Raw genomic sequence first — 144,179 nt, 5'->3', positions numbered from 1 at the left:
GCATAGAGGCGTGAGAAGCGGCCCTCACAACTGAAGTATCTAATAATGAGTCTCATCAATGGCGCATAGGATTCTTTCAAAAACCGGAATGGGAACACCCTGCTGAGCTGTTTCACATAGTTGGGCCTGATGTATGGTTCATAATGTACTTTTTCTACCTGTTGTCTTTTGTTCCACTCCTCACCTACATTCGGTATTCCTGTTGCTTGAGAAATAGTCTCTGGTGTCAAGGTGAAATTTACACCAGCAAGAGTTACCTGAACATTATGCAAATGTAAAACAAACAACTGAGCCAACTCGTGATGATGTTGAATCTGAGCAATCATTTCACAATACTAAAAACATGACTGTTGTTGGAAACAAGCCATGGCAAGTGGGCAGGCCTAAAATTCAGTCAATGAGGTGGGCTCTTCTCTAACATGTCTACCACCCTTACGAGGCCTCCTCGGTGCATGAAGTTCTGTGGTAGAATCACTATCTTGTTCATATGATGACTCAGTTTCTATCATGGTGTTACAAGTCTATGCCAAGTGAATGTTTGATTTGTTGAAAATGAGAATTTGGTGCTTTGTTTCCAATTGCAAAATGTGTGCCAAATAGGAAAGGACTATGGGAAATATGGGCAGGGAAATATGGACAGTGGGTGTAGTGGAGCTTTGCCAAGTGAGATTTAAAAAGTAATTACAGTCAAATGTAATAACAGTCACTTGACTGTATTTAGGAATCTGGGGTTTGGGGATTTAGGAATTTAGGAGCTTTTAATGACCTAGGAGAGTGATGATGATGGGGAATTGTAGGGTTTAGAGATAGGGATAATAGGAAAGAGTGATAAGTGTTTTGTGATGTAAAGGAACAGGGGATTAATAGGAATGATAAGTTTAAAGTGAGGGAAGAAATCAAAAAGGTGGAGGGGAAAAGGAGTCTTTAGCACCAAACTGATTTTAAAACACCAAAACCCAACCCTGAAGAGCAGTTTTCACCAAATGGTAGGGTTTATGTTTTCACCACTCAAATTCTTATAACCAATCTTAAAACAACTCCAAACACTGACCAAAGGTAATAGCAAGATGATATACACTTACACGAAGCAACAAAGATTGAGCCATTTTGATTTTTTCGGAAGCGGTGATGAAATTTTAGCTTGTCGGCCCTGTGCACCACGCGCACAACCCAGTGCACCGTGCCATGTGAGTGCACCGTGCACGTTCAAAACAACATTGTGAATGTCAGCTCTGTGCACCGCAACCTCCCGGTGCGTCGCAACTACCTCCCAACGCGCCGCGCAACACTCCAATACACAGTCCCAGCCTCAAACACAAATTTTCGCTCCTCCACGATTTTCCTTTGGGTCTTTGACAACTTCTTGTGTGCAAATGACATTTGAATGGTGAAAATATCTTGTATAGTCATGGATTTGATTTTCATTTTGCAACAACCCACTTTCTTATGTTTTGAATTTGGCACTTTTCACTTTTAAATCAAACTCTGTTTTTTGTTTCCATTTTGACTTTTTTGACTTGAATGATGAAACTTGTCAATTTTTGCAGGGATGTTTGGCATTGGATTTTGGCAAAGGATGACCAGGGCTGCGAATGAAATACTCCATGACTGAAAAACTTTAAAAATTACATATTTATTACAAACAATAAATTTGACGATTTCTTCTTCAAAACAGAGTTTTGAAGAAGAATCATTTTCAAGCATTATTAATAATGAAAATTTTGGAATGGAAACTTATTAGGAACATCCTCATGTGCATGCTGGCATTATTGGACACTTTGAAGACAAAATTTGCAAAACCCTAGACCTAATGACTGAAATGACTCTTAGCTGACCAAAGGACCATCCATAATGACTGTAAAATTGGTTTTGATGAAATTTGATGATCAGACACGAACCAGCAGGTACATGACATGAGGGAAGTATGGAGACAAGACTCTTCTGTCAGAATATTGATGGTCCTAATGTAATGTAGATGATCAAGCTGAATGTGACACCAAAAATGAAATGCAACAAAAGAGGTTTTGATCTCTGACGAAGGGCTAAACAGACCGACTCTAACAAGGTCATTGTGGGATATCTGGCATAACTATATATTGAAGAATCCAATATTGGTCTAAATTATGGCATTGGAAAGAAGACTCATAGGCTACCATGAGACTGAATTTCAGACCTTGGAAATTCAAAATTAAAGAGATACAACAATTGCAATATCGAGTTTTAAAAAGCAAGAAAAAGGTGTGTGTTTTTTTAATTTTGTTTGAAAAATAGTTTTAAGTGATTCAAAGGGAATATTGAAGCATAGATAACATTATTTAGTTATAAAATTCCTCCAAAAAAATTAATTATACACCCATTAAGCCCTCAAAAATCTATATTATGACACATGAAGAGGAAGAATTGCAGCATGATATATCAAAATTGTGAGACCAAGTGCAACAAATTTCACTTTCACAAAGAGCAACCAAAGATGACATGGATGGTTTAAAAGAAAACATAGAAGGCTTGAAGGATGGCATGGAAGCTAAGATGTATGATTTGAAAGCATACATGGAAGGTTTGAAGGAAGCTTTGACAAAGTTGTTGCAAGAAAGGCTTCCCAATGGTGACAAGGTAGTCCATGAAAATCATGACGAGGACAAAAGGAATATGAATTATGATTTTATAGACTCAAATGTGGGGTTTAAGAAATAACACATTCCAAAGACAAATAGAGGAATTTTAATGGCAAGGATTTGGTAACATGGATACTACGAATGGAGCAATATTTTGATCTACAAGATGTGTAACCCTCACAAATGGTACGTATTGCATCTATATATTTAGAAACCAATCAGTTTGTATGGTATAGATGGATTTATTCTTGTAAACTACTTGTCACCTAGTTAATTTTTATGGATGAAATGATATCACATTATGAAGATACAAAGAACAACACCTTCTTTATCCAATTGATAAATCTCAAACAAAAGGGTTCAATGGTGGAGCACATTGAAGACTTCCAAATATTAAATTTTAGGGTAACCAATATTCCAGAGGAGCATAGGTTTGATGTCTTCATAGGGACTTTAAAAGATAACATCCAACATGAGGTTCGCCTTTGGGAACCTGATTCATTGGAGAAGGCATTTAGGATGCCAAGAAAATTTGAAAGAAAAATTATGGCAACCAAGAATTCTACCACTTACAAATATAAATATGGAAGTGTTTTTTCTCCTAGTCTTCCAAAACCTACAAGGTTGACACCACAAAAATTGGAGGAAAAAGGAGAAAAAGGGATTTGTTACAGTTGTGATAGAAAATACACTAAAGTTCATAAGTGTGCTAAGAAGAAATTATTCTACATAGATTGTCAAGAGGGGGAAGAAAGGGAATAAGAAACATCAAAAGAGGAGGATATACACCAGGAACCAACCCTCGAGAAATAAGAAATGAATCTGACCATATCTTATAATGCATTGGCAGGAATTACCACTCCTCAAACTCTCAAGATAGAATGATATATCAAGAAGAAAAAGGTAATAGTGTTGATTAATTTAGGTAGTACCCATAATTTTATTCATTATAATATATCCAAGGAATTGAATTGCTTCCTATATCCAACACCGGAGTGTCAAGTGATGGTTGCAAATGGAGGAACTATAAATTTCTCTGGAAAGTGCCATAATATCAAGCTAACCATGGGGGAATATGTATTGAATAGTCAAATTCTTTCCATTCCAATGGGAAGTGTTGATGTTGTACTAAGAGTCCAATGGTTAAAATCTTTGGGGACAATAGCTTTAAATTTTCAAGAACTTTTCTTGAATTTTTTTTGGGAAGGAAAGGAAGTTGAATTAAGGGTATCACAGGGAAACCAGGAAACATAATCAGCTCTAATGGCATGACAAATATTATGAAGAAATAAAAACAGGGTGTAATTACACAATTATACTCACTAGAGGTTCAAACATCGAAATCATTTATTTCTCTAGGTCTCCAAAAAGCCTTGGACAATCATTCCAAGGTGATTGAGACTCCCAAAGGCCTCCCACCTATTCGTTATCATGATCATGCTATTCATTTGATTCCAGGAAGTGTTCCCCAAACATTAAGCCTTACAAATATCATTATGCCCAAAAGAGTGAAATTGAACGTATGGTTGCAAAAATGCTAGAGGTTGGTATAATTCAACCTAGTCAAAGTTATTTCTCTGCTTTAGTAGTATTGGTGCACAAAAAGGATGGATCATGGCATATGTGTTTGAATTATAGGGAGCTCAAGAAGCTCACTATTAAAGATAAATTTCCCATTCCTATCATTGATGAATTGTTGGGTGAATTACATGGAGTAATTTACTTCACCACGTTGGATCTTCGTTCAGGATATCATAAAATTAGAATGAAGATTGGAGACTATCTAAAAACAACATTCAGAACTCATGAGGGTCATTATGAATTTTTGGTCATGTCTTTTGGCCTTACTAATGCACCTTCCACATTTCAAGGTTTGATGAATTCCATTTTCAAACCCTTCCTTAGAAAATTTGTTTTATTATTTTTTTATGATATACTAATCTATAGCAAGTCATGGAAGGATCATGTTCAACATGTTGAGAAGGTGCTCAAACTATTCGAGGAGAAACAATTGTATGCAAAAAAATCCAAATGTTTCTTTGGAGTACAAGAGGTGGAATATTTTAGTCATATCGTATCTCATGAGGGTGTTAAGATAGACCCTAACAAAATTAAAGCCATTCAGGAATGGAAAATCCCCACTGTTAGCATTATGACATAGGTTTGGCGCTATGGCACAGGTGTTGTCCTTGATGGCAACTCACTCTGGTGACAGATCTCAGTTCAGGCTCTCAGAATGAAGGAAAATATATATATACGCAGGTTCATCGTGACCAAGCTACGTATACACGCGGGTTAGACATTCCAAAGACGCATATGCGTATACATGCACTTTCACGCAAGGAAAAGCGCGTACATGTGGGAGATCTTATGTTTGGTCCGTGGTATTTGAACCTATGGTTTTGGACCATGGTATCTCGTTCGAAGTGTTGATCCCAAGTATTGGGTCCATGGTATTGATTTGTTATGGTTTTGGACCGTGGTATTTTGAAAGGCCTAAGACTATAAAAGAGGAAGGAGATCATTAGGAAAGGTTACGATCTGAATTATTAAATATCTGAAAAAGTGCTAGATCTAGAATACTGGTGATTGGGGTTATGGTGCAAAGCTGGGTCTGAACGAAGGAGGAACCTAAGCGCAAAGAAAAGGATAAGTTCTATTGATGGGTCAAAATCTTAAGGCTTGAGTAATAGTATATTTGTATGATTTTGATCTGTTATATGTGGTGCACGCTTGATCTATAAATCTGATATTCTGGGTTAACTAATGTCTGAATGTTTGAAGGAGTGAATTATCTTTATAGATCTGTACACAGGTTCAGTGAAGCGAAGGCGCGTATACATGTTGTTTCTGCAAGTCAAAAGTGTGTATATGCAGGTTGGTCTTAACACAGAAGCGTATGCACGCAGATTTCTAAATATTGAAGTAGCGTACGTCTCTTAAATTATGTTTTAGCTGCTTTTGTTGATTACTACAGTGATATGGGTTCAGAATTGGTGTATGGTTACTGTTACTGTGTTCTGGGTACAGCTGTCAGAGAAGTGTCTATTTGATTCAGTTTTAATTGGTGAAAAGGAGATTGTTTGATGCAGAAATTCTTGATGTTTGATTGATGTTATTCATGGATCCAGTCTGAAAATTTATGAAACGTGGTCCCTAGAAGAAAGAGAAGGTTGTAGCCTTTTGTAGGTCAGCACCTACGTACTAGTACTTGAACTAGTACAAGAGCTAAGGGGGTTGTAGCTCCCTTCCAGGAGAGGCTGGAGAACGAGAGAAGGTTGTAGCCTTCTGCAAGTAGAAGCCTGCATACTGGTATAAGTCTGCGCCAGTACAGAAACATTGTAAAAAGAAATTTCTAATTGAAAGAAGATAGAGTCGCATTGCAGCAGGTGGTTTTCACCCACATTGGGTTTCCACCTGATATCTCGTGTTCTTATGTGTGATTGCCTATTTTGTTTTATTGTTCCTAGTTACTGTTCATATGTTTTGATGCACAGATTAATGATTAACATCTGAAGAATGATCTAACTTACAAGTCTGCTAATATACGCATGTTTCCTTAACTGAAGTTGCGTACATACACAGTATTTTCTAACCGAAGTAGCGTATACAAATTTAATTGTGAAATGAAAAATAATTGATCTGATAATACGGATTCACCCCCCCTCTCAGTATTATTTCCAACACCCACAACCATAAATCATCTTCGAGGATTTCTCACTTTGACAGGGTAGTGTCGCAAGTTTTTTAAGAATTATGGGAGAATAGCATAACCTCTAACATAATTACTAAAGAAAGATGCATTTTCTTGGACTCCAAAACGAACGAAATCCTTTGAACATCTTAAAGAGGAAATGTTCCAAGCATCGATCTTAGCTACGTCAAACTTCACAAAAAAAAATATTATGGAATGTGATTCCTTAGGAAATGGAATCGGTGTTGTTTTAATGCAAGAAGGAAGACCCATTTATTTTGAAAGGCATCCAATCAAAGGAAAGTATTTACACAAACCTATTTATGAGAAGGAAATGTTGGAAATACTACATGCACTAAATAAATGATGACCTTACCTAATGGGAAGACACTTCAAGGTAGAACCAAATCATGATAGTCTTAAATAATTTTTGGAACAAGTATTATCTTCAGAAGAGAAACAAAAATGGGTGACAAAGATGTTGGGTTATGACTTTAATCATATACAAAAAAGGGAAGAAAATTTTGTTGCAGTTTCACTCTCAAGAAAGGATGAGGATGTGGAAGAATTTCTTTGTGTCATTTCTATTATCCAATCTAAGTGGATAACCAAAGTGAGGGATCAATAGAAGAATGATGAAGAGGTGTGGTCACTCATTCAAAAGTTGCACCAAGATCCGAGTACATATGATACATTTAGCTAGATAAATGATTCATTATGGTACAAATATCACCTATATCTTTGTAATAATTCCCAATTCAAACAAAATACTCTTTTGGAATTGCACACCTCCCCCTTAGGAGGGAACTCTGTATTTTCAAAAACTTACCATAGGGTCAAGAAGGAATTTTTTTGGGATGACCTTAAATATAATATTCAGAAGTTTGTGGTGGAATATTTAGTTTGCCAAAAAAATAAAGTTGAGAAAATTAAGACCTTGGTTCTATTACAACCTTTAGCCATTCCAAGTCGATGTTGAGAGGAGGTCTCAATGGATTTTATCACTCATTTATCCAAGTCTAAAGGAAAGAGTGTCATCATGGTGGTAGTTGATAAACTTACCAAGCATGCACACTTTTGTGCATTATCTCATCCTTTTAAAGTTGATACAGTTGCTAGTGCATTTATGGAAACCATTCAAAAACTTCATGGAAACCCAAAGATTATAATAAGTGAAAGAGATCCCATTTTCACTAGAAATTCTTGGACGGAATTATTTTCTTGTCTTTGTAATCAATTAGCTCATAGATCATCTTATCATCCTCAATATGATGGGAAAACTGAGATAGTGAACAAATGTTTGGAAGGATATATTCGTTGCTTTATCTCTGATAAACAAACACAATGGGTCAAGCGGTTACCTCTAGTTGAATGGTATTATAACACTTCCTTCCATACTACAGTAAAAATGACCCCAATTATGCCACTTTATGGATATCATCCACCATCCATCACATCATGTTCAAGAGAAAATTTGAAGGTTCAAGAAGGGGAAGATCACATCGAGCATGAACAACAAGTTCTCCAACTCTTAAAGGATAATCTCTCTCTTGCCCAGAATCGAATGAAATAACAGGAAATCAAACTCGTAGTGAAATAAGTTTTGATGTAGGTGACTGGGTATTTTTACGGCTACAACCATACAAACAAATGTTTCTCAAGCAAGCTAAGAAGGATAATAAATTATCACCCAAGTACTACAGTCCTTACAAGGTGTTGCAAAAGATTTGTATTATGGCATACAAATTGGAGTTGCTTTCATATTCCCAATTAAACCTAGTTTTCCATGTTTCATGCTTAAAGAAGGTTATCGGTGACGAGATTCCAGTTAAAATAGTGTTTTCAAAACTTGTCGAAGAAGAAACAATCATATTTGGGCCTGAAGTAGCCACAAAAACAAGAACCTGACAGCTACAAAATCGATCAATTTTAGAGTATCTCATTAAGTGGAAGAAATTACCCACTGGAGATTCCATGGGTGAGGATGATAATTTTATATAGTGTAACACCCTCATCCCACATCTACCCAAGTAACCAGCCAATGGGGATAAATATGCAACGGGAGGCCACTATAATGGGATTCAACCTCTTAGGTGACCTTAAGGAAGTGGAATCGATAGAAACCTACAACACAGACCTCTTATACCTGCTACAGGACTCCCAGAAGCCTTCCTAGTCATACCCATGACCAGTCCCTAGGTCCCACTGAGTTTTTAGACCATTAAACCTTTGGATTCTCCCTTGATATGGGCAAGGGTGTGTCTAGGAGGATCTAGTCACTCCCACAAAAAGGCATGGGTGCATCTAGGTACTTTTCTCCTCAGTCTTGTGCATGTGACTCTAGGGTTGGTGTCACTTTTTCCAAGCCCAGATCCCAAGTCACTACCCAGAACTCAATGATAGGTTCATAAATGAAATTTTAGAGTGGAAAAAAGATACATTTGCAAAAACATCAACAAGGACTAAACTGCACCCCTACTAGCCATGACAAGCATTTCATCAAACATGTCACAAACATGAAAGCTACAATTCTTAACAGCAAAACTGAGCATAGGGGTCTCATACTTATCTGAGAATCGCTAAGAAGCATTGATGCCTCAGAACATAAGCTGCAATTTCATCTATTAGGTCATAGATACATTGTTCATTCATTTATAAATCAAGACATGAGGAAATCCATACATCATCATTGTCATAATACATTCTTATAACCAGCATAATAACAACCGAAATATCAAGGATACATCAGCCATAGAATCCACATATAAACCAATACATTTACATATAAGATACCAAGGAAAGAACCTCTTATTAATGAATGCAAAAGCCAACCAGGTATGGGACTACCACATTCCACCCAACCATAGATTGGTTGAACCAAATATCTATTTTAGGCAATCACCCCCGTGCGATATTCCAAGCAAGAATGTGGGACTTAAAACCAAACTCAACCAAGGCTTCCTGAGGCTAAACCACCTCACCCTCATCAATAGAAATAGGCTTTACCACAATCCATCCTATATCACTAGGTCATAAAATAATAAACATGTAACAATAGGCTTTACCATGATCTCCACTAGATCACTAGACCAAAACAATCATTAATGCCACTGGATTTCTCCACCTACACTGTGAGGGATTTTCTTGTCTTTTAGTCTCTAGGATTTACCACAATCCACACCAGATCACTAGGTCCTAACCGAGACTCCACTCTCTAGGTTGTACCATACATCCCATCTTAGGATTACTAAGCCTCATGGAGAGCACCCACCTCTAGGCTTTACTATAAATCTCGTCATTCACCGGTCGAGGATTCCTAGGCCCACCGAGGCAACAAAAAATCTGAATTTATGGTGACCCACAATCTAGATACGAGGTTACTAGGCCATGTGTTTTTTTATTCAGAGATCCACCTCACTCAAATTCGAATCCATCATGTAATCCAACTTAACCAAAACATGAAAACCCCATCACAACATGGCTATCTAGAAGCGGAAAGGATAGGCTGAAAAACATTGTCACAACTAGAAAACCCATCCAATGACATGAAACACCATGCATACCAGATATAGTAAGGAAACTACACATGCAAATTGATACCTGCAAATAATCCACATGTAGTTGCTTGATCCTGCTCTTCCTTGCTTGATCCTTCCTTCCTCTTGCCTTCTTTGCCTTTCTTGATCCAATGCCAAAGTGCCCCAAGAAAAATCTAAGTATCCAAGAGTGAGAGAGAGAAATAATAATGAGAGAGCTCCAAAATTGAACTAGCAAAAGGTTACATTGACTAAAGGTTACACTGACCAAGCCTACCCACTAATTCTCAGAAACCTTTTTATCAATGAGGCCTCTATTTTCTTCAATTACCATTATTTTCCTTCATTTTCCTCCTCACATGCAACATGTGACCTTTCACCTTCCTTTTCTCCTAGTTTCCATTATTTTCATAAATAAGTGTGCCAAAAATGCCATTTTTCCTTTCCAAATACTTTTCCAATTTCTTAGCCATAATAAACCAATGAACACCCACACTTGGATTTGTTTCCCACCATTCATCTTGGAATATGTGTCCCATGACCATGATCTTTATATTTTACATGGATTTTTAACTAGGGTTGTTACAAAACCCTCCCCCTTGGGGGAACACCATCCTCAATGTTCAATGACACCTATAACCAACAAGACTGCTGAAACAAAACATACTGCCCATGGAGATTTATAACATAGCTTGTTGCATTATTTATAATGACCACTGCTGAAACATGACAATCATGCCATTTGCTAGAGCTTTATAACACAGCTCATTACGGTATTTTCAATAATAGCCACATATACACAAATACACATTTGCTTCACCCATAAAATAATCATACTATCTATGGAGCTTTATAAATCCAGATCAATATATTATTTACAATAATACACACATGTGCACATTTTCTCAACAAACAAATAAAATAATATGATGCCTGCATCCGCAACAAGTGAATCCAAAGGCTCACACCTCCACCCTCAAATTAATACCAATATTCACCTCCTTCCCAGGAATTCCAAAATCCATTGTAAGGTCAAATCTGCATCCAATTTCCAGTGCTATAATCTTGTGCCACTTGTCCTCTCAGCGAACAGTTATAGGTTCATTGTTCCATGTTGCACTCCTAATGTGCATCTGATTCCATTTGGTAATGCTAATGACCAAAACAAATCCATCCATGGGCTTCCCTTCTCTACTACGCAGTCCCTCAAGAAATCTGATTACCCCTTTTGTGCAGTCACTCACCTTCTAAGTTCCCCGACATCCCCTATCCCAGGCGATCCATCCCTTGGAAAGGATTCCTCGCATCATAAGGTCAAACAACCAAGGCATATACCTACCTCAAAATAGTCATACCGTTCATAGCATGCTCATGGAAAAAATGGACAATATTGGGTACCAATGTCCCATAATGGCCATACCCCTAAAGTGCCTTACCAACATACTGCTACTAGTTCCAATTCCTTTTGTTGTTGCTAAATCTTGCAATCAATTTCCACCCAATTGGGCATGTTCATGCATTCTTGTACCAAGCACATAATTTCCATTAGATTTCAAATAAATTGAAATAAATTCACATCATACCTCATTGGTAGCTCATCAATAAGGTATACTTGCAATTTTGTTCACTTCTTGCTCATCAATAAGGTATACTTGCAATTTTGTTCACTTCTTGTCACAACAAGTCAAACTAGCATCTTTGACCAAATCATCATGTATAAACATATCACATCAGGTTAGCTCAAAACACAACCATCATAGATCAAAATCCTAAATCGCATGTAACTATCATAAACCAAAATCATAGATCACATGTAATCATCATAGACTATAATCATAAATCGCATGCATAATAAAACTGAAATAAAATATTGATACTTATCCTTTAATCAATCCTTAGCTTCTATCTTTGTCCTTATTTCGTATGCACACAGGATCAGTTGCCACACCTGAAAAAGACTCAATTCCTTCTCTTTAACCATATACATATACACATAGTGTAAGTCTCACACATATATCCACACGTGGCATACGACATCATGCAATACATGCACCTACACATGACATACAACACATACACCCACACCAAGTGTACAATACAACACAATACATACTCCTACATCCAGTGTACACCACAACACAATACATACACCTACATTTGGTGTACAACACAATACATATACGTACACAGAGTACAACACAACAAATACACATGTCACGATACCACGACTACACAAGGCACATACATAGTACCACATACCCGCAAAACAACATGTATGACATGCACAAAATACCACATGTACACCAGTACCATATGTATAACATGTACATAGTACCACCTATACACCACATCACCTTCACAATGTGTACAACATCACATGTACACGGCACCACCTGCACAATGTGTACACAATGCCACATGTACACCGCACCACATGTACAACATGTACACAATACCATATTTACACAACATGACATGTACACAACACCACTTGTACACGGTACCACATGCACGACATGTACATAGCACCACATGTACACAGCACCACATGCACACAGCGCGACATGTACAATCATGCACACAACACTATATGTACATAGCACCACATGCACATAACACCATATACAGATAGCATTACATATACAACATGTACATAGCACCGTATGAACCATATGCACACAACACCACATATCCATCATGTGCACAATACGATATGTACACAACACCATATATCCAATATGTACATAGCACCATCTATACCAAGCACTGCCTATGCAATATTCGCACAACACTATTTATACCACCCTATACATAACATTGCATAAACAACATGTACACACACTATATATACATGACGCCACATGTGCACAACATCACAGATTCAATATGTACAACATTTGCACAACAGTATTACCACACATCCAAAACCACATTGTCTCTACCAAGCAACCTTGTTTCACATGTATTATCCATTCTTGTCCCAATATTTTGCAAACCACATGGCTTCAATTTCATTGATGTATCCCTTGGTATAGAATGTCCATAACATGGACATAATATAATCACATAATATCAACTCATAACCACATGATATTGACCTCATAGATTTGTCAGGACTACTCTCCCACTTGATTCCTCATAAACATGAACCTCTTCATGTCATTCACCTACAATAGCAATTATTCCTCCATAAGAATGATTCCTAACAACCCTATCATACAACGGTGTATATCTATATATATATATATATATATATATATATATATATATATATATATATATATGCATGTATATATGTATGTATGTATGTCGTTGTATGACAGTCGTTGTACGTCGTTGTATACATACATATATATATATATATATAAACATTAGCATAAGCATGATCACAACATAATTACCAAATATCATAACGTCAAGGTTAAGAGAACTTCCTTTATTCATAAACAACATGCACAATATTGAGAACAATAGTTCCCAACATAGCCAAGGGATTTGAAACCTCAAATCCATTTACTTTATCCTTTTTGTTACCTTTTTCATGATTGACCTATCACCATCCATTTACCTCAATGGACCCAACCAATCCAACTAGCTATCATACGCTTGCCTTCAGTTGCCCTTATACATGCACTAAGCTTCATCCAGGCCTTACATCACCTATTGGGTACCACACAACTCTCCTCGAACTCCGTTAAATTTCCTCTTTTCTAAAACAATTCCCAAGACTCAAAACATAAAAGGCAAGACAAGAAATAAACAAGAAGAAAACCATTAAAATCAATAACAATACGACACTGCAAACAAAGGGGCAAGGCCTTCCACTAGATATAACAAAGATGCAATCAAGCACAACCAAATCACAAATACCAAAAGCACAAAACTAGAAATAGACACCATGACTCCATACCCATGGTTCTCAGGGAAAGCTCAACCTGAACCTTCTTCAAGATTTCATGGAAACCTCTCTTGACATGCAACTCCCTACATCACACTACCATAAACACATAATTTTCAGTATATAAATAAATATAGCAATATACCAGTTACCTTACCTTGTTATGCCAATCACATTTCCTTGTAGCTGAACACATCTATTCCATGTCTCAAGGGACTCCAATTCCCTTGACAGATCTAGCTATAACTAGACACCAGTTGTTATACCTGTCAAATACATGTCCATGAATATAGCACATATCCACATAATTTCAAACAAATTAGGGTTAAGAAGACTTCTTGTATGCAAAGCACTCATTCATTTGGAATTGTGGTTTCCAAACATAGCCAAAGGAATTCTCACCCAATTCCTTTATTTTACCTTTACCTTGTTGCAATTGAGTCTTACTATGTACTATCACATCACCCAATGGATAGTTATATAAACAAATCAACTATTACCTTGTCATGCTAATACCAAGCATGTTTCCTGCAATTGTTCACACATGTTGATCACATGTTCCAAATATAAGATAATATCTATGTCAATTTGGAATCAACCTTTACCAATACTAACAATCATGTAATAATCCATAGACAACCCATAGTCATTAGACATAATGCTACAACTGTTACCTATTACACTCAAGTACATGTCAACTATCTCAACACCCATGTGTAAGTAAAACCATCTTAAAACAAGATCATTTCTTGATGAAATCTTATAGACACATACTCATATCATGTGATTAATCAAACTTTCAACAACATATATATGACATAATAGACACCAACACTCAAACACCAAATAGACGACATAATCAAACTTTCAAGCACAAACTAGACAACATAAGCAAGCTCATACCTTAATGTCTCTCAAGGGAGGCTATCTTGTATGCACAATCAATCCAAATTAGCATGATATAAATTCATGACATATCAATTCAAACACAAATAAGGTCATGATATCCATAATAGTCACTAGCTAACATGTTCACATCATAAACTCATAAACAATTACCATTCATACATAACAATCACATATGCACTGTCATTCTAGATTAGTATGACATAATATCACAATATATTAACTCATGCATGAATGTCATAACCCTAACCAAATCCATAGACCAATCCAAATTAGTATGATACATATAACATCAAGATCTTAATGTAATAACCCTAATCATCAAGTTACTAGCATATAACCACAAGAAGTTGTATATCATGCTCATCAACAACATATAACCTAATCATCAAGCTTACTATCATATAACAACAACAAGCTAACATGTTCACATCATAAACTCATAAACAATTATCATTCATACATAACGATCACATATGCACTGTCATTCTAGATTACTATGACATAATATCACAATATATTAACTCATGCATGAATGTCATAACCCTAACCATTTCCATAGACCAATCCAAAATAGTATGATAGATAAAACATCAAGATCTTAATGTAATAACCCTAATCATCAAGTTACTATCATATAACCACAACAAGTTATATATCATGCTCATCAACAACATATAACCTAATCATCAAGCTTACTATCATATAACAACAACAAGTTAACCTATAGCATATTCATCAACAACATATAACATAATCATCAAGTTATCTAACATAAAACAACAATAGCAATGAATACAACCACATGTTACTATCATTCATGACTATCTGACACGTGCATATGACTACATTAATCAATTAGCATCTATCATATATGTAAACATAGCATCAATATAAAGAAAGGCATACACATAACCATAATGCATATAACAATCCTTAACCAACATATCTACATGCCCAACATACAAACATGTATGATGACATGCTCTTGCCTCGAGGTCCAATGTTGCAACTTCACTTTGATGGTCCACATCTCCTACTCTATCTCATTCAACTCATTAGCATCATAACATACCAATAACATCATGATGGCCTAATTTCATACAATTACATCATGCACAACAACCTTCACCTTGTCAATGCATGCATAACAAATGCATATACAACCATAAACTCATGATGACACATTCCACAACAACACCATCAACCTTCATATGGAGACATCACTACAACCATGATCAAGACCATGAAAATGAAACAAGCAAATGGACTACAAGCATAAGGAATAGATATGGAACTAATGTGAATGCATGACTAACACACCACCCATCCAGTTCGAGGGGTAAACCATGCTCTGATACCACTCTGTGGTATCAGCTATTGCACAAAGAGAACAAAACCAGACACCACCCAAGGAGAACGAAACCCGCTCTAATACCACTCTTATGTGGTGTTAGATATGACCCAAAGAGAGCGCAACCCAATCTGGTACCACTTTGTGACACCCTCGTCCCACATCTACCCAAGTGACCAGCCAGCTGGGGTAAATATGAAATTAGAGGCCACTATAATGGGATTAAACCTCCTAGGTGACCTTAAGGAAGTGGAATCGACGGAAACGCACAACATAGACCTGCTATACCTACTACAGGACTCCCATAAGTCTTCCCAGTCATCCCCATGACTAGTCCTTGGGTCCTACTAAGTTCTTAGAGCATTAAACCCCTAGATGCTCCCTTGATATGGGAAAAGGTCCATTTAGGAGGCTCGAGTTGCTCCCACAGTAAGGCATGGGTCTGTCTAGGGACTTTTCTCCTTAGTCTTTTGTTTGCAACTCCATGATTTATGCCACTTTTTCATGCCAAGAGCCCAAGTTACTACCCATAACTCAATGATATGTTCAGAAATGATATTTCATAGCAAAACAAATACACATTTGCAAAAACATCAACAAGGAATACACTGGACCCCTACTAGCCATGACAGGAATTTCTTCAAACATGTCACAAACATGAAAGCTACAGGTCTTAACAATAGAATTGAGCATAGGGGTCTCATACATATCTCAGAATCACTAAGAAGCATTGATGCCTCAACACATTAGTTGCAATTTCATCTATTAGATCATAGATACATTGTTCATTCATTTACAAATCAACACATGAGGAGAGTCATACATCATCACTGTCATAATACATGCGTATAACCAGCATAATAACAACATAAATATCAAGGATACATAAGCCATATAATCCACATATAAGACAGTACATTTACACATAAGATACCAAGGAAAGAACCTCTTATTAATGAATGCAAAAGCCAACCCGGTATGGGACTACCACATTCCACCTAACCATAGATTAGCTGAACCAAATCTTTCTTTCAGCCAATCACTCCTGTGCCATATTCGAAGCATGAATTTGGGACTTAAAACCAAAATCAACCAGGGATTCCTGAGGCTACACCACCTCACCCTCATCAATAGTACTAGGATTTACCACAATCCATCCTTGATCACTAGGCCATAAAATAATAAACATGTAATAATAGGCTTTACCATGATCTCCACAAAATCACTAGGCCAAAACAAGCATGGATGCCATCATATTTCTCCACCTACACTGTGATGAATTTTCATGTCTCCTAGTCTCTAAGCTTTATCGCAATCCACACCAGATCACTTGTCACTAACCAAGACTCCACTCTATAGGCTTTACCATATATCCCTTTACAGGATTACTAGGCCTGATGGAGAGCACCCACCTCAAGCCCTAACTAAGACTCCTCTTTACAGGCTTTACCGTATATCCCATCGTGGGATTACTAGGCTTGATGGAGAGCACCCACCTCTAGGCTTTATTGTATGTCCCACCATTCACTTGTTAAGGATTCCTAGACCCACCGAGGAAACACAAAATTTGTCTTTACCGCAACCCACAATTTGGTTCAGGGTTTACTAGGCCATGTTTTCTTTTATTCATATATCCACGTCACTCAGCTTTGAATCCATCTGACAATCCATCTCAACCAAAACATGAGAACCCCATCACACCATGGCTATCTGAAAATGGAAAGTCTAGGTTAAAAAACATTGTCATACCTGGTAAAACCCATGCCAATGACAGAAAGAGAACCAATACACACATGCAACATCATGCATGCCAAATATAGTAAGGAAACCACACATACAAATTGATACCCGCAAAGAATCTTTTTGTAGATGTTTGATCATGCTCTTCCTTTCTTGATACTTCCTTCCTCTTGCCTTCTTTTCCTGTCTTGACCTAATGCCAAAGTGCCCCAAGAAAACTCTTGTCCAAGAGTGAGAGAGAGAGAGAGAGAGTAATGAGAGAGATCCAAAACTGAACTAACAAAAGGTTGCACTAACCAAAGGTTAAACTGACCAAGTCAACCCTCTAATCCTCATTAGCCTTTTTATCAATGAGGCCTCTATTTTCTTCAATTTCCATTATTTTCCTTCATTTTCCTCCTCACATGCAACATGTGACCTTTCACCTTCCTTTTCTCCTAATTTCCACTATTTTCATAAATAAGAGTGCCAAAAATGTCATTCTGCCTTTCCAAATCCTTTGTCGTTGGCTTTGCCAATTCCTTAGCCATAATAAACCAATGTACACCTACACTAGGATGTGTTTCCCACCATTCAACTTGGAATATGTGTCCCATGATCGTGGTCTTCTATATTTTTACATGGATTTTTAACTAGGGTTGTTACATAAAGAAGCATCTAGAACTACTCAAGCATTGAGGAAAACACATTTTTTAAGGAGAGGGGCATGTTAGGTCCCTATAATACTAGTGTATCACCTTATTGTTATTGTTAGTGTAACCCCCTTATTTTTATTGTTGTGTCTGTTATCACTCCAGGAAACTCTCCTAGGTTGTAGCTCGGAGATGCCTGGTAACATATAATCTTCAATACTGTTCTCGGAACTATTGGAATGGATGAAGGTTTGGATCAAGCCAGATAACCATTTCAAATATGTTTTCACTCCAGACATGCATGAACACCCTTAGCTTAACAAGGCTTTAGACCACTAATGCTCAATAGTTTATAGATTCAATGGATAGATGGAGAATACTGACTATACTGGCAGATGCATACATAAACATATATGAATGGCTAGTTACAGGAAGTAAATGAAGCTTGCAAATCTAATTTCTCAACGCAGAGATAAGATGATAGTTATCTAGCATTAGACACAGAAGAAAAAATGAATAACATATTCAATTGCAAATCCAATTTATCAATGCAGAGATAAGATGACAGTTATCTGGCATTACACACAGAAGAAATCATGAATAGACTTATCCAAGTGTAAGCTTAGAACATAAGAGAAATGGATATTGAACATGTAACAGCAAAAGAAGCTTGTATTACTGGAATGAAGATGAGATGCTACAAGGAACAGAGTATCTACAGTGTCTAGAAGTTGAACCCTTGTTCCTTCTAACTTCCAACCATTTATAGGTTTTTACAATGCTCTTGGGTTCTCTAGGGACCGATATGTCTTAATCTATCCCCTCTGGCTTCTAACTACTTGATGTCATAATTAGACAAGCATGAGCACAGGGGCACTGTTTCTAACAAACACAGTAACCAATTCTGCTCACTTCACCGCTCTGTCAGGTGGCTCGAACGTGTTGTGATTTTCCACAATAATTTTTGTTAATTAGGCTGCATCGTGTTGCTGTTTTTCCCCCTTTTATCCATGCTTTCTGTTATTTTAGTTCAACTGTCTGATTGCCACAGATACTGACAGAACCAATTGCTTTCCTCCCTAGGTGATTGATGGGAAGTGGGGTACGGGACATATGGGCCATTGGATGAGATGAATCAATGGTCAGGACGGTGGTCAGGCGATGGAGGGCGAACTAAGGTGATCATGGACAAGGGTCATTGGATTGAGGGAAATGGATGGTGGAGATCGAATGCAGGAGGCCTGAAGTCATTGCAGGAGTGGAATAAGTCTGAGCTGTCAAATCTCAGATGAGAAAATCGAACGGCTATCGGGTAGAGGAGGTGCTCGAACGATAACACCCAGGGGCAGTTTCATTGGGGTAGAAATGGTTTCTATCGGGAGCTCATCGGGTGGTAAGTGGTAAAGGACGGAGTCCACCCGATGCCACTCATTGCATGCCATGTAGAAGCGGAGGAGAGAGAGGAAACCGCTCTCATTGGGTGGGTATCCCTCTCACTTGTTGCCCGCGCGATATGTGCGAGAGTCGTTAGATCTGGTTGGGGTGATCTAACAATGAAGATCGATCGAGCATGTCTCCTCGGTTGGGTGAAGTGTGGGCCGTCAGATCGGTGGAGACATCGACAGCGGGGGGACATGGAGGTACGGGATGTCCTCGAGAAATGTGCAAAGGGCGCGTATGGGCGAAAAGGTAAGGGGGGGGGGGGTTCGCACATTAGTGCATGGGTTAATTTACATAGGACCAAGGCGAAAGTGGGTTTGTTAGGATGTGAGGGTTGCGTTAGGGTATGAGCGGACGAGAATGGAAGTGGAAGAGTGAGGAAAGTGGGGTGATGGCCCATGTGGGAACCTCTCCATGACAGCAAAATGGGCCATTTCCTTCCTTTAGCCTTCAAAATAGCAGCGTTGCACCTCAGAGCTAACACTGGCTCCTTCTGGGGATGAAAGCCTCCCTGTGAGGTTTCAAGAACTGTAGACCACTGCCTTTCCAGTAATCAATCAAAACAAACCTATCTCCTAGTGTTCCATTGGGAATGGATTTTATTTGCATAAAAACAAAAACTGAAAAAACTTATTACAATATTAAGGCCTTAAAGCCTCATATGAAGTAAAATTTCAAAAACCACCCATTGACTGGGCCATCAAAAACACTTCCCCCTATAAATTTTGCAGAATGAAAGTATTGTTCATCTAAAATTGAGGAATGACAAATGGTCTTGTCCATAAGGCATCAAATTTACCATGGTTGCCCTTCTTTTCCTTCAATGCATCCCATTTGAGAACCCAGTCACCAACCTGAAAACTATCCACCTTTGCCTTTCTGTCAAAGGTTTCTTTGATCTTCTTCTGATGAATTCTTGATTTCTCAACCATTTGTTCTCTAATCTGATGTAATTCGACCAAGTTTCTCATTCTCCTTGCCATGTCATTCTCTCCATCCTGCTCTTCTTGCAAGAATTTGACCACAGGGAGAATTAGCTGGATAGGAAAAATAGCGTTAGTGTAATAGACTAGCTTGAATGGAGAATTTCCTATGGACTTCTTATTGGTAACCATATTAGCCCACAGTGAAAACTTCAACTTGGAATCCCAACTCTTTTTGTTGTCCTCCAACAATTTTTTGATCATCCTTACAAGACTTTTGTTAGATGATTCTGCCAGGCCATTGCCTTGAGGATAATATGAGGTAGAATGCACCAAATGAATGCCCATGGATTCACACATGTCTACCAATTCTTTTTCCCTGAAAGTTGTTGCATTATCAGTGACTAGTTTGGTTGGGCAACCAAATCTAGTGAAAATATTCTCATTCAAAAACTTTATGACAACCTAGTGATTAGCATTCTTAGTGGGTATAGCCTCAATCCATTTGGTGAAATAATTAGTGGCTACCAAGATCCATTTATGCTGGCCATTGGAATGTGGATTAATCTCACCTATGAAGTCCATGCCCCACCGCTTGAAGGGACCATTGACATGTATTGGCATCAAGGGAAGAGATTTTAGCTGTTGTCTTCCTGCAAACCTCTGACATTTATCACAAGATTTCACAAAAGAACACACATCAGAGAATAGAGTAGGCCAATAATACCCAGCTCTTAGGATTTTGTGGGTTGTGGTTTTCCAATAATCATGCCCTCCATAGATGCTAGAATGGAACTGGTGCATGAATTCCACAGATTTTCCTTTATCTAGACATCTCAAGAGGATTCTTGATGGGTATTTCCAATAAAGTAGATTTTTATTAATGCAAAATTTGGTTGATCTGAGTTTAATGGCTCGGGCTTGACTTGAGCTAAGCCCTGGAGGGGCTTCTAGCTTCTGTAAAAAATGAACTATGCTGGAATACCATTCACAAGAGGCTAGATTTTCAACCAAAGACTAATTCTACTTTTTCTCTTCTGCTGCTTCCTCTGTCTGCTCATCACCTAAATTTAGACTCATGCAGTTTATGTTTAACAAACTGCAATTTTCCTCAGCCATAAGTTTAGCCAAGCCCTAGCCTTTGACAAGCTTAGTTGGCTTCACCTCTATGTTGAACTCTATGAACTTTGCAATCCATTTAGCTCTCTTTCCATCAATATCTGGCTGTGTTAGAACATCTTTTACTGAGGCTAAAGGTACATATGCAACCACTTTGGAATGAAAAATATAAATTCCGAATGCCTTCAAAGATTTTATGAGAGCATAAGCTTGTTTTTTAATAAGGTCATACCTTAGTTCAGCATCCCTCGGAGTTTTTCTGAAAAAGGCCACAAGGTTCTCTACACCTTCATCAATTTTCTGCAATAGAACTGCTGCAAGTGTATCATAAGAGGCAAAAGAGAAGATATAAAACTCCTTGGTGTAATTTGGACTGATTAGAGTGGGAGCTTCCATGATAACTTGTTTAATGGCTTCAAAAGAGCTTCTTGCAGCATCTTTCCATTTTATTTCTAACCCATTCCTCAGCATGGAAGTGATGTGCTTCACTAGCTCTGCAAAGTTTGGAATGAACCTTTTGAAAAATTTAATCTTACCCAAGAAAGACTGAATGTCTTTTTGACCTTAGGATGGACAATGTCTGAATTGCTTGAACTCTGGCTGGATCAATCTTCACACCTTCAGCAGAAACAATATGTCCCAGAAGTTTGCCTTCTTCTAGAGCAAACTGTGATTTCTTTGGGTTCACAAAAATTCCAAGTTGTCTGCACTTTAGAAACACCTTCTTCAAATGCTGCAAATGGTCCTTATGATTACTGGAAAAAACTATTATGTCATCAAGGTAAATAAGGACAAATTTTTCCTTCTCTCCCACAAAGGTTATGTCCATGGCCCTCTGAAAAATAGCCCCAGCATTCATCAGTCCAAAAGGCATCTTGGAGTACATGAAAGTGCCCCAAGGAGTAGTGAAGGTGGTCTTTTCCTGATCTTCTGGATGTACAAAAATCTAATTGTAATCTGAAAATCCATCTAAGAAAGACATGACTCTAACCCTTGAAACTTTCTGCAGCAAGTGTTCCATCTTAGGCAGGGGGTAGTTTTCTTTTCTAGAGCATTTGTTCAGATTTCTGAAGTCAATGCAAAACCTGATTTCTCCATTCTTCTTTCTGACTATTGTTATACTCCTATACCAATAGGTGCCATATTTCATGATTGACTTGTCGAGCTTTGTAATATGTTCATTCCTTTCCTTGTTGCAAAGTTTTCCATATTATCAAAAGATCAAAAAATGTAAAAAATGTAAAGAGGGTATGCCCTAAAAGAAAAATCAAAGGGTAAAAAAAAAGAATAAAATGGTCAAAAAAGTGAAAGAAATGAACCCCAACGAAAAACAGACCAGGAAAGTGTGCAAGTCCAAAATGCCACTACTTTTTCATTTTTTGTAATAAATAATTGTGTGCAGCTTATTAAACTTTTGCCAAAATTGATGAATGGCCAAATAGCTTAATCTTGGCTGGTTAATGTTTGAATTTCATATTTTAGAGATAGAGAATAAAATCTGACCAAACTGTTTAATCTTGGCAGATAAGTAGATAGGTAGAATAAATAAAAAGGAGCTCAACAGTTTAATCTAAGCCCTTGGATGTAATAAGTGCAGACTTAGGTAGGCTTACAATGAAAAGAAATGGAAAGTTGATAAGGGTTTTCCAGTCTAAGTGCACCCAAAAGAAGAAAAAATGCAAGGCCAAAGTAGGCAGAGTAGGTAGATGGTGTTGCAGAATGATACTTGTGATTGATTATGTCTCTAAATGTGTTAATCTTTATCTCTATCACAAGTGCAAGGCAGACATTATACTTGATGCAGCTCAGGCGAGGCAAGGTTGAATAACTAACTCCCCTTCATATTTTTCCCTAATCATTCACTAATTCCACATAAAATATTAAGATCTATTCTTAATATCACTCATAAACCACTCATTCCATTTCATAACACTTGCCTGAGTAAAACCCTGTTGTACTTAGGAAAATGGCCACATTTCTCAAAAAACCCTTTTTCACCCTTTAGCCTAAGTTTTAATGTAAAATTTTTAAACATTTCACTTAGTGTTGTTTACATTACATAATTCATATTAATTTAACGTTTATTATTATATAAATCCCGATAATTTTTACCCGTCCCGTATTATGTAAATATATAAAAAAAACCCCCCGATTTCAAAATATTCCTTCCCCGGTCGAAATACGACCATAAACACTATTAAACAGGGATTAATAAATTTATTTGAAATTTATTAAGAACCCTCCCCGCGCGACAACTGTATTAATTAACCACTTGGGTTAATTAAAAACCATCCCCCTGACCAATCAAAATGCGCTCGAAATGATTAAAATACAGTTTAAATACATCGGGCCCACCGCAGTTAACTCCCCACCATCCCCGACACTCGTCAGCCGTCTGATCCCCACTTGCACATCCAACGGTTGACATCCATATCGCGACCACCTTTTGACCGAACGTTAACGCGCGATTGGCCAGCGTTTTTTCGCTATACCTCTGCCACGTGTCGCCCATCCAATGTGCTCGCTCTCCCTCCGCCCAGCCCCAAAAGCGGAGCGGGGTAAAGCGCTTACCACCCTTCACTGACATCATCCACCGATGTCATCCGACCCTCCGCCACATCATCCTGATTTCACTGACATCACTCTGGTACTACTTATGTCATCCACCCAATCAAATCAAAAAATCCCGCCAAACCTTCGTTTTGTGAAATAAAAGGATAAAATGTCATTTTTGCTATATTTTGTTACATATCGCGCTCTCATGCAAAAAATGATATGCTCCAGTTTCTTGACCGCCTCCTGACTAGAAAGACGATAGTGCAAGCTCCGCAGCCTGCCATTCAACCTGCATTGTGCGATCTTCCTCTTTAACACAGTTTGAACCAACACTAAGGGACTTCCAAGCTCGCATAAGAGATAAATAAAGAGAGATATAGGGATATTTTCTACCCTAACCAGTGGACCTTCAGAGACAAAAATTTCCAGAGGAAAGATGATCAGAAGACACGTTAACAGTTTTGTTTTACCAGACAGCGATGAGCAGGGGTCAAAACAGGTCAAAGTGTATCAGATCACAGTCAAAGAGTATCAGAGTAGTTGAAGAGTATCAATTAAGACAGGCAACTAGCGTAGAGTTCCTGAAGAAGACAACTGCAAGCCAAATCATAGGGCCTGCCTCCAACACACTCAACAAAAATAGGACCAGCACAACATCAGTTCATCTTTTCCCTATTTTGAAGGCTAGCTATTTCTATTTTTTGTAAACTATTTTTAGTCATCCTAAATATTATCTCACTGAGATATTTGTTGTATAATTTTCTGCATAAGTACCCCCTCAAATGGAGTATTGGGTGTGAATTCCTAGACTTTGCTGTAATATTGAATTTTTGGAATAAAGAGTTGTTGGAATCAACTGTTGCATGGCTTACTAGATAAAGAATTGAAGCAGAGGACTTGTCACAGACTTCTTGAATCAACCACTGGATCAATAAGCCCTCTATATCTTCTGTTTAAAGTTTTCTTAGTTTATTATATCATTTTTGTTTCGCAATCTAAATGATAAAGAAAGGATTAATTTCATAATATGCTTGATTGCACTTTGTTTTCAATCATTATTGTTCTCTGTGTTTTTCTTCAGAATTAGGGTAAACAGTGAAATCTTAATTGCTCTTGTCTCCTAATTCTTTCATGTTGATTATTTGTTAAAGAATACTTACTGCTCCTTATCAGTAATCATCCAATTTCCCTCTTTAAATAGGCTGAAGGATTCTCAACTGCCCTTCACCCCATTTGAGCCCATTCCATCTGTTTCCAGTCTTTATTTGCTCCCTATTTGACCACCTTGCTCTGTGAAACCATCCTCTATTAAGAAACCAAATCCAGAAAAGCCATCTTCTTTGACTCCATTAGCCCAATGGACTGAACTACTCTGTCTTACCTCTCTATTCTATTGAATCTCACCACCCAAAATCAAACAAAACCCTTGAATTTCATAACTAGCCTAATACCTTTAAAAACAAAGCTAAATCATAAAGAGAGAGCCCTCTCTGGATACAGATTGGCTAGATTATGTATCTAAAAGATTGGTCTATGGTTACCTCGGCCTCCTTTCCCTTTCCTACAACTTTTGGGAAAACCTGAGTGATAACATCAATGGCGACTCCACTAGGGACCTGAATAATTATTTGTTACTACTGTTTTCTGTATAAGCTACAGACAGAGCCTTAAGTTAGCCAGGTAGCCTTTGAAATGCTTTTGATTTTCAATTGCAGAAGTAAATGAATGCTACTTCAGTCTATCTCTGATCTAGCTTATAGATTGGATAGTTGGTTTCAAATACTTGATCAGTTCCTCTTTTCAAATAAGTCTTTAAGAAAGTTCAAAACTCCCATGTCTAAAACTTTTTAGAAGAGATTGTTAAAGTTGTATTGTCAAATATATTTCAAGAAAAAACCAAAAAACACACCTAGAAACCTAGCTTCAGAAAGGATTCATTACACCAGATCAAATCCTGATCCTAATCCCCCACCTATGTTTGAAAATCCTAATCCGATTCCTAAGATTCTTAGAAGACAAGAGAGCCAAAAAAATTCTGCTAGTTCTCGGCCTCTATACAGATCAAGATCATGTCCTATGAAGTGGATCTATGCTGAGGATGAGCCTTTTGATGAGTATTTGGAAAGCTCTTCATTTGTGACCTTTTCAGAATCTGGGTTAACCCACACAGTTCAAGATCCAATATTCATTGAAAATTTTCATATTGAAGTTGTTACTTCACACCTTGACAGACATTTGCAGAACTCCATTCAATCTGAACTTACCTTTGAAAGAACACCAAACCTTTCTGTGATTACTACAGCTTCCTCAAGTTCACCATCAGCCACCCCTTCCACTCCCCCATCTACAACACACATTCCCATTGTTATCCCTACTCCCCCAGTTGTCACATCTATTTCTGCAACCATGGCAAACCAATATACTCCCCTGCACTTACCTGCCAATCCAGGGGCTATGCCCCAAGACTATCAAAGTAAAATCACTTCTTTTGAAGGTACTGGCACTTACACAGCTCAACAACATACCAAGAAAATGACCGACTATTTTTAAATATATGAGGTTGATGCTGATGATGTTAGAATGAAAGTATTTGTTCAAAGTTTGACTGGAGATGTTAGAACATGGTTTAGAGCCCTCCCTGCAAACAATATCAATGACCCACAAGCTCTTTATCAGACCTTCTTGAACAGATGGGAAAAGAAGAAAGATTCTCCCCACATTTTATCAGAATATGAAAACCTAAGAAGAGGCACACAAGAAACTGTCCAAGATTACTGCACCAGATTCAATAATGTCTACAATGCTATTAATCAAAATCTCAGACCTCCTCCAGATTTGGCCTTGATCAAATTCCCTAATGCATTTGATTTTGATATGGCATACCAACTTAGGGAAAGAGCTCCTCAAAACTTAGAAGAGATGCGAAGTATAGCTGTCAGTGTTGAGGCCAACCTGATATCTAAATGATCTAGAACCAGAGCTGAGAGGAGGAAACCTTTCAAAGAAGAACCTTCTGCCTTTGAACAAAAATTAGATGCTATTATTAAAGGAATGGATAGACTTGGAGATAGAGTAGAAACAATCGAAAGAAAATCCCCTTGGGATGGTCAACCAAACAGTAATGGGAGAAATCCAAATTTCAGGAAGAACCAAAATCCTAACACTGGAAAGGTAGGGCTTGACCAAAATATTAGGCCCCCATTTCAAGAAAATTATGCTGAAGCCTCAACTTCTGATGAACCAACAGAAGACACTCAAATTAATTTTATGGGACTCAACAATGAACAACAAGTTTTCTTGACCCAAGAGGATCAAGAAGCTCACATCCTTAAACAATTCCAAACTTAGTTAGGTGAATCATTTGACTTTAGGGAGGGATATGATACAGCCATTTATGAAGTCCACAAACAATACAATCTGAGGAGTAGAAGAATAGATGTCCCTAAAACCAATAAACAGAAAGATACCAAGTAGCCTAACAAAGGTAAGATCAGTACCCCCCATGTACATATTCTTGCTAGAACAGGTCCTAACCCTAATAACCCAATTGTTGAAGATATATCAGATAATCAACCACCTAACAGACAACCTTCCACTTCTATTCCTTCTAAAGGAAACGTAGAAGAGCCTCTAGAACTTGATTTGGAAACAACTTCAGCCCATAATCCCACTCCTAAAGAGGAGAGAAACGAAGAAAATACAGCTATCCGAAATACAAGAACTCAGACCGAAAAACTTTTAATCTTGAGACAGAAGTAGGCAAACTAAAGATAGTTGTTCCATTATCATAATTAGCTAGACATGATGTCTACAGAAGTCAAATCAACAGATCACTCAAAACTTATGTGAACGAAGATTCAATAAATGTTTTTGATGACCAGCCTGAATTGATATTTGGTCCTAGAATAAATGGAAAAAAAAATAGATGGAGAAGTTCCTCCTTTCTATGTAAGTTTAAACATACATGATAAAATACTTCATAATGCCATGTTTGATTCTGGTGCTTCTCATAACTTGACGCCTAAATCTGTAATGGAGAGAATAGACCTTGACATCACCAGGCCATATAAAGACCTCTTCTCTTTTGATTCAAGTCAGGTCAAATTCTTGGGTTTAATCAAAGACTTATGTGTGTCACTAGTCCAATATCCTGCCAAAACCATCTTAATGGACATAGTAGTAGTTAATATTCCACTAAAGTATGGCATGTTATTGTCTAGATCTTGGGGTGCAAAGCTTCAAGGATCTCTATAGTTAGACATGTCTTACGCTACTATTTTAGTGTTTGGTCAACCCAAGAAACTATACAGAGAAACCTTAATGAAGTATGTAGTAAGTAGTCAAGAGAAACCTCAAAATTTCCCTATCTACTCAGTACATTCAGATATGGATTCTTTTATCCTTTACAATGCTGAAATTGATCCCCCACATGAAATAAAAGTTTTAGCAGATGAAACAGAAAAAATTGCAAATGAAAAGTCTAGTGTTCAAATACAAGAAATTTCTGAAAATCATGAAACATCAGATAAACCAGAAGAAACTGAAAAACCAGATCTCCCTATTAAACAGATCCCTGAAACTCCAGATACTAATTGTGAACATGAAATCCTTTGGTACTTAGAATTTGATGGTTTTGTGAACAAATTAGGAGCAGGAGCAAGAATCTGGGTTCACAATCTTGAAAACAATCATGTTGAAGGCCATCCCTACAGATTAAACTTTAGGTGTACTAATAATATGGCTGATTATGAAGCTCTATTGCTAGGTCTTAAACTGGTCAAGGAATTGGGAGCAACTAGAGTGTTAGTCCTAGGAGATTCTAATTTAATCATTCAAAAAATAAAAGGGAAGTTAGTAACAAATGATCCCAGATTAAGAGAGTACAGAGGAACAGCTATAGAGATCCTCAATACATTTCTAGAAACTCAGCTTGCCAAAATCCCGAGAAAACATAACTTGCAAGCTCATAGCCTGGCAATGTTTGCCAGCACCTGTAAATTACCATTTGAACCAAATCATCAATTCACAGCTAAGATTAGACACAGGCCAGCCATACCTGATAATGTAAAGAATTGGCAAGTGTTTGACAGTGATAATCAGATCAACAATTTTTTAACCCTAGAAGAAGAATTTTCTAGCACTAACATAGATGTAGATACAGTTAGTGAGTTTGATCCAACAAATCAGATAGAAACAGACATTTCAGTAGAAAATGCAACTCAAATGCTTCATCCAACGAAATTTACCAAAAAGGAAATATAGGATCTTAAAGGAATAGATGTTGATGACATTATTGAAGGAGAATCTGAAGTTATCAATTTGAAAGATAATCATTTGCCCTGTTATCACAAAATCACACACTGAAGGCTGCCAATCAGCAAGATTATGTGTAACTATTTCAAACCAAGCTTTGGACTAAGGCTTAGCCTCCTTAGTCTGAGAGGGCTCTCTCACAGATTATGAATATTGATTAATGACAAGGAAAGATGGCTAACTCTTATAAGACACATGAAGAAAATATGCTGGCTGGACAAATATCAAATTAGTTCCCATTGGGCTTATGGAGTCACTAAAATCTCAGTAAACAATGGCACTATCCTTTCATAGAAATCAGGGCACTTTACATCTAATGTTCAAACATAACCTATATGAAACACAGTTTGCCAAGCATACAGGAAGTCAGAGCATGAAACATGAGTTCTGAGTGATTATGCAATAACAAGACTGTAAAAGAACACTAAAGAGAATAACCATCACACATTTGAACAATAAGATCTATTGTGAATCCTGAGAAGAAATAACAGTTATTTGTATTACTGAGCTCTGCTATACATAAACCAAAATAGTCTTCTTCTTTATCAAAACATCCAACCCTTTTTACATTCATCTTTCAGCTCTATATAGAATGCTTACTCTACCTGATTCGAGCTCCCTCCTCCAGCGTGAGGGGAGCTCAATAATTACCTATGATGACACCTACTAACTTTTAACTAACTAATAATTACAGCTGACCACTAATTGACAGCGCTGGAATCCTAAAGCAAATAAGATCCTAATTCTACATCATGCTGGACATAGCATTTATTACAATTAAGATTCCTCCTCTGCCAAGTGGATTACTATAGCGGTAGCTTGGATGGCTTTAATTACAATGAACTTCATTCTTTGACATCTGCTCTCTTTCTGGAAGCGGCTGTAATAGCATGAGATGAGGATTCAATGTTCCAGGTTAGCATTGGATGCTGGATGCGTTGATGATTCAATAATATTAGGATAGAACCCCTGTTTTCCCGGTCCTTGTCTTCCACCACTCTTCGAAAATGTAGCAGCATGTTCCCAGCTCTTTAATAACCCTAGGTATGGAACGCTGCCATGTTTCTGATGTGCTGTAGGTTGTATTGATGGACAGGTGTCTCTCTTTCAGTTTCAAATTCTCCAAGAAGTTTTGCAGCTTATTGTGCATCATCTCAGAACACTTTACTTGTTAAGATTGAGAAAATCTCATGGATGTCAAACCTTCTTCTGCAGTGTCTGCCATATGAGACGACACAGATTCTAACGAAACTTGAGTGTTTGTTTTTCCAACAGAAATTCCCTTGCAACTAAAAGCAGAGGATGCTTCAACTTTTGTTGATTCTTTCCTTGAAAAATCCACATCCATTTTACAACTGCTGCATCTATCCGACTTACAAACCTTTTGAGTGCTCCTTAAATTGCCAGAAATAGAGGACATCTCAGGCTTTGATGCATCTCCAACATTTGATATAGGAAACTCCATCTTTTTCACAAGATACTCATTGGTTATTATTGTGCTTTCTGAAGGGGAACCATCATCAGTCGTAGAAAAACTCTGAGAACATTCAACTACTGCAGTTTCATTGAAATAGAGAGTTGGTAACTGACAAACCTCTAACTTCTGATATTCTGACGAATCTTTTAAAAACTCTGGCTCAGAAACTGTAAAATCCATTAAAGAGGGATGAAGCAGTGAGTCTAATCCTAAATTAGTAGGTTTTGTTGATCTTTTTACAAGCTGTGCATTTGAAACAATAAGCGTATTCTCCCTTGAAAACAAAGGAAATAATCTTTTAGGCATAGGCGGGTGGTTCTGGTTCTGAGACATCAACTGGAACCGGTGTTGTACGTTACACACCTCTCCCAACCACACTAAGATGCGTTACATTACCACTGGAAGGGACTGCTGGTAGACTAGGCTAATCAAAACCACTGTTTGTCGTAGCTTCTACTTCATGAGAGGAATTCACACTCAGACAAGCATTTTTATCCTGAGAAACGCTCTTATCATCATAAAGAGCCTGAAGAACCTCAGACAACGGTGGAGCTGACATCATCGCCTTGAGATCTTCAATAAGACCTTTAATCACCAAAGAATGTTTAGAGGTGGCCCCGATGTATATTTTAATGGGTCCCCGGTGTCACCAATAACGGCGGCCTTGTGGCAATCAAATCCTTACCATCATTTGGCCTCTTCACTCATTCCATGTGATCCTCAAGCATTCTTTGTGAAAGCTCATACTTTGTGACATATGCATGCCAGGTATAAACCTATTCGCTTAGCTACTGAAAAGTAGGTTTCGAAAGCACCACTAATTTCACCGGAGGCATTTGAATCACAGTCCTTGATACCTTTTATTATCAGAAAATCGAGCACAGGAATAATGTTTTTTTTTCTTTATTTACTTGCTATTGTACTCCAGAGTTTCTCTATAAGAGCCCTGTACTCGAGCTTCACATCCCTGTTGTTGGGGTCAATCTCGAGTGCTTTCTTTATGTCCAGCTCTGCGAGCTCCAAATCTGCTGTCTGAATATATGCTTGTGCTCTTCTATATAAAGCCTTAACGTTTTGCGATTCAATCTCCAAAACCTTTGTACATAATTTTTCTGCTTGTGTATAGTCTTTCAATTTGAGTTTACAAGCTGCATTGTTGAGATTACAAGTGACCTTCAAGGGCTTCGACTGCTTCTTCTCCAGCCATAAACTCGAATGGTTCCTCATCAGATCCCTTTTCCTCAAATATGGTGCCATCCTCTAACTTCCCCGTGTATTTCACTTTGACCACTACCCCATCATTAGGTCGTTCATAACCTTCTCCTTGCTTCAGGATTTTCTTCAGCACTTTCTTATCATCAGTAACTTCATCGACAACCTTCCAAGACACAAGCTCAAGATCCACAAACAATGTTGCATTTGGTGGCGCGGCTACATCATTTCCAATTGCTTCACGTCCTTGATGTCCAAAACCATACTGAGGCTTCACTGTCAACAATACTTTTTCTCCCTTCTTCATCGTTTTGACAGCTATGGCAAAAGCTGGACAGAAATATCCATCCTTCACATAAAACTCCACACCCTCCTCTGATTTTGATACAGCATTTCCGTCCTCCAGTCTAACCTCATATTTAACCAAAACTTCATCAGCTTCTTTTGGGTGCTCCCATTTCTTATACTTGAAGTATTCAAGGACCCTGAGTCAACATATGAAGCCTGAATACAAACATCTGTAGCAATATCATCTGCTAGTTCAGTGCCAACGGCAAAACTCAAGTTTACTTCAAGTTGTCCTGGAGAGAGAAAGCATGTGTGCTTGAAATCATAATCATTGTAATACAATGGTGGACCTTCCAAAATGCAGAGAAACTTGGGCATGTCTCAGCAATAGCATGAAGTGATGACGGCACCAAATGGTGGAAAGAAGACCACTCCTGCTCAAGCCTAGGAGCAATTGAAGCAAAATCATGCGTCTGAGTTGTGAAGATCTCATTGCCAGCCACTTGAATGAGTCGTTGCAATCGATGCTTATCCTTCAAAATCCGTTGCCAAAACAGAATTGCACAAAAATTTGCCATAAGTGTCTTTGTATGATATGAAGAACCAACAGATCCATTAGCATCATTGTAATAGCTGTCCACATATTTATTGAACAAAGATTGCTGCCCAAATGGCTGTATGATAGGCATTGATCATGCATCCATCAATGAACCAATTATTTCACCCTCTCTAAGAAACTCACACTGACCAAACTTAATGACAAGCATTGATGCCTCCAAAGAAAGGGGAAGACTCCCAAGCAAATTGCCATATAATGTTGGTTCATACTTTCCCCTATCATGAGATGGTGTCTTCAGAGCATCTAAAGAAACCAGCAAATCTAGTGCATCTTGAAAAACAGAACGCTGCACTAAGGAACTCGGCAGTGCAATCACTTCAATCCTTTCGTTCTTACCAAGGTCCTTCAAGTAGTCCTTGTATCTTGTTATATCTGCACCTTTGGGGATTAGGTTGTTTTGCGGCTGCAACACTTCAGACTTTTCCCTTGTCTCTGCTTGGCAACAGTGGTGGATGCAAAGCATAAAAGTCACCATCCCACTCAAAACACTCCTTCACCCGTAATATTTTCCTTCAGATTCAGAACTGATGACAAGCATACATGCAGGAGCTTGAGAACATGCCACCTGTAAAATGCATCCACCCCAGAACTATTTTGCATGACAGCTGCTATGGATTCGAACAAATCCCCAATTTCGTAGCACGCTACGAAATCACTAAAACAGGTTGCGCTGCGAAACTGCTAAAGGATTCATGCGCTGCGAAAACACTTTGTCTTTAAGCTAATCTGAGCAATTTTTGGAAACAGAATTTTGAGAGATAACATGCCCAAAGGATTAACTCCTTTGGAAAATCTCTTTGATTTCAACGATATTCCAAAGAAACCCAAGATAGAACCTCTAAAAGCAGACATTGAAGACTATAACATAGGAACTGAAGAAAGCAAAAAATGGTAAAATTATTCAAATTTTTTCCCCCTAATCAAAAACTTAAGTATGTTGAACTAATCAAAGAATTCTAGGATGTTTTTGCTTGGAGCTATGAAGACCTGAAATCTTATGACACCTATGTAATTCAACATACAATACCCCTCAAGGAAAATCAAAAACCATTCAAACAAAAGCTCAAAAGAATTAACCCTGTACTGCTTCCTTCAATTGAAAAAGAAATCAAACGAATGCATGATGCAGGGATAATTGCTCCAATCAAATTTTCAGAGTGGGTGTCTAATTTAGTGCCTACCAGGAAGAAAACATGAGAAATCAAATTATGTGTTGACTTAAGAAATGTAAACAAGGTTTCTTTGAAAGACAATTACCCTTTACCTAAGATGGATCATATTTTACAAAGGGTAGTAGGTGCTTCTAGGATTTCACTTTTGGATGGGTTTTCAAGTTATAATCAGATCCTGGTTCATCCTGATGACCAGGAAAAGACTGCATCTACAACACCATGGGGTACATTCAAATATGCTAAAATTCCATTCGGACTTAATAATGCAGGGGCAACCTTTCAACGAGCAATGGACATAGCTTTTGCAAAAGAAATTCATGATTTTCTGGTATATATCTAGATGACCTGACTATATTTTCCGAATCAGATCAGCAACATTTAGATCATCTCAAACAAGTGTTTTTAAAATGCAAAAAGTATGGTATTTCATTAAACCCTAAAAAGTATTTGTTTGGTCTAGAAGAAGGCACACTGCTAGGCCATATCATCTCCAAAGATGGCATCAGAATTGATCCTGCTATAATAGAAGCTATTCTGCAAATACCCCACCCCAGAAATGTCAAAGAACTTCAATCTTTCCTAGGAAAGATTAACTTATTAAGAAGATTCATATCTAGTTTGGCTAAATGAATTAGATTGCTAAACAATATGTTAAAAAAGGATTCAAAGGTTAAATGGATAGTAGAAGCCAAACAAGAATTTGAAGAAATTAAAATGGCTTTGACTAGAACACCAGTCCTTACAAGTCCAAAGTTCGATAGAGACTTCATAATTTTTTCATTTGCATTAGAACACACTATAGCAGCTGTTTTACTACAAAAAGATGATTAAGGATGTGAAAAACCCATAGCATTTTTCAGTAAAGCACTTAGAGATGCACCTCTAATTTACAAAATCATGGAAAAACAGACTTTTGCACTTGTGAAATCTATTAAAAACTTCAGAGTCTGTATATTGTACTCCCATGTAATAGCTTATGTACCAAATGTTGTTGTCAAAAACATCCTGACTCGGGATGGAATTGAAGGAAAACGAGGTAAATGGATAGCTAATATATTGGAGTACGATATTGAAATAAAACCTACAAAGCTTATAAAAGGACAAGGATTGGCTAAACTCATGACTAAAATAAACTTTCAAGCCCTGGATATTAATGAACTAGATAATGAACAGGAGATGGCGACTCCACAAATCAGCCAGGCCTTCTTAGAATCACCTTGGTATGCTGATATAACTCATGTATTATTAAATCTGCAGGCTCCTCCAGGGTTATCCAGAACAAAGAAAAAGTTTTTAAAGATGAAAGCTTCAAAATTCTGTATTTTAGATAATGCTCTCTTTTGGAAAAATCATGAAGGTATTCTATTGAATTATTTACTAAAAGAAGAAGCTGACAAGGTTCTCAAAGAATTTCATGCAGGGGACTGCGGTGGACACCTTTACTGGAAATCAACTGCAGACAAAATCCTAAGGGCTGGATTTTACTGGCCAACCTTGTTCGTTGATGTAAAGAAATTTGTCACTGCTTGCCACAAATGCCAAATTTTTGAAGGAAAAAGGAAACTATTACCCTTACCCTTGAGACCAATTTCCACTGAAAAGCCCTTTCAACAATGGGGTTTGGACTTCATTGGAGAAATCCATCCTTCCTCTTCTGGCCAACATAAATGGATCCTCACTGCCACAGACTATTTCACCAAATGGATAGAAGCCATTCCTTCTAGACAAGCCAATGATACAGTGATTATAGGATTCTTAGAAACCAACATATTGTCTAGATTTGGTTGTCCTGAAAAGATCATAACCGATAATGTTGCTGCCTTCAAGTCCAAGAAAATGATAAATTTCTGTAACAAATACCATATCACTTTAGGCCATTCCACAGCCTATTACCCTCAAGGTAATGGTCTAGCTGAGTCTTCCAATAAAATCTTAATTAATATTATTAAGAAATTGTTGGAAGAAAACAAGAAAAACTGGCACAAGAAACTTACAAATGCACTATGGGCAGACAGACTTACTACAAAGAGATCTATTGGAACTAGCCCTTATGAGTTAGTTTATGGCATGGAGGTTGTATTTCCTTCATCTTTAGGAATCCCTGTAATGAAATTACTACAAGAAACTCAGGTGGAACCTAATGACAATCAAAGGAGAATAAATCAGACCATCCATTTGCAGCAGACCAGAGAAGAAGTGCACCAAAGATCCCAAGTGTTACAAGAAAAACTCAAGAAAATATTTGATAAAAGGACCAAAGCAGAAGACTTCTACCTTGGAGACAAAGTTCTAAGATGGGATTCCAAGAGAGAGGACAAAGGAAAACATGGGAAGTTTGACTTTCTATGGAAAGGGCCATTTATCATCCAAGCATTGCAAGGGAACAATACTTACTTTCTGAAAAGCCTAGATGGCACAGAAACAGAAGAAGGACCAGTGAATGGTTGAATGCTAAAAAATTACTTTGATCTAGTTTTTAATGTATTATGACTCTAACATGTACATACTATATCCCTAATATTGTCACAGTTTGGATTGGATAGTAACTTGCTGCAGTTGAAGCCCGAAGAGAAGGCCCTAAGCTTCACAAGTGTGCTGTCATATATACAATAAATCAACCAGCAAAAGGAGATTTCAGAGCATATTCTAAGTTATTCAGAAGGCCATCTGACCTGTTGTTCTTGACTTTCCACCAAGGAAAGCCATCCCCAAGTGGAGTCACTGTTATACTTCTATACCAATAGGTGTCATATTTCATCATTGACTTGTTTAGATTTGTAATATGTTCATTCCTTTCCTTGTTGCAAAGTTTTCCATATTATCAAAAGATCAAAAAATGTAAAAAATGTAAAGAGGGTATGCCCTAAAAGAAAAATAAAAGGGTAAAAAAAAGAATAAAATGGTCAAAAAGTGAAAGAAATGAACCCCAAAGAAAAACAGATCAGGAAAGTGTGCAATTCCAAAATGCCACTACTTTTTCATTTTCTGTAATAAACAACTGTGTGCAACTTGTTAAACTTTTGCCACAATTGATGAATGGCCAAACAACTTAATCTTGGCTGGTTCATGTTTGAATTTCATGTTTTAGAGATAGAGAATAAAATCTGACCAAACTGTTTAATCTTGGCAGATAAGTAGATAGGTAGAATAAATAAAAAGGAGCTCAATAGTTTAATCTGAGCACTTGGATGTAATAAGTGCAGACTTAGGTAGGCTTACCATGAAAAGAAAAGGAAAGTTGATAAGGGTTTTCCAGTATAAGTGCACCCAAAAGAAGAAAAAACGTTAGGCCAAAGTAGGCAAGGTAGGTAGATGGTGTTGCAAAATGATACTTGTGATTGATTATGTCTCTAAGTGTGTTAATCTTTATCTCTATCACAAGTGCAAGGCAGACATTATACTTGATGCAGCTCAGGCAAGGCAAGGTTGAATAACTAACTCCCCTTCATATTTTTCCCTAATCATTCACTAATTCCCCCTAAAATATTAAGATATGTTCTTAATATCACTCATAAACCACTCATTCCATTTCATAACACTTGCCTGAGTAAAACCCTGTTGTACTTAGGAAAATGGCCACATTTCTCAAAAAAACCCTTTTTCACCCTTTAGCCTAAGTTTTAATGTAAAATTTTTAAACATTTCACTTAGTGTTGTTTACATTACATAATTCATATTAATTTAACGTTTATTATTATATAAATCCCGATAATTTTTACCCATCCCGTATTATGTGAATATATAAAAAAAAACCCCGATTTCAATATATTCCCGCCCCGGTCGAAATACGACCATAAACACTGTTAAACAGGGATTGATAAATTTATTTGAAATTTATTAAGAACCCTCCCTGTGCGACAACGGTATTAATTAACCATTTGGGTTAATTAAAAACCATCCCCCCGACCAATCAAAACACGCCCAAAATGATTAAAATACAGTTTAAATACATCGGGCCCGCCACAATTAACTCCCTGCCATCTCTGACACCCGTCAGCCATCCGATCCCCACTCGCACATCCAACGGTTGACATCCATATTGCGACCACCTTTTGACCGAACATTAACACGCGATCGGCTGACGGTTTTCCGCCGTACCTCTGCCACGCATCACCCATCCAACGTGCTCGCTCGCCCTCCGCCTAATACCGCCCAGCCCCAAAATCGGTCCGGGGTAAACCACTTACCACCCTCCACTGACGTTATTAGCCAACATCATCCGACCCTCCACCATGTCATCTGCCACGTCATCCCGATTCCGTTGATGTCACTCTTGTACTGCTTACATCATCCGCCCAATCAAATCAAAAAATCCTGCCAAACCTTCATTTTATCAAATAAAAGGATAAAATGTCATTTTTGCTATATTTTGTTGCATATTGCGCTCTCGTGCAAAAAACGATCTGCTCCAGTTTCTCAACTGCCTCCTGACCAGAAAGATGATAGCGTGAGCTCCGCAGCCTGCCATTTAACCTGCATTGTGCGGTCTTCCTCTTTAACACAGTTTGAACCAACACCGAGGGACTTCCAAGCTTGTAGAAGAGAGAAATAAAGAGAGATACAGGGATATTTGCTACCCTAACCAGTGGACCTTCAAAGACACAAATTGGCAGAGGAAAGATGATCAGAAGACACGTTAGCAGTTTTGTTTTACCAGACAGCGATGAGCAGGGGTCAAAACAGGTTAAAGTGTATCCGATGACAACCAAAGAGTATCAAATCAGTTAAAGAGTATCAATTAAGACAGGCAGCCAGCGCAGAGTTCCTGAAGAAGACAGCTGCAAGCCAAATCATAGGGCCTGCCTCTAGCACACTCAACAAAAACAGGACCAACACAACATCAGTTCATCTTTTCCCTATTTTCGAGGCTAGCTGTTTCTATTTTTTGTAAACTATTTTTAGTCATCCTAGATATTATCTCACTGAGATATTTGTTGTATAATTTTCTGCATAAATACCCCCTCAAATGGAGTATTGGGTGTGGATTCCTAGACTTTGCTGTAATATTGAATTTTTGGAATAAAGAGTTGTTGGAATCAACTGTTGCATGGCTTACTGGATAAATAATTGAAGCATAGGACTTGTCACAGACTTCTTGAATCAACCACCAGATCAATAAGTCATCTATATCTTGTGTTTAAAGTTTTATTAGTTTATTATATCTTCTGTGTTTCACAATCTGAATGATAAATAAAGGATTAATTTCAAAATATGCTTTATTGCACTCTGTTTTCAATCATTATTGTTATCTGTGTTTTTCTTCAAAATTAGGGTAAGCAGTGAAATCTTAGTTGCTCTTGTTTCCTAATTCTTTCATGTTGATTATTTGTTAAAGAATACTTAACTGCTCCTTATCAGTAATCATCCAATTTCCCTCTTTAAATAGGCTGAAGGATTCTCAACTGCCCTTCACCCCATTTGAGCCCATTGCATCTGTTTCCAGTCTTTATTTTCTCCCTGTTTGACCACCTTGCTCTATGAAACCATCCTCTGTTAAGAAACCAAATCCAGAAAAGCCATCTTCTTTGACTCCATTAGCCCAATGGACTGAACTACTCTGTCTTACCTCTCTGTTCTATTGAATCTCACCACCCAAACTCAAACAAAACCCTTGAATTTCATAACTAGCCTAATACCTTTAAAAACAAAGCTAAATCATAAAGAGAGAGCCCTCTCTGGATACAGATTGGCTAGATTTTGTATCTAAAAGATTGGTCTGTGGTTACCTCGGCCTCCTTTCCCTTTCTTACAACTTTTGGGAAAACCTGAGTGATAACAACTACCACAAGGTTAGTTATCCACTTTGAATACCTTAGGGGAACTATGATCTTGGCATCCAATAGTTTCTTAATTTCCTTTTCAATCAAAGGCAATAAGAGAGCATTGATAGGTCTTAACTTCTGCTTAAAAGGAATCGTGTCCTTCTCCAGTGGAATCTTATGCTGAATGATGTTTATGTCATAGGTCTTAAGATCATTGTACTCCCAGGCAAAGATATCAGCAAATTGCTTCATCAGGGTGCAATACTCAGAATTTTGGGCAGCAGACAAGTGGGTGGATAGATTTATGTACTTTGGATGATCTAGGCTCCCTATATTATGTCTATGAACTACAGACTCATTTTCTTTTTTGGCAGGCTTATAAGGTACATCATTATGATCAAACATCTTCTTTAGGGGCACCAATCCTTTGGGTATATGGTTACTAGGTAGCTGAACAATGTTACCTTGACCAATTTTGTCCTTTAGCTTGGAGTAGTTGCATTCTTCAATGGTTTCATTTTCTTGGTCAATGTGCATTTCAGAAAATTCATCAATGACTTGTAAAAACCTATTAATTTCATTATCATCTTCAAAAAATTTCTAGTATTTAACATTGTCAGGCAGAGATGGTCTATATTTCACCTAAACTTCATAAGTCAATTTAGGAGGCAAAGGAGGAATAAACATGCTAACAGACATAGCAAGGGAATCAGCAAGCTAGTTCTTCATTCTAGGAATGTAAGAAATGTTGAAACTATTAAAAGAACCCTTGAGATTCCATACCTCATCTTTGTATGCTTTCAGCCTTGGATGCTTTGCTTGGAAAATTTTGTTCACCTGTTGGATGATAAGATCTGCATCTCCAAACACCTTCAGACCTTTGTTGCCCATTTCTTTAACAGCATTTAAGCCTAATATTAAGGCTTCGTACTCTGATATGTTATTTGTGACCTAAAAAGTTAACTTGAAAGATAAATGAATGTATTCTTGTGTGAGGAACATAAGGATTACACCTGCCCATGTAGCTTCCTTAGAGCGAGCTCCATCAAAGAACATGTCCCAAATTTGTGGGCCTTCTTCCTCTGTGATCTGGAAAACTGGTTTCCTAAGCTGCATGGAGACCAACTGGGATTCTTCAATTTGAACAATACATGCTCCAAAATCAATGTCAACAGCATAGATGGGATGATTAGTTGGATTCTTCTCATCACTGATGATATAAGCTAACTGAGCTTCTCTCCATAATCTCCTACTCTCACCTCCAAAAATTGGGACAGTAGCATAGGAGAGATCATTTTGCAATGTTCCACCTAATCTCTTGATCCAACCTCTAGAAAGCAACATGCCAAACTTGGGGGGCACATCTGCTACCATAATATCCATCATCATACTTTTCATAGGCAGCTGAGACAAGGTGATGGCTAGGTCCTTGATTAATCCCAAACATTTCAATTTTCTAGAGTCAAAAGAAAATAGGTCATGATAAGGCTTGGTAATGTCAAGACCCAACTCATCCATGACAGCCTTGGGCATTAGATTATGGTTGGTTCCTGTGTCCAGGAGGCAGTTGTGAAGGATTTTGTGATGAATAGTCAAAGAGACATAGAATGATGGGGAGTTTTCATCATAATTTTCAATCATTGGGCTGAGAACAACAGCTGGTTTGTCATCTTGCAGATTTACTTAGTGAGTGGAGGCTTGGATGGCATTGGGCTCAAGGGCCTCGAGGATAGATCTATTGAAGGACTCATTCTTCACTAGTTCAATCAGAGGTATAGGTATCCTTAGCTTCTGAATTTCTGATTCAAAACTGAAAGGAGAAGGAGACTTATCAGGACCTCTTACCTCGTGAGCTAGAGTTTTAGGGATGATTGGATCAACTGTTGGTCACTTCTGCTTATTAGCTTGATGTTCTGCAGGGATAGCAACTCCTGGAATAGGAGTTTCCTTGGCATTATTCATCTTCGACATTAGGTTATATCTTTGTTGATCTTCAGTTTGTAGAATAGCTTAACCGTCCCACTCTTGGCTGATCTGGTCATTGAATAATGACTTTTCATAGGCATCTAAGGTCAAAAAAGGGGCATTGCCTTTGTCTTCCATGCAATGGATCTCATCATCTTCATCAAACTGCTCCTCTTCCATGACTATGTTCTAGAAAGGGGTCTTCACCCTTTGGTCTTCATGGGCATCTTTTCTTCTTTGCAAAATCTGAAATTGTTCATTAGCTCTTGCATATGGATTTGGATTTCTAGGAACAAAGGTATTAGGAACCCTTCCTTTCCCGGGGTGCTGATCAACCTTTAATTTGGAGATCTCAGAGGCTAATGACTCTATCATCTTGGTCATTTTATCGATATTGGGATCTGAGGATGATGAAGACTCGCCCCTCTATCTCCTTCTATCAACATTTCCCTTGAGCTTCTCTACAACCATGATGTTTGATTCTACTTCCAAGGTTGCATCCTACATATCAGCCAAAGTAGCACATCGCCTCTCCCTCAACAGTAGGCAGAAGTCAGAATCAAAAGCACTGGAATAGGTGAGTTTAGCAGAGGTAGTGATGGGTTTTACTTCAACTGGTATCTTGTTGTATATGCAGTTAAACCTCTTATTAAAATCAAACAGCAACTCACCATTTTCCCTCTTTAAGTTCCCAAATTCAATGTGATAGTAGAGTAGATCCTTCTTATCCCCCGAATGCTTTAGAAATGCATCATCTAAAGCCTCAATATCTGCTATAGACCTTGGGGTCAGTTCTCTGAACCATTTTCTAGCCTCTCCATCTAGGCTTTGGACAAAGACTCTCATCCACACATCATCTTCACTAATGTCTAGGTTATCAGCATAGCTATAGAATGATTCAATATGTTCCTCATCTGTAACACCTTAAGTCCCAGTGAACTTGGGCCTATATTTCTAATATTCTCCAGTAGGCATGGCATTCAAAGGAGTGGGCAGTACTTTAGGCCCATACCTAGAAGCTATGATTCTTTTCATTTTGGTGGGTGCTTTTGCTCCTGCCATAGCTGTGGTGGCTACAATGGTACTCGCAGTTTGAATGATAGAGGGTTGAGGGGTAACTGATGGGACTAGAGTAGTCTGATGGATAGTAGGTGAGGTTTCCTTTCGGCTTGCAACAAAAGGAGAACCTAAAGAATAAGGATCTTTATGAATCTCTGGGAACTTTTCTTCACTGCTAGTATTAGATGCTATACTCTCAACATGTATTTGTTCTATTATGGGATTTTCTTGAAGAGATATAGAATATTGTTTAGAGCTACCTGAACCTAATGCTCCTTTCTACAGTGCCTTTCTTTCTTTGATGATCTTTTCAGGGTCAGGTACTGGAACAGCTTGTGGCCTCTAAGAATTTCTCCAATTATGCCTCCCAAACTGAGCCAGAACTATGGAGTGGAGTCGCCAAGAGGTTCGCCCTCCAGCAGAATCACCAGATAGATGATTACAACCAAAATAGTGTCCAACCTTTGTCTATCATCAAAGTTGGATCTGTGTCGTCTTTGAGGGAAGCTAAGCTTCAGTCTCCTCTCCCTGGAAACAGCACCAATTATGTTATCACTCCAGGAAACTCTCCTAGGTTGTAGCTCAGAGATGCCTGGTAACATGTAATCTTCAATATTGTTCTCAGAACTATTAGAATGGATGAAGGTTTGGATCAAGCCAGATAACCATTTCAACTCTATTTTCACTCCAGACATGCATGAACACCCTCAGCTTGACAAGGCTTTAGACCACTAATGCTCAATAGTTTATAGATTCAATGGATAGATGGAGAATACTAACTGTACTGGAAGATGCATACATAAACATATATGAATGGCTAAATACAGGAAGTAAATGAATATTGCAAATCTAATTTATCAATACAGAGATAAGATGACAGTTATCTGGCATTAGACATAGAAGAAAAAATGAATAACCTATTCAATTGCAAATCCAATTTATCAATGCAGAGATAAGATGACAGTTATCTGGCATTAGACACAGAAGAAATCATGAATAGACTTATCCAAGTGCAAGCTTAGAATAGAAGAGAAATGGACATTGAACATGTAACAACAAAAGAAGCTTGTATTACTGGAATGAAGATGAGACGCTGCAAGGAACAGAGTATCTATAGTCTCCAGAAGTTGAACCCTTGTTCCTTCTAACTTTCAGCCATTTATAGGCTTTTACAATGCTCTCGGGTTCTCTAGGGCCCGAGATGTCTTAATCTATCCCCTCTGGCTTCTAACTGCTTGATGCCATAATTAGACAAGCATGAGCACAGGGGCACTATTTCTAACAAACACAGTAACCAATTCTAGTCACTTCGCCGCTCTGTCAGGTGGCTCGAACGTGTTGTGATGTTCCACGATCATTTTTGTTAATTCAGCTACATCATGTTGTTGTTTTTCCCCTTTTGGCCATGCTTTCCGTTATTTTAGTTCAACTGCCCGACTACCACAGATACTGATAGAACCAACTGCTTTCCTCCCTAGGTGACTGATGGGAAGCGGGGTACGAGGCATATGGGTTGTTGGATGAGTTGAATCGACGGTCAGGATGGTGGTCAGGTGACAGAGGGAAAACCAAAGTGATCATGGATGAGGGAAGTTGGATCGAGGGAAATGGATGGTGGAGATCGAACGCATGAGGCATGAAGTCATGGCGGGAGCAGAATAAGTCTGAGCCATCAAATCTCAGATGAGCAAGTCGAACGGCTATCGGGCAGAGGAGGTGCTCAGACGATAACGCCCGGGGGTAGTTTCATTTGGGCGGAAATGGTTTCTATCAGGCGCTCATCGAGCAGTAAGTGGTAAAGGCTAAAGTCCGCCCGATGCCACTCATCGCACACCACGTAGTAGCGAAGGAGAGAGAGGAAACTGCTCTCATCAGGCAGGTATCCCTCTCACTTGTTGCCCATGTGATATGTGCAACAGTCGTTAGATCTGGCGGGGGTGATCTAATGGTGAAGATCAATTGAGCATGTCTCGTCGGTCGGGTGAAGTGTGGGCCATCAGATCGGTGGGGAGATCGACAGCAGGGGGAAACGAAGGTATAGGATGTCCTCAAGAAATGTGCGAAGGGCATGTATGGGCGAAAAGGTAAGGTTTTTAGGGGTTTTTCACACATTAGTGCATGGGTTAATTTACATAGGACCAAGGCGAAAGTGGATTTGTTAGGATGTGAGGGTTGGGTTAGGGTATGAGCGGACAAGAATGGAAGCGGAAGAGTGAGGAAAGTGGGGTGATGGCCCGTGTGGAAACCTCTCCATGACAGCAAAATGGGCCATTTCCTTCCTTTAGCCTTCAAAATAGCAACACTGCACCTCAGGGCTAACAGTGCCCATGTGGCCCCCATATTGTTATTGTTGTTCCCCATAGAATCCCACTATTGTTATTGTTGTTCCCCTACATTATTATTGTTATGTAGGATTTGATTATATTGTGACCCCTTATACTCCTATATATAGAAAGGAGGTCTTATCATTTGTATCATCCAAGAATTATTCATTTATGTAATGTAAAGGAGTTTCCCCCATTGAAGAGGATAATTTTTAAGTCATTGATCTATGTGTTGGTTGCATAATAGAAATGTATCGACCTCTACAATCTTGAAGACTCAGTTGGCCTCTGAAATTCAAAGCATATTTTTTAATATATTGGGATTCAAGGGAATGGGATTTCTTCTAACTTCTTCAAGTCATATATGTCTTTTTTTGGTACCACACTTGTTAGCACACCAGAAATTATCTCTTAGAATTCAAATATCTCAAGAAAGCTCAAAATGTGCACAATGCCTAAATTCTAAGCTCTGTTGTTACTCTTTTCTTATAATTTGATTTATGAATACCACTAGTAAGCAACAGACCGTTGAGATTCACAGCCCTATCCCACGAGCATTTTAATAGTATCACCATAGAATTCTTCTCTTGTTATGTTCAACATATTTCTTTTGACACATTAGAAATATTCAATAGGTAAATGTATCAAAATCCATTTAATAGAAGACTTTAGTGGTATTAAGTATATCATTAACTTCCTTTATGTGAATATTTGTGGAGAAAGGTTGTTTAAAAATAATAAATCCCAGTTTAATTCGAATGGATAAACATATCTTGACAAAAAATGTGTCTTATTAAATATATGAGTGAATTTATAACATGTGAAGTTTGTGTTGGTTGTGATAATTTAATACACCTTGGAAAAACCACTAGGAGTTTAAAGAAGGCAGGATGTGAGATATATGATAGTGTTGAACAAGGTATCCCTCACTTGCATGAAAAAAGAGGTCAAATACAAAAAATCTAAAGTATGGGGCTTTGTAGTTTACTATGAGTGATTTAGGGGAAGGTCAAATAGGATTTAAAAAATGAAGAGATGGACAAGAAAAAGTTCTCTCGTAACCTGCATAGTGTTATATACCTAGGGGGGATAATATGGGGTACCAAGGGAGGTACCCAAGGTAATAATGTAATAATGGGATGGGCCATAGTAATAAATAAGGTGGTTAACCCATATCATGTAAGGGACCACAAGTAGTTAATAATAATGTAATGGGCCCATGGTATTAGTTTGATGGTATGAGGGAACCATGGTAATGATCCATGGTATTGTATGTCTGAGGCCTATATAGAGGCTAGAGACTCCACATGGAGAAAGAGTCAAAGATTATTGTATGAACAGGAATATGGTTTGTGGAGTGCTCTCCTTCCTTAAGGAGTGAATGTATGGTGTTGCCCTACCTTAAGGGTTTGATCAATAAAGAATCATTTCATATTATTTCTGGGTTTATTTGCATTATCTTATATTTTCATATCAGATCTATAATATTTCCGGGTTAGATCTATAGCAAGTGGTATCGGAGCTATAACAAGTGGTATCAGATCTACAACAAGTGGTATCAGAGCTACAACAAGTGGTATCAGAGCTATAACACATAGACATGATACTTTTTTAGTGCTATAGTGTTTACAGTGATGAATTCAGGATACAGGATGAGGAAGGCTTAGTGAAAAAGAAGACCCAAAACCCACACATGTGAAAAACAAACAAGTGTTTTTGAATTTTTTTTGTTTAGAAGCATGTATAAAACAATTTGGTAAAATTGAAGACTCGCATGATGATCGAAAAATACTAACTATTTGAAAAGAAAGCATACTAGTTGAAATAACATTGATCAACGAATGTTGATCAATGAAAGAGTAAAATAATGTTTATGTTCTTAACATTCCAACAAGGATATGAGCATTAAATGTAATCAAATCATTTTGAATTATGGATAAAGTACATAATAACATCAGGTACTGTTGGCTACTAGGGGCCTAACCCAGGTTCAGAAGTGATTTTAGCAGAACAAATCCCAACACTACAAGTCCTTTCGGCAACAGTCTTCGATGTGTGCACTGAGGTCTCACTCAAGGTAGTATGGGAGGGTGCTGGAACCAGGTTTCCACACCCTGGGGATGTCTTGATGAAGTTTATGCACGCTCGTGCTGCTCTGCGTAGCTCTCTATCCTTCGTGACCCATGCTACTGCCCTCACACAGCTCTGTAAGGTGAGAATAAAGGACTACCTTGATCTCTTTATGTGCCATGCTATTATATTAATGTTTAACTTAAATTGTGTGAGCTGAATGTTCTTATTACTTATTCAACATACAGATAAATGCGTGTAACCATAAACAGGATAAATGCATAAAGATAAATAGAAACACAGATGCTCCGTATTCAAATCCAACTTATCTTTATTATCTTTCAAGTTCCAATTACAGACCCAACTCTGCCCTACGCACCCAGCTGCAAGGGTCCGCGCACACAGCTGCAGACTCTACTAGGCCTTTGCGCACTCAGCTGCAGAGCCTCTTCCTACTACTATGACCCAATACACTTCAGATCCAACTCCTATGCTCTAATCATGCCTTAGCATCTATCTATTCCATTCTATCCCATCGAATGCCTTTTACACTTAGAGCCTCACTCTATTTATACAATCCCATGGTCCGTGGACCATGGGAAGGCCAACATAACCTTACATTACTTTACAATTCTTAGGGCGGACAACCCTATGACTCATCCTAGACTTTTGTGCTCCGTGCCTGTACTTTGTGGAGTCTTTACATTACATGGACCAAAACTCAGGCTTTAAGCCCCAAAACATGTTATGGGGGAGATGCGCTGCCCAACAGGCCCCCAACACAATCAACGTGACTCATCTTGAGTCACTCGGCTAGTGCAGCAATCTTCTCGCGAAGTCCATCTAGTAGGTCTTGTGTAGCTTGGGTGTCCGCAACACACTGGTCCACTGTCTACTGGATCTGCTCCATTTCTTCTCCTGAATCATCTGCATCTGACCCAATTCTCTTCTCTGGTACCGGCTACTAGTGCTTGCGTTTATAGTCCCGCACCCTTGTCCGGCTTCGTGGGTCGCGAAGACTATGCCTTGGTCGGTTAGTCAGATAGCTGGCCCACCCATGTAGGGATTCAGGCAACTGCCATTTACTTTTCCTGGGAAGGGTTCTCCATTCAGTTTGACTATCTAGACCGTGCCTTCGTCTATGACCTCTTTTACCACATATGGTCCCAACCAGTGCATTCAGAACTTTCCTGAGAACTTGTTTAATTCACTGTCGTACAGTAGTACTAAGTCGTTGACTTTGAAGGTGCGCAACTTGATATGACGATCATGCCAAGCCTTTTCACATTGTTTTTGTACCTACTGATGAAATCCTACCAGAAATCGTTCTTCCTCGAGTTCTTCTAATTGCACGAGCCTCTCTTCCAAGGGTTTGCAGTCTGACATGCCTGTAAGTGCAGCTATTCACAAACTAGGTACAATGTATTCCATCGGCATGACAGTTTTCGCACCATAAACTAACCTGAAAGGTATCTGACCCGTCAATTTTTTGCACGTGGTTCTGTGTGCCCATAATACGGCAGGTATGCGTAGGTCCCATTCATTTCATTGCACGTTACATACGTTGGTCAGCGTAGTCTCCTATATTTTGTTGAATGCTTCTATTGTCCCATTAGCTTGTGGATGGTGTGGTTTCCTTTGCTGATGATACACCTGGAACTCCTCGGTGAGCGCATTGATGGTTTCGTTCAGGAAGTGCATTTCGCGGTCACTCATAAAGATTTTCAGGCAACCAAATTGTGTCAACACATTGTTGAACAAAAATTTCGCAGTCATAGCGGTCGTGCAGTCCCTAACCGGTTGTGCTTCCGCCCATCAAGTTAGGTATTCTATCGCAGTGATGATGTAGCGCGCACCCATCTTTCCCCGAGGTTTGATCGGCCCCACAAAGTCAATTTTCCTATTTTTCAAATGGTTGCAGCGTCATCTGTGGATTGAGTGGCATCTCATCCCTTCATGATGGTTTTCCAATCCTTTAACATATGTCGCAGGCTCGACAGTGTGCTTTCGAATCCTGGTGCAGGGTTGGCCACCATAGCCCCGTGCGAAGAATCTTTGATGCAGTCATGTGTCCTGCATAGTGTCCTCCTACAGCACCCCCATGTGCTTCCACAAGGATTTATCCTTGTTCAAATTCAGGTACATATCTTCACAATATCTCATTGTTTCCCATTTTGTAGGGGTGTCCCACAATGACCGAAAAGCCTGTCGCATGCACCACCAATTCCTTCGTCTACTGGACTAGATATTCCTTCAGCGCAGTCCCTGTGGTTAAAAAATGGATTATATCTTCGAAATAGTCATCCGCGACGCACACTGCAAAGAGTTGTGCATCAGGTAGGCCCTCCTCCAAATTTGTTGGCTCCTCGCCTGTCTCAATTTGTGATAAGTTATCTGGTCTTGCATTTAGGCATCCTGGCTTGATGATGACCTCAAAGTCATATTCTTGAAATAGTAACAGCCATCTGCATATGTGTCCCTCCAACACAGGCTTGTTCACCAGGTATTTCAACGCAGAATGATCGGTATACATCTTGAAGTGCCCGCCAAGTAAATAGTGTTGGTATTTCTAGAGCGCATACACCATTGCCAACCCTTCGCGCTCAGTAGTATAGTAGTTATTTTCAGCTTTGGACAACCGCTAACTCGCGAATGCAATCGGGTGATCCATGCCTTCCGTGCCTTCCTGCGTGAGTACAGCTCCCAACACAATACACGACGCATCAACATGTACATGAAATTCCACGTCCCATTTTTGGAAGACCAAGATGGGAGCGGATGCCAGTTTCTCTTTGAGAACATCCAAAATTTTCATACAATCATCATTCCAACAATATGTAACATCATTTTTCAATAGTTTTTCCATTAGTGCTATTATTTGGGCATAGCTCTTGATAAACTTTCTATAGTAACCAGTGTGCCCCAAAGTAGCGCGTAGTTGTTTGACACTTTGCAGTGATTCCAGATTTAGAATAACAACAATCTTTAAAGGTTCCACCATCAGGCCTTGTTTCCAAACCATATGGCCTAGCAGGTTTCCAAAGGGAACGAGGAAGGTGCACTTTTTAAGGTTCAACGCAATCTGGTGTCGGCGGCAAGTATCCAATATCAATCGTAAGCTCGCTATATGGTGTTTAACTAATCCAAAAATAGTCTAATTGTCCAGATAGACCTCCAAGAACTTGTGGATGTATTCCTTGAACGTGGCCACCACTATGCGCGAAAATATCGCTGGCACATTCTTCAGTCCAAAGGGCATAACGGTGTACTGAAAGCAGCCCCATTCTGTTGTGAAGGTTATCTTTCTCCTATCCTCTGATGTGATCTTGATTTGATGGTACCCTGAGAAGCCATCCGTGAATGAGTAAGCTTCCTGACTGCCAACATTCTCCAATACTTCATCTATGAACGGTGTTGGGAATTGATCATGAACACAGGTGTCATTCAGCTTCCTGAGGTCGACGCATATTCTAATTTCGCCCTTCTGCTTTTTCTCCTTCACTACCATAGGACTCACCCAATCGTATTCTTCCATTGGTTCAATAATTCCGGCTGCGAGCGTTTTGTCTAGTTCGTCGCAGACCTTTTCTTTATACTTTGGGTTCAACCGGTAAGGTCACTGCTTAACTGGCTCCACGTCCAGTTTCAAAGTCATCCTCATCATCCCTTAGTTGCCAATGATCCCCTTTAAGTATGTGATTTTAGTCGAGAACAAGTCTTGGTATTCGCAGAGTAACTCAGCGACCTTATCTACCGTGGCATCATCCCAATAGTCCCCAAGCATCGCATACTTCGGTTCCGCTTCTGTGCCAATATTTACCCGCTTTGTCTTTAGCAGCACAGTGATGTCAGGATCCTCAATTGATGGTCCTCGAACCTCGTGATAGCCTTCAGTTTCTAGAATATTAACCTTTCGGGGGTTGTCATCATCCTCCTCCACCTGCATGGTATAACATTCTAGGGCGCTGCTTAACTGGGTCACCCATACTGGTTGAAGCACTTCCAGTGGCTCTTGTGGTATTTTGAAGATGGCGGCTTTTACAGGTTGCAGTGCATCGTCAAAAGCATCCAAACACCGATTTTCGAATGTGAATGTTAACAAGAATCTCTCGCACAAGACATCCCATTCGCCCGTACCATGTCAGAGTTCTGTCTCAGTATACCAGTTCATGGGTATGACATCCAAGGTATGATAGAATAAATGTACCCATTCAGGCTGTGGTTCTTCCCCGTAGGCCTTGGTCCATTTCGCGAGGTGCATGTGGGGTCATCCCATCCATCGTATTTGTCTTCTAACCATACCTGTGGTTTCCTGAATCATAGGCACATCATCCTTCTACATCCGTGCCAGTTCTCAAAATTTCTTTGATGTGTACCCCACCATCTTGCATGTGTTGCGTGCAATGCCCTCTTCAAAGCATCGAACCACTGTTGTTTGGGTACTGCGCTTTCAAATTTGTCTAGGAATTCATCCACCGCTGTTAATCCATCATATGTTAGCAGCTCTCTAGCCTCGGTAGCTATGCAACGCAGCAATCTAACCATCATGTTGCAATTCAGTGTTGTTACTTCATGCAACTGATTCTGCCATCACTCAACTTCTTCATCTGAATCCGAAGTGCAGAAGATTCCGTGCTCCCATGAGATTCTCCCATCCGCAGTCGGATTCACCCAATCCTGGTCTCACAGAGTTATATTGTAAATACAATCCAACTCATCATCGCTTTCATCATCGCGCACTGGTTCAGTGTAGCACGCTCCTTCGACTAGGTCTAGCAGGACTACTACACGTAATGACTTTTTCTCGAATATCATCTTCCACTTCTTCAGGTTGATGACTCCATTCATATCGGTAGCCCAGTCAATTCCTAACAACCCAAGATAGGGATTGTTGTCATCAACAATCTCTATCACTTCAAAATCCGTCTATGTGCTCGTGCCTTCAATATCAACTATTACTCCTTGCAACCTTCCCATGGGAAAAATTTTCTGTTGATTCGCCATTTGTAATTGAATAGGAGACCACTATAATGCGGGCCTGCCCATATGTTCCCATGTTTTCTTTGGTAATACATTTTCGTCCGAACCTAGATCTAGGATTACATGATCCATTTCATATTCCCCAATCTGTGCAGTCAACCTCATTTCTCTTCCAATACACAATGCATTTTTCCCCACTTTCTGGACGACACGCGGTTCCCCAAACCCCGCGCACCTAGTGATCAGTTCCTGTAGTCCTTTAACCACCTTATTGTCGCGCAGCAATTTCATGCATGTCTCAGAAAGGTAGTAAGCATAGAAGGATCCATTCCTGGCTCTGGTTGATCCTTACTACCTGAAGTGGAAGCCTCCGTGAAGCTCTTCTTAGCTTCCATAAATGTCTCCTTTGTGTGTTCTAAGTCAAACTCAGGTTCCTTTGCAGGAGCCTTGCAAACCCATGTATCTTCCTCGGGCTACTTCCCCTTATCTTCCCCTGTGGTCACACCATTTCTGAGCAGCATGTTCACGTTTGGGTCTTCTTCGTGTGGTTTAGACCTCATCATTTGGATATTCTGAGTTGGAGGAGGCTGGAGTACCCCTTTTTCGCGCATCTGTGCGATCAATGTAGGGAAATCTATCATTTCATGATCAAACTTAGCACAGTATGAACAGGATAGCCCCATCGGGTTGGTACAATCACGGGCATAGTGCTCTGGTCCTCTACAATTGTAACAAATTAACTATCTGTGTCCCCTTCCTGGTCCCATTCCTCCTTGTCCTCGACCTCACCCCTGAAATCCAGCACATGCATCCCTACAATTGGGTCGATGGCTCGCGTTTTTTTAAGCATCCTATAGGCTAGAGTTTGATCCATCATTAGCTCATAACTACGAAAAGTGCGCTCTTCATGGCCTACTGACCTGCATAAATTACAAAACAACTGTTGGGGAGTCTGGGTATACTTTTGCAGCAAATGACAATTATCTGTCATGTGTTTTCCTCCTATCTGACAAATCGTGCACCATAATGCGGGTGTTGCACTCGGCCCTGCATTTGCCTCTAGTCTCAACGGAATTGGCCCTCCTCTTGCCAAGTAGTTCACAAATACTAGACAGTGATCCTTGTCATGGCCCTGGCCTTTACATTTTATGCACCATACTTCTTTGCACACTTATGGCCGTGGTGCCCTATCCTGCTTAAAACTTTGCATTTCCAGGTTTAAATTATGTAGTTGCCCATGGATTTTTTGAACTCCCAACCCAAGGTCTTGTATTTGGGTCTCATGCAACCTCATCACCATTTCCAATGCTTCAGTCTGGGTGGAAATTTTATGTTGTGACAACGTCGTCCTCAAGTGCGGTGTCAGAGATGCCACAAACCATGTGCAATGTTGTCCATCTGTCAACATCATATTGGATTCGTGGATCATACTCTTCAGCCATTGATCCAGATCCCAGGGAGTCTCTCCCAGGAGCATCGCGATCTCTTTAAAGTCGATGATCGACTGTGTCTCTAATTTTGGCCTACTAAATTCTCTGTTCAACTCATTCTGGATCTCTGTTATCCCTATGTTTTGGTGATCGTTAGAGTGCTTGATATACCAGGTCAAGGCGTGATCCTGCAGCGCACTCACCAATGTAGCTATATTAATATTTTCATCCGTGACACCTTGCGCTTCCCATACTGCCCTTACCACAAACTAGAATTGGTCCAGATCTTCATTCCATACTCCTCTGAATACTGGTAGCTTGATCACGCTTGCCATACTGAAGTGGGGTGGTGGTGGAGGTGGAGTGGGTGGAGAGGGAGGTGAGGGAGGTGAAGTAGGTGGTGGCGTAGGTGGAGGTGGTAACCGCGGAATACATTGTCTTATCAAACTGACAGCGCTTCTCAAGGAGACCTTAGCGAGTTCTTCCTTGCTCTCTCGCAAAGGTGAAATTAAGGGATTGTTTTCTAATTCTTCGTTATTTTTGTAGATCTTTCCACTCCGCGTCGTCCCAAACATTAGTGTATTCGAATAACCCTCTTTTCACACAATAGTATCTTAATCCAAGTATTCAAATACTTAATGCACTTACCTCATGGTCCTTTGAGAAAACGTTGTTCTGCTTCACTATAGCTCATAGTCGTGTCTACCACAAACTCCGTGATAAATCCCCCTATTATCCAATCGAGACAATGGTCCACAGCCTGCGCGATCTTATCTTCTAATGCTTCTATTATGTGCACTAATTACTGAGTCCACACTATCGGTTGGTCAAGCCTACACCTTCCCTGGCTGTCGACTAACCTCGCAATCCACTCATATAGTTCAAAAGGAAAGGATGCAAAGAAAATCTCGTGGATTTCCATATACATGTAGCTGTCGAGTCGTTAAAATGCCATTATTATTGTCACTCTTGAACACTTATTCCACCCATTTCTATTATTCTTCATCATGTTATTTATTATAATTTATCATTTAAATCCATTTTATTAATTATTTATGCTCTCATGAATAAATATTATTTATTCTCTTTTATTTCTAATAAATTGATTACTATGCATTATTTTACCAATGATAGTGCTAATAAGTTGGTTATAACATTATTCACCATTTTTAGCCTCCAAGGTAACTTCCAGATTGAAGATTTGATTTTTAAATCTGCCAACTCAGAAATTCGCTGGTTTAAGGAGTGACAGTTTTGTGGTTGAGATTCTGAGCAAATGAAGACGAATTTGGAAAATCCGGAACATGGGTTTTGTCCAGAACGGGCCCAATTATCTTCATAAAGAACAGATTGCCCAAATTCGGCTTGTATAGGGAGAAACGCAGGGTTCTTTGAGCATGATTTTCTGAGATTTGCTGTTGCGGCCGTCCTCCAAATCTTAGCTGCAAAACCAAATACGCCTTGTTCTTGTTGATCAAATGGTTAGAATCAATCCAATTTTGAAAAACAAATCATGTTGTAATTATCTATGCTCTCTGATCTCTCTATTTAAATGAAACTAAAGATCAGAGAGGGGGGACGGAGGGACGATTGTATTTTGTAATGATAAGTTTCAGAACAGACTCTGATCATTGAGTTTTGTTGAGATCTGATTTTGTATACTTTTGTTAATGCAATTAATATAAAGGATTTGGTGTTCAATTCGTCCCTGCATCTGAAGTAAGTTACGGCGGTGCCATTGGAAGCTACGGGCCCGGCTCCAACGGACACTTGCCGTTGTATTGTTATACGGTAAATTGTGTTTGGTTTGCTTATTTCTATTGTTTCAGCAATCTGATATATCTTTCATATGATAGACTATGCTTTATACTTAATATCTGAATCTGAATAAGTTCTTTAACTCATGTCTCTGTATTACGCAAAGTGAATCTATTTGAATTGCATCTATTTCCATAGCAAGATATTTGTATAAATGTTATCATCATTGGATTCATATAAAATAAGTATTTGCGAGGCTTGAAGACAATATTACTTTGTTCAGAAACGTAATCATATCATTCGTTATTCTCAGATTGCTATAGTAGTATAGAACATGTACATACGGATGATGATTTGCTGTTCCATTTACAAAAGATTACTCTTTCTTTGTATGTAAGTTGATGCCAAGAATTGAGAGTGTTGAACTCGCGAGATTTAGTTTCTTTCTTGCTGTTTCATTTTACTGCTGTCCATTTCATTTCATGCTGCTTTTTGCCATTTCCTTTTTCTTGCATTTATTGCTTTGGTGTGAGAGGAGGATCAAGGCTGTCGTGAGACACAGCAGACGCTATTATGCTCCCAGAACCATGATCCATACTCTAATTCCTTTTGCATCAATTTCTAGAGGACTGAGTTATTGCTACCATATCCTCGATTGATGGTTGTTTGAATGAATGATTTAGTTTAGAACATTTTAGTTTCTTGCTGTTTCAATTAGATTTCTTTTTCAAGCATTCATTTACTTTTGGGTTTTAAGCACTGTACTGCAAAACATTACTCTTAAGAAAATAGCCGCCTCAAACAGAGTACACTCTTGAAATAAAAAGTCGTCCCTGGGTTGATAATTAATGTGAAGGTAATTAGGAGTTCGAAAGACACCTTTTTATCGCTCCACATTTTGGCGCCGTTGCCGGGGAGGGTGTAGCCATTTCTAAAGAGTAGTGTGAATCCGATGAGTGCCTGCTAGGGAAGAGTTGGATCTTAAAAACAGAAGGTAAGAACCTACGTACGGAGCATGTAAAAGCCCTGCTCCCCCGTCCGCTTTCCAGCGGGACTATTAAAGAACCTAGAGTAGAAATAGATGTTTGGATTTTTGTGTGAATTATTAGGAAAAATAGAATTTTTTTAAAAAATGAATCACATGATTTCACTTAAGTGGTGATGTAAGCACCACCCATTCCACTAACCGATTGACATGAACATTTGAAGAAGGAGCCTCGAAGAAACACATGAAGAACATCTTAAACTATGGTAAGAAATGGCTCACATTTCTACTTTTGAATTTCCTATCAAAGATCTAGGAGGAGTGACACAAATGCACATAATTCCCCCATCTTTACCAAATTTTCATGGTTTAGCAAATGAAGATCCACATACATTTATGTTTGAGTTTGAAATACTTTGTAGAGGATATGATTATTGTACTAATGATCAAAGATTGAAAGTGTTTCCTCTTACTCTAAAAGGAGCAGCTCTCCGATGGTTCATGAGCCTAGGTGGGAATTGCATCCAATCATGGGAGGGACGATTGTATTTTGTAATGATAAGTTTCAGAACAGATTCTGATCATTGAGTTTTGTTGAGATCTGATTTTGTATACTTTTGTTAATGCAATTAATATAAAGGATTTGGTGTTCAATTCGTCCCTGCATTTGAAGTAAGTTACGGCGGTGCCATTGGAAGCTACGGGCCCGGCTCCAACGGACACTTGCCGTTGTATTGTTATACGGTAAATTGTGTTTGGTTTGCTTATTTCTATTGTTTCAGCAATCTGATATATCTTTCATATGATAGACTATGCTTTATACTTAATATCTGAATCTGAATAAGTTCTTTAACTCATGTCTCTGTATTACGCAAAGTGAATCTATTTGAATTGCATCTATTTCCATAGCAAGATATTTGTATAAATGTTATCATCATTGGATTCATATAAAATAAGTATTTGCGAGGCTTGAAGACAATATTACTTTGTTCAGAAACGTAATCATATCATTCGTTATTCTCAGATTGCTATAGTAGTATAGAACATGTACATACGGATGATGATTTGTTGTTCCATTTACAAAAGATTGCTCTTTCTTTGTATGTAAGTTGATGCCAAGAATTGAGAGTGTTGAACTCGCGAGATTTAGTTTCTTTCTTGCTGTTTCATTTTACTGCTGTCCATTTCATTTCATGCTGCTTTTTGCCATTTCCTTTTTCTTGCATTTATTGCTTTGGTGTGAGAGGAGGATCAAGGCTGTCGTGAGACACAGCAGACGCTATTATGCTCCCAGAACCATGATCCATACTCTAATTCCTTTTGCATCAATTTCTAGAGGACTGAGTTATTGCTACCATATCCTCGATTGATGGTTGTTTGAATGAATGATTTAGTTTAGAACATTTTAGTTTCTTGCTGTTTCAATTAGATTTCTTTTTCAAGCATTCATTTACTTTTGGGTTTTAAGCACTGTACTGCAAAACATTACTCTTAAGAAAATAGCCGCCTCAGACAGAGTACACTCTTGAAATAAAAAGTCGTCCCTGGGTTGATAATTAATGTGAAGGTAATTAGGAGTTCGAAAGACACCTTTTTATCGCTCCACATTTTGGCGCCGTTGCCGGGTTTATATCTCATGATCCGTGCATCAAAACAATCTGATTTTTGGATCATAAAGACATTCATATATTATAAATTTACTTGCCAAATTTCAACAAAAGCTGGTTTGTAGTTTTTGAGAAAATGGTTCATGAAGTTTGCTGTTACATATATCATATTTTGTTGCAACTTCATATATACATATAATTGAATGTCAATGTAAAAATTGTTATGCCTTCATCAAGATTACTAAAATTGAATATTCATTAATTAAGGAAGCATTCATTTATTCTCAAATTTTTATTGCTTGGTTAACACATGGTTTTTGTCTTTGGGTTGCATGAGGACATGCAATATATTCAGTTTTCGTTGCATGAGGACATGCAACATATTGAGTGTGGGGGTGTGTCGAGTCGTTAAAATGCCATTATTATTGTCACTCTTGAACACTTATTCCACCCATTTCTATTATTCTTCATCATGTTATTTATTATAATTTATCATTTAAATCCATTTTATTAATTATTTATGCTCTCATGAATAAATATTATTTATTCTCCTTTATTTCTAATAAATTGATTATTATGCATTATTTTACCAATGATAGTGCTAATAAGTTGGTTATAACATTATTCACCATTTTTAGCCTCCAAGGTAACTTCCAGATTGAAGATTTGATTTTTAAATCTGCCAACTCAGAAATTCGCTGGTTTAAGGAGTGACAGTTTTGCGGTTGAGATTCTGAGCAAATGAAGACGAATTTGGAAAATCCGGAACATGGGTTTTTTCCAGAACGGGCCCAATTATCTTCGTAAAGAAAAGATTGCCCAAATTCGGCTTGTACAGGGAGAAACGCAGGGTTCTTTGAGCACGATTTTCTGAGATTTGCTGTTGCGGCCGTCCTCCAAATCTTAGCTGCAAAACCAAATACGCCTTGTTCTTGTTGATCAAATGGTTAGAATCAATCCAATTTTGAAAAACAAATCATGTTGTAATTATCTATGCTCTCTGATCTCTCTATTTAAATGAAACTAAAGATCAGAGAGGGGGGAGGAAGGACGATTGTATTTTGTAATGATAAGTTTCAGAACAGACTCTGATCATTGAGTTTCGTTGAGATCTGATTTTGTATACTTTTGTTAATGCAATTAATATAAAGGATTTGGTGTTCAATTCGTCCCTGCATCTGAAGTAAGTTACGGCGGTGCCATTGGAAGCTACGGGCCCGGCTCCAACGGACACTTGCCGTTGTATTGTTATACGGTAAATTGTGTTTGGTTTGCTTATTTCTATTGTTTCAGCAATCTGATATATCTTTCATATGATAGACTATGCTTTATACTTAATATCTGAATCTGAATAAGTTCTTTAACTCATGTCTCTGTATTACGCAAAGTGAATCTATTTGAATTGCATCTATTTCCATAGCAAGATATTTGTATAAATGTTATCATCGTTGGATTCATATAAAATAAGTATTTGTGAGGCTTGAAGACAATATTACTTTGTTCAGAAACGTAATCATATCATTCGTTATTCTCAGATTGCTATAGTAGTATAGAACATGTACATACGGATGATGATTTGCTGTTCCATTTACAAAAGATTGCTCTTTCTTTGTATGTAAGTTGATGCCAAGAATTGAGAGTGTTGAACTCGCGAGATTTAGTTTCTTTCTTGCTGTTTCATTTTACTGTTGTCCATTTCATTTCATGCTGCTTTTTGCCATTTCCTTTTTCTTGCATTTATTGCTTTGGTGTGAGAGGAGGATCAAGGCTGTCGTGAGACACAGCAGACGCTATTATGCTCCCAGAACCATGATCCATACTCTAATTCCTTTTGCATCAATTTCTAGAGGACTGAGTTATTGCTACCATATCCTCGATTGATGGTTGTTTGAATGAATGATTTAGTTTAGAACATTTTAGTTTCTTGCTGTTTCAATTAGATTTCTTTTTCAAGCATTCATTTACTTTTGGGTTTTAAGCACTGTACTGCAAAACATTACTCTTAAGAAAATAGCCGCCTCAGACAGAGTACACTCTTGAAATAAAAAGTCGTCCCTGGGTTGATAATTAATGTGAAGGTAATTAGGAGTTCGAAAGACACCTTTTTATCACTCCACAGTAGCGATCCAGCCACTTTTTCTCAGATATCTGTGGAGTTCTGTTCTCCTGTGTCGAGAACTCATGAATCTTCTAGTCCAACCACTCTTCAATTTCCTTCTTTATTGGGTTCCAGTGGCACGACATCTGACATCCCTTAGGCAGATCCCGATCCTGGTAATGGAACCATTTGTTGGCCACTGGAGGCCTGACCCAGGTTCAGAAGTGATTTTAGCCAAACAAATCCCGAAACTACAGCCCTTTTGGCAAGAGACTGCGATGCGCAGACTGAGGTCTCACCCGAGGTAGTATGGGAGGGTGCTGGAACCAGGTTTCTGCACCGTAGGGATGTCTTGATGAAGTTTTTGCATGCTCGCGCTGCTCCACGCAGCTGTCTATCCTTAGCGACCCGTGCTACTGCCCTCGCGCAGCTCTGTAAGGGTGCGAATAAAGGACTACCCTGATCTCTTTATGTGCCATGCTATTATATTAAAGCTTAACTTAAATTGTGTGAGCCTAATGTCCTTATTACTTATTCAACATACAGATAAATGCGCGTAACCATAAATAGGATAAATGCATAAAGATAAATAGAAACAGAGATGCTCAATATTCAAATCCAACTTATCTTTCTTATCTTTCAAGTTCCAATTACAAACCCAACTCCGCCCTGTGCACCCGGCTACAGGGGTCTGCGGACTCTACTAAGCCTCTGCGCACTCAGCTACAAAGCTTCTTCCTACTACTACGACCCAATACACTTCAGATCCAAATCCTATGCTCTAATCATGCCTTCGCATCTATATATTCCATTCTATCCCATCGAATGCCTTTTACACTTAGAGCCTCACTCTATTTATATAATCCCATGGTCCACAGACCATGGGTAGGCCGACACAACTTTACATTACTTTACAATTCTTAGGGCGGACAACCCTATGACTCGTCCTAGACTTTCATGCTTTGCACCCGTACTTCGCGGAGTATTTACATTACATGGACCAAAACTCAGGCTTTAAGCCCCAAAACATGCTATGGGGGGGATCCGCTACCCAACAAGTAGTGACAAGGAATGCACTCAAGGTGTGTAGTTCCCATTAATACTAAGTCAAGAAAACCAACCAGACTAACCCAAGAATATTACCAACTCAATCACGAGGCTAAAAAATTATTTAAAATAAATAAGTTCAAATCCTAAGAAATCCAAACATTTCCACCAAAAGAATTAAAACCACATTTCAATCATATCTACTATCCAAGAATGATATATTTGATACATATTCATTTCTTATGAATCTTACTTCTCATTTCTTTTGAATTCATAATATGCTTAAATTATTTACATACACAAATATTCTCAACCACTCAAGTGCATTAAGGATACCATTCGTCTTGCTTAAACAAAGTAGTCCATGTATGCTTATAAAGTTGGAAAATATATAATTTCACCAATAAATGCATCTTAGGAATTACAATGACATGACATGATGCAATTCCTATGAAAAGAGTTTAATTCTACAATAATATTTATACTTTGAAATACACCATATGATGCATAATCATATTTTTTTTAAACCATGAAGTTTCCATGTCTAAACATAATTTACATATAGCAAGGTCTAAGAAATTATACATTTTATTATAGTCCTTTAACTAGTGTTACATCATCCCAAGAGATTATCCATGATGTTCCTAATTTATGTTTTTTTTCATGCATTACTTCAAACACTTTGTAGGTAAAATATTAATCAACAAATAATTTGCAGAAAGATGACATTCAACACTCGTTCAAAATACAACTGAAGCTTAAATACAAGCATTGTCTTCTCATGGTTATATTAATCATCTTCAATAACAATAAAATCCAATCACCAATTGAAATCTACAATTATATACATCTTCCTAGTGATGTACCTTAAGATTGATGCCTTATAAGATCCTAAAGTTTAATGATAACTTGGAAACCAGAGAAGAATATTATGTAAATATATGCTTTTACAAAATAGTATTATGGAAACACAAAGATAATTAAATGAGATTATTTTGATGTCATGTACGTCTCTTTTATTCACTACTTATTGATACTCCTACTCAAGACTAATAATACTCATCCCTTTGAGTTAATTCCAAAAAAGATCATTTAATTGATAAATGGGTTCATAGATATTCACAAACACTTAACATGCAAAGTGAGTATAATAATTCCTTAATGGAAACTATATCAAACATTTTACAACTACCTAGAACATCGATTAGGTTAAAACATTCTATCAAGTTCATGACATATGAATTGTTTTAGAAAAAACATAAGGACAATTGATACCTAATCTTTAAGCACAAATAAATACAAATATTTATGCATGAGAGTTCAACATGATGAAGAGAAAGATAAATGACAACTATAGTTCTTATGAACCCTCCAAATAAACATAACCAACAACTCAATTCAATTCATGGTCATTTTTTTTTAGCTTAAACCCAAAAACATCATTTGTAGAACATGCACGGGGCAATAAACCTATTAGTAGAATGTAACATCCTATTTTCACCATTATAGTTGTGTGAATATGTTAATGATTAGTAAAGACATAGTTAAAAACAAAGTGACCTAGTTCCCTTAATTACACCCCATACTTAATCTATTATCTACAAATAATTTGTTAATTTCCTTTATATGTAAGGAGGATCTTGAAACTACAGATCACCTTTTTATTTTCTACCCTTTTTCAAAAGTTGTCCAGCAAGAAGTGTTGCAAATTGTAAATGGGTCTTTCAATTGGGATAAGAAATCTCTAATAGATTGTTTTGAATCTTGGATGACAAATATTTTTATTTTCTACCCTTTTTCAAAAGTTGTCCAGCAAGAAGTGTGGCAAATTGTAAATGGATCTTTCAATTGGGATAATAACTCTCTAACAAATCATTTTGAATCTTATATGACAAATCTTTATTTCAACAACTATAAGGCTCTACTTTGCTATTTTTTTTCAAGAAATCAGATGATTTTTCAAGATAAAAAACTTGTCCATAGGTATGGTGGTTCATAATATCAGGATCACTTATAGAGAAAATTGGAAGACACCAAAGCAGAAGGTAATAAGGATTCTAAAGGAACTTATGGTTGATGGCACAAAAGCTTGGGGATTATTTATGGTGCATTTTTAGGAATTATAGGCTTATGGTGAGTAGAGGCAACCCTTTTCCCTTCAAATTGCCTTTATCTTTCCCCCAAATATGGACCTAGACTTGGCACTAATAACATAGTTGAATTCTTCACACTTTGGATTTTATTAAAATTTGTTGTAGAAAAAGGTGATTATCATTTGCAAGTATTTTGGGATTCAAAGTTGTTTATGGGTTGAGATAAAAACAAGTTCCCTACCACAAACTTGGCTCTAAGACCTATTATGCAGAGTTCTAGAGGTAAATTTTCAATTTGAGTTCTTCTCCTTCTCATATTTTTTTTAGAATTCAATTTAAAGGTTGATTCCCTCTCTAAATATGCTCTTATTTTGTAGAAGGTTACCTTGATTATATAGGAATTTAGGGGGGATCTGCTCTGTTACACAGTAATTTATCATTGTCTTCACTCTAGTCCTTCTACTGTGTCATGTGTCCAAGTCAAACATGCTCATATTAGACGAATGCTCTCTGATGTTGCCAAATGACCCATTTTTCCTAAGTTATCTGCCTCATCACGTCTGTGGACTAAATATACGCGCTGAAGAGCACTCATAAACAGTCCAGAAGCGTTGCCATCACGGAAGTACACCTGATTCCCGCGATGGTCCGATTTCATGTCCCAGTGCGAGGTTACTTGTAATCTTTAGCGATGACCTGACTGGCTACATTACTCAATAGCGATGTCAGTGTTATAGATCAGTTATGCCCCTGCGATGATCCAGATTGGGCGAATTTGTTCCAACAATCAGCCTTCCAGATGACTCCAAACCTGGTTGTTGGTATCATTTGTATCGCCCTCCTTTCTCTGGCATGGCAGTTCCATCAATTGTGCTACCTTCCTTTGAGATAAGCTCACTCTTCCACCTTTAATGGAGACTCCTTCTCCTATTTAAACTCTCACCATGGCTATGCATTTCTATTTTCTGATAGTTGGCTAGTTGAGCAGTGTTGTTAGTGTTTGTGAGTTTGCTAGATAGCTAGTGTGAGTGTGACAAGTGTGGGATTGTTGATATCTTGTGGAAGGTTGTGAAGTGCCCTTAATCTTGTGTAAAACTTATGAGTGAGAGAGACTTGTGTATTGGGAGATCCATCTTCAAAGATTGAATGCTTAAGGAACATGCTAGTTGGATCCCTCTGAGAAGGCTTGTGACATCAAGACTTTGGTTGTAATCTTACTCTTATTTCATTATTAATACAATCAATGATGTTTTCCTATGTCTTGTATGTAATGTACTTGATAGTTCATGACTTCTTGACTTTCTGAGTAAATAGATCATTGTTGTTCTGGTTATGTGCTTTGTTGTATTTCCTTTGCATTGTTTCAGGTTGATCACTCATCAGGAGAAGGAAGCGGAAGCTGGAGCGGCGCAACGGAACTCCATCGACCACCGGTTGAGGTAGGCCTCCAACTATGACTGTTTAAGGAAATCTATTGTTGATATGTCCTTGTTTGTGACTAGACCCACTCTAGGGCTATAGGGGTTTCCTCTGTCCACAGAGGGAACACTTTCCTGCATCACAAATTGGCGACTCCGCTGGGGAGCTTTGGCCTTTGTTCTTTTCTTGTTTACTCTTGTCTTGATTTTTGATTTGGTCTTTTGAAGTTTTGGGGATTAGTTACCAGTCTCTTGAGTTTTCCTGGGTTGATCTGGGAAATACCCCTATTTGACTGAGGGATTGTTTGCTTTTGATTTGGGAGTTTTGGTTCGCCTATCATTGTTTTGAAAGTCATCATGGATTTAAATTTAACAGTCGTGCTGTCATCGCGCTCACCCTTTTGTAATATCCTGTTCATCGCGTAATTACGCCTTACAGTCGCGACGGTTCTGAAAATCCGACCATCGCGGAAAAGTCATGTACTTCCACGCTGACATCGCTCTGTTGCTGCAGCTAGTGCTTTATCAGTGCTTGTTGCTTGTGTATTACCCACACTGATTGTTGTAGAATTGATTTTCTCAATTCTGCCTCTTGATTCCATCAGTCCTACTAGTCCCTTGCTTTTCTCACTTGTTTGATAACTTGTTTTTCACTGTTTATGATTAAGGCACTCTCTTGTGAGCTTTGTTGAATGAATCTTGCTTTTTTGCTTATGTGACCTAGTTCATTATTTCAAGTCTCTTGAATCGGTTTGCTTGGTTGCTTGTTTGCTCAAGGTTCATTTGCAGCTTGTTGTTGGTTTGATTGAGCCTTCCCCTTTGCTTGTTTTTGGTTGATTGTTTAGTGACTGTTATTGAACCAATCTTTGGCATTGATTCTATTTCTTTTCGCTACTGAACATAGACTACAATTGTTTGGATCAACCGTTTTTTCCACACTTTCTTGCTGCTTATTTGTTTCTTCTAGATTAAAAGACATCAAAATCAAAAAGATTGCATTCATTTAGCATATGAAAGTGAAGGTGAATTTGCATTTCAAGTTTGCATGTTGGAAAGCGAATGTTTAAATCTCTCATTAGTAGTATCCGTGCACTTTAGGAATTGATGTCTGTATGCATTGAGTGACTGTATTTGTTGTCTTAGTTTTCTTGGTTTGGGAATGATCTCTCAACCCTCCCGTAGGTAGGTGTTCATCGAAGAAAAAGGATATTTCATTCATTCTAGCTGCATCCTAGGATTTGTTGTATACATACGGTAAGGCCTGAAAATTGAAACATAATCCAAGATCAACTCTAAAATGAACTGAATAAATCTAACAATGCATTGGAACATAACGCACACTATTTAGAGGTCTAGGCTAGAGACGTGTTGCGGCATCGTTAAACCTAGTCACTTTTGTTTCCACTCAAGGTTGGGTGATTCCTCCTTCTGTGACTCAATAGTGGTCTAGCACGGAATTGCGCTCCCATGTACCGTCGAGTATATGTTGGGAGACCCCACTAGGTTATCATCCTTTATCCTTAGGAAGTTGTGTCTTCCACCTTACAAACCGTAACGCACCGAACACAGCATTCGAGAAGATTGATTGCCGTACAAAAAGTCCTTGGTTTTCATATGACTGCCAAGGTGTATATGCAGTTTTACGGATTTGTCTGGTAAACCTTTTGCCTAGTTCTCCAGAGTAGTCACTTTCGTTCCTTTTCGGACTCCCTAAAAGAAAAGGTCCATCTGAGCACTTGTCACTTCAGGCTCATTAAATATTCAAAGGCGACTAGAGTCATCTTTTTGTCCTTTTCTCGACTCTTTAAAGATGAAAAGGTCAAGTTCTGTTCCTGTGTCTTAAAATTTATTCGGCCACGTTCACATTTACCCTGTTAGATCTTGTTTGCATTAGCTTGAGTAGGGTTCTTTCTCATTAGTTTTCCTAGGGTTTTTGAATCATCATCCTGGCGGAATCACCGATCCCGTCTCCCATTCCAAGTGACCAAGGGTCTCCCTCTTCTGTTGCTCTTGAGATACCGGTTGTTAGTGATACTCTCCCTGTTATTCTGAGTATCCAACCGATTAACTCTCGCGCTCCAGAGGACAAGTCTTATGATATTCACTGGAACCCCATTTGGGAGCCTTCCGAAGAAGATATTCCTGGTACCCCTCCTAGTGTTTCAGTCCCAATGTCTTCTTCTGACATGGAGGACACATCCCCCGTCACGAGTGAAGAATCCGTTGCGACGAGTGGTGAAACTCCTATCTCAACAGAAACTACGCCGTTTCATGTCACCCCTCTTGGTGTCACGTTGCCTTTACGCTATAAATCTTTGAGGGATGTTATGGGTTCTAGGACCTCCCTTACAAGTTCTATGTGGTCTCACACCGTCACTCCGACCTCGGAGTCTTTTATTCCTCAAATTCACAATGTGTCTATCACCCCAATCCCAACTATTCCAACTGTCTGTGTGGCTTCTTCAACCCCTGTTGTTGGTGCCGTTACTGCATCCTCAGTTGTGACCACTGTTGCTAGACCTTCCTCCAGATCGGCAAATAGTGGCCCATCGGCATCTACACCCGGAATTGTTATTCCTACACTAAATGCCCCACCTTCTTCTAGTTCCATTCCAGCAGGGGGGGCATACGATCAATATTTTCATGCTCTTCAGAATCCGGACCCCCAAGATCCGTTTCATTATTATGATTCTCGAGGAGCTCATATTTATTACCCCAAACCTTTACCCTCTCAGCCTACGGTTGAGGTTACGGTCCTGTTATCTGTTGCTTGGGGTACCACCAGTTATCATGGTGCTCAAGTACCCCCTACAAATTTTCAAGGACCACCTTATCAAGGTCAGTCGTCTTACATGCAACCCTCCTATGGGCAGCAGTATTACGGACAGCCTTATCCAGGGCAACCTGGAGGCCCACAAGGACAACCCTTCCAGGGACAACCTTCGACCTCTGGTGGTTCATCTTTTACCTATTTCGGGCAACCTTCTGGTAATCCAGGACAACCTTACATGCAACAAGGCCAACCTGGTGTCCAGCAAGGCTACCCTTCTGGGCAAGTCGGTCAGCCCTACGTTCAGCAAGGCCAACCGACTGTCCAGTCTGGTCAACCATCTGGACAAGTTGGTCAGCCTCAAATCCAATCAGGCCAACCAACCATCCAGTCTGCTCAGCCATCCAACCCATCAAGACAGCCCTCAGTTCTGCAAGGACAACCCGGTACCCAGCAAGCTCAACCTTTTGGGAAAATGGGTCAATCTCAATCTCAACTAGGTCAACCTTCTGGCCAGGTGGCTCAGCCTCAGTTCTCTCAAGGACATCCATCTGGGCCTGCTCAACCGGGCACTCAAATGATTGTTGCTTCTCAAGCTCAACTCGGTTTTCAGCCCCAGTCTGGGCTCCAGACCCAATCCGGTTTTCAAATGCAAGTTGGACCTCAATCTCAACCAGCCTATTAAATGCAGCCTGGCTCCCAGGCTCAGTTTGGAGCCTAGCTGCCTTATAGTTTCCAGCAATCCCAAGGGCAAACTCAATTTTCCCCGTACCAAAATTATCAACAACTGTAGATGAGTCCTTATCATAATTACCAGTAACCATATGTTGCTCCTGCGGGCCAAGTTGGTAATCAATGGAATGCTGGGGGGAAAATCCAGGGTCAGCCATCCTATAACCCCTATGGACAAAATCCCTACGGATAGAACCCTCCTGGGCCAAATCCGTCCGGACAGAATTAATGGGGGCAACAAGTAGTTGGCTGGAACTCTGGTGCTACCTCATACCCATGGCCTTAGATGTGCTTTAACCCTCAATTACCTTTTTTAGCAACGTTGGAATTATCGGATGTGTCCAAACTGACAAATGATCCTATCCTTCATAATCTGTATTGGCTGTCGGTTCCAACTAATATTCCTGGTGATTGTCCCAAATTTGATGGTAAAGCTGGAGAATATCCCCAAGCCCATGTTATGAATTATCATCTATGGTGTTTGTCAAATTCGTGGCTTGATGATTCAATCCGACTTCGCCTTTTTCAAAGGACCCTCACTGGCTCTGCTGCTAAATGGTATATTGAGTTAGCTTGCGGATCTTTTCAAGATTTTAACTCATTGGCTATGGCATTTTTAACTCATTTTTAGTTGTTGATTCGATATGAAATGGGCACACACCTCCTAACATCCTTGAAACAAACAACGGCTACACATATCTCCGATCATATCCATGAATGGAGATGGCATCGCCGTTTGATTAAGTTTTGGATTCCCGATCAACTTCTGACCGACTGGTTTACGACCTCATTTGTCAGTCCGATAGCGTGGGACATTGCTATGGGGGCATGTGTAACTGAGGAGCAGGCTATCGCGTGTGCTCAGTACCTTGACTTGGTTTACTCCTAGTCCGGTATGCTATATGATTATTTGCCTGATGCCCCAAGACCCAGAACTTCCAAAGCCCCGCCAACACCATCTGTTGCCGGTGTCATTGATTTTGTTAATCCTCCTTCTAAGAAATCTTTCGTGAACCATGGGAAGCAAAAGTCGAATGCTCTGAATGAAAATACTTCTGAGGCTGTATCCAATTCTGGTAATACTTCCGAGGTTAACGCTGTCTAGTCCACCACAACAGATAAAGCCTCGAAAGGAAAGAAGAAGGGAAAAGGAAAGAATAAAGTTGATCAACCTAAGCAGGATTCCCCTAAACCTCCACCCGAGGAAGGTGCCAAATGCAAACCTAAGTATCCTTGCCTTATCTGTGACAAGGATCACTATACTAAAGAATGCCCGAGGCGATCTGAAGTTAGTCGTTTGTTGCAAGGTGCTCCCGGGACTCCTGCCATGCTCAAAGAACCTTTTCCCTCACAGCAAACGCAAATGGTGGCTGATCCATCCCAATCCTCTTCTCCCTTTGGTTCTCAAGTGTTTATGGCTAGGACGATTCCCGTCCACATTAGTACTCGGGAAAAAGAGTATCCATCGCCTGTCGGGAAAGAGCCTGAGGTCCCCTCTAGCGCTCCTCCGTCCAGTTCTGGTCCGCTCCATATCGAGAGACCTAGCACTAAGACACCCATCCGACCCCCTCCTAAAGGTGTACTCTGGAAATCTTCTTACAACCCTAATGCTCGTGTTTCTTAGCACTATAGAATCATTGAGGACTTATCCCAGGCTCCATCAGCTATGTCCACTTTAGAAGTTCTCCAGAGCTGCCCCTCTCAGAGGAAGTCCTTGCTATTAGCTATTGGTGGCGTCGACCCAGCCGACTCGGATTTAATCACTTTTGACCTCGACAGCCATATACCGAGACTGCCTCACCAAATTTCTTTCCTTATCCAGGTCATCATCAATTCTAAATGATTCATCGTACCGTCATTGATGAAGGCGCTTCAACTTGCATAATGTCTGTTGCGTGTTGGAAGGCTATTGGTTCTCCAACTCTGAGCCAGTCTCCTATGACCTTGGAAGCCTTTGACGGGAGAGAGTCTCGCCCTTATGGTATACTCCAACGTTTGCCTATTACTTTGGAAGGGAAGGCGATCGAAGTGGAGGTTGAAGTCATTGATGCTAATCTAACTTACAATCTCCTTTTGGGACGAAGCTGGACATATGCCATGCGAGCCGTGGCTTCATCTCTATTTTGTGTCATTTGTTTCCCTCATCAGGGGAAGATCGTCACAATAGACCAGCTGTCTTTCTTCGCCTCCTCTTCCGAAGGCAACGTGCCTTTTATGGAGCATACCTCTATCCCATGTGAGAGTGTGGGAGCTGGACTTTTTAAAGATCCTGCCTTAATGGGTGTTTTTTCACTCCCACCTCCCAATGTCACTCCTATTAATATGATTTTTGTTCACTCTGATCCTTGGGTTCTTCCCCCCGTCGATCAGATAGACTCATGGGGTGATGAGATGCCGTTGAGTCCTGCTGAGCTCAACTACGTCAAAATTGTTACTGCATCAGCTCCATCCTCTGAATCTGCTCCTTTGAGCAGAGCTCTCGACTCGTACACTCATTCCCCTTGGCTTGGAGACGACGCTTCTTCAGACCCTTTAAAGGAAATATTTCCTTCTGATGAAGCCATTATCGAGACCATGTCTCTTGAGGAACCCCCTTGGTCTGATCATCACCATCGTTCCTCGTTTCTCCCTGCCCACTGGGAAATGCTTACTTGTCTCGAGCGGTTTGCTCCTTGTCTCCCATCCCAACCCCTTCAGACACCCATTCAAGTTTATCAAGTGTCTTCTGAAGGGAACATGGGAAACATCACGCAAACCCAGCCCATCAACATCTCTGTTAAACCAGGGGTTGTCGAGCATATCCATGTTGGAGTGACTTGTACTCCGGAGGAGATCCAGCTCTATACTGATCTTTTTCGTGAATTTTGTGATGTCTTTGCTTGGTCTTATGAAGAAATGCCCGACATTGATCCTAGTATCGTGGTGCATGAGATACCTACATATCCAGGTGCTAAGCTTGTCTAGCAGCGTTTACGCCCCGTGCACCCCCGAAAGGTTGCGGCTATTAAAGCGGAAGTTGAAAAGCTTCTTAAGGTTGGTTTTATTTACCCTATCCCACTCACAGATTAGGTCTCCAATATCATCCCTGTGATTGAAAAACAAGGCACTATCCCAGTCTATGTTGATTACCGTGATATTAATCGGGCCTGTCCCAAAGATAACTTCCCCACATCCTTCATTGATCAGCTCATTGATGAGTGTGTTGGAAGTGAAATGTATTCATTCATGGATAGTTTTTCTAGTTATAACTAGATTAATATTGCGCCCGCCGATCAGCACAAGACCGCCTTTATCTGTCCGTGGGGCACTTTCGCCTACAAAAAACTCCCTTTCGGTTTGAAAAACGCCAGTGCTACCTTCCAATGCGCAATGTCTTATGCATTCCATGATATTCGACACATTGTGCAACCTTACCTGGATGATCTACCAGCTCATTCAACTAAACGCCAAGACCACCCCGCTCACCTTCGCGAAATCTTTCTCCACTGTCGACACTACCGCATTTGGCTTAATCCGCATAAGTGTGTCTTCTGCGTTGAGTCAGGCAGACTTCTCAGGTTTATCGTCTCCTGAGAGGGCATCTGTTTGGATCCCCTTAAATTCGAGGCCATTCTGAATCTTCTTCTTCTTGCTTCTTTGCAGCAATTGCAAAGTTTGCAGGGAAAAGCGAATTTTTTACGACGATTCATTCTGAACTATGCCGAAGTGGCCAAAGGTTTTACGCGGTTATTGAAGCGAGATACCCCTTTTCTTTGGGATGCCGCTGCTCAAGAGTCCTTCAAGCGTCTCAAGGTTCTCCTTGCTTTTGCTCTGTTATTGCGTCCTCTGAATTATCATCGTGACTACACTCTGTATTTGGCCACTGTCGATACCACTATTGGCATGGTTCTCATTCAAGATGATGACGATGGCACTCAGCATGTCATTTATTATCTCAGCCGCAATCTTCTAGATACGGAAACTTGATATGCTTATGTCGAGAAGTTGGCATTGGCCACCGTCTGTGTCGTCCAACGTTTCCACCATTATATCTTATTGCGTACTACGACAGTGGTTTCTGATTGCAACCTGATGACGTACATCTTGTCACGTCAGTTGCTGGGGGGCAAGTACTCGAAGTGGATTGTTATCCTCCAAGAGTTTGACTTGGAATTCACCACCGCAAAGTCTAAGAAATCCCTCGTCTTTGTTGAGTTGCTTTGCTCTCTACCATCTCCTATCGTTCCCTCTCGGTTAGAGGACTATAATTCGGACGAGACTCTGTTCTTAATCAGCACTCTCAATCCGTGGTACAGGGATATCATTGTCTATCTGTAGATGTCCTCTTTTCGTCCTGATGTGTCTAAGGATGCTCGACAACAAATTATTCATCAATCTTAGCCCTATCGTATTATTGGGGACACCCTGTACCATCTCGGTGCTGACTCTATTCTCCGCCGATGCTTAACATTCGAGGAAGCTGAGCGAGTTTTAAATGACTGCCATTCTGGCACCTGTGGTGGTCACATGTATGGATATGCTACTACTCAAAAGATCCTCCATGCCGATTACTTTTGGCCCTCCATCTTCAAGGATTTCATTCTTGCCGTCCACTCCTGTCACGAGTGCCAAATTTACCAGCAGAAGATGCGTGGGCCCCCCGCTCCATTGCACCCTGTTGTTACCGTCAGCCCTTTTTCAAAATGAGGCATTGATTATATGACCTGTAACCCTCGCTCGGCTGGGGGGCATGGGTATATCATCGTTTCCGTTGATTACTTCACAAAATGGGCCGAGGCAATGTCCACACTACCTAAAGACGGTCACACAGGGGCGCAATTTTTTTTTAATCATGTTATCTCACGGTTCAGAGTCCCTCAGGCTATCGTCACTAATCACAGTAAGCATTTCTGTAATCATATGATGACTGAGCTAACAACCCAGTTAGGCTTGCGGCATGATAGCTCGACTCCATACTATCCTCAGGCCAATGGCCAAGTAGAAGTTGTCAACAAGGTTCTAGTTACGATGCTTCATCACACCATTGGCATGCACAAGTCTAACTGGAACTTGATGTTGTTCTCTGCCTTATGGGCCTACCGAAATTCTGTGAAGGATGCCACCGGTTTCACTCCGTTCCAATTATTTTACATACAGGAGGCTACCCTTCCCATCGAGTGCGAGATCCCTTCTTTGAAATTAGCCGTCGAATTAATCCCCAACACTACTCCGGTAGAAGAATGCCTTCTTTACCTAGAACGGTTGGATGAGACTCGTCGACTAGCTTCTCTAGCTATCGAAGCACGGAAGAAGAGAGTGAAAACTCACTTCAATCATACTATCCATCCTCGTTCTTTTGTTGAAGGAGGTTTAGTCCTGCTCTACGATCAATCAAATGATAAGCTGGGGGCAAGCAAATTCGAGCCCATGTGGCATGGGCCTTATATTGTAATGCGAGTTTTGCAAAAAGGGGCCTACGAGCTGATTGATTATGAAGGGAATCTTCTGGATAAGCCCCAAAATGGACTTTACTTGAAAAAATATTATGCATGAATTTCATGCACTTTGATTTGTACATACGTGTGTTTTTAGCAAGTGTGTTGTGTGTATGTTTTCATGTTTTGGCTTGGTGTGTAGGCATGATTGCCGCTTATTGTGTCTTTTGCTTCTTGTGTAGATGTTTGGTGCACCTTACGTTGGTTTTGCTGATGGTGCCTGCCGCAGTACTCGCAACTTGTCTTCTGCGGCATGGGTGATCTACGATCCTCATGGTGAGTTGATAGACCTTCAAGGTGTTTGTCTAGGTTGTACCACGAACAATGTCACTGAATATAGTGTTGTTATTGAGTTACTGGCCGAGGCGATCAATCTCGGTATTCGTACATTGGTTGTGAACCTGGACTCTCAGCTTGTCGTCCACCAGCTCAATGGGCGATATTCCGTCAGAGACCATCGAATTTTAAGGTTGTATTTACGTGTTAAATTGTTAGAAAGGAATTTTGATTTCATCACATATCAGCATATTCCACAAAGATTAAACACGTTAACTGATGCATTAGCTAACCATGTATTAGACAGACATTTGCGTAACATGTAATCAAAACAGCATATAAGAAGCATGTAAAACACAATAATGAACCATAGGAATATATCTATATATATATATATATATATATATATATATATATATATATATATATATATATATATATATCGTGTGGCGCATCGACACGTTAAAAAAATAAGTGTACATGTCCAAATAGAGTCTGTGTTCTCCATACATCCAAGACACATGTCTCTCAAAAAATCATCAGCAGGAACTAAAACCTAGGTGTCTACTGCAGTGGGTTATGCTTCCTATAGCACACCACCGCTCGTGCCACCCGCCTCAACAGGCGGTGCACCCTGGGTTCCACTCCTACTGTGTGGATCTAGAACGCTATGGGACCTCCTTGATCCCCATGTAATATGGAATCCCCGCTATTAGGCCCTCAAGGTTACGGGCCACTTTCTCCACCGTATCATCAGCTGGGGGAGCCAAGGCTAGTGCTGTGATGCCCTGCGCATCCCTCCACGCCTCTGGAGCCAACCCAATGGGTCTCACTGGTCCTACATTTGCATACCATAGCGTTTGTCATTAGGACATATACATAAAAAACCAAAAAACATCATATAAAATAAAATAAAAAAATGTGATCAAGTGTCTTACCACCATCATCCCACTGCTCTCTAGCGGGCAGCTGCATGTCAGGATCTCCGCGGAAGTCCATGCCAGCCTATGTCCAATCCTCAATGAATATCGTTTGGTGCTCCAGCCACTCTCAAAATAGTGTCCCCCATGACACTGGTCATCTGCCACCTCCTCGTGGCATGACATGTACCCACTGTGTGGCCCTGGGCTCACGTGGTCTGGGCAAATCCAAATCCATGTCCTGTAACTGTAATGCTGGCACTCGCTCCAACATGAGCGGGACTAAGATGGACCCATAGCCAAACTACTTCATCTCTCCTTAACGGCAGATGGTAAGTTTCCTCTTCATGTTCGTCGTCACCGTTTCTGCCCAGTTAAACATGGTTGGATTGAGACATTCGAGAGCCAGCCAGAGATGGGTCTTCGAAGCCTCGTGTTGGGCTTGGGAGCCCGCTGCCCGTGTCACCATGAATAGCATAGCATGAAGGACTACGTCCTCCACTGTCGAGATTGCCACCTTCCTGCTCCTCGTCTTGCGTGCCCGTGGGCACACTTGAGCCATCAGCATCTCTAAGGAATCCCCCTCGGGTCGTTGCCCCTCCAGAATGGGCCTCTCACCACGACGGGATAGCCCAGTCAAAAAATATATGTCTGTAGTGTCAAACTCGATATCTCAGCCTCGGATAATGAATTTCCCATCTGTGGGATTCCAGGCCCAGATCAGTAGCTCCAGTAAATCAGGTTGTGACTGAAGGTGTGGAGTAAGGAAGAATTTGAGCAATCTGCATGCTCGTAATGCATTTCGGCACCCCACATCGGCGAAAGCTTCCACATCATTGTCATCATGCGTTCGTTCTTTCCAGACAAACACCATTATGGCCTGCATAACAAGAAAAAATGAATTAGCACTTCGTTTGCAAAATTCAACGCGTAATTTGCATAAAAATATAATTTCGCATCGTCATCGCGTCTATTTTTAAAACAGACGCGATGACGTGAGGTTGCTAGTTCTATTTTTTTCGCAGTCATCGCGGAAGTACATCACTTTCCCGCGATGATTGGAGTGTGTTATGTGTGAATTTTTCGATCATCGTGGACCCGAGCGGTATACCCGCAATGACCGAGCGGCGGAGCCCGGTCCAAAAATCCGCCTAAACTAACACGTCTAACGTTCAAAATGCATGAAAAAGATATTGAATTGGAGCGCAGGACGAAGTCTATCTACCTGGACGGAGTTTCGGGATGAACGGTGGACGAACGGGGCCGAAATTAGCTCGCCAACTTTGGTGCTCCAAAATGCTCCACAGTGGAATGAACAGTAACAATGGTAAAAATGAATGGATTAACCCCTTTTTATAGTAATTTTTGAGAATTAAAAAATTATATTTTATAAATGTGGGTTTTTTCTCATTTTTTGTCACATGGTTAGTCAAAATTTGGCTTTTTAACTATGTTTCTACGTATATTGTTCATTTTATATCGAATGGGTTTACGTTTGATGTGCTTTGTGTAGAGCTACAGGTAGTGGAATTATGTCAGCTTCGTGTACACTTGATCTGAAAAGTCGTCTTTAACGCTCTTTTCCGACTTGAAAAATGAAAAGATAGTTGAGTTGTTCCTCTTGACTCGTTAAAAGAAGTAAGGGGCGGTCACCTTTAAGCTCTTTTCCGACCGTGTAAAAACGAAAAGATCGTCGGGCCTTTGTCGTTTCAAGATTGTTATTGGTTCCTAAACGACTTGATTCTGACCACTTTTCTACTTTTTCGGGTCGAAGTCACTAGTTACGAAAATTACTCCTCAATCATAATGGTCGGGCGGTTCTTTCAAGTAGCATTTTATACTTTTTCGGGCTCGAGAGGCACAAATCTACGAAAAAGGACCCCCCTGGAGTTTGTGCTAGACAGTACCTTGAGAACCAATGGCATTATTTGGGGTTTCTCTCGCACTTGTTAATGTTTTTCATCATTGACCGATAATCAAGTGACTTTCTATCATGCTCGACCTCAGCACATCTATTCGCATGCTAGAATTTGTACTATGATCGGATGGGTTCAAGAACCCGAACTTAGATTACCTATGTTCAGGCTACGTGGATTGGTTTATGATTACATGACTCATTGATGGATGGCTATGACCATACCTGAGTCTTCATGGATGGCTGCGACCATACCTTTATCATTATCATGGTCTCATTAGCTGGATGGCTGCGTCCATACCACAGACCTATTTCGTATGTCTTTTGGATGGTTGCGCCCATGCCTAGACTACATGTACTTCATTATCAAAGATATCAGTTATACTTGCATGTAGGTCTTTCCAGATGGTGTTCCAGCTCAGTCAGTTTCGTAAAGCATTTCACCCCTCCCACTCTCTTGGGCTTCATACTTTAGGGGGCATCTGTTACACAGTAATTTGTTATTGTCTTCACTCCAGTCCTTCTACTTTGTCATGTGTCCAAGTCAAACATGCTCATATTAGACGAATGCTCTCTGATGTTGCCAAATGACCCATTTTTCCTACGTTATATGCCTCATCGCATCTGTGGACTAAATATACGCACTGAAGAGCGCTCATAAATAGTCCAAAAGTGCTGCCATCGGGGAAGTACACCTGATTCTCGCGATGGTCCGATTTCATGTCCCAGCGTGAGGTTACTTGTAATCTTTAGTGATGACCTAACTGGCTGCACTACTTAATAGCAATGTCAGTGCTATAGATCAGTTATGCCCCGCGATGATCCAGATTGGGTGAATTTGTTCCAACAGTCGGCCTTCTAGATGACTCCATACCTGGTTGTTGGCATAGTTTGTATCACCCTCCTTTCTCTGGCATGGCAGTTCCATCAATTGTGATACCTTCCTTTGAGATAAGCTCACTCTTCCACCTTTCATGGAGACTCCTTCCCCTATTTAAACTCTCACCATGGCTATGCATTGCTAGTTTCTGATAGTTGGCTAGTTGATCAGTGTTGTTAGTGATTGTGAGTTTGCTAGATAGCTGGTGTGAGTGTGACAAGTGTGGGATTGTTGATAGCTTGTGGAAGGTTGTGAAGTGCCCTTAATCTTGTGTAAAACTTATGAGTGAGAGAGACTGTGTATTGGGAGATCCATCTTCAAAGAGTGAATGCTTGAGGAACATGTTGGCTGGATCCCTCTGAGAAGGCTTGTCACGTCAAGACTTTGGTTGTAAGCTTACTCTTATTTCATTATTAATACAATCAATGATGTTTTCCTATGTCTTGTATGTAATGTACTTGATAGCTCATGACTTCCTGACTTTCTGAGTAATAGATCATTCTTGTTTCAGTTACGTGCTTTGTTGTATTTCCTTTGCATTGTTTCAGGTTGATCACTCATCAGGAGAAGGAAGCGGAAGCTGGAGCAATGCAACGGAACTCCATCGACCACCAGTTGAGGTAGGACTCCAACTATGAATGTTTAAGGAAAGCTATTGTTGATCTGTCCTTGTTTTTGACTAGACCCACTCTAAGGCTAGAGGGGTTGCCTCTGTCTGCAGAGGGAACACTTTCCTGCATCACATGCTCTCTTCTGAATCCACTTTATACCTTCTTTGACTAATGAAATAGGCTTTCTTAGGCATAGTATTCTATGTGGGGGTTTACAATTAATGTTATAATGTTGTGTGTTGGTTCAAAAAGGGAAGATTAAATGTTTTGAATTGTTTTGATGTACGGATGGTTGTAATAATTAGTCATGGGATAGGAAAGATAGACATGGCGACATTTTTGAATTTTGAAAGAGTAGTCAATCTTTTTTATGTACATTTTGATTTTATTCTTGAAACATCAAATATAATGTTTTTATTTTCATGGGAAAAAATAAGTTAATTCCCTTTCCATCCAATTTCCCAAAATAAAGAGAGATACACAATTCAAAAAGAAAAACTTGAGAAAATATAAAGGAAGAAAAAATATAACTTGGTTAAAAGAACCCACCTATAACCTATGGATTAATATACCATCTTCCTACATATTTGCTCTTGGATTTCATAGTATCATTAATAGTAGTTGTAAACTCACTCTAACAACTAAATTAACTACTCAAATTCTTATCTTGAATTCACAATTTGTCAATTATTTTACCAATTATAGCCAAGAAAACCCTTGATCAACAGACAAGTCAGTTCCAAAATAATCAAAGCTTATAAACTATAAGTACAATTTAACTAGTATATATATTTTCCACAATTATTCACACTAATAATATAATCATCTTAATGATTACCCAAAAAAGTTACAAAATATACATGACCAAAATTCCAACAGCAGTAGGCAAATGACTACTAATCCGGATCTCTCACTATCTAATGAAGTGTTCCAAAGCAATCCCCTACAATGTTGTAAGAAAATTAATCCCAAATATAACAAGAATCCTGGATTACATTTCTTAAAAACCCATTTTCAGACACTTGCGCACTTTCTCTAGTTAGTATCTGCGTAAGTACATTTTTGGCCATTGTGGCCTACACAATCCTACACTTTGTATTCCACTGAAAAGTGTGCAAATATCTTAACGAAGGTAAAAATAAAAAGTGATTTCTAGAAGCTTTGTTGGAGGAATATTTACCAACTAAAGCCCTCGATCCCTTGATTACTTGGGTCTCATCCCTCTATTCATGGAGCAAACTCCCTCTCTTTGTGGAACCCTAAACCCTCTTTTTATGGATCTCATCCCCTGAGAAGAGGATCTCAAACCTCCTCCTCTTGGCCTATAAATTCAACACAAGCTAGGGTGAGAGAGACTTTTTGAATGTAAAATTATGTTGTTGGAATGGGGATGGAAGCTTATCATTGAATGAAGGATTGGAGACTATTGGGAAGAGGCTTGCAACATCAAGGCTAAGGTTGTATTTTTCCTTCTTCTTCAAAATTAATACAAGAAGTTGTTTCTTTCCTATTTGCACTTTTTATGATGCTCATTGCAAAGCTCCTTGATATTTTTCATGGTTTTTACTTCAAATATTGAATTCATTCTATGATATATGCTATGTTGTAATTTCTACATATGTTGTTTTTCAATCTTTGTCTATGTTAAGCTTTTACTGTTTGTCTGGTTCTATCTATGCATATCTTCTCTTGAAGCAACAAAGAAGGGCTTTTGAAAGCATCAAAGGAAATCTACAAGAATTTCGTAGAAAGGTAAGAAGTCTTGCACATTTTGTATATCATGCTTCAGTTATAAATTAAGCAAAGTTTGCAATTACTTATTTGTATGTTTCTATATTTGTCTTTGAATCTAGGGAGATTGTTCTTGCCCGCAAGAATAATTTGTCCGCCATGACAAATTGGCGACCCCACTAGGGAAGCTTTTGTTCTTTATTATGCCTTCATATGCCTTCCACTACCTTGATTAACTATGTTTAGATCTTTGAGAAGTTAAAATATTGGACTTGTGGCTACATTTTTTTTATTTTTCTTTGTTTTTCTCTATTTGAGAACTTTTCTTTTAGCAACAGACCGCAAGTTGCACAGTTTTCCTTTAGCAACAGTATGAATGCACACTAAATCTAGCTGATTACCTGTGATGGTCTTAGAAAAAATGAAAAATTAGGGATTTTTTACCTCTCCTATATTTTGGTCACTACTTAGAGGTTTGTCCAATTTCTTAACAATTTTTGGGTGTTTTTTGCTTGCATTTTTGAAAAAAAAAAAATCCTCCCTCAATCGTCGAGGGGGGGGGCTAAATTGTGTATGAGTTATAATTGCCTTTGAGTGTCATCTCTTTTGATCTTTTGAATTGTCACGAAATTTTAGTTTGAGTTCTTTGTTAATGAAATCTCATATGTTGCATATTTTTTGTGAAATATCCTTTACTCACACTTGATTGGTTATTTCATTGCATTAGTGAAAGAAGGTATTGTTCTACATAAGTGGTCTTGTTATATTGTTGTTTCTCTAATCTAGAATCATCTCGTGATTTTTTTCAAGAATTCTCTTGCATAGATTACAGTTGCATGATTTTGCATCAAATTGTGCATAGTTTACATTCTAGAAAAGTCAACTGTAGATTTAGATCAGTGTGTTTGATTGTATTTTTGAGAAAAAACCGCTTATCTTTACAGTTTTATAGTTTTTATTTATTTTTGGTTTATTGATCTATCAAAAAAGATTCTTTCATTTTTCGAATTGGTTGTTTCAAACTCTTTTCTTTTAGTGAATCTCATCATATATTCATTTATGCCTCTTGTAAAGAGTTATTTCATCGATTGAAAAGCTAGTGTCTCTCATTGAAAGATAGTCCTGATTTGAATTTGCATGTTTTTATGCTTGTTTTAAACATAAAAATGAAAAAAATTCTTGGAATTGATTTGCATTAGTATTTTCCTGCTAAAAATTAGTGCATTAGAGAATTTGTTATGTTTTCTCTTATTTATCAATTCTTGCATTGTTGGAAGTGAATGAAACCTCTCTCCTTACTTTATTTAGGATTCATCGAAGTGAAAATATTACATTATCATACTTGATTGCATTTAGTTTTGAGTTAGGTTATAACACCATTGGTTTCATATCCATCAACCTACTCATTAAACAACAACGCTAGTAAAATAACTTAGACTTTTTATTTTCCTAGGGCTCATTACACCTATATTAGATCAAATTGTAGGGCTTTGGAATAGTAAAGTGAGTTAACTTTCCAAAGTTGCAAACAAATAATAGAATCTTGCGGTAGGGAGTAAATTCATCTATTACATTTTGACTTTGGGAAGCTCCTCTTACATGGGAGTTAAGCACGAGATCATATCAAACCCAGTGAAGTGATCAACGTCACTTCATTGGTTATGGTAAGGCAATTTTCATGCATTACAAATGGTGTCAAAAGGGGGTTGGGAGTCACTTGAAGGATAAACCTCAGATTGACCATGTTGAGGAACCTTCAAGGGGATTGAGCTTTGTTATTATTCCCTTGTGTGTACATCTGATCTACGACTATCCCCCCAGGTCAAGTTGTTGTATGTGGTAACCTTAGAGACCATTATCTTAGGGATTTTTACCCAAGGTAACAATGGCAAGGGAGTCCCTATTGTACCTGGTGTAGATGTCGATTAGACTCACTTGGACCTTTTTGGAGGTTATTCTTCACTCGAGATGGCATAAGTGAAATTACTTGCACCATATCATAGCCATTAAGTAGGTTGTTAGCATAATTGATTTCGGCTACTCTATCTCTAGCTACTTTTCACATTGATCTCTGCGACATTGGGTTTCATCACCAACTAGTGATTTCACTGTGAAAAGCTTGGTTTCATGGTTTGAATCCTTAGTTTTATTAACTTGTGTTATTTTCTTGTTTTATTTTTTGCAATCCTTAGGTGTGGATTGTGAATTTGGATTGTTAATATTGTCAAAAATATTAATAAAAACCACTAAAGTTGAATCTAATGGAAACAATTTCATAATTTACCAACCAAGGAACCCTCTTAATAGGGATCCTATTCCTTTTCCTTACTTTGGAAATGTTGGTCCTCCTTATATGGCTACAATGTCATTACCCATATTTATGATAGGTTTATCAGTATGGTTGTTTTCAACCTATTTGGTTTCAAATACTCAAATTGTTCCACCTCAAATGGATTCTTCACCTCAATTGAGTTCATCATCTCAACATCACCAACCTAATGTTAACCCTTTACCTTCTTCACCCAAAATGTCTTCCTCCCTTTATTCTTCTTCACTTGGTAAAATTATTGATGCTAGTAACCAGGTGGTTAAGAAGAAGAAGAAAGGGAAGAATAAGAATAAGAAGTAAGATAAGAAAGAATTCAACCAACCAACCATGGTTGTAAGTATTAGTAATATTAAGAAAACCTCCAACACGCATCACAAGCCCAAATACCCTTGTAATCTTTGTAAGGGTGACCACTTCCTTATTAGTTGTCTTGGTATTCCTAAGGTCTTGGAAGTATGGTCTAAAAGTTCTCATCAACTTATTGTTGATTCATCAACTATTGATTTAAAGCTTCCAAGGAAAAATGGTAAATTTAAGTTTCATTATAGGTTAAGTGAGATGAGTCATCAAAGTCACCTTTTCCCTCATATGGATGGAACCTAAAAATTGTTGGAAAAACTTATTGTTCCACGACAACAACTTCCAACTAACTACCATAAAATTTCTCCCAACCTACTGTCAGTTGACGAAGTCATTGATCTCAATTCAAGTTTGATCAATCCCACTCTTCCCTTATAGAATGAAACACATTTCACTCAGGTTGATGAACCATTGGTTCATCAATTGATCGACTTGATTCTATATTCAGTGGATACCACTCTCACTTTAGAGAGTGAAGTTAATACCTCTTATGTTCTTGTTACTTCAAATGTTTCTACACAAGGGGGTGTTTCACCCATTTCCATGGAACCCCCTCCAAGTACTAAGGTTATTTCCTTTGATTGGAGTACACTGATAGGGTCTTGTCTCCCTTCTTCCACCCCTTTTCAAATCATTGTGAAGGCTTATGGTTAGAATATGCGTCTCGAAAATGTAAATGAAGGTGCTTTTGTTAGTATTCTATCCTCAACCGCTTGGAAAGCTTTGGGTTCCCCTCAGCTTGTGTCTATTACACAGAATTTGTTAGCTTTTAACAGAACCATCAGCAAAACTTTAGTGATCCTTCCTAAGATACCCATTAATTTGGAAGGTAAAATTGTTTGTATTGATCTTATGGTAGTCCAAGGTCCCTTGTATTTCAATTTGCTCCTTGGGTGAGACTATGTCTATGCCATGAAAGTTGTTGTGTCCACACTCTTTTGAGTGATTTTTTTTCCCTCACAATGGAAACATTATGACTATTGACCGGCTTTCATTCATTTGTTTTGATTTGACTACCAACCATCTAACATCCATGAATGTTCCTCATATGAAAGTGGTATCTATCCCACCACGGGTGAATTATGTGGAAACTATTCCCATGCATTTACTTAGAGATAGAGATTAGCCTCTCACTATATGCTCATCTTCTCTTGATTTAGATACAGTAGGTGACATGGTGAACCCTTCAATGGGGACATTTGAACCCAACTTTCTTATCCCTATTGATTCCCTTGGCATGTGTTCCTTCTATAGAACTATTATTCCTTTTGATTAAGACCTCCTGGAATCCATGATTGAGGTGTGTCCTTTGGAATGTGTTCCTTCCAGTTGGAATCCATGATCAAGGTTCCAGGAGGATGGTTCTTTTATTATGTCAGCCTCATTAAAAAATGAAATGAGGTCTGAACATAGTTATTTTCATTCCAAGCTCACATAAAAATGAAACCAACCTATGAGATCTGTTATCACCAAAAAATTAATCATCTAGCTTAATCTACTAGACGGATCGAAGTACACCATGTAAGGCCAATTTTACCATAGTAAAATTGCTTTCACTATGAGAAATTACTTAATAAACCACCTTTCTTAAGTAATTTATAATTAAACCCATGAAGAATAATTAAATAAATCACTATTTATTTAATTTTCTTCTAGGAATAATTAATTAAACCATTGTTCAATTAAAATTCCTTGTCATATTTGACCCAGTTATGAAAAATCAACAAATAAATTATTAATTATCTTATTTTCCTTTGGGAATACTTAATTAATCACTAATTATTTATTATTCCTTGTCAAATTTGACTAAATCCCTTAGGAATAATTAGATAAATGATTATTTTTTTATTATTTCTTAACCAATTTCTTGAGATGATAAATAAATCATTTATTTATTTATTATTTCTAAATAAAAGTTTAAATACCTTTTCCCTCCTAACCAAATATAATAAAATATTCCAAGAATGGGGTTAATAATATTTTATTCTTGCTCATTATTTGAGGATAACTCAATATTTTGTTATAAATAGAATGGTTTTCCATTCATTATTCACTTTTGATTATTTTCATTTTTGCACTCACTGCTGTAACTCTTATTATTATCACTGTCGCACACCATTTCTTCCATTTGAGTTCCCATTGAGCTCAAACATTTTATTCACTGGGTATACACATTATAGAGGAGAGACACTCTACACAAGCTAAAGATGTTTGAGGATAGCCAAGAACCCATCCCATAGAGGGGGACCGGTAATATTTATTTGTTCCCTTCACAGCTGTTATAATAAAATCTATTCTTTGTATATCTAGTTTCCATTAGATGATTGGAGCTATTACTGTTTCATTTTGTTGTCTAACTAGGATTGTGGCATAGATCAGGACTTTGACAGGTTTTGTTTCTATCAGTTGCTACATATCTGCAATGTTTAGCAGCCACTTATATTGTTGAGACTGTTTTTCATCCACATTCTTAAGTTTTTTCTTTTTGTACATCTTTGAGGAGAAAACACTACGAAAAAATTAGCGACTCCATTGGGTTTTTAATTCGAATCCAAAAACCTGGGTGACCTTCAATTTTCAGCTTAGGGTTTCTTCTTTTTGTGGTCTCTTAATGTTTTTTACTAGATTTTTAACCCTATATCTATCAAATTTCTGACTTTCGGAAGTTTTCTGGTCTTTGCAGTAGGTCACAGGAACCAGTCGTGACAGAGACTACAGTTTTTTCCAAGATTTGTTGACAGAGAATCAAGAGTAGAAATCACACTTTTCTGCCCAAAAAGTGTGATCTGGAGTCCAGAGCACACCTTTCATCCCAAAAACTGTGATCCCCCCTAAAATAAGGTCAATACCTATGATTTTTAGGGTTTCCAGTTTTTGTCAGATCTGTTTTTGGGTTTTTCCGAGAGTTGTTTGTTGGGTTGTTTGACCTCTGTCTCATCCCGCTTAGGCCTTGATCTACTCTGATTTACTCGTCGAAGTGGAATTTAGCCCCTTAGGGCTTCTAGTACGCTTCCACCTTTATAGGAGGAGTTTAGTTGAGTAAGAAGTCTGAGTTTCTGTAGCACTTTCAGCCATATTTTCCAGATTTGTACCCTTATGTTTAAGATCTCCAAAGATAGGTTGTTTTCATCCATAGTTTCATATTAAACCTTGTTTGGTCATTGGCCTTAGGGTCCCATTAGTTTCCCTAGGTTTTCCACCCATCTTCCTATCTTTTTGCAGCGATCTTCCTCTCTGGTTTTTTGTTGTAGCTGCACCACTTTCCAGTAGCCTAGTGTCATTTGATCCCAGTCACACTGACACTTAGATCTCTTGACCTTTTTAGTGTGTTTCCAGTTGATTCTGCCACCAACCAACACAGTGTTTGCAAACCTAGTTTGGGTGGGTTTTAGTTAATTGATTTGTTGTTCATTTTCTGTTGTTAATTTCAGTTTAATTTTAGCGAATTTTTTTTTTCAAACACGGTTTGGGCTTAATCAATAAACACACTTGCACACACAAGCATACCTTAAGTGAAGGGCACTTGGTTTACACCGCCAACCTAATACTTAACATAATAAATTTATCTCCCTTCACCATTTCTGTGTCATGTGTGTCTTACAACCATTACGCCACCAAGGAATTTGTCACAGAGACTCTTAGGCCTTCATCCCCAGTGTCCGCATGGGCATATTACTCCTCCCCACCGAGTTCGATTTCATAGCCCTCCAAGTCCCCATACTGACTCTTCTCCTGGTTCAAATGATTCCTCGTCTGATTCTGAGCCTCCTTCACAACATATCGTCACCATGTTTGGACCCATAGCTAGTACAAGAACCCAACCTGGTGTTGGCTCTGATTCTACCCCGGTGGTCACATCAAGTGGAACAGTCTCAAGAACCATTTCGAAAGCCCCCATGCTCCCTTTTATGGTTGGGTTAAGTCTCTCGAATTTTAGCCAGTTGATAAACGACCCTATACACCATGATGTTGGTTGGCCTACTATGACGACTAAGCTTCCCTCAGACATCCCAAAGTTTGAAGGTAATTCTGGAGAGGGCCCTACCAATCATGTCCACTCCTTCCACATGTGGTGTTCGTGCAACTCCATTACTGATGACTCCATTCGTCTTCGGCTATTCCAACGCACACTCACTAGAGACGTTGCTAAATGGTATGTGGACTAGCTCGCTGCATCACATTCCATTTTCATGACGCTTGCTAAAGTGTTTCTCTCATATTTTCAATTACCTCTCCGATACGACACTGGTTCGAAGCTATTGACCTCATTATGTCAGTCCTCTACCACTCGCCTTTTCGATCATGTCCAGGAATGGCGTAGAAGGAGGAGCACATGTTGTGATCTACCCTTCGAAGACCGTGTCTATATAGATTGGTTTCTTAGGAACCTTTTATCACCCATTGGAAAATATGTTGCGTCCCATTTTCCTCAGATAGAGGAAGAAGCTCTCCAAACCGCTCTAAGATATGACCTGATTTATGCGTAATTTGGTTATGTCTATACCATAATTCCAGACCTCCCCCATCCTAGAGGTGCCAATGCACTAGGGGAATCTCACGCTACCGATGGTATCGTTGGGACCCTTTCACATCCCTTGCCATATACTTAGCAAAGTTATGGCTATCCATAGGGGGTACCAGTTCCCCCAACACTTATGCCGCTCCTACTAGCAACATGTTTTCAGGGCCAGCCAATGCTCAACTTGTCTACCACACTATTGCTCCATCTTATGCATAGCCAAGTGCTCCAGCGCCTCAAGCATTAGCGTCACGGCCTCCCATGCATCCTCAGCCCCAGCAGCCACCGCCCCCTCAAGGTCAATTGTTTTCACAATAGAGTGCGACCAATCCCAAAAATTTGAAGAAAAAGAATGAGGGGAAGGGTAACAAGGGGAACCAGGGTAATCAAGGTAATCAACCTAGTGAACCCCAAGGGATCCAGCCTAACACCAACAACCAGCAATAGGGAAGCCAACCCAAGAAAAACAAGGTTATTCATAGGAACAAGCCTTATGCATGTTGTGGTGTACATGGTCATTATACACATGAGTGTCCTCTCTTACCCCAGATGTGACAAATGTGGGAAGCTCAAGTAGCTTCTAAAGGTCAAAAATCACCTTAGAACCCTGCACCATGTCAACCAACAATGCTCACAAATCCTTTCCCTCAGTAAGGATTTGTTATTGCTCACCTCAACCAGGTCAAGAAGCCCATCCCCCCAACCTTCTAGTCCTGGTGACTACCAGATCCTCATGATGAATTTTGATGAGGTTAATCCCTCCATATCAACATGCAAACTCAGTCGCGTCAATATGACAATCCATCGACTTCGTCCACCACTGAGTCCAAAACCAAAACATCTATTGAACCTCTTACGACACCAAATGGTCCATTATAGATCCCTCATCCTAAAGTTGAGGCCACTCCCAAGATCCCAAAGGGACCATTACGTTGTAACACGGCTTCTAACCAAGTTGCCCATACATATAGTATAGTAGAAAATTTGTCACAATCACATGTTTCCATGTCAATGCTAGAATTCCTCTAGTCGTGCCCATCTCAAAATAAAGCTCTGCTAACTGGTTTGGGCATATTAGATCCTCCCGATGATTGTTTGATTTCCTTCCCAGTTGATACATCATAACATCCCCCATTACCTTCATCCGTTGCTTTCCAGATACCAGTCTAAGTCCGCATTGCCATCATCTCCCGATGCATTATTGATGAAGGTGCATCCACCCGTGTGATGTTCATTTTCATTTGGAAACAACTTAAGTCACCTGAGTTGTCACCATCCACTATCACTTTGTGTGCTTAGGACAGACACTCCTCCCAGCCTCTTGGCATGTACCACAGTTGTCCAATGACTCTTGTAAGTAAGATTGTCCACGTAGACATTGAGGTTATTGGTGCCCCTTTAGATTACAATATTCTCTCTGGTCACAGTTACACATATGCCATGTCATTCGCATCTGTGGTTTTCCAAAAGATGTGCTTCCCCCATGAAATGAAGATCATTCCCATCGATCAGTTGACATACTACGAGTCGGCATCTGTGACCTCCCCCAAGTCTATTATCTCATCAGTGTCAAATAAGCAGCCTTCAACTCCTCTCACTGGTGTTTCACCCGGATTCTATAAAGATTCCTCATTGTTGGGTGCTTTCCCTGGTCCTCCCCCTCTCATCTCAGAGCCTAACTCTTTGAGTGTTTGCATGTTACAAGCATCACAGATTTCTCTCAAGCAGTCTGGTACATCTGATCAATAGCCAGCTCCTTAGCACCCTGTTGTTACCCTCTCCACCGAGCCATCCGGATCCACCCCCCCAAGGCCTCCTCCATTTGTGGGTGCCTCTCCTATGATCCCACCAGGAATTGTTTTTCCAGGTCTCAACCATCCAGGAACTGTTATGTCAGGACATTACCCTGTAGGCCAGATACCTTTCTTTTTTCCTCCTTGTTATCACTTAAGAAGCAATTTCTAAATTGTTCACATCAGTTTGATTGTAAAGGTTAGGTGTTAGTCCGAGTTCAGTTTTTCCATCTTTTCTTTAGTGTCTAAGTCCTAGGAGTCTTGGTGGTATGGTTAAATAAAGGTCAACAATTCGTTCTCATTCATCACTGGTCCCACAACTCACATAGATTCCATGTATCAAATTTGTTTCAAGGTTCTTATGCGCTCCGAAACTCTCTAGGAGTTTTCATAGCGCAAAAACCCAGTCTAGGTGTTTTCGTAGCGCAAAACCCAGATTTTGCACTGGCTGCGCTACAAAATCGGGGATTCGTGCAGATCTGTAGAAAATCTCACCCAGCTGTCAAATCTATCAAAATCCGTTATCTTTACATCATCAGTGGTCAGTCCATACACTTTGCCTATCACATTCAACCGCTTATCCTCATCATTAGGGTCATTAAATGTCTTGGTACGCTCAGGTTACAAGTTTCAAAAAGAGGCTAAATACTCACAGTCATAATTATGTTTGAGTTCATGCATGAGGAGCAACTTGGCAAGCATCCAGTTTGAATTCCTTGAAGATCAAGCAAGGCAGTTTTCAAGCGAGGCAGTAATTGAAGATTGAGACAGTGCCATTTTTTCAAATTTTCATTCCGCTGGAATTTCATGGAGGGGTCTTCTGCAGAAAGAAAGGATCATAGGTTAGGAAAATGTCTAAGGAATGAACCTGAGGGTTTAGATATCCTCCTAAAGAACGATGAAGTTGAACAAGCCTTCAAACAAGTTGGTTGTTGGAGGTTTTGCGAAAAACTTTGAGGCCATATGCAGGTCACCAAGGAATTTTCTTTAAATTTCACAGGACTGAATTCGAAAGTTGGGGTGCTTGAATTTCCAATCTCTCCAGAAGTTATATCTGTATTCATTGAGATTCCAAGAGAACAGGAAAGATGGTTTAAAAATTTTAAGTTTGATATGACCCCCTGCAAGGAATTTCTGAAACTGGATTTCATTGATTCAGATTTAAACAAGTCAGTGCCCAGAAGCTTTATCAAAGATTCATATGCTAATCTACTTACCTGCATACAGAGGTACTTTACCTACGAAGTAAGGTATCATAAGGTGTATTCCCACCACTTCAAACTTCTGCTTCATTTCACTGGGAAGATATCTCTTGATTTGCCTTTTTACTTGTTTCGTAGCCTAGGCAAAATGTGTGACAAGGTTCAGTTAAAGAAAGAAGCCTATGAGACCTCATTGTTTCATCACAGCTTAGTCAAATTGATCATTTTGCACAAGCTCCAGAAAGTAGATAGGGAATGGTCCGTGTTCATGTTTATGTCTGGCTTCAAGAATGAAACTGGTCTCAGCCCTCAGGCTATGAAGAGTTCTCCACCAGCAGCTAGTCATCGTGCAGAAACAAGATCCAGGAGATTTGTAAAATTGAAGGCTAGGAAACAGGTAAAGGGGCCCACTAGACCATTGGTAATCCAAGACACACCCCAATAGTCACAGAAAGAGAAAACTCAGATCAAAGAGGGTGTACATGAACCATCTACAGGTGAAGCAGTCCAGAGAAGAATAACCAGGAGCCAGTTAGCTAAAGAAAAAGGCAAGACAGTGGTTACTGAGGCAAGCCCGGTTTCAAAGGGAAGTCTGAATGATTTGCTTCAAGCCATTGACATTGAGGAGTCTCCTCTGGTCCAAGCAGACTTGATAAAAACAGGTAAAAGCAAAACCAGAAAGGCCAAAACATCTAAAAAGCTCAAATTTGATGATCAAGTTTCTGAGTTTGTTTTTAAGCCAAGAAGACCTGTGAGAAGGCATTCAAAAGAGATACAAGAGATGCTGCCAGAAGCCAGTGAAACAGGCGAGGTAATAAAATCTCATGAAGGACCTGTGACTCCATTAGAAACATCATCACAGCTGCATAAAGACAATAGAGGTAAGGCAGTTATCTCTCAAGAGGAATATAGTGTTGAAGAGTTGAAAAAGAAGTTGAAGTTAGCAAATCTTGAAATTGCTAAACTGAAGAAAACCTCAAGGAAACATGCAATCAAGGAAGCTCATTTTAATAAAATGGAGGCTCTGTGGGAAGACAAAACAATTTCAATACCCGAGGTGGTCAACTGTCATGCTCAGTACTACACCTGGTCAGTCCCTGCAATAAAGGAAGCGAAATTCATCAGAAAAGTTAATACGAGACTGAGAGCTGGGATCAGAATTATGAAGAGGAAAATCGAGGATTTGAAGATACAACTAAGCCAGCGGGAAGGATTTCCTTAGCTAAGGAAAATCACACAGCAAGTAAGGTTAAGTCCTAAATTTTGATGATTTACCTTTTTGAAGTTTTCCTTGAAGAATGGTGCCTCTGCATTCAGTTTTGAACAGCTTCAGGGCAGATGAAAAGGACATTTCAAGATAAAGAAGCTCAAGACAGTCAAATTTTGGCATTAAACTGTGTTTTTGAAATTACACAGCAGTTTCGTAGCGCACTACGAAACTGCTGAAGATAATGCCTAATACACAGCAGATTCGTAGCGCGCTACGAAACTACTGTAGCTGCATGTTATAATTCGGTTGACCAATTGTGAGTGACAAAGGGAAAATCTTTTTGAAAGGAAGTTTATGAAGAGGATCATTAGCAAAGTGTGAGCATCCAGTAAGTGAAAAACAAATAGAGAAAGGACATATATGAACTCTAAAGCTATGTGTTATAAAAATGGTCATTATTCATAGCTAGTTTTGTTCATGATGCTTCAGGCAACATTAAAGAGGTTTTGTCTTCACGCGTATACATGGGCCAGGTCTACAATGCATGAAAAACGTGGCATTCCAATACATTTTTGTGTAATTAAAGAAGAACAACAGGGATAATTGATTTCAAAGATCCTTGTGGAGGCCAAAACAGAAAAATAGGAACAGCTTCCTAGTTTTCAAGAACAGTTTAGGGATGAGGCATCAAGAGTCAGCAGGCAGTTTCAAACCATCACCAAAGCTAAGCTCCAGAAATCCATTTGTCAGAGAATGAGTTTGAATTATAATTAATGCTAATGCCAACATGATGAGGAGTTATACTCCTAATTGTCTTAGGTCACTAAAACTGTTAGTCAACAGTCAGTTACATTAATAGTTAGTTTAAAGTATGAACAGGTGTCATAGTAGGCAGAATTCGAGTTCCCCTCATGCTGGAGGATGAATCTCAGCTATGTAAAAAATTCTATATATAGGAGAAAGAGCAATGTACCAAGGGTTGGAAAATTATTCAGAAAATCTCTCATATTGTGCTTTGCGTAAAGACTATGTTTTTAGTAATACAGTGTTTTGGCTTTGCTTCTCAGGAATCAGAAGCAATTCGATGTTCTGAATGTCTTTTATTGTTTTCTTCCTATTATCTACAGTGGTATGAATGTGTGATTACTTAGAAATCACTAAAAGTGCTCTAATTTCCTTCATGCATTTGTAAACTGTGTTGGTCCTATGTGTCTGGTGTATTCTACATGCATTAAGTTCTAAATGCCCTAACTGCTATGTAAAGCTAACCTTACTATCAATACTGAAGCATATCTGACTCCATAAGCCCAATGGATGTTTATTGATTGTGTTTCAACCACTTACACTTCTTCATTTGCTTAATAGAGTTATCCATCTATCCATTATCAATATCATTAATCCTTTGAGAGAGCCCTCTCAGGTTGAGGAGGCTAAGCCTCAGCCAAAAGTAGGTTTGAAATAGTTACTCAAGGTCTACCTGATCAGCAGCCTTTCAGGGATTGATTTTGAGATAACACTCCTCTGGGAATATTTTTTGTCCCTGTCATGGCTTCGCTGGTCCTTCCTAACATGACTTTGGGGATCCCAGTATCATACATCAATCTCTCTGCAAGCATTTCACTTGGTCAACTAAGACCTTATGATGCTTTGACCCTGGTTCAACCAATCCCTACGGCCCTTTCTACTGCTTCAGTTCCATTACAACCTCAATAGGAACCCACTCCTATTGTGAAAGTATCCAAACAAGGTAGAAAAGATAAGAGGAAAGAACCTAAGGACAAGGCTCCCCAATATCCTCCAGCCCCCAAGGCCATAAATCTATCACCTCAGTGTGCTTTGTGTAAAATTTTTGGGCATGCCACCAATAATTGTCCTGAACTTCCTCATCTCAAAGCTTTGGTTCATGAAACGTTACCTAATTCAAATATCCCTGAGGTCCATGTTACCTTACCAGGTCCAGCCAATAAAATCATAATGTTACTCACAAATCACCCTTGTGCCTTGTGCAATCATCATGGTCAATATTCCCATTATTGCCCTCGTCTCGATGAATTTCACGATTTCCTTGAGGTGCTTCGCGAATACGAGACCACTCATAGTGGATCACCTACTCCTCTACCCGTGGATTCTGGTACCACTAGTAAACTAGAATAAGGGGACTCTAGTCCCACCATCGTGATCCCTCCCCTCGATGTCGAGATGACGAACTCCACGAGCCATATCCTTTACCTGTCATCATCCTTGAGTTCCTCGCAGGAAAACCTTTCTGAGGTTTTTGTGCGTGCTTCTATCAAACCTCTTTCGATAGAATCCTAGGTCTCAACATCCGTAGATCCTCCATCTACTAGCTCGTCATCTACCATTCTAGATGATGCGTATGTGAACCTTCTTTCTCAGGTTGATGCACCAGGTACTGCCATCACATCATGTAGTCATTCTTCCTCCCATCTGCCCATCTTCCATTTTGACGAGGACATTTTGATGGAAGCTATGCCTACCCCTGATTACCCTTGCGATCATATGCACCATCGCGCATACTTCCTACTACAGCAGTCTCATGACCAGTATGTTGTGGAATCAAAAGACTTCATCCATTGTGAAGTCAATTGGTTTCGAAATCCAATCCCTACCCCAGATGCTTTCGAAGAAGCCAATATGGCCAACATCTCTCCTACTATCAAAATCAACATTTTAGATAAACCAGAGGTCGAAGAAAAAATTACCTTGGGGGCCCAGTGGACCCCGGATGAAATTGAATCTTACACCAAGCTCTTCAAATAATTTCGTGATGTTTTCGCCTAGCCTTACTTTGAGATGCCCAGACTTGATCCTACCATTGTTTAACACCATATCGACACATGGTCTGATGCCACTCTTGTCTATCAGAAGTTGACACCCATCCATCCTTCTCGTCATGAGGCCATAAAATTCGAGATCGACAAGCTCAAGCAGGCTGATTTCATCTATCCCATTGAGTATACCACATTGGTATCCAACCCGGTTCCTGTTCTCAAGAAGAAAGGCACCATTCGTGTTTGCATGGATTTTAGCGACCTCAACAAAGCTTGTCCGAAAGACAACTTTCCCACACCCTTTATTGACCAGATCATTGATAAGTGTGTAGGTCACGAGGTTCTATCCTTTATGGATGGATTCTCCGGGTACAGCCAAATCAATATCTGTCATGACGATCAGTTAAAGACATCGTTCATTAGTCTGTGGGGAACCTTTGCATATCAGGTCATGAAATTCATCTTAAAAAATGTGGGAGCCACATTTTAGTGGGCCATGTCATACTGTTTTCATGACTTGGTGCACCTTATCCTTGCTTACCTCAACGATCTCAGGCTCGTTCTAGGTTTCAGTGTTGGAAATAATACTGAGAGGGTGGGGTGAATCAGTATTAGCAAATCAATAACTTTTTCATTTCCATACTCAGATTCATATATTCTACTTCAGTTAAGGGAACCCACATGTACACATAATTGTGTTTCATGCAACTAGCGTATATCTAGTAAACTTATGATTCAGTTAATCCATTATATGTTGATCTTTAATCAATGCATCAAAACTTCATTGACCATATAAACAGTAACCAGGTGCAGTAAAAACAAAATAGATCATCACACATAAGAAACACCCATGAACACCATGATATAAGGTGGAAACCCAATGCGGGACAAAAACCACCTGTTGTTGTTTTCTTTAATATAAGAAAAACTTGTTTACAATCTTGTACTAGTGTAGACTCATACCAGTACATAGGCACCCACCTGCAGAAGGCTACAACCTTCTCTCATTCTCCAGCTTTTACTAGAAGGGAGCTACAACCCCCTAGCTCTTGTACTAGCCGATATATTTACTAGTACGTAGGCACAGATCTACAGAAGCCTATGACCTTCTCTTTTCTTCCAGGGACCATGTTTCATAAATTTTCAAACTGGATCCATCAATAACTTCAAGGCACAAAATCAATCACCACTGTAATACAACCATCAACCACATCTACATCATCAATCTATGGGTGATCTGGATCACTGAAACCCTGTCATCAAACACAGTCACCAAAAAATATAGCAAAACCCAAAACTCTACAACTTCAAATATCATATTTCATTGTGTATACGCTACTCTGATGAACCCAACCAACGTGTATATGCGCTTTTACCAAAGCGAACTCGCGTATAGATCTGCAAATACTAACTTATAACTTTGCAGCTATTCCAGGCATTAATCATACCCAAATCATAACATTTACAGAATAATCATGCGTCAATAATTCAGATCTAGTCTATCCATGATCAAACCACATAATGATAAAACATTCCAAGCCTTAAGATCCTGATCCATCATTCATCATCATCCACATGGGTGCATCCTTGGTTCAGATCAAGCAAAGCATCACAAACCCATTGCTTGCATACTAGATCTCACACATCATCAGATATTCATCACTTTCACACTTGCACTTTGGCCTAATGATCTTCTTCTCCTTATATAGGTTTAGGCCTCTCTCAATACCATGGTTCAAAACCACGTAGGACCAATACCTTGGACCCAATACCTGGGGTCAATACCTCAGACCAAATACCATGGGTCAATGCCAAAATACTATGGACCAAATACCACAGACCAAAACTTAGTTTTCCAACATGTATGCACCTTTCCTTCTGTGAAACTACGTGTGTACAACATACGCGCCTTTTGTTCTGCTAACCCGCGTGTATACGCAACTTTGTCATGGTGAACCTGTGTATACCTCTCTCTAATCATTAATTCTTTTCTCTTGACCTGCTGCACTATGATCTGTCATCTGAGTGAGTTTCCATCAAGGACAACACCTGTATCATACCCATATCATAATGCCAACAATCTCCCCCTTTGACATCAAGGGAAAAGGGTGGACCAAGATATTCTCTTCCTTGATATACATTCTGCTGAGTACATGCTAAAACTTCCGATTGAGCTCTCCCTTTGTACATGCCAAGATGTACCAATCCTTCCATGCTCCCCCTAAGCACATGCAAGGTCTGCAAAAGAATAACATGACTCTATACATACATCACCAATTACCTTCCTATCACCAAAGACTCATACATACATCAATCTCCCAACCAAGTGGGGATACACCATTTTTTACTCATCCACCCAACCAAGTGGGGATATACCAAATGTTTATACATGACTCACAAACAAGAAACATTACATCATCCATCCCATGCATAGTGGGGTTACAAATCATGATTTCAGCAATCTAATCAAGACCATGATAGTCATTAGCAACTATCATACACCATATGATCTGCACCATAAGCATCAGCAACCTATAACTTGCAATACCATTCTCTTGGCCAACCAACAACAATATGTCACTTAAGTAATCTTCCATGAATCTGATCTAAATATCAACAATGTGACTCCAAGTATCATAGCAAGATGTATCATAAGCATCATCACCAAGGACTTTTAACCATAATGCCAACAATGCATTATTTGAGACATATGCTCCCCCTGAACCTGTGTCATGCCATCATCAAACAGAGCAGATAAGTGAATCAACCATATCAGACTTCTGTACTGCTTCTTTTCTTCATAACATCATATACGCGACTATGCAACATCTAACTCGCGTATATACGCGACTTGTCTTCATGAAACTTGCGTATGAGATTTAGAACACTGAAATTCCACACTTTCAGCTTCCTCTAGGTTTGTCATGTCTGTATACTCTGCTATGCCACATCTTTCTGGTTGTACTTCCTTTTTCTTCCATATCTTCAACTGTGATGATGTTTTCTCCTTCTAGTATGGTGCCCAAAATCTTCTCCTGCATTCCTTTGCTATGTGTCCAAGCTTGTTACATGCATAACATCTTATATGTTTCATATTCCTCCTATAGCAGTCAATGGATTTGTGACCAAACATATTGCAAGCAAAACAATATCCCTTAAAGTACGTGGAATGTAATGATCTTTCTGTGTGATGGTCTTGAACCATTCTACTTCTGCATCTGGTTGCAACATGTCGAAGATTATGACATACATAACATTCAACATTATTCATCGGAGGAAATAATCGTCTATCACTTCCACAGTTAGGAGAAAAAGATTTTCTTTGAAGAATTTCTTTCCTTGGTTGTTGATGGGGTTGACCTCTCATCTCTTTGTTGAGCATTTCTGATTTTGAATTAGAGTTCCTTACCTCACCTTATGAGCTAGATTCACCTTCAATTGAGTCATAAAAACCAAGACGAGTTTTGATAGCAGGAGATCTTTGACTACTAAGAATATCATCCAAAATCTTACTATTGTCTTGAAATCGTAATAGTTTACTTTTCTTCTAATTTACCTTTCAAGATATTTACCTCAACCTGATGTTGTTCTTCCTTTTCCAGACATTGCTTCTTCAACATTTATTCAGACTTTCTTCCTTCTTCCACTTGTTTCCTTAGTTTGAGAATCTCATTTTCTTGTTCTTCATTCTGCTCCTGCAGCATTTGACGTACTCTGAAGGCACATTCCAGCTAATCTTTTAAGCTGATAACTTCTTCTTTGAGGGCACTCTCCCTTTTGCTAAATAGATCTTGTTGATCTATGAATTTATCTGATGCTTCATTTGCTTGTTCATCTTCAATCTGAGGTGATTTAGAATATGAATACTTGCTTCCACCTAATGGCAAGTTGTCCATGTTGCTTTGAGCTGTCTTCTTCTTATGACGTGCTTTCTTTCCCATTGTTCTATGGATCTCCTTCAAGCGATCAAGCTTCTACCAAAGAACCTGGATCTGATACCAATTGTTAGAAATAATACTGAGAGGGGGGGGTGAATCAGAATTAGCAAATCAATAACTTTTTCATTTCCATACTCAGATTCATATATGCTACTTCAGTTAAGGGAACCCGCGTGTACACGCAACTGTGTTTCATGCAACTAGCGTATATCCAGTAAACTTATGATTCAGTTAATCCATTATATGTTGATCTTTAATCAGTGCATCAGAACTTCATTGACCATATAAGCAGTAACCAAGTGCTGTAAAAACAAAACAGATCATCACACATAAGAAACACACTTGAACACCATGATATAAGGTGGAAACCCAATGCGGGACAAAAACCACCTGCTACTATTTTCTTTAATATAAGAAAAACCTGTTTACAATCTTGTATTGGTGCAAACTCATACCAGTACGCAGGCACCCCCCTGCAGAAGGCTACAACCTTCTCTCATTCTCTAGCTTTTACTGGAAGGGAGCTACAACCCCCTAGCTCTTGTACTAGCTGATATATTTACTAATACATAGGTGAAGACCTACAAAAGGCTACGACCTTCTCTTTTCTTCCAGGGACCACGTTTCATAAATTTTCAAACTGGATCCATCAATAACATCAAGGCACAAAATCAATCACCACTATAATACAACCATCAACCACATCTACAACATTAATCTATGAATCACCCAACAATTGAATCACTGAAACCTTGTCATCAAACACAGTCACCAGAACATAGAGCAAAACCCAAAACTCTACAACTTCAAATATCATATTTCATTGTGTATACACTACTCTAATGAACCCAACCAGTGTGTATACGTGCTTTTACCAAAGTGAGCTCGCGTACAAATCTGCAAATACTAACTTATAACTTTGCAGCTATTCCAGACATCAAACATACCCAGATCATAACATTTACAAAATAATCATGCGTCAATAATTCAGATCTAGTCTATCCATGATCAAACCACATAATGATAAAACATTCCAAGCCTTAAGATCCCGATCCATCGTTCATCGTCATCCACATGGGTGCATCCTTGGTTCAGATCAAGCAAAGCATCACAAACCCATTATCTGCATACTAGATCTCACACTTCATTAGATATTCATCACTTGCACAGTTGCACTTTGGCCTAATGATCTTCTTCTCCTTATATAGGTTTAGGCCTCTCTCAATACCATGGTCCAAAACCACGTAGGACCAATACCTTGGACCCAATACCTAGGATCAATAACTCGGACCAAATACCATGGTTCAATGCCAAAATACCATGGACCAAAACTTAGTTTTCCAACATGTACACACCTTTCATTCTGTGAAACTACGTGTGTACAACATATGTGCCTTTTGTTCTACTAACCCACATGTATATGCAACTTTGTCATGGTGAACCTGCGTATGCCTCTCTCTGATCATTAATTATTTGCTCTTGACCTGCTACACTATGATCTGTCATCTGAGTGAGTTGCCATCAAGGACAACACCTGTAACATACCTGTATCATAATGCCAACACTCAGGCGCAACATATTCATGATTTCTACACCATTTTTCTTCGACGTCGCAAGTATAACATTCATCTTAATCCATTGAAATGTGTCTTTTATGTTCCTTCCAATCGTCTATTAGGATTCATTGTGTCAAAAGACGGTATCACTCTTGACCCCCTGGAATTTCAAGCCATTCTTGAGCTACCAACTCCCTGTACCTTGTGCTAGTTACAAAGCCTTCAAGGCAAAGCCAACTTCCTTCGTAGTTTCGTACTTGACTATCCAACCATTGTGCATGGGTTTCTTAGACTCCTTCACTCAACCATTCCATTTGTTTGGGATGACCAGGCTCAACAGTCTTTTGATACCCTCAAGCATGCTCTCACTTCCGCTCCCTTGATCAGTCCCCCTGACATCACTAAGGAATTCATCTTATACATCTCATCTTCTGCCCATTCGGTCACTGGGGTCCTTATTCAAGGACATGATATGTCAGTAAGAACCTCGTAGGTTCCCCCGTGAACTACTCTCATGAAGAGAAATTGGCGTTGGTCGTCGTGTTCTTTGTCCAAAATCTCTGTCACTACATCCTCACGTGTACCACCAGGGTCGAAATAAACTCCAACCCCATGACCTTCCTATTCAGCCAACAGATCATGAATGGGAAGTATGCATGTTGGACCATCATCTTCCAGGAATTCGATCTTGAGTTTGTTACACTTAAGAGTATGAAAGGTTTGGCCCTCGCCTAACTCATTTTTGAATTACCCACTAGTGCACATGATCCGCCAGTTAAAGATAAGCTCTTGGATGAACATTGGTTTGTCATCACTTCAGACGATCCTTGGTACGGAGATATCCTCACATATTTGCGAACCAAAAATTTCACTCCCCATATTACTCATGATGATCGATGGCGAATTCAATACCAGGCCGCTCGCTACCTCCTCATCGGTGACGACCTTTATCATCGTAGTGTAGATTCTATCCTTCGTCATTGTCTCACCCATCTTGAAGTAGAGCAAGTGCTAAATACCTGTCACTGTGGCGTTTGCGGTGGTCACCTCTCCGGTATAGCCATTTCCCATAAATTCATGTGTTTTGGTTACTTTTGGCCTTCCCTCTTGAGTGATTGCATTGAGGCAATCAAACACTACCCCACTTGTCAACATTTTTCCCCAAAGGAAAGAGCCCCACCAGCTCCCCTCCATCTTGTCATCGTTGTTGGTCCGTTCTGTAAATGGGTCATTGACTTTATGGAGTGTCGACCACCATCTATTAATACTATCATGGCGTTCGACTATTTTACCAAATGGGCTGAGGCCATGCCAACGTTCAATAGCACGGCAGCTACTGCGGCCCTTTTCTTCTTTAACCATGTTATCGCTCGATTCAGAGTTCTGAAACAATTGGTCTCTGACCATGGTTGACATTTTGAAGATGAGTTATGGCGTGAGTTATCCTCACTATTGGGCTTCCAACACCAGTACTTATCGTCTTATTACCCCCAAGGTAATAGACAAGTTGAAGAGGTCAACAAGATTCTCAAAACAATGCTTCAGCGGACGGTGAATAAGCACAATACCAATTGGCACCTTATGCTCTTCCCATCACTATGGGCCTATAGAACTTCTGTCAAAACTGCCATTGGGTTCACTCCTTTCCACCTTGTTTGTGGCAAGGAGGAATTCTGCCAATCGAGTGTGAGATCCCTTCCCTCCACCTAGCTTTCGAACTTCTCCCACCCAACCATTAGAAGAAAGACTTGTCATGCTTGAACGCACCTCTTAAGACTGTTGTGTTTCTTTGCAAACCATTGAAGCGGCCAAAAAGTGCACCAAAGCTCAGTATGACCGAAAATTCAACCCTCATGCCTTCCATGAAGGTGATCTTGTTCTGGTGTATGACCAGGCCCATGATACCCTGGGACATGGGAAGCTCGAATCATTATGGCTAGGACATTACATCATTCGTAACGACTTAGGAAAGGGGGCATATCTACTTGAGGATTTTGAAGTCCAACTCCTTCGTAATCCTCGTAATGCACTATACCTTAAGAAATTTTACCCATAGCATCTCCCATTGATTTGCACATATTTGTTTCTATCATGCATTTAGGTAGGTTGCATCATTTCATTTGATGATTTGACACTTCATTAGGAAGCCATTTTTCCAAGAAGGGTCACTTCGTCACCTCTTAAAATCGAATTTCTTCATATACGACACGTGTACCTTAAGGACCACCTTCCCTTAATACTTGTCATACCACGTGTTGATTTTCGTCATGAGTAACCATCATTTACTCATGCCTTCATGGTCCCCACCAAGCCTATTGTGTGTGGTAGCGTCATCAATTCATCCTTGTTCATAGAATCCGTGATGAGTAACCTTTGCATCCATGGAGTCTGTTTTGCGTCCCATTATATCATGTCATAGTATTCCATCCATATTTGCATATCATTCATCCTATGTTGCCCATTTTAGCCTCCATTCATACTATCCCCATCCCCTCCGAAGTTGAGTCATTCATTGCTAGGTCAACCATGCACTTTATGCTCTGACAAGGGTAGCCATTTGTTTGTCCCTTAGTCCCACATTTTCCATTGTCCTTGGTGTTAGTCCATCAGTCACATTAATATTTTCCCTCGTGCCTTAGTTGAGGATCCTCATTGCCTCACCTATCACGGGCCCTATCCTGTCGACATCAGTTCATTTGTTCCAAAAGAACGGCCTAGAGGGCAATGTATCTTGGTTCTAGCTTCCATTCTTGTTTGGTGCCTCGGATCGAGCAAAGGGACTCATTGTTGCCCTTTGACCTGGTTGTTTCATGTTCGTGATTCATACACTTGATGATCTAGTGATGCAGTAGATTGTACCAGTGATTCCCCGGTTTTTATGAGATGTCTCAGACCTCATGAGGGGGTGGACCTTCAAGTAGCCCCCCACATGCTCAGATACATTCCTATTATGCTACAGTCTTAGATGCAGTTCTGCAAATTTAATGGGTTTGGTTCCTACCGATTGCAATGTTCATAGCATGCACGTCTCGTTCAGATGATCCATTCAGTTTTGCAGATCCCTTCCCTATTCAGCAAGGCTTCTTCGGTTGTTCTACCCTCCCTCCTACCCATTTTTTGAGGGAAGGGCAATTATATCTCATGTACTCATATATTATTGTATTCAGTCCTGGCTCATGATTTTCCAGGTGCATTATGTATATGGGACACAATGTATTATTTTCTATCTCAGTTATGCTAGTGTGTCATGTACCATTCAACATGTACTTCATTGCTCTGTCTTATGTTTCTGGGTGCATCATTATTCTTGTACTAAGTTATCTCGGCGGGTATAGGTATGCCTCCCCTACTTCACTGAGATCGGTACCACAACATAAAAGGAGACTTGCATTAGTTTCGCCCCCTCTATCCCTATCCTCTTTTGCTTTAGCTCTATTGGTCTCTCTCTCTCTCTCTCTCTCTCTCTCTCTCTCTCTGACTCCACTTTGTTGTCTAGTGATTGTGTCTTCACAGTGTACTTCGGTAATACGTTTTTCTCCTAGCACTCGTACGTTGGGGGACAATCAGTTATCACCAAAAAATTGATCATCTAGCCTAATCTACTAGATGGATCGAAGTACACCATGTAAGGCCAATTTTACCATAGTAAAATTGTTTTCACTGTGAGAAATTACTTAATAAATCACATTTGTTAAGTAATTTATAATTAAACCCATGAAGAATAATTAAATGAATCGCTATTTATTTAATTTTCTTCTAGGAATAATTAATTAAACCATTGTTTAATTAAGATTCCTTGTCATATTTGACCCAGTTATGAAAAATCAACAGATGAATTATTAATTATCTTATTTTTCTCTAGGAATAATTAATTAATCACTAATTAATTATTATTCCTTGTCAAATTTGACTAAATACCTTAGGAATAATTAAATAAATCATTATTTGTTTATTATTCTTTAACCAATTCCTTGAGATGATAAATAAGTCATTTATTTCTTTATTATTTCTAAATACAAGTTTAAATATGTTTTCCCTCCTAACCAAATATAATAAAATATTCCAAGTGATTATTCCAAGAATGGGATTAATAATATTTTACTATTGCTCATTATTCTAGGATAACTCAATATTTTTTTATAAATAGAAGGGTTTTCCATTCATTATTCACTTTTGATTATTTTCAATGTTGCACCCACTGTTGTAACTCTGATTATTATCATTATCATGCACCATTTCTTCCATTTGAGTTCCCATTGAGCTCAAACATTTTATTCGTTGGGTTTACACATCATAGAGCAGAGGGACTCTACACAAGTTGAAGATGTTTGAGGATAGCCAAGAACACATCCCATAGAGGGGGACTGGTAACATGTATTTGTTCCCTTCACAGGTGTTATAATAAAATCTATTATTTGTAAATTTGGTTTCCATTGGATGACTGGAGTTATTACTATTTCATTTTGTTGTCTAGCTATGATTGTGGCATAGATCAAGACTTTGGCAGGTTTTGTTTCTACCAATTGTTGCAGATCTACAATGTTTAGCAGCCATTTATATTGTTGAGACTGTTTGTCATCCACAATCTTAAGTGTTTTATTTTCGCACATATTTGAGGAGAAAACACTACAATAAAATCCATGAGCATAGTTTGTTTCCTGTGTCAAGCTCATTAAAAAATGAAACAAATCCTCCCCTAATTAATTTGAGTCTTTCATTTGATCTCTTGAATAAACCTTCATTTCATACGTCTATTAGTAACCAATAGTCTACCTGGGAATATTAAACAAAGCTTGGGGGGCATGTGTCTCTATGAGTTATGCTTGGGGGGCATAAAAACTTATCTCAAGCACATTTTTCCCTCTGTTTCAGGCTTTTATAAAAATGAAACTTATTTAGATTCCATTTTGGTTATTATTTTCAGACTCGTTAAACTCATGAAAATCCCAAGCTTCTTTTTCTATATTTTCATGCTAGTCAAACATACATGAAAATGTTAAGTTCTTTTTGTATATTCTTGCTCGTTAATCAAATTGAAATTCGATGACATGAGTACACTTTTATGACTTTTTCGGACCCTTTTCCACACCTTATATCTTGTGGGTTCCATCTTGTTTTCGCCATATGAGCCTTAGTTTTTTCATTCCATCCTCACCATATTCTTGGTTAATCATTCGTTTTCACTTGGTATTTTACCCTTTCGTGAGGAACCACTATGATAAGTGATATTATTATACAACCTCTTTACCTTTACATGTTTTGAGCAGTTACATCGTGATCGGAACTAATTGCTACCCTTTATACCACTTGTTCCTCCAAGAGGAGTTATCTTTAAGCTCCTTTTTTACTCTCGAAACATGAAACGAGTGTTGAGTACACTTGTTTCTTTCGAACTCATAAAAATAAACGAAAAAAAGTTACCTAGTATAAGTTTACCCATTTTACGAACCAAGTAGACTATTTACGAAAAAGGTATACTTTGACTAATCATTATTTTACCCTTTTCTGGGCTTGAGAGACTAAATTTATGAAAAAGGACATTTTGGAGTCTACTTAAGTTTTTCTCCTGACTCCCTAAACATGAAAAACACCAAGAATTATAAGACCATCATCTCAATTGTAATCATCCTACATCAATTCTTTATACAATATACAATTTATAATTACTGTCCTACGATGGATGTCTTTGTCTACGAAGTATTTTAATATTTCTGCTACATATACGACTTTTGGTCGTTACATTGGTATCAGAGCCACATTTGGTTGATCACTAGGGCTTTGGTCATCAACCTCTCGACAGCCTTGTTTTGTTGAAATTAAAGAATTTTGCTACACCAGAGTCTGGAGCTTCTCCAATTCGCCAGTTGGCCCTTGGCCATAAAAATAAATAAATAAAATAAATAAATAAATAAAAGGAAGAAAAAAAATCATATAAAAATATACTATTAAAAAAAAGATATATATAGTCTGGTGTAAAATTTGAAGGAGAACATTCATATATATAAAAAGGTTCTACACTATTGATAAAAAGTGCATGATAAAGTTAAGAGGGAATCTTTCCAAATATATTTAAAACTATATGTAAGAGAAGGAAGAGTAAATAATATTATCTTGATTCTTCATTAAGTGGTTTACAAGCCCGTAGTTTTAGAAACCCATGGTAATTGCCCATGGTATTTTAAAAGTAAAATAAAAACAAAAGGAATACAAAATATCTTTATGTGAATGGTAAGTTTTACTTTTTACGTGGAAAACATTAACGGAGGTTTTAGAAACCCATGGTAATTTCCCATGGTATTTTAGAAGTAAAAGAAAAACAAAAGGAATACAAAATCTCTTTATGTGAATGGTAAGATTTACTTTTTACGTGGAAAACATTAATGGGGGTTTTAGAAACCCATGGTAATTGCCCATGGTATTTTAAAAGTAAAAGAAAAACAAAGGCAATACAATATCTCTTTATGTGAATGGTAAGTTTTAATTTTTGCGTGGACAACCGAGTCAAAAATACATAAGTGAACATACATTTTATATTTTACCCCAAAGAGGTGAGTATCCACATTTCACTAGGGTTGTAACTTTTCATATTAACTAACTAACCATTAGTTAATTTACTTATTATTTATTAATATATTTATATTATTATGATTATTATTTATTATCTATTTTTATCTATTTTTACATAATTTATGTGCATAACATCTAATTTGAACTTCTACATGGTAAAGTGCTTCATTCCTCAAACATTTTTTCTGACTTTGCACTTTAGGGGGCAATCTATTACACATCATTTTGTCACCATTAGGCAAATGACCCTTAATCTGGATCTTTCGCTCTCCGAGGAAGTGTTCCAAAGCAATCTCCTACAATTTTGGAAGAAAATTAATCCCAAATATAACAAGAATCCTAGATTACATTACTTAAAAAACTATTTTCAGACACTTACCCACTTTCTCTAGTTAGTATCTGCGCAAGCGCAATTTTGACCAGTGTGGCCTGCACAATCGTGTGCTCTGTCTTCCACTGAAAATTGCATAAATATCTTAACGAAGGTAAAAATAAAAATAAAAAGTGATTTCTAGAAGTTCTGTTCAAGGAATATTTCCCAACTGAAGGCCTCGAACCCTTGTCTAGAAATTATGTGTAGATTTGCAACTTCTCATGAAGTTTTAATCAAAATCACAAGACACAAACCTACTCTACGACTCTACAAAAAGTAATTCACAATCTAGAACAAAAATCATAAACACGCAATAAGAAATCACACACATTCAAATAATATTTTTGGCAAGGAAAGTAAACTGCTAAAATCCCCAATGCATGCTTTCATTAATCTGATGAATAGAGATGAATTACAATTTTTTTTCTTAACTGAGCACACCTTGCAAGTGAATAACCTATCTCTCTTCTCACTTGGAAGTTATGACCCAAACTTAGACAATTTATGGTTGTACTTGAGCCCCTGATTTCTTGTACAATGCCTGAGGAAATAGGCTTCTATTCTTTAGGAATTTCCCCCTATTTTATTTCGCAATTCCTCTAGGTTGATCACCTTAGCAATATAATAGCTATACACTCAATCTAGTATATAATTAATTGTATACTTCCTTGGAAAGTCCACCATAGTTGGGAAACTCATATTATTTAGATGCATGAGCTAATTATTAGTTGATTGATTAGTTAACTAGATGATATTTGAGTTAGACTGATGTCACGCTACTTAAATGATCATCCACTAGTTTTATTAATATCTAGAACTAGTTTAATTGATTACAACTGAAATTAACTCAACCTAGGCTCCTAAAATTTAGGAATCACTACATACAATTGAACTTCTTGCCCCTAACCCAAATTAACTGAGTTAACTAAGTGACAAGTGCCATGTCACCTCTGTTAACTAATCCAAGCTATCTACTAATGTGGAATTTTAAATTTGCTTAATTTGACTAGGGCAAAATCAAATTAAGAATTTTTTGTTGCATTTTTCAAAACTCCCTCTAAGCAAGAAATGGATTATCAACCACCCCTATCATGCACTTGTGGAATGTATTGCATGCAACACCTCTCACTGTTGTTGTGGCAACTGTAATAAATGCAACAGAGAAGCATTAAAAAAACATTAAATCAATTTGCAAACTGGAAAAATTGTGTTGTTTTTTACTCTGCTATTGAGCCTCTTACTTTGTTGTCAACACTCCTCTGCACTCCTCAGTATCTAACTGTCATTAATCCTCCTACTACTAAATACTTGGGACCCTGTATCAAGGTAATGATCCATGAGAATAACACCTCGATGGACCCTTCCCAAATTTCTGCGATTATGGGACTAGAGCTTCACATCACCCCACCTCACACCTAGAGGTATGGCTGCTTGTTCTCCCTCTGCCCACTTAGCTCGAAACATCCTCTTACTGGAGGTCTTTGATTGGTCCTCTTTATCATCATCATCTTGTTCATCAAAACTACCAACTGGTTGAGGCTCCCTCTTGAGAGCTAAATCATGCTCCTCAAAGTTGTGCATGCATCTTCCTCTAATGTGTAGAGTCTCTCGATCCTAACACTAAATTGATTGATTTGAGATGAAGCAAGGTTATTTAGGTAGACCTTCCCATCTCTTAAGGCTACCTCATACCCTTTGTATTCAATCCTCAATTTTTTCATCAAATCAATTTTCTTGGATTCATTGTTATTTTTTAATATCTCATTTAGGGTCTTCCACATAGAAAAGTTATGAGCATAAACTAATCTTGGTTTTTCAATATATATCTTGGCATATTCTAGCAAGTCATTTTCATCAAGCACCATCTCCATGTGATCCTTCCATGCAATGAAATTAGAGTTACCTTCTAAGGCATGCTCTAGTCTCATCCCGGTGAAGCTCATCTTCACAACTCTGAAGAGATCCTCCTACACTAACCTACAAATTTGAACCTCCTAAGAAACAACTTAAAAATTTCCTACTCTGATACCATGTAGAAATTATGTGTAGATTTGCAATTTCTCATGAAGTTTTAATCAAAATCACAAGACACAAACCTACTCTACTTCTCTACAGAAAGTAATTCACAATCTAGAACACAAATCATAAACATGCAATAAGAAATCACACACATGAAAATAGTATTTTTCTCAAAAATTGCTAAAAACCCCAATGCCTACTTGCATTAATCTGATGAATAGAGATGTATTACAATTGCTTATCTCAACTGAGCACACCCTACAAGTGAATAACCTATCTCTCTGCTCACTAAGAATATCTAACCCATACTTACTCAATTTCTACCTCTTCTTGAGCTCCTATTTGCTTGTGCAATTCCTAGGGAAATAAGTTCATATTCTTTAGGAATTTCCCCCTATTCTCATGTGCAATTCCTTTGGGTTGATTACCTGACCAACACAATAGCTATACACTCAATCTAGTATATAGTTAATTGTACACTACCTTGGAAACTCCACTACAGGTGGGAAACTCGTATTTTTTGCATGCATGAGCTAATTAATAGTTGATTGATTAATTAACTAGATGATCTTTGACTTAGATTGATGTCCCACTACTTAATTATATTAACAGTTAGAACTAGTTTAACTGATTAAAATTGAAATTAACTCAACCTAGGCTCCTAAAACTTAGGAATCGCTACATACAACTAAACTTCATGCCCTTAACTGGAATTAACTGAGTGACAATTGCCATGTCACCTCAATTAACTGCTCCAAGTTGTCTGTTGGTTTGGAATTTGGAATTTCCTCAATTTGACTAAGGCAAAATCAAGTTAAGAATTTCTTGTTGCATTTTTCAACACCCCGATTACTTGGCCTTCATCCCTTTGTTCATGGAGAAAACTCCCTCTCTTTGTGGAACACTAACCCCTATTTTTATGGATCTCATCCCTTGAGAAGAGGATCTCAAACCTCCTCCTCTTGGCCTATAAATTCAACACGGACCAGAGGGTGAGAGGGGCTTTTTGAATGTAAACTTATGTTGTTGGATTGGGGCTGGAAGCTTATCACTAAAGGAAGGATTGGAGACTATTTGGAAGAGGCTTGCAACATCAAGGCTAAGGTTGTATTGTTCCTTCTTATTCAAAAGTAATGCAAACATTTGTTTATTTCCTATTTTCACTTGTTATGATGTCCATTACAAAGCTCCTTGATATTTTTCATAGTTTGTAATTTCTACATATGTTGTTTTTCAATCGTCATCTATGTTGTTCTTTTACCCTTTGTCTAGTCCAGTCTATGCAAATCTTCTCTTGAAGTAGCAAAGAAGGGATTTTGAAAGAATCAAATGACATCTACAAGCATTTCGTAAAAAGGTAAGAGGTATTGCACATTTTATATATCATGCTTCAGTTATAGATTAAGGAAATTTTACAGTTACTTGTTTGTTTGTTTCTAGATTTGTCTTTGAATCTAGGGAGGTCGTTATTTTTTGCAAGAATGATTTGTCTGCCATGAAAAATTGTCAACTCAATGAGTGCCAACCAGTTTACACCTAACCTTACTGGAGGAAAATTTCTTCCCTTGAGACGCCTAACCCACTATGTGGGATCATACCTAGGAGTGGAAACCATAAACTCATGAATAGAATATGTACCAATAATGGGTATGCCACAAGAGTTGGTAGGTTTTCCAATGACTAAACATATTAGGCCAATCAAAGCAACTTTGACAAGGGAAATAGTTTTCAACCTTTCCTTCCAAACTTAGAAAATAATTTCATTTTAGTTTACCATTATACTTATAACATTTTGGTAGAATTTTCGTATTGTCTTATATGGATCCCCAAATCAAGTGTGGTATCTTGTATTTATAGGCCCCATGAGGATTGAAACCTCATCCTCCTACAAAATTCCCATTTATTTAATTTCTTATTTACAAAATATTCACCACCAAGGTGATACCTTGTTCATTTTTATTTTTTATTAAGTATTAAATGGGTGAATAATCACCCTCCTTATGTGCCACTTACAGATAATTCTCCAATATATATTTCTATTGAATCATTAAATCCAATTTATTATTAAAATATTAGTATTTTAGGATGACCCTTAAGGTGGTTAACTTTCAGTTGAATTAATAAATCCATGGGGTTTACTTATAGTTAGCATAATTTAGCTCCAAATATAAAAGAATTAGTTGTTATGGAGTAAGGGCGTCCCTCCTTATTTTGCACTACTTGATCACAAATGTATAATAAATATCCATTATTTTTTTCCCACGTCATAAGTCCTTAAAATAGTTAAAATGTTTCACCTCTACCTCTAGAGAATGGATATCCACAAATTGACATTGATTCCTTTGTCATCCTACACAACTCTTATAGGAATATACAACAAGAATATTGTGAAGAAGATTGAAAAATGCATGATTGAAAGGAACTTTGGAGATGATGCATACAATGTTTTATAGTTTGAGGAATGTGGCATTTCACCCATAATTAACTTCACAAACTTGTATTTATTCAAGGGGAGATTGTCACAAAAGGTGAAGTGAGAGAAAGAGTGTTGAGTTAGATTGGAGGAAACAAAGCATGATAAGAAAGGAAAAGTATATTGAGCAAGTTTTGGAAGAGAAGAAATTTTGTATGTTAAACATTGTATACATGTTGTCATGAGGAAAATTCACTTATGTGGAAAAAAATGAACTCCCTAGATCTAGTGTCCTGGTCTATAAACAATGGGTGCAAAAAGATCAATGTTTTTCTTAGAGAGAATAGAATATGGAAAAGAAACCTACCTGGAATCTGTAGTAAGCCTTCCCCTCCTCCTTGCTTGTAAGCTCAACTCTAGCTCCGAGTACTATAATTAGAGCTACACAAATGACTAAAACAAGTGAAGGAACTACAACATCCACATAGCATAATCCAATATATCTAATGAATGAGTCAAATGGCATTGAAATACATGCGCATAAACATGACACAAGTATAGGAAAACAAAGTGCTTTTTGTATTAATAAATAAAGTAGAGAGTTACAACCATTTATAGATGCTTGACTTTGTAGATGTCTCCCCAATTGTCTTGTCCCTCCTTGCCATAAAGAAAACCTTCAATATCAGCCCTTATGCATGAATTCGATGACTCTCTAAGCTCAAAGCAACAGCATGAGGGTACTAGAAATCTCCAAAGTCCAACCATGACTCCATGAAAGGCAGTGAATTTATAGGGTAAAATTGGTAGTTTAGGATTTACCAATCTAGGCTTGAGATCCACATATGAAGGAGGATAAGCTCAAGTGATAAGATATACGACCTATAGAGTAGGAATTTGAGATATCTATAGAAGGTAAATGGTTAAAACCACCTTAGAAGCTTTTGGAAGAAGAAGTTCTGTAAATATTTTTTATTTTTCCCGAAATTCTAGAATCATTGCACCTACAAAGTAGAGAAACCTACATTGATCAGTGCAAGTGCTCATTTATGCAACTTGCAACCATTTCATGTGAACAATCATGAAGGGTGTGTTGGAGCCAAAAACACTATTTTTGGGTTCATTGACGTAGAAACTCATACTTTTTAGAGAGATGATGCTTGAGGATTTGCAAAGGGATAAAGGCAAGGTGTTAAGGATGTTGATTGATTTAGTTTCCAGGCCATTTTAATGAATGCAACAAAATTACCTATAACACATGCAACATTTAGCAAAGTGGAAAGACACAATATATGAAGGCATATCCTATATTTCTAAGAGTGGTTTCAATAAATTTACAAGGGGAGAAATAGTACAAAAGATAAGGAGTTGGCATGAGGATAGATCTCGTTCTTATTTTGATGAGGAGAGGGTGCATGTGCATCTATGAAAAGTATAATAGTGTTGTAACAACCCCAGGTAATAGCTATAGTACCACTCTATAACAACCCATCCCACATTTACCCACCTAAACATACTTACCAGGATAAACATGAGCTGAGAGTTACTATGCATGACCCAACTTCCAAGATGCAATTACGAAAATGGGGTCTAACTTTCCCCACATATGTTATCCATTTTACAATTTTTTTTGTGACTATGGCACCTGTAAGTCTGCTGGCTTCAATTGGGATGACCCAGGTTCGGATTTTTACTGCGAACCAACAAAACCCTCAATCATTGGCCCTTTCAGCAACAACCTGCAAGCAAGTCGCAGTCTCACCTGAAGTGACTATGGGAGGTTGCAGAACCAGGTTTCTGCAGCCTGAGGGATGTTGTGATGTGGCACTTTTGTATTTTCTTTATGTTTTAACACTTATAAATTGCTTCGCATACATCAATTACTTCGCACTTATATATTACTTCGCAAAATTACATTCATCACTTAAACATAACATAAACATCCATAAACTTCACAGTACTGAAATAAAGTGCAGATAATAAGAAAATTAACACATGAGACATAGATTTTACTGTGGTTCATCCTAATGTGGGACTACGTCCACAATAACTATTTCTTATAATATAGAATTTGTATAACAAACAGTTCTTCCCTAAACACCCAACTGCAGGGTGTTTATGCACAAAGCTGTAGACCCTAGCCTCCACACGCACAGTTGTGGAGCCTCGCCCTTTCTCTAAAGTATAGATCAACGGAATACAACCATAAACATATATTTCGAACAATACTTGTCCTCCTTCTTTATTATTCATCCCTATATATAATATTATATCGAGGGATTACTTCACTACATTACCATGGACCTGACACCATGGTTTCCAAAATACAAGGGATTATGGTCGAAAACCATCAACTTTACACTATTTTATGCTTTTTACAAAAAGCGAGGGGCTTCACCGCAAAGCCCCTATGTTACGTGGTGACTTTTTTATGCAGTCTTCGTTGTGCTCTACTTCTCTACTACATAGTCCACTTCGTACTATGTGGCATATTTTCTACTGCATGCTCCATAAAACTCGGATTTCTTGCCCAAAATCTGGCCAAGTTGGGTTGCGCCCAATAGGCCCCCAATGCTCACCTGTGACTCGTCCCCAGTCACTTAGTTTCTTATACCTCTAATATTTCTGCAATTTTGTTAGAGGCCTGCTTGAACTGTTGGAGCACTTTTTTCATCTGTTTATCCTCGTTGTGTGCTTCCTCCAACAATGCTTTTGTTACATGCTCTGCAACCTTCTGTAGCAATGTTTCCTCCTTCTGTCGAAGCTCCTGGAGCTTCTCATCTACTATCTAGGAGAGTTGAAGGGCCTCATCTTGCCAAGGCTAAGTTTTGTCTATCAATGTCTACTCTTCCCTCTTTAGCTCTTTGATCCTCTTCTACAGCACCTTCGCTTCATTGATATTTGTGAGCTTCTGTGATATAGGAAATGTCTTCGTAGCTGCTCAACTTTCCTCTAACTATTGTTTCTTTTGCTGCATCTCCTCTTATAGTTTCTGAACATTTGGATCTTCCTGCAGTGAAGTCCAAATCTGAACACTTTCGTCTAGTAGTTTGTTTTAGTCTTCCAATGCTGCGAAGATGCTAACCATGACTAACTTTAGGTTAAACGCCCTATGGTCTCTTACATCTTGTGGTGTAGTTGGCTGCAACTTCAATTGCATCTCACTGATTTTGACTTTGTATTCAAACTGTACCACGGAAACTTTTATCATTTTGCTCCTTGATTGCAAGGCCAAGCTTCGCGACCTTTTCTTTTGTTGATTCCTCTTCGCAGACCTCCATGTATGGAATTCCCTTACATGTTTTTTCTACTGCATCTTTTAGCTATTGATATTCTTTTGATATCAGATCTCTCTCCTATATTGTTTGATCAAGCTTCTATGACAATGCATCCCGCTCCTTTTCCACCTGTATGTTGAGTTGTGATGTTCTCTCTTCCCTTAGATTTAATTCCTCTGTAATCTCCTCATGTAGCTTATGTAACCTTGGCAGCGGCACTATTGTGATGTTCATGTTTATATGTGTCCACTCCTTGGCCTATTGCTGAATTTCTATTGATTCAAACTGTAGAGCCCCTGCAGGTATCTGTGTCAACCTCGCTGCAAGGGTAGGCATGATCAGCCTTCCTTCTATAATCCTTTCCTGTATTTGTGTAGGTTGTATAATTGATAATGCCAAAAGCTTCAGCTCCGCAATCCTCTCCTGCACACCTGAGATAAGCTCAGCGTAGCAATCTTCCACCCTATTCCAATATTCCATTGTGATCTCCTGAACATATCTCCAATTTGGTCCAAGTCTCCTTCAGTGAGAACCATTAGTGTGTCCTCCTTTGACTTATCAACCTTATGCTTCTTTTTTTCCTTGGTGGAAACTTCAGCTTGGCTCTTCCTTTTCTCTGCTACAGGTTTCTTTTTTTCTGCCTCCTCTGATTGCTTCATTGTATCCTCACCTCCTTGAGGTTCCTCCTCATGTTCTTCTTCCTCTTCCTCTTCTTCTGCATCCTTCTCCTTGTATTTTCCACTACCTTTGTCATGGTGCGAAGTGTCCTGCTCTTCTACTTATGTTGTGTTGTCTTTTGCCTCCTCCAGTGGAGTCATCCAATCTACGGGCCATGTCTGCACTACTTCTACTAGATCATCCTCTTTGACCATATATGGCAATGAATTCCATTGCTTCTTTGCATCTCTGCGCACCTGTATGTATAATCTATGAAAATATACCTTGAACATTGCCACAGCATTGTATTGTTTGTGAAAAATCAGGTAAAGGTGCAGATGTTGGTTTACGAGCATGTGTAGATCCATCTGGTATTGTATAAAAAATATCTTGTTTTCCTATGCGCGCGATGGTTGAGTGGTATGCCACAGAGAAGCATACTTCATGGCCTCACATATTTCTTCTTCTATCAGAGGAAACTTTGTATCCTTTGGTTCCTTCCATTTCAACATAGCAATGATCAATAGTAACCAAGCATTACAGAAATATGTACCTTTCTCCTGAACCTTGCGACAGTCGTCTAGGAATTCCTTGCATAAATATGCAGCCCAATTATACTGGACTCCATTTACGCATTTTGGAGCTAAAGCCACCACCGACGAAGGGACTTCATTTGTGCAACACTTCCTCATAATCTTGTCAACCATAATATGTGTTGCAAAGTGGACTACTTGGTCGCTGATAGAGTTTATGTTGTAGCCCATGTTGCCTTTGACCAACCCATACTTTTGCTTCATGCTTTCTACCAAGTCATGGTCTTGGTCCTTCCCGATGAACTCCTTTGTGAGGTTCCACCCTTGGTATGGTAACTTTGTGATTCTCCAAATCATCATTTGGTCTATGGGAATTTTTCCCCCATCCATAGGTGTCCGTCATGAATTAACACCAATAATTGGCGCACACATGTTGTGTTCACTAAACTCCTACTAAAGTGCGAAACATTCAACATGTTGAGCAGACCTAATTGCACCAACCCATTTGCCCATCATTATGGTTCTAATCTTGTCACTCTGTTATTTGGGTAGTGAACCTATTGCAAGTACCGGTCTGGTGCGAACTGCGATACTTCGTCTGGTCATTAAAATCATTATATGTGAATTTCAATTGCAGGATTTTTGCTAAAATCTCTCCTTCAAACAGCACATCGTCCGGAAATAGAGGTGTGAACATCCCATACTTCGCATCTTTGGCATCTTTTACTGGTTTGGCGTTTGTCTTCCTTGGTGGAATATATGATGGAAAAGGTGAGATGAACAATACGCCACCTTCCTCTGCCTAAATTTCCTCATCTTCTTCCTCAATGTTGACTTGATAAGGTTTCTTCTAAGGCTTCATAGGTTTGGCAGGCTTCTTGTACTGCTTTTTCTGGGTTCTCACTTCTTTGGGTTGCTTCTAACTCGGCGATGTCCACGACTTCTATGGTGGTGGTGCTTCTACTGAGGGTGTTGTTGCTACAGGTGGTGTGACTAATGATATTGCGGGTGTATCAATTGTTTCTATGGAGGTTGCTTCCATAACTCCTTCTAAACCTTTATCGTTAAATATTTGCACCAATTCCTCACTCGACAGGATATTCATGCAAGAAATTTATGAAACTACTTTGCATTATTATTCTCTCAAACTCTTAATTCAGCAAAGTTCTTAATCGGCATAGGAGCCAGTTATTTATAACAATTCCAGCCTTCTAACCTCATCATTAGATTTTATTTTGTCTCGATTATGTTCATATTTCGTTATTAAATCTATATCTATTGTTAAATTTTTCCAATTTTCGTCTTAAATGAAAATTGACGTCTGTCGTTTCCCTTTTAATGGTCATATTTCTACTTTTCCAGCAAACTTCGACATATTCCTGACTCTAGTGAAGTAATTTCTTCATCGAAGCTCTCTCTACAGCGTAGTTTATAGTCCAGTACCCACTTTCAACTACATGTGACACTAAGACTTTCCTTCTTTCTTCTTTAGGGAGAAGATGTAGGGACAGGGTTGTTTCGGTACAACTTCAATCTACTGCCATTCACTTTTCCATGAATTAATTATCCATTTAACTTCACTAACTGCATTGTGCCTCCATCAATAATATATTTAATAACATATGGGCCTAACCAATGTTTTTTCAATTTATTTGGAAATTTCACAAACTTACTGTCATAGAGGAGAACAAGATCTCCTACCTGAAACTTATTTTTCTTAATGTGCATGTCATGCCAAGCCTTTTCTCTTGATTTTTGTACTTGTTGATGAAATCTGCATAAAATTATGTCTTCTTCCAAAGCCAATAACTGTGACATTCTTTCTTCCATTATGTCGAGGCCTTCCATATTTGTAAAAGTTGCAATTCTTAGGTTAGGGACAATGTATTCCATGGACATCACAACTTCTTGCCCATAAACCAATCTAAAGAGTGTCTAACCTATCAAATTTTTGCATGTAGTCATATAAGCCCATAATACAATTGGAATTCTAATATTTGAGTCATCCCTAATTACATTACATCCATTGGTCTACGCATTCTCCAAAATTTTATTGAATGCCTCCACAATTCCATTTGTCTGAGGATGATAAGGAGTGCTCTTTTGGTGGTAAACTTGAAATTCCACGATTAGTGCTTCAATAGTCTTATTCAAGAAATGTGACCCTTGGTCACTCATCCATATCTTTGGGCACCCAAATCTGGACAGTATGTATTCAAAGATGAACTTTGTTGTAGTTTCTACACTACAATATTTCACTCGCTATGCTTTGTCCCACCTTGTCAAATAATCAGTTCAGTGATTAGATACCTCGCACCATTCCTTTTCCCTGGTGGATTGATAGGTCCGACAAAATCAATAGCCATGTTGCATAGTGTATTCTGAAGGAGCCATCCTTTTGGTTAAGAACTGAATAATATTAGCGAAGTGATCATCTGTTATCCTGATTGCAAAAAGGTTGTGCATTAGGAAGATTATCCTCTATATTCGTTGGTTCTTCTCTTATATCTAACCTTGACAAATGATCAGGTCCAACATTTAGTCTTCCTGGTTTAACAACAACTTCAAAATCATACTCCTGAAATAATAATAGTCATTTGCAAATTTTTCCTCCTAAAACAGGTTTATTGACCAGGTACTTTAGTGTTGAGTGGTCTGTGAACATCTTAAAATGTGATCCTAGAAAATAATGTCTGAATTTATGCAAATCATATACCATAGTTAGTACTTCTCTTTCTATAGTTGTATAGTTTTTTTTTTCTTTAGACTGTTTCCTACCTGCAAAATTTATAGGGTGATAGATTTATCCTACACTAGGTCGTACCAACACCACTCCTAAAGCTCTGCATGAAGCATCCACATGAACATGAAATTCCTTATTCTAATCTGGAAATACCAGTATAGGAGCAATTACCATCTTTTCTTTTAGTGTGTCGAGGCTCTTTTGACATTCTTCATTCCATAGGAAAGTAACATATTTCTTCAGCAGTTTTTCCATAGGCGCAGTAATATGTGCATATCCTTTGATAAATTTTCTGTAATATCTTGTATGTCCCAAAGTGGTGTGAAGTTGTCTCACTATTTTTGGTAGAAGTGAATTCACAATAGCAATCTTTGTAGGATCCACCATCAATCCTTGCTTGCAAACAATATGTCCCAACAATATACCAAAAGGTACACATAATACGCCCTTCTTAATATTCAGAGAAATCTGATACTCTGGATTTAAGACATTTATGGTTTATGTCTTTTGAAATTACCAGAGAATCCACAGTAAAAACCATTTTTCTGTCAACGTTTCAAATCCCAATTGGGATCCATCATCAGGACTGCTTGAATGCTTGATAGAAGAAGAGCTAAATTGAGGGATTTAAATAGTAATGAGGGGAGAAGATTAAAAGATGAGATGAATGTCGACTGTTTTAATATTAATTGTTTTTGTTTAATTATTAATGAGTTGATTAATTGATTTAAATTATTATTATGTTAAACATTATTATAAGAAATTAATTAATTAATTTTAATATTATTAATAATTAATTGATTTTAATATAGTAATTATTATTATAAATTTTAATTCATATAAGCATTTAATATTAGTATAGTATTATTAATTATAAAATAGTATGTGAAATGTTTAATATCAGTATATATTGGTATTAAATCAATAGTAATCTTAGTATATTGTATTTAATATTTAATATATATATTATATGTTAGTATAGTGTTTATTATAAAATAGTATGTGATATATTTATTATAAAATGGTATTTAATGAATAATAATATTAATATTAGTGTATTGCATTAATATTGAAATTAAAATTAAAATTAGTAATACATATATATTAATAATTAGTAATTAATAATTAATAATTTAATTAATATTAATAATTGATAATTAATATCAAGACCTAATAATTAATGTAAATCATTAATAACTAATAACTAATAAATAATTAATAATTAATATTCATAATTAATTAATAATAAATAATTAATATTAATATTAATAATTGATCATTGATCATTAATATCAAGACCTAATAATTAATATTAATAATTAAAATAGTAATCAAGATTTTCAGTGGGACATGTTTAATTTTTAATTAGTTTAACTAATTAATAGATTTATTAATATTTTTTAATTAATACTTAATAATACCAATCTATAATAATAGTTACTGATAAATAGCTATTGTTGTAAATGTCGTAATTAAGTACTAATTATTACTATTATTATTATACTTAAATTATTATAGCAATGCTACTAACTACTTAAACTACTTAATTATTAGAATGGGAGAGGGAAACCTACCACTGATTGCTATACCTGAGATGTATTGGTGACCCTAATTTTTCTGATTAGGGGAAGCCAGCTTCCACTAATCTCCATACCATTGTCTCTGTTGAGATTATGCGGATGTTTGATAATTTCAAGAGCTTCTCTAATCTTTCGCCTATTATGTTGTTCTTCCCTTGTGACAATTGAGGTGTTTTCCAAACAGACATGGTGTTTAGTTTTTGAGGAGTGTTCTGCTAGGGCTAAAGTATGAGACCTTTCATTTCTAATATCAACACCATGTTCTTTGAGTCTTGTCTGTAGGGAGCGACCTGTTTCACCAATGTAGCTTTTCCACACAAACAATCTAGTTTATAGACTCCCTTAAGTTGGTATCTATCAATACCATCCTTGACCGACCTCATACCTTGCCTAATAGTTCCAGGTGCTGAGAATTGCGTGTTTATGTTTTTCTTCCTTAGGATTCTGGCAATCTTGTCTGTTACTCCATGAATATAAGGTAGAAATACCCTACCACACTGAGGTTGGTCTTGAGCCTTAGGTTCACGAGATAACATCCTTTTTTCAACTTTCTCTATTGCTCTTTTAATCTCTTTTTCTTTGTAGCCTATACTCTGAAAGGTTGAGACTAAATGCTCCTTCTCTTCATTTAGATGCTCAGTGTCTGAAATTCGAAGGGCCCTGATAGCAAGAGTGTTTAGAACACCAAACTTCTGGGCTGGGTGATGATGGGAATCAACATGAAGGTAGCTTTTTGTGTGGGTTGACTTCCTGAAAACCTTATGCCCTAAAGAGCCATCCTCTTTTCTGATGATGAGTACGTCTAAAAATGGGATGCTCCTATTTTCTTCAAGCTCCATCATAAATTTTATTTCTGGGGAGATAGAATTTAGGTGAATAAAAAACTTGTCAAGCTCTATTTTACCATGTGTCCATTTTATATTGGTATCATCCACGAATCACTTCCACCAAGCTAGCTTCAAAGGGTATGATGCAAGGGCTTTCTTTTCAAAGTATTCCATGTATAAGTTGGCCACTATTTGTGAAAGTGGGGAACCCATTGCCACACCAGATGTCTGCTCATAATATATTCCTTGGAAGGTGAAAACAGTTGATCGCAAGCAGATTTCGGCTAATTTTGCAGTTCCTGGATCAGTAACATCTTTTATAACCTGAATGGCCTCATCAAGAGGAATCTTGGTGAATAAGGACACTACATCAAAGCTAACAAGGATGTCATCACATTCTATTCTCTCATTTTTAATAAGATTCACAAAATCATGGGAGTCTTTGATGAAAGAATTAGTATTTCCGACAAGGGGCTTAAGGATTTTTGCAACATACTTAGCGAGTTCATAGGTTGGGGAACCAATGGTATTAACTATTGGTCTAAGAGGAACCCCTTCTTTATGGATCTTGGGTAACCCATAAATTCTTGGGATAGTTTCACAAGTAGGGATTAATTTCTTCTTTAATTTATCCTCAAGGTTGGAATCTGAAATTGTCTTTTTTACCTCCTTCATAATCTTGGGAATGGGATTATTGCTCAGTTTCTTATAACTGCCACATCTGAGGTGTTCATTCATTTTGCATACATAGTCTTCTTTATCCAAGATTACTGTTGCTCCTCCCTTATCTGCCTTAAGAACCATAATCAAGGATTTGAAGGCTCTTTGTTCTTCTTTACTCAAATTACTTTTGGGAGTTTTTTCCTTTCTGATAATGAGGGAGAACTCTTGTCTTAATGTTTCCTTATCTTCCAAAGGAAGGTTATTAATCCCATCCTCTATGCTACATATCATATTCTCAATAGGAAGGTTTTTAGGAGCAACTACAAATCCCAAACCTTTGCTGAGGACACTAATGACTCCAGGATCTAATTCTTGGGAAGACAGATTTACCACTTTTATTTTTAGTTTTGTCTCAGAGGTGTTTTCTGAAGACTGATATTTCTCATAACAGATATCGTTGTCTAAACCCTGGTTGCTTCCGGTTTCATCTATGCTATAAGTATTACCTCTGTCAAAATTATGATTATGCGCATTATCGTTGTTTAAACCTTGATTTTTGTTAATTATGGAGTCAATGTTATCGTGTTCTAATCCAATAATGTAACCAACAGCGTTGTGGGAAGACAGATTTACCACTTTTCTTTTTAGATTAGAGTATCAAAATCAATTAATTATTAATAATATTAAAATTAATTAATTAATTTCTTATAATAATGATTAACATAATAATAATTTATAATAATTTAAATCAATTAATAAACTCATCAATAATTAAACAAAAACAATTAATAGTAAAACAGCCAACATTCATCTCATCTTTTAATCTTCTCCCCTCATTACTATTTAAATCCCTCAATTTAGCTCTTCTTCTATCAAGCATTCAAGCAGTCCTAATGATGGATCCCAGTTGGGATTTGAAACATTGACGGAAAAATGGTTTTTACTGTGGATTCTCCGGTAATTTCAAAAAAAATTGATACTGTCTGCATGTGTTGAGCATCAGTCTTAAGCTTGCAACGTGTTTATTCAATAACCCAAATACAGTCCAATCATCAAAGTACACTTCTAAAAACTTGTGAATATATTCTTTGAACGTTGCTACCACCACTCTTGAAAATATGGTGGGGGAATTCTTCAGTCCAAAAGGCATCATTGTATACCGATATGATCCCCATTCTGCAACGAATGTAGTCTTATGTTGATCTTCTTGTGCACTTCTGATCTGATGGTATCCTGAAAATCCATTTGTGAATGAGTAGACCTCCTTTCCACCTTAACCAACAATTCATCTGTAAAGGGTGTAGGGAAGGGATCATGCATAATTTAATTTCCTTGGATCCACACAAATCTTGATTTCTCCTTTAGCCTTCTTTTCCTGGACCACCATGGGACTTACCCACTCTAATTCCTCCATGGGCTTAATGGTTCCTACTGCTATCATTTTATCTAACTCTTCTTTTACTTTCTCCTTATATTTTGGATTCAATATGTAGGGTCTTTGCTTGACAGGCTTCGCATCAGGCTTTAAAGGAATATTCATAAATCCCAAGTCTCCTACTATGCCCTTCATATTTGAGAACTTAGTGGGGAATAACTCTTGGTATTCATGCAAAAGAACTGTCACTTTGTTGGTTGTTTCTTCATCCCAATAATCTCCTATCATTGAAAACTTTGGCTCATCTTCTAACCTTATATTTAGTTTCCTTGTCTTTAATGGCTTTGTTATATCAGGCATTTCTAATTCAATTCCATTCACTTCGCAATAGCCTTCAAATTCTGTTATGTCAATATTGCGAGGGTCTTCATCTTCTTCTGCAATGATGTTGTAGCATTCCAGTACATTATGTAGTTGCGCAGCCCAATTAGGCTGCCAAGTGAGTGGAATTTCATTCTAAAAAATCTTCTTTTTAACTATCTGAAGGGTTGAATCTATATATGGACAATCATCTTCGAAGCTAAATGTAAATATAAACCCATCAACCATCTCTTCCTAGCTCGCAGTACCATGTCGAAGTTATGTTTCCAAGTACCAATTTTGAGGAATTGTCTCCAATGTATGGATGAACCCATGCACCCATTCTTCTTGTGGAATCTCCTTCCATGTTGTCATACAAAGTTGGATGTGCTCTCTAGGGTCAGTTTGACCATCATATTTATCTGCTAATTCTGTTTCTACCTGACCAAATGTTATCCATATCAACCTTTGACATTCCTGCCAAGTTCCTATATTCTTCTTAGGTGTACCCCATCATTTAGCAGAAGTAGCTCTTAATGTTAGATCTAGAACTAACAATATGTGACACTTTGGTACCTGTTCTTAATATTCTTCAAGAAAAGTATTTATACACCCAAACCATCATAAAAAGGTAAGTCACATACCTCAATTTTCATATAGCGAACTGCTTTAGTAATTTTTGCATGTCACCTTATAGACACTTCATGTAACCTGTTTTGCCAATTTTCCAATTCTTCTTCTGAATCTAAAGTGCAGAAATTGTCTTGTTCCCAGACCAATATTCCATATGCAATGGGATTAATCCATTCTTCTTCTTTGGTCATTATCTGATAAATGTTGTCTATGTCTATTGCGTTGTACTCTTCTTTAACTAGTTCAGTATACCTTTCTCCTTCTGATGGATCTAATGGAACAATGACTCATATTGTTGCTTTCAAATATCATTTAAGATGATTATAGCCATGTTAGAAAATTTCCCATCCAGTCCAAGTATTGCAGGATAGGGTTATTATCATTCACAATTTCTATCACTTCAAAAGCAGTAATAGTGTGCACCCCTTCAATGTCTATTGTAATGCCTAATAATCTTCCTAGGGGAACAATATTTTGTTGGTTCACCATTCTTATTTGAATAGGTGACCATTGAAACTTCAGTTTACCCATTAATTCCCATGTTTTCTTTGTCAGGACATTAGCTTCAGATCCCAAATCTAAAATAACTTGGTCCATGTCATATTCTCATATTTGTGCATTAAGCCTCATTTATTTTCCAGTTCTCTTTTGTCTATGTAAATTGTTAACTTCGTGCATCTCACTCCACAGTACTTATTTAGATGCCCAACAATTTATCAACTCCTAAAGTCCTTCTACATCTATTTGACCTTGCAACAATTTCATACAAGTTTGAAGAAAAGATTTTAGAGTATCTACCCTATATGTTGCATCTTGTTCTTGTATTGTCATATCTTGGCCTTGTGTCAAAGATGATAGATCACAATTATTCTTCTGATTTTGTTGCGCACTAGATGTCGAAGTTCCTACATCCATAAAGCTTCGCTTCGCTTCCATAAAGACTTATTTTTCCCTTTTAATATCAAACACAGGGAATTTTTTAGTAGTCTTTCTTACCCATGTAGCTTTGACTTCCTTCTTCCCATCTTCTTTATCATCCCCAGTCACAGCTCCACTTCTTGTTACAATATTTATGTGAGGTTCATCGGTCCTTGGTTTCGCAATCATCATTTGAATTTTTTGTATCGGCTATTGGCTCCTCTTTTCTTGCATTTTTGCCATAAGTATCATACACTCTTCAATTACATGATCAAAAGATTTGCAATAATTACATGTCGTTGTAGGATGTTGGGCATGGAATCTCCCCCAAGGCATGTTTTGGGGCTTAAAGCCAAAGTTTTGAGCAAGTCTTTTGTAAAATCTCCACGAATTATGGGCAGGGAGCGTGAAGTCATAATAGAGTCACAGGGTGGTCTGCCCTTGTTTTTGTAATACAATGTCGGCTTGATAGACCTACCCATGTTCCGCGAACCATGGGATTGTATAAATAGAGCAAGGCTCTAAGTGTAGAAGATAGCAGAAAAACACATAGCCAATATAATGGAAGCATGAGGAGTCTAAGAGATTGAGTCAAAGTGTAAAGTGTGTCTTTGGGTCGTAGAGTATGAGAAGGCTCTGCAGCTAAGTGCACAGAGGCCTAGTAGTTCGCAGCTGAGTGCGCGGGGCAGGTCGAGTCTGTAACTGTTGAAAGAATTAATAAAGAGAAATTTACCATATTTATGTGTATCTTTTCTTATTTTAATGTATGATTGGGTATAAATTGAAAGTGTATTGTTTATTTACTACGTGAACTCATATGAATGTGTTGTATAAATAAATATAACATAAGACATCCATTTACGCGAAGATAATTAACTAGCATAGGAAGATAAGTAAGATCTCAGGTGTGACTTAAGGGAATAGCGCAGAGCGCTGCTCCAGCAGCACAGAAGCCCCACGGTCCCTAGTTAAGACTGCGCAAAGGCAAGTATATTAGGGCACGAAGGCCTGGGAAGTGCATGAAGAAACCTGCGTGAAGGGACTAATATTTGGACCAGTTCAACCTCTCAAACATCTCAAGGGTGTGGAAACCTGGTTCCAACACCCCCCCATACTACTTCGGGTGAGACCTCAATCCGCGTTCCGCGGACTGTTGCCGAAAGGGCCAGTAGTACAGGGATTTGTTTGGCTAATTAACTCCGAACCTAGGTCAAGCCCCAACAAGCCAACAAATAGTTCCATTGTTGGGACCAAGATCTACATAGAGATGTCTAATGTCATATCACTGGAATCCAACAAAGAAAGGAATTGAATATTGGTTGGATCGAAAGATTCACGAGTTCGCGGCGCAGGAAAACAGGAATCCATGACTATCAAAGGAAGAGTGGTTAGACTGCTACTTATATACAGAGATCCACGAAATTTTCTTCGCATCCTTCCCCACTGAGCTATACGAGTGGATCATGAAGCTATCAGATAGCCAAGGAAGGTGTGAGCTTGACAAACCTATTGTGTGGACTCCAAAATTGGTGTGCAAATTGGAAGCATCGGAGGATAAGATCGTGTGTGTTGTTGATCACTGGCTTGATCGAATTATAGGAGGATTCATCATCGAGTTCGCAGTAGATACTTCAGTCAGCTATAGCAAGGCAGAACGACGCTTCCTCAAAGGGTCGCGAGGTAAGTACGTTAAATCTTTTAACACTTGGATTAAAATGCTAATGTGTGAAAAACAGGTTATGTGAATAAATTGATGTTTGGGGCTACGCGAAGTGGGAGAATCTACAAAAACATAGGTAGTACAGAACTAGAAACTAGCCCCTTGATTTCACCTCCACGAGGGGGCAAAGAAGAGCTCGCAAAGGTCTCACCAAGAAGTTCGATCAATTTGATAAGGTAGAGAATTCTGCATGTACCACCCCCACCCACACCACCGCCAGCTTCACCGTCTTCACCCCCATCTTTGCCCATACCACCTCTGCCACCACCGCGAAGCAATATGGAAAGCGCGATAAATTTTTTAGTGTTCAAGGGAGTAGGGAATGAAGATCCAGACCAGTTTTGGTTCATGATAAAAGTTGTATGGGGATCGCAGGGAGTCACAGATGAAAATATAAAGAAGGCCATGTGGGTGAGCGCTCTGCAGGATCACGCACTGACTTGGTACATTAAGCATTCCAATGACAATCTAAATGTGAGGATCACAGATATCCAAGCTATGCTAAACAAATAATTTAGCAAGCCACAGTCAGAGGCGCAGTCGATCATTGGGTTCAAGGAAATCACAATGCTACCAGGTGAGACCCCTTGGGAGTTGGATCAGAGACTGGAGTGCACAATTCATGAAGCTAACATGATGTTGACAAATGGACAACACCGTGAATGGTTTGGAGCATCATTAACGTCGCATCTAAGGAACGCATTGTCACAATAGAGGCTAACAACTCAGGCCGAGGCCTTGGAGGTTACGATGAGATTGCACGAAACCCTGATACGGGATCCCAACCTGGGAGTTCAATAGATTCACACGCAGTTGAAAAACTTATGCCTTGAGATGCAAAGTTTGAAACAAGATAAGACAGCTCACCCAGAAGTGCACGATGAGGTATGGTGCATAAAATGCAAGGGTCAGAGACATGACAAGGACCACTACCTGATGTTCGCGAATTACCTCGCGGGAGGAGGACCAATGCCATTGAGACTAGAGGCACAAGAAGGACCAAGTGTTGCGCCTGCATTATAGTGCGCGATTTGTCAAATAGGAGGAAAGCATGCTACAGACAACTACCACTTATTACAAAAGTACACACAAACTTCACAGTAGTTGTTCTATAATTTCTGTAGATCAGTAGGCCATGATGAGTGCACTTGTAGAAGTTATGAGCTGATGATGGATTAGACTCCTACCTGCAAAGTTCATGCCGAAGCACAACCCCTTGATCAGAACGCAAGGATGGCGTGAACCAGATTTCAGGGGCACGAACAAGTCTGAGGTGGACGAGGACCAGGAAGAGGCCGCGAACAGCTGACATGTTACAATTACGGAGGGCCAGGACATTATGCCTATGATTGTACAAATCCAACACAACCATCATGTTTGTATTTTACATTGTTTGATCACGAGATAGAGGATTGTCCCACACTAATAGCAAGGTTGCACAATAAAGGAGCACTCCAACCTCCCCTGACTCAGAACCTGCAAATGATGAGGTCTGAGCCGCACGAGGAAGGCCCTAATGTAAATATTGTGCTCCGAAGTGGAATTACGACAGGGGATGACAAAGGCAAGCAGCCTAAAGAAAGTACTTGGGTTCGCAAGGCTCCAACGAAGGAAACAGAGTTTGATTTGGAGCATGCTAAGGAAACCTTCATGGAAGCCAATAAGAGCTTCACTTATGCCTCCACTTTAGGAAGTAAAGACAAACCGGAGCCAGAAATGGACCCATCAATGCTCACAACATTCTTGGAAACATGTATGAAGTTGTTGCACGACAGAAAGGCTGTGAAGGGGTTGTAAGAAATCATAAATCGATGCGCTGAGACTGCACAAGGAGAATCACACGTAGTCCAGAAGCTCAGAAATCACACAACACGAATAGGAAGGGAGATGAGATTGACCACACAGATTGGAGAATATGAGATCGACCAAGTGATTCTAGATCTAGGATCGGACACGAATGTCCTACCGAAGCAGACATGGGAGTGCATGGGAAGGCCTACACTGCATTGGTCTCCTATCCAACTGCGAATGGTGAACCAGGGAAAGAACCTTCCTATGGGAAGATTGCAGGGAATCACAGTAGATATCGAAGGAGCAAGCGCGCTAGCATATTTCGAAGTGATAGAGATTGTTGATGATAGCAATCCCTACCCTGCACTATTAGGAATAGATTGGGCCACTAGCATGAATGGGGTGATAAATCTGAAGAAGCACAAGATGATTTTTGAAAAAAAGTCTCTGCGAGTAGTTGTACCTTTGGACCCTGCAGAAGGATCACGCTACATGGAGTTGGTGCACGACTACGACAGTGATGATGACTTGGACTGCATCTACAAGATAACCACACGAGAGAAAGATTGGGTGAATCTGACCACGGATGGACGAATCTCATGGGAGTGTGAAATCTCTTGCACTTCGGATTCGGACGAGGAAATAGAACGATGGCAGAACCAGTTACACAAGGTAACCACACTGAACTATAACATGATGATGAAATCGGTGCGTTTCGTATCGACGGAGGTGAGGGATCTACCTATGTATGATGGGTTAAGTGAGGTGGATGGATTCCTGAGCAGATTTGAAAGAGAAGTTTCGCAACAACAATGTTTTGAAGCTTTGAAGTGGGTATTGTGCACTACGCCCATGATGTGGTGGGGTATGCACCAAAGAAGTTTTGAGGACTGGTGCAAATGCAGAAGGATGATGCACATGTGGTTTGGGAAGCCTAAGATGTGATTGATAGACAAGATTGTCGGATGGAACGGTCCAAGCACCCACCTATCTAGATGGATGCAGGCATATGGTGCATAACCTGCGCAGATGCACATAGTCTTCGCGTTAGGCAATACAGTTAGCAAGAAGGTGCGAGCAAGGAAATGGCGCAAACAACCCCTCCGATTGGAACCACAAAATATGGAAAGACCAAGTGCACAGAAGGTTATCCATGCAGAAGCCTTTAACAAAGTATGTGAAGCACTGAACAAGGTCCACAATGCGAAGTGAACTGACTGGGACCTGTGCGTACCAGCGGCTCTATGGGCTCAAAGGACCGTCTGCAAGAACATGACCGCACAGGCACCGCCAAGGCTGGAGTATGAAGCGAACGTTGTAAGCCCCATAGAGCATGAAATGCCTAGTCCACGCATAGTAGCACTGGTAGATACGATGGTTCACGGAACCTTGGAAGAAGAAATCCAACAGGGCAATTTTAGGCTCCAAGAACTTGAGACAGAAAGGGTACGATTAAGAAGAAAAGTGCTCTGGTAGACATGGAAATCAAGAAGCTGGAGGACGAGATAAAGGAATATTTTCTCGATAAGAAGACCAGGGTGATAAGAGAAGGTGCGCACGATCACACTAACAAGTTTGAGGACTATCGCCATGAATTGATCAGTCTAATGCCTTGGCTTGGACCGCACATTACTAAGTGAATCAACCAGGGTGGCGCGCTGCAGATGATAAAGTGCATGACGCCACCCGTAACAATAAAAGGTGGGTATTTTCCAGGAAAATTGATGGATGATCGAATGAAACCCTATACAGATGGTGTGGCCACCTGACTAGCCAAGGGAAGTACAGTCTTAGCGCTCCAGATAGTTGAAAGGAGGTGCGGGACTATAAACTACTCTGCCCAGGAGTTGCGCGATGTTGGAGTTGCGCACAAAAGAAAAGAGTCACAAGGTATGCAACCGCACAAGGGGGCTGCGCTGCCACATGGGTTGGCCAGAAAGTGACCATTGAAATCACTATTCACGATGTGATGCTCGACTTGATACCAAATGGAGCAGGCGGCAGGCATTTAAGACACGATTTATAGGCAAGATTTGGGAAAATATGCTGCCAAAGGAGCGTTAATGAACCAGATTTTAGGGGAATGGTCGAATTCAAACTCAAAAGGTGCTATAAATTACAAAGGGCTGCCTAGCAAACAACACTTGGTCATTTGCGAATTGAGCAGTTGTATACCCCGCGTAGCCTAAGCAGAGCCCTATTTGACCTGTGTAGAACGTTCATTGAGCCCCTAAGTACGCGAGTAATAGATTTCTCGCTGGACACCATGGCAACATCTGAGGAAGTTATGTAAATTACAGAGATGACTGTCGAAGAGGCTGCGCAGGCCCTAACTGTGGTGGATGCCCCTGAAGGCGTCAGGATTGTGGCAGAAATCCCTAAATCACCGTGCACGCCAAGACCAAAGAAAGATAAACAGGCGATGGTTCCCGTATGTGTGTCCCCATGAAACCCGCTGCGCATTAGGCTGACGATGAAAGAGAAGGGGAAAGTCGTTAACATAAAAATCGATGAGGATGAGGAAGCCCTGGAGGACCTTATCATAGAAGAAGACAAGGATAAAGGCATGGAGGAGGAAACTGAGCCTGCGCAACCTCCAACAAAGTTGCCCACCTATATCCCCCTGTGAAAGGGGAAGGCTAAAGTGCCCAAGGATCTTGATGAGAGCAAGAGCTCTCTCCAGACCCCACTCCTCCCAGACAACATCATGTTTGAGGGCACAAACCTGGGATGGGTGCCTAGATTAAAATTTGAATATTGGTACCTCGCTGACCACAAGAAGTTCCCTCACCTAGAGACTGCGCAGCTCATGTAGCCTAAGAAGAACACCGCGACAGGGATTACCAAATTAGAGCCACGAAAGTGGTTGTGTGAAGTGGAAAAGGCAGGGCTACTTGCTGAGCAGTGTGCGGAGGGGGTCTAGTTTAACCAGTCTGAGTTCCTCTACAAGGAATTCTTGGAGAATTGCCGCGAAATTTAGGAACAAGGCAAAATGTTCCACTATGCATGGATTATGTTGTCCATAGTGATCGTGGTAGGGGAATTGCCAAAGGATAGTCAATTCCCCACAATTGATAGGGATTTTTCGGAGGCCGCAAAGTATGCTTCACTCTGAGCCACAAAGGATGCAAACCACATTCGCGACAGTAAGATATTCTGGGTGTTCATGGAGATGAACCTCAAAATGGGGATCAACTGCAAGCCACAGTTATCACCCACTGTCTATAACAGCGTTCAAATTTTTGTAGAGTGTAAGGTAGACCTCCTCATCATATACATCAGAGCGTGCAAGGACCGGGCTAAGCGATGGAGAGAGCTACCCTTTGTAGCCACAGACGATGTAATCTTTAATGTACTGGAGACATGGCCGCTAGAGTGGCATGCTCCAAACATCATGGCAATAGAGAAGTCTGTGGCACAGAGGAAGAAAGAGGAGGCCAAACTGCGCATGGCGTAGTTGGCAGAGAAAAGGAGGAGGCAGCGGCAGCAGAAGCACAGGAAGCGCAGGATGCTACATAGATAGCAGCGGAACAGAAAACATCCACAGCAGTAGCAACAACACAGGAGGTAGTCGCGAAGGCATGTGAGGGCCAAAAGTCACCTTCGCATGGGCAGGAAGCAGAGGAAGAGGAGGGAGGTGTAGACCCACAAACCCCGTCAACACATCTAAAGCGCCAGCACTCGACTGAGCGGACAGGGCCACGTAAGAAGGTCAAGGCATCGAAGTTATCTATTGACCCGATCACCCTTACCAAGGGTGATCTACAAGACATTGGCAAGATAGTGTGCAATGTCACCTTTGAGGCCCTCCAGAATTTTGTGTAGGAGAACCAGATTATGTTGGGGGCCCTCAAAGCGCAACTGTAGGAGTTGCAAGTGTGCACTTCTCAGGCTGGTACCCTTTTGACCAGTCTCACAATTGGAACAACTGCAGCTGTGCGAATGTTGCATGATTGGGTGACAAATGCCATAGTGTTGCCAGAAGGGGCAAGGGTGACAACAAATGAGACTGATAGACCTACGATTAGCACATTGAAAGGTATCAAAATCAACATGGCTGCACTCCCGTAGGAGACATTATACATTCTGCAGGATGGGATTACTGCAGAACTACGGGCTAGGGAGAGCCATGTGCTGCAAGTACTAAGCGAGCAAAAAATCAACATGGAACAGTTGAGCTTACAGCACGACGAAGTGCTGTCGCAGAATCAGCAGCTGGTACAGGTACTGGACGAAGCTTGTCAAAGCATCCTTGAGTTGGCCATCCCAACAGACACACCAGCAGAGGCGTGCATCCACAGGCTAGCAGCAGGGGTGCGCGAGGCACGGGAGGAAATGACTAAGGTTTAGCTGGAGCTGAACCTTCAGATCACAGAGCTGCGATTGAAGGCACAGCCATCCACCCCTCCGAAAGTAAGAAAGCAGCGTGCCAGCGCTATTATAGCGGGACTGGACGAGATGGGCAGTGCAGTGCGAGACTGCATCAGAATGTTGGAGGAGTCATTTGAGGTCAATCTGTAGGAGGACCCCAACATCCAGCGCATAGAGACAGAGGTGCGAGAACTCTAGCAATAGTATGATAGCATGAAAGGAACTGCGCAGATGGTGGCCCTCACTCAGAGGCTCGCGCGGATGCAACAAGTCAAAGTGCTGAAAGAATAGGTGGATGCGGCACGGCACAAAGAAGCAGTCCTGAAGGCATGCGTTCAACCTTGGATTAATGAGGCCTTCACCATCACAGTAGAAATTGAAGGCAAGCTCGCACAAATGCAAGGGACATAGGCACAGATGCAGGGAAGCAGTTCCGACACCGCAGTCTCGGAACAATGCGTCCAGGAGATCCAGCAGACAGTCGCTCAGTGCGTTGCCAACCTTGCAACAGTTCGAGCAGAATTGGAGGGACTCCACGTGAATATCTATGTGCCAACATAGTGCCTCAAGGGAAAGTCACAATGTTTATGTTGAGGGCCTATTGGGCATGGAATCCCCCAAGGCATGTTTTGGGACTTAAAGCCCAAGTTTTGACCAAGTATTTTGTAAAATCTCTAAAATTATGGGCGCGGAGCGCGAAGTCATAATAGAGTCGCAAGGTTGTCCGCCCTTGTTTTTGTAATATAATTTTGACTTGATAGACCTACCCATGGTCCATAGACCATGGGATTGTATAAATAGTGCAAGGCTCTAAGTGGAGAAGATAGCAGAAAAACACATAGCCAATAGAATGGAAGCATGAGGAGTCTAAGAGATTGAGTCGAAGTGTAAAGTGTGCCTTTGGGTCGTAGAGTAGGAGAAGGCTCTACAGCTGAGTGTGCAGAGGCCTAGCAGTCCACAGTTGAGTGCGCGGACCCCTACAGTTGAGTGCGCGGACCCCTGCAGCTAAGTGCACAGGGCAGGTCGATTCTATAACCATTGAAAGAATTAATAAAGAGAAGTTTACCATATTTCTGTGTATCTTTTTCTGTTTTAATGTATGATTGGGTATAAATTGCAAGTGTATTGTTTATTTGTTGCGCGAACTCATGAATGTGTTGTATGAATAAATATCAAGTAAGACATCCATTTACGCGAAGATAATTGACTGGCATAGGAAGATAAGTAATATCTCAGGTGCGACTTAAGGGAATAATGCAGAGCACTACTCCAGCAACGCAGAAGCCCCACAGCCCCTGGTTAAGACTGCGCGAAGGCAAGTATATCAGGGCACGAAGGCCTGGGAAGTGAGTGAAGCAACCTGTACGAAAGGACTAATAGTTGGACGAGTTCAACCTCTCATACATCTCAAGGGTGCGGAAACGTGGTTCCAGCACCCCCCCATACTACTTCGGGTGAGACCTCAGTCCGCGCTCCACGTACTATTGTCAAAATGGCCAGTAGTACAGGGATTTGTTTGACTAATTAACTCCAAACCTGGGTCAGGCCCCAACAAGACAACATAAGATTTTGATAGTCTCTCGTGAAGTGTCCTCCCTGGCCACAGTTATAGCAAATAATTTGTCCTCATCCTCGACCAGCTCTACCACCTCAACTAGTACCTCGGTCGTGACCTTAATAACCACCTCGACCACTATGTTGTCCATGTTCTTTGGCTTGCATCCTATATGCATCAGCACTTTGATCCATCATTAGTTCATAAGCTTGACAATTATTTTCATCATGTCCCACTGATTTGCAAAACTTGCAATACAGGTTCCTTGGAGTCTGTACATACTTTTGCAATAGATAACAGTCTTCATTATGATGTTCGCCCCTAGTTTTACATATCTCACACCATAAGCTAGATCCAAGATTCAAAGGATTCGATGCTCCACTAGCCATGTAGTTTCTGAAGAGAGGACATTGTTCCTTAGAATGGCCTTCTCCTTTACACTTTGTACACCATACTTCTTCTCGAACTTCTTTAATTTTCTTCATATCTTTTCCCTTGGTATTTTCTTCATATCTTGTATCTGCATAGTCAAATTTTCCAGCTGATTTTGGATCTTCTACATACCTGAATTGGTATCCCCTGTTAGCGAAGCTTATAAATTCATTGCATGTTCTAAGGCTTGGGCTTGAGTTTCTATATTTTGTTGTGACAAAGGAAATCTTATATGTGGAAGTAGTGTAGCTATAAACCACTCTTTATGTTGTTGCGAAGCTATTTCGAAGCTCACCTGATCTAATAGTATCTTGAATCTTTGATTAAATTCCCAAATAGACTCAGTAGGCTTTTGTTTGATTTCTTTTAGCTTTATGATGCACTGCGACTCGGACTTTGGCTTCTTGAATTCTTTTATCAGTGTTGTTTTAATGTCTGCAAATGGTCTATTCTGATTGCTCGAATACTTCATATACCATGTCAGCACTCTATCCCAAAATGTTGTAACAAGTTGCGCTTTCTTCATATTTTCATCATGGACCTACTTCGTTGTCCATACTGCTTTGCATAAGAACCAGAATTGCTCTGGATCCTCTGATCTAGTCCCTTTAAAAATAGGCAACTTAATATCATCAGCCATATTTCTTCGCGGTGGGGGAGGGGGACGGGGAGGGGGAGGGGATTCGTAAGGGGAGGGGGGTGAGAGGTAGGGGGTAGAAGGCATAGGGGGAAGGGGAAACCAGAAATACCCTAATTATTACTTGATTATGGCTTCGGCGAACTTTCAAGTTGGAAGGGTGAATACTGCGGGGTTACTTTAGGATTCTCAGGACAGTTTTCTTCACTTTTAGACTCACTTAACAGAGGGCTATAGTCAGCTTCTATAAAAGTATTTGGATCTTGGCTACGAGATCTCTTTCTAGTGTCTATTATATATATTTTTCCACTGTGGTTTGTCCTAGTTTCTTCTACGGATCTTCTAAACATAAGAAACTAATAATCTGACTGCATTCATAAAATATTCTTTTCACACAAAAGCATCTTAATCCAAAGGTTCAGAGATTTTAAGAACTTACCTCGCGGTCCTTTGAAAATTTTTCATTCTGCTTCGCTATAGGACACAATCGAATCTATCGCAAACTTAGTAATGAATCCTCCCAAGATGTTGTCAATCCAGAAGTCAACAGCTCTTGAGATCTTGTTGTCAGTGTTCTTGAGTCATTGTATTAGTTCAGGATTCCACTCCTTAGGTTCGTCTCCTTTAAAGCAGTATTTTCTCTCAATCAACCTTGATATCCACTCATATAACTCCACATGGAATGAGTCGAAGAATATTTCGTATTGATCTTCGAAAATATACTTCTCCAACCACCTCCTAGTTGATAGATGAGGGTTTCTATTCTCTTGTTCTACAAATTCTCATTCCTTCTATTCTACCCAATCTTGAATTTCTTTCTTCAACGGATGCCACATAAAGATATCTCAAACAAATCCCGGTCCCAGGAACGGAACCATTTGTTGGCTTCAGTTGGGCTGACCCAGGTTCGTATTTTTATTGCGCACCAACAAAACCCTCAATCACTAGCCCTTTTGGCAATGACCTTCAAGCAAGTCACAATTTCACCCTAAGTGACTATGGGAGGTTGAAGAACCAGGTTTCTACATCCTGAGGGATGTTGTGATGTAGCACTTCTGTATTTTATTTATGTTTTAACACTTTTAAATTGCTTTGCATACATCAATTACTTTGTAATTATATTATATCACAGAATTACATTCATCACTTAAATTTATAACATAAACATCCATAAACTTCACAGTATTGAAATAAAGTGCAGATAATAAGAAAATTAAGACATGAGACACAAATTTTACCATGGTTCATCCCAATGTGGGACTATGTCCACAATAACTATTGCTTATAATATATAATTTGTACAACAAAGAGTTCTTCCTTGTGCACAGAGTTTCAGGGTGTTTGCGCAGTAAGCTACAGACCTAGGCCTTGGCACACATAGTTGCAGAGCCTCGCCCTTTCTCTAAAGTACAAATCAACATAATACAACCATAAACATAGATTTTGATCAATACTTGTCCTCCTTCTTTATTATTCATCCCTATATATATTATTACATCGAGGGATTACATCGCTACATTACCATGGACCTGATACCATGGTTTCCAAAATACAAGGGACTATGGTCCAAAACCATCAACTTTTACAATATTTTATGCTTTTTACAAAAAGGGAGGGGCTTCACTGCGAAGCCCCTATGATGCGCAATGACTTTTCTGCGTGGTCTTCGTTGTGCTCCGTTGCTCTATTACATGGTCCACTTCGTACTTTGCAACATCTTTTCTACTGCGTGCTCCACAAAACTCGGATTTCTTGCCCAAAATATGGCCAAGTTGGCCTGCACCCAACAAAGTCATGGATGCATAGTTTGTTCACTGTTTTCTTTAGTTTCATCAAATGTTCATCAAGAAGGCTTACTTCCCTCTCTTACTAGTTGCAACAACATACATTAGCGCATTCATATAAAGTAATCAAGAGCCCATCAAATGATGGAATGGATCCAATACAAGAGCATAACATATAATGATAAATATACCATGCATGTAACTAGCATTTAACCATAATGGAACCATGAAAAACTAGTCATAAAATGATACATTAAAACAGTACTTTTGCTCATTAACCTCAATAAGAATCAACACATAATAACATATGCAAATGCAAACCAAGTCTGGGACTTCAATGTACCATTTGACCATAGATTGAGACTGAACCAAATCTTTCTTTCATCCCATTCACCCTTGTGCCATATTCCAAGCATGAATGTGGGATCTCATGGGATAAACCAAAACATAACCAGATTGGTAATCCATAATTTAAACCACATCTACCCTCAAGTCACAATGATATCACCTAGACCGGTCTAGAGATCACCAAAACTAAAAAAATCTTGGATACCTCATGATTTATTCACCATACCCAAAGGAATTTTCCTGTCCCCACCCACTTGTCAAGGGCTTCCTAGAGAAAACCATCTCCACCCCCAACCCTTGGGATTTTCTTGAGACCACCTCAACCAAATCTGAATCCACCAGCAATCCAAACCTCAACTAGAAAAGAATACCAACACAACATGGTTATTCAGGAAATGGTGAGGAAAATCTCAACACACTTTCAATGCAGGCAATCCCATTCCAATGATAGAAAAATAATTATGTAAACCAAATGCATGCACCATGCATTCAAATCCCAGCAAGGAAATCACACATGCAACTTGTTACCTGCGAAATACTCCTATTGTAGTTTCTCTCCCAACCTTCTCCTTGCACTCTCTTGCTTTCCTTTGCTTGCTTGCTTGTGTCCAGGTGCTCTTTCTCTCCAAGTCCAAGTGAGAATGCTTCAATGTCCAAGTGAATGCTAGAATGTCTAAGAGTGTAAGAGTGTAGGAGTGTAAGATTAACTAAGAGTAGCTAAGAGAGTCATAGAATGTTCTCCCTCTCCTTTTGTTTTCCTTCAATTTCCTTCATTTTTCCTTGCATGAATATTCTTGTCTCTTCATCTTCCTTTTCTCCTATTTTCCTTTATTTCTTGAATTAATTTCCATTTATTTCCCTTTGCCTTTTTCCAATGCCAATGCCAATTTCCATAACCAATAATTAACCACAAGTGATGCCCACTTTAATGTTTTTTCCCATAATTCCGCTTGGAATATGTGTCCCATCACCTTGGTCATATTTTTCCTTTATAATGTCCTTCCATTTACATGGAAAACCAACCCAGGGTTGTTATAAACCCATCCCCCTTGGGGGAACACCGCCCTTGATGATCTATGACACTTATGAGCAGCAAAACATATTTCTTATGGAGCTTCATAAACCCAACTCAATGCAGTATTTACAATGAAAAACACATATATACTTATGCACATTGCTTCAACCAGCAAATAAACATACTATTTATGGAGCTTTATAAACACAACTCGATACAGTATTTACAATAATATACACATATATACATATGCACATTTGCTTTAACTAGTAAATAAAAGGATATGATTCCTGCATCAGCAGCAAGGGAATCCATAGGCTCACACCTCCACCCTCAAAAGTAGTACTAGGGATTCACCTCCTTCCCAGGAAATCCATAATCCATTGCTAAGATCAAATTCTACCTCCAATGTCTAGTGCTACAATCCTTTCACTCCTCATTGTTTCCAGACACACTTCCAATGTGCTTTTGATTCCAATTAGTAATGCTATTGACCAAAGTAAATTTATTCCTTGGCCTTCCCATCTTTTCATCCCAATCCCTCAAGCAATCTATTCACCCTTGTTCGTGCATTCACTCACCTTCCAAGTTCCCCGGCATCCCCTTCTCTGCTTTCGAGTCCCTTGAATGATCCATCCCTTGGTAAGGTTTCCTCGCATTAGAAGGTCCAAAAACCAAGTCATACCCCTGCCTCAAAAAAATCATATCAATCATAGCATATTTATGGAAATCAATGGACATTGTTGGGTACTAATATCCCACAATGGCTCTGCTCTTGAATGCTTTACCAGAATATTTTTTCATGCTCTAATTCATTTTATTATTGTTGCTAACTCTCTTGCAATCAGTTCCAACCACCCAAACCGCGAGTTTTCAATGTGTTCTGTACCAAGCACATAATTTCCATTAGACTTAAAAGGAATTGTAATAAATTCAAACCATACCTCATTGGTAGTTCATCAATAAGGTGACACTTGCAATTCTATTTGATTCTTTTCTCAAGAAGTCAAGTTAGCTCCTTGATCAAATCATCATATATAAAAATATCACATCTGGTTAGCTCAAAACTCAACCATCATAAATAAAAATTCTAGATTATATTCATAATTTTGAAATTAAAACTGAATAAAATGTTGATACTTATCTTTCAAATTGTTCTTTTATTCTGCCTTTGTTCTTTATTCTTTCTTTACACACATTGGATCAGTTGCCAAACTCGGAAAGCACCTAGTTCCTTCTCTTATCTTCAACCATGTACACAAACTGGATCGATTTCCAAAATTGACAAGCACCTAGTGCCTTCTCTTCTCTTCCATATGCAATATCAGTTGCCCAAAGCAACAAGGGAATCCAGAGACTATATTGCCTCTACCCTCAATATCAACAATAAGGGTGTCTAGATACTATATCACTTGTACCCTCAACATCAGCAACAAGGGTGTCCAAATACTATACTACCTCTACCCTCAATATCAAAAACAAGGGAAGATTGTAGATCCTAATAAGGAGTGTGTGGTTTGTACATATTCTTGTAAGGAAGGACTTGTTGGAGTCCTAATGCAAGAAGGGAAAGTGGTTTGCTATGAATCAAGGAAGTTGAATGAACATGGGAAAAACTATGTGACTCATGATCTTGAGTTGGCGTCTATCATTTATGGATTGAGGATGTGGAGACAGTATCTCATTAGCAAGAGGTTTGTTCATATGAGTGATCATAGTGGACTAAGGTACTTGTTTGACCAACGCAATCTGAATGCAAGGCAAGCTAGATAGTTGGCTACTCTCAGCAAGATTGATTTTGAGATCAGGTATATCAAGGGAAAGGAGAACTGGGTTACATATGCTCTCAGTAGGAGAGTGTAGGTGAATCATATTTCAGTTGTGAGCTCTTATGGGACAGATCTACAAGATCAGATCTTACAGGCATGGCAGCATGGTGAGAAGCATCAATAGTTAAAGCGGAGATTCTAGTAGCATGGTGACGGTGATCAAGATGAGGAGTATTACCTCACAGAAGATGGCTTGGTTAGGTTCAGGAGCAGGATCTATGTGTCGGATAGCAATGAGTTGAAGAAGATCACTTTGAGAGAGTTTCATATCAAGCCATATTTAGACCACCTAGGATACTAGAATAGTTTGACAAATGTTAATAATTTCTACTATTAGCCAAACTTGAAGAAAGAGGTGGTTGAATTTGTTACAAGATGTTTAAACTGTAAATAAGTGAAAGTTGAATGCAACCATCAAGTTGGTCAATTGCATACTATTCCTATTTTAGAATGGAAATGGGAGGTCATTTCTATGGACTTCATTACAAGTTTTCCTAGGACATCAAGGCAACATGATTCCATCATAGTTGTGGTTGACAAGTTGAGAAAGGTAGCTCACTTCATTACAGTGAAGTCTAATAATTCAACTAGTGAAATGGCTTAGATATTCATCAAGGGGATAGTGAGGTTGCATGGAGTTCCCAAGAAGATTATATCAAATAAAGATGTCAAGTTCACTTCCAAGTTTTGGAAGGAATTGTTTGCAATCTTGGGGACAAAGTTAGCTCTCAGTATAGCTTATCATCCACAGACAAATGGGAAGATAGAGAGGGTTAATAGGATTCTTGAGGATATGTTGAGGATATATGTCATGCATCAATAAAGGAAGTGGGATGAGTATATTCCACTAGTAGAGTTTGCTTATAACAATGGGTATCAGGAATCCTTCAAGATGAGTCAATTTGAGGTTCTCTACGGGGCAGAGTTGTAATATTCCTATCAGTTGGAGTGATCCAATGAACAAGGTGTTGATTGGACTCGATATTTTGGCAAAGATGGAGTAGGATATGTAGGTTATTAAAAGGAATTTAAAGGAAACACGGGACAAGCAAAATATTTATGTAGATCAGCATAGAGAAACCAAGGAGTTTCAGGTTGGGGAGCATGTATACATGTGCATCAAGACCAAGAGGATTTCCTTTAGGATTTGTTCATGTGCCAAGTTGGCACCCCAGTATTATGGCCCTTTTGAGGACCTTGGAAGATTCAACTAGTGGCAAATAGACTTGCATTGCCGCCAACAATGAAAACCCATGATGTTTTCCATGTTTCATTGCTTAAAAGATACATGCAGGATGTTGATCTTGTGATTCATTGGTATGTGTTGCAAGTGGAACTAGAGGGAGAGTTCCATCCAAAGCCACAATGCATATTGTAGCAGAAGAAACTTATGTTCTAGAACCAAGAAATAAAGCAATTTAAAATGCAATGGAAGCACTTTGGGCCCAATGAATCTACATGGGAGATGGTTGATTAGATATGCGCATTATAACCTTATTTTTTGGTTAAAGCAAATGAGCTTCGGTTTATATATGTATATGTATATGTATATGTGTATGCATATGTAAATACTGCAATGAGTTTTGTTATAAAGCTCCAATAAGCAGTATGGTGGTTATGTTTTCAATATGTTGGTATTGTAAATATTGCATCGAGTTGTGTTATAAAGCTCCATAAGCAATATGTTTGTCAGGTTCAATATTTTGTTGATCATAAGTGTCATTGAACACCGAGGATGATGTTCCCCCGCGGGGTTATAACAGCCCCAGGTTGATTTTCCATGTACTGTGAAGAAAATTATAAAGTTAAAAATAAGACCAAGGTCATGGGACACGTATTCCAAGCTCAATGAGGGGATAAACATTATAGTGGGAATAACATGTGGTTAATTAATGACTATGGAAATTAGCAAAAGCATTAGCAAAGGTAAAGAGGCAAAAATATAAATTCAATATAAGAAATAAAGAAAATGGGAGAAAAGGGAGATGAAAAAACACAAATATGCATGCAAGGGAAATTATAGAGAAAATAAAGGAAAATGAAAGAAAAATGAAAAGGAAAGGAAGAGAAATCATAAATCAAGGATAAAAAGGCATCTAAGAAATAAATGACAGCTTTTGATTACTTTTAAAAATAGAGCTCTAAGAGAAGAGAGAGCAAGTACTTCGACACAAGCAAGCAAGCAAGCAAAGAAAAGAAAGGGAGCACAAGGATAAGATTGGAAGAGAAGCTACAGCAGGAAGATTTTGTAGGTAACAGGTAGCATGTGTGATTTCCTTGCTGGGATTTCAATGCATGGTGCATGCATTCGGTTTACATGATTTCTTTGTTGTCAATGGCATGGGATTTTCCTGGATTGACAGTGGTTTCAACCTTGCCTTTCCATTTCTTGGATATCCATGATGTGATGGGATTCATTCATGGTTGATATTTGGATTGATGGAATATTTTGGATACAGGTGAGTTGGTCTCAAGGAAATCCCAATGGTCAGGGGTATTATGTGGAAAATTCTCTTCTACGGACAAAAGGGAATTCCTTAGATCTAGTGGCTTGTTCTATAAACAATAGGGGAAAAAAGATCTATGTTTTCCTTAGATAAATTATAATATGAAAGAAATACCTACCTAGAATTTGTAGTAATCCCTCCTCTTGTCTTTGCTTGTAAGCTCCAACTCTAGCTCCAAGTGCTATAAATGGAACCTGCAAAATGACTAAAACAAGCAAGAGAACTACAATATCCACATAGCATAAAATAATTTCTCTAATCAATGAGTCAAATGGCATTGAAATACATAAGCATCAACATGACGCAAGCATAGGAAAACAAAGTGCTTTTATATTAATAAATGAAGGAGAGAGTTACAACCATTTATAGATGCTTGACTTTGTAGATGTCTCCCCAATTGCCTTGTCCTTCCTTGCCACAAAGTAAACCCTCAGCCTCGACCCTAATGCATCAATGGATGATGATTCCTTAAGCTAAAAGTAGCATCATGAGGGCACTAGTAATCTCCAAAATCCAACCCAGACTCTATGGGAGGCAGTGAATTTATAGGGTAAAAGTGGTGGCTTAGGATTTACTAATATAGGCTTGAGATTCACACATGAAGGAGGATAAGCTCTAAGGATAAGATATAATACCTCTAGAATAGTGTTGTGCTATACAACAACCCCCCCATTTCAAATTTTTAATCTTAGTCTAAATATGCTAAAGAAGAAATAGGTCCCCTTTAGGATATAAAAAGCAATAAAACTTTTTGAGTAAAAATAGATTTTCTATACTTTTCATATAAAAGTTGCTTTATGAGTGTTTGGAACCTCTCATTGCAAATCGCAATTGCTTAAGACCAATGACCATCCATTTGAAAAGTTGTGATGCGATCAAAGTCATCACAAATTCCTCATTGCAAAGTTTTAAATTGAAATGATCCATTTATAAACTTGCGATGCGATAAGGCTATCGCATATCGTCAATCCATAGGAAAACATTGAAACCAATCTATTGAAACTTTGCAATGTGATATAACTATTGTAATCACATATTACATATCGCCCTCCCAATAGAAGCAAGTAGTATATACTATGAAGACTTGCGATATAGTGTTAAATCAATTATAAAGGAAAACATGATTTACAAAGGAAAAACATGATTTGCCAAG

Source organism: Pinus tabuliformis, chromosome 2_1 (assembly GCF_031772625.1).
Source record: "Pinus tabuliformis cultivar Carrire ecotype Pingquan chromosome 2_1, CPIR1, whole genome shotgun sequence".
NCBI lineage: Eukaryota > Viridiplantae > Streptophyta > Pinopsida > Pinales > Pinaceae > Pinus > Pinus tabuliformis.
Note: the sequence above shows the minus strand (reverse complement) of the source record.